Below are 135,949 nucleotides of genomic sequence, written 5' to 3' on the forward strand. Positions count from 1 at the left end.
GCCCAGAATGAGGGCTCCAGGACAGGGGAGGGGATGCAAAGAGCATTTTAAAGCCACTGGAGAAAACGCCAGGTGGGGAAACTTCTCGATCTGGGCACCACGGGAGGAGGCACCGGTGGAGCAAGGGACGCACTGGCTTCCCGGTTTCTTCACTTGAGGCTCTGAAACAGAGAAATAATAGCAACGATCACTGTCCTGGGCTGCAGCCGCAGCACTTCCCGTGCGCGCAGGCGGCCGAGAAAGTGCTGACAGGGGCGGCTGACGAGCCCTGCGCATTGTAATTCACACCACAACGGCATCTCCCAGCCTCATGGATTTCTCATTGAAAAATTATGTGATGTCTTTTTGGAAACCCAATACTGAGTTATTGATATCGTGAAGGCGTCCGGCTCTCCACTGCCAGCTTATTAGCTTTACACTTTCTGAAGGACTTTTTACTCCCCCCACCCTAATTTTCAAGTCTGTTTTTCCCTTTTCGGTTTAAATTGGATCACCGTGCTTGAGTGAGCGCCTGGGAGCTTGTGCCTGGGGAGCGGGCGTTCTGCGCACCTGGGAGTGGGTGCCTTTAGAAACACGTCAAAGTGTGTGTGTGTCCATTTGTATGTTTTCCTGCCGGCATAAATGAGAGCATCTAGCCGGGCGTGCACACACTTCTCTGCATGCTTAGCTAGGAGGGGGAGGGGGACTTCCAGCTCTGCTTACGGGCAGGCACGCCCATGTGCAAATGTCGTGCCTTGTGCGTGCACCTGCATGTGTGTTAGCCACGTGTCCACTGGTGTGTCTGCGAGCATAGTTGCAGGGGTGTGCACGAGGGTGTGTGTGGGTACCTAGGTATGGACGAGGAGCTCTGCGCGTAGGTGTATATGGGGGCGTGCAGAGAGCTAGTCTCCTGGCTGAGGGGCCACACGTGTGCTTGCTGCAGGTCCACACGTGGGTGTGTGTCTAGGAACATATGCAGGGGTAGGCACGTGTGGGAGTGTGCATAGGTGTATCTTTACAGCTGCGTAGCCACATAAGGGTGGGTGCATCTGTATGTCTGTCTCCGTATCTATGTGGATGTTTCCCTTTTTTAAGATTTTATTTATTCATTTGAGAGAGAGACAGAGACAGAGACAGAGAGAGCACAAGCAAAGGGAGCAGGAGAGGGAGAAGCAGACTCCCCACTGAGCTGGGAGACGACATGGGGCTCCATCCCAGGATCCCAAGATCATGACCTGAGCCAAAGGCAGATGCTTAACCAATGGAGCCTCCCAGGTGCCCCGATGTGGATCCATTTTCGCATGCATGTTCATCCATGTGTGCCTCTGTGTCTTCATGTCTGCACATGTTCTTGGGTCTCTACGTGTGTTTGTGAGAGGCAGACCTGCATGTTGTTGAGAACCCGCATTCTAGGGTCACAAAGCCTGGGGACCAATCCTAGTTTTGCCTCATGCTCCGTGTGACCACGGACTGTCTTCCTAAACTCCCTGGGACTCAAGTCCTTATCTGCTCAGTGAGGATAATGAGCAGCCTTACCAAACAGCGCCAGCACGAGGATTAAGTGGGCAGAAATGCACACGGTGGGTGGCCCCGGGGCCCTGTGGGCGCTCAGGCCACGTGAGTCACTGCACAGTGACTCTTGGTACATGTCAGAGGTGGCGGCCCCACAGCAAAAGATGGGAAGTCCTATCACCAGCTCTTACCTGCTGAAGCACCAGCTTGCTATCTGAATCAGTTTCGTGCCTGCTACCTGCATGCAGGACCTTTGCACAGACATCTCTGTGGACCTGACAGCCTCCACTCGCTCCAAACCACGCTGCTGGGTGTTGGACACACGCCTGAGCTATGCAGAGGTGCAAAGGTGAGTCGGGCAGCTTGTAGCCGCCAGGAGCTTAAGCCATGAAGAACATGGTTGGCAAAACATCTAGAATGAAGAACACAGGGTGCCTAAGGTGCTCTGAGGTTCCACGGAAGAAACAACTCCACATTAAAGGTGGAATGGCTTTGTAGAAGCGTTGATTCTCCAGGGGGTTCTCAGGCAGTAGAAAGGATTTCCACAGAAGCCCTAGGAGCCCAGGGAGAAGGAGAGGCTTCTGTGTCCCCCTCAAAGGCTCTGCTACTTGAAGCGAGCTGACACTAGGTGCTCGAGGACAGGTGGTCAGAATCCCAGCTCTGGGAGTCTGGTGAGGGTACATCTGAGTTTTAAGATGTACATGGTCCAGTGAGGAAGAAGGTTCACCCAACATGACTGACGATGGGCCCCTCTCCCATCAGACCAGTGAGGAGTCCCTCCAGTTAGACCCAGGAAAATTAAGAGGGGTGGCTTTCAGCTGCTGCACTCAGGGGCACAGAATCTGCAGAATTTGGCGCCAACTGTATACTAAAGGCACACGTCAATTCCCATTTCAAGTTCTCAACAGCCACATGTGGCCCAAGGCCACCATACTGACAGAGCTGTTCTAGACTTCCAAAAACAAAGAGGCCCATTTACTATGTTCAGCCGGTAACTTCTCTAGGCAGCCCCAAAATGTCAAATTCCAATATGCAGAGTTGGCCCAGCACAGGGCATAGACCAAGCTGCCCTCCTGGAGAGCAGGAACATACCTTTCCTTCCCCCCTGCCAAGGCTGAAAGTGCAGGCCTCAGGGCCAGGTAGAGCTGCAGAACGTCAAGGTCAATGGCTTCAGTCAGACAGAGGCTTGGTAGGGAAGGGCAGAAGAGGACAGGGGAAGGCAGGAGAGGAGAGCTGGCAGCCTGACCAGACAGCAGCTGAGTCAAGTGCTCAAAATGGCATTTGTGGGACCCTACTGAGAAATACTTTGAGGAGTTATCTTTCTTTTCCAGAACCAAGGCTCAAGGTTCAACAAGGTCAGGTGAGCTCTAGGCACACGTAGATGTTCAATACCAATGGAACTGATGAATAGAAATGACTCCTGGGACAACTCTGTAACCCATCCCTGGTCACCTCCCCAGGGACCCCAACATCCGGAAGACACCTGGGTCTCCTCTACACTCATGACCTTCATCCCCACTCCACAATTACAATAAACCCCCAAACCCCTTTTTCTCTCTATGGTCTCCTCTCTCCTGCTAAGGGTAAAGGGGTTGGAGAAAAGAAGTTCTCAAGGGGGAATCGGAAAATCTGAGCTCCAATCCCAGCTCCTTAGTTGGGTAGCCTTGGGAAAAACCACCCATCTTTCCATTCTTGCCTTCATGCTTCCATCATCCATTCATTCATTCATTCACTGCATGACTTCACAGGGTTCAGGGCAAGTGCCCTGGAGTGAGATAGCCCCAGTTTGGTCCCCACTGTGCCACTTACTAGCGGAGTGATCTTGAGAAAGTGCTCTACCCCTCTGGGCCAACATGTCTCCTATAAGACAGGGAGCCCTACCTCTTCACCTCATTGGAGCCAGGGTTAAATGCAATGCCTTTGGCCCAGGGTCCATCTGTCAGTCTGCCAGTCAAAGGTTCTGGGGAGAGTGTCTACCGTAGACTGGGGGCTGGGGATACAGCATGAATGAGACAGGAATGAACCCACTTCAAGGATCTGTCATTCTCATGGGTGGTGGGGCAACAAAACAGCTACCACAGTGCCCAGCTGGTGATAGGAAAGTCAGTACCCGCCCACCCCCACCCTCCTCCCTCTCCTGCTCTGTCTCCCAGCCACTCTGTGCATCACAGGATAGACCTCCATGGCCTTCAGCCCAAATGGGACCAATGGCAAGTGGAAATCAGGCTCTTTGACGTGAACTTGAGAGAGATGTGTTGGAGCCTGGAAGCCAGCAGGACGCGAAACTCACAAGTGTGGTCAAGGCTTTGGGAAGGACGCCCAGACCACAGTGTGTCCACCCCCACTCACAACCTAGTAGGGACGGAGTCCCACAGAGTGCCAGGGCCCCTTTCCCCATCCAGCCCACCAGGGTCTTAGCATTGGGGCTCACTTAGCAGGGGGGCAGCCAACACCCTCAAAGCTTCCAGAAATCAGTAGCTGCTCCCACACTGTGGTAACATAACACAAACACCAATATGGCAAAAGAAAAATGTCCTTTTTCTTGGATTCCTGCTGATACCCCAAATGTGAGCGCACGCGCGCGCGCGCACACACACACACACACACACACACACCATTTTTCTTTTTTTTTTTTTTTTTATTTTAGAGAAAGAGAAAGGCCCCAAGCATTCCATTCTAAACCCTTTCCACAAGAAAGGTGTTCTGTGCTGTGCCCCAGTAGGTCTGTGTGACTGAGTTAAAATGCATTCTTTTTTTTATTAGATGAATTGCATCATTAAATTACATTATAAAAGCTAAAAATGCACCATTAATTTTCAAAAACAATAGTAAATACATCTCATTTCTAATACATGATTCTGCATTTAATTTTTGCCCGGGGCCTTGCCTTTTTTTTTTTCCCCAGTCTCACTGTCTCCCTTTATGCAGACTATATAAATGGAACTAAATTGCCAAAGAAATTTTTGCCAAATGTCCGTAATGTGAAAATAAATGAATTTCTAATTGGCTGTTGCAAAAAAGAAAAATTACTTTTTGATCTCAGCTCAGCCAAGCAAAAATCCACCTAGCCTGAGTAATAAGAGGCAAGCATATGGCAGGCAACGAGCAGAGAGACAAAAGGCCAGCAACGTGGCTGTCAGAACTCTATTTCTCCTCTCTCCTCTGGTCTCCTCCTAGCCCCGCAGGAGCACTTGGGCTTCACAGGGACCTGGCCAGAGTGCCGCTCACCAGCAGGGGGTAAGCTTCCTCTGCTCCTTCTCTGGCTCTGCAACCCCCAGCAATTTACTTGACCTCTCTTAACCCCCAGTTCCCAATCATCCTGTCTATCTTCCGGGGTTGGTCTGCAGGGGTCATGGGTTGAATTGTGCACTCCACCCCCACCAAATTCCTGTGCTAAAGTCCCAGCCCCCCCCCAAATCTCCGAATGTGACAGTGTTTGGAGATAGGGTCTCCAAAGAGGGGGTCAAGTTCATAGGAGGACACTTGGATGGGTCTGAAGCCAACAGGACAGTGTCCTCAGAGGAAGGACCGAGACAGGCACAGAGCAAAGACGTCGTGAACAGACCCAGAGAGAAGGCGACCATCTACACACCAAGCAGAGAGGCCCTTCCCTCAAAGCCTCAGAAGGAACCGACGGCCAACATCTTGATTTTGGACTCCAGACTGGGTGAAAATAAGTCTCTGTGTTCGAAGCACTCCCTCCGTGGTCCTTCGTTACAGCAGCCACAGGGGACAATTTCCTGGAGGTTCGAGACGGCAGCGAACTTGCAGACGCACAGAGGCGAGCGCAGCCCCTGGCCGTCCGAGGGCCCTCCCAGCCCGCTCCCAAAAAGAGGAGGTTCAAGAGCTTCTTCCTGAACACCTGGCTTTGCCTCTGTCCCCAGGACCACATGGTCTCAGGAGCCGGACTCCACGTCGCGGCTAAAGCCGCCCCTCTCGGGACCTTCTCCCATCTCACAGCTGAGCCCCATGCCTGACCCCATCGCCTCCCTCCCAAGGTCATTCCTCACTGGTAACAAGCCTGACGCCTAAGCCCCTTCAGGTTCAGGCTTTGGTGCCGGGCCCAGCCGCCCTCCTCCACCGGCCCTCCGGCATCATACCATGGCCGGACACGCACCTGAATGAATTTCACAAAATGAATTTTGTGCATGATCCCTCTTTTCTCTCTCTCTTTCTTCCCTCCTTCCTTCTATACCCCCGTCCATCCTTGCTTCCTCTTTTTCTTTCTGTGCATTTTGAGCCTGTACCCAGAGCCTTTTGCGGGTCCCTGAGCCTGGGATGTCGCAGTCCCTGCCCATCGTGGCCCTGGCTTTTACAACGAGCTCAGCGCCATTGGAGAGGTGACCCCAGCCTAGGAGGGAAGAAGGAGTGCCCTCCCAGCTTGGAGAAGGAGCAGGGTGAGGGGGTAGGGGGGATCCATCACAGCCACCAGTCGCCATAGACAACCAAGGGGACAGCTATGTCATTCACTGAGCAAGACCCGAGGCCCCCTAACACCCAGCCTATACACAGATGGGAGTCCCCCGTGGGAGAAGGTCACAGCGCTTCAGGGACGTCTGTGAGCCCTGACCAGGATGACGTCCACTGAGGGGGCCGCACAGAAAGGAGGTCTGAGGAACCAGCCCCAGATCTGAGGAGATCTGAGGAACCTCCTGCCTTCTGGCAGGGCCCCAGAAGGACAGGGGCTGGGTTCTGACTGAGACTGAATTTCCTGCCAGTTTAGGGGGCCGTGAGGTAGGGATGAGAGTCAGAATTCATTGATTTAAAGAGAAGACTTAACTGGATATATTCTCCTCATCTGAGTTTCTGCCATGAGCTTCAAAACAACACACCCCTCTAGGGCCACACCCCTACCTGCCCCTCATTCCCTGAACACAGACAGTCGGTTCTTCCGCTCTGCACAGGAGTTCTCTCTGCCTGCAATATGTCCTTTCCTCTTGCTGCACTTGAAGAACTCCTATTCACCCATGAAGCCCCATCCCCTGTGTCCTCTCTTCTGTGAATGCTTCTCTAGCTCCCCCAGGCTGGGCCACCCACTCTCCACATTTCCCAAGGAGCTTCTAGAAGGTACAGTTGAGTCCACGGTACCCACTTATTCTGCCTTTCCAGTTAGAATTCAAGGATAGGCAACACTCCCCACTTCTAATCCCTTATCTTTCCCTTCTCTGCCTTCCCCGGCACAGTCATAAAATCCAACCTATTTATACTTTGGGGGGGGGGGGGGGCGGGCACAGGCAAGATGGACAGTGCTGTCATATCACTACACAGAGGAGGAAACCGAGGGCCAGAGAGATGAAAGGACTTGGCCAAGATGTCACAGCTCGGAGGTAGTGAGCTCAGATTCAGACCCAGGCCATCTGGTCCCAGAGCCCACTCTTGAGATACTTTCTCTGCCCCCATCACATGTGTGTTCAGACAGATTACCCCAATCATTTCCCCCTGGGCATCCAGGGAGCGCCCTGGGACCTCACCTGTGAGGTGGGAGGAGGGCAGGGGACCAAGGGGACCAGGCAGCCCCTGAACAGGCAGAGGCCATCAGAAGATCTCCTGTTCTCAGCCACAGTCTGGGTCCAAACTCCCCTCCAAGGAAGCCCCACCCAGGAAGAGCTCAGATCACGGAATTCGGGGAGAGTCTGTTAGGAGCAATCCTGCAGGCAGTGGCTGGGGTGTAGGCTCAGAGTTCCCAGCGGCGGATCTGACCAGGGCTGGGCTGGGGAGCAGGAAGAGATCTACAAGCAGAAGGCAGGGCATCTAGACATGGGACAAAGAGAGGCTGTGGTGCTAGGTGGGAGGTCAGTGCCTGATGGACACGATCCCTCTGCGTCCACAGACCCCTTCCAGCCAGGATGGGCTTGAGGCAGAGTCTAGAAAGGCCGAGTCCCTACCAGACACCTCAGGACTGTTAACCCTCATCCCTGCAAGTGGGGTTGGCCCAGTGAACTTCCATGTACGAGAATTGTGGATTCCTCCAGAGGGGCTTCTTAGCAGGGCCAGCTCTGGGGGATCAAACAGGAGCAGAGCAAAGAAGCAGAGAGAGACACCCAATGGTCCTCAGTCTGCATCCTAACCTGCAGGGACTGGCTTCCTGCAGCACCACTTTCAGTCCCGGGAGCTCTGCGGTGAGTCTCTGTCACTTGCAATCACTGAGTTCTGCCCAGCACCCCATGCTTGGGTTTCATAAAGTCCTGCTCTCTCCCTTGGCCTCCTGGCAACTCCCCATTCCTCAAGCTGACTGAGGGGCCCATTACTTGCAACACAAGAGCTTTGGGTCAGATAGATTCCAGATGACCCCTTCCTTGGAGCTCCGGCCCTCGGTCCTAAAAGAGGCTGTCCACGGACTTTGAGGACCCCAGCACGATTCCAGACTTTGAGCCACCAACCAGGCAGTTTGTAAAAATCATCTCTTTTTCGCTTTAGTGTGCATATTAATTACCTTGAAACAGGTGCAAAATCAACCTCATTTATTATTTCTTTGAGCCCATAATGGCAGTTGCTGAGAATAAATCCCGTTAACCCAGGGAAAGGATTTATGGCCCCAAATTTACACCAGCCGTTTAATCATAGCACCTTTGCGCAGACAGACTTTCTCGAGAACAATTTGCCCCACAATTTGTCAGTGGGAAAATGGCCTCATATAAACGTTTGGAGGAAATAAATGCTAATCCAAAGCTCAGTCTTTCATTCTCCTAATTGCCCAGGGAATATAAAGGAGACAAACTTATTTACTCACAGCAGGAAGGGAGCTGTAATAAAGCATCACCATTGTGGGCTGAAATCAGTCCCTGACAGGGAGGGGAGGGGCCTGGGGATTTACACTGGTGGGGGGGAGGGGGGAGAGAGTGAGGCCACTGGGCAGTGAGACAGCCCAGTGTCTCAAAGCCCTCCCCTGCATTTTAAAGAGGTAAACCTCTTAGAGTTGAGTCAATTAGAGGCAGATCAATGGCTCAGCTGACATATCAGTTCCCTCCCTCAAGCCACCCTGGGCCTCCCTAATACCCAAGCTGGCTGTAGGAAGGGTTCTGGAGAAAGGGGTCAGATTAGGCCCCCAAGGTTACCATGGGGCCAAGAGGAGGTAGAAGGCAGTAAGACCATGAGGCACTTAAAAGCAGGTACTATGGTGAAGGAGAGACCCAGGGAGAAAGACGTCACACTTTTACCTCATTCTTCCTGGGATACTCAATGGCTGCTGTGGACTATCCCTCTCTGATCTCTCTCCTCTGTAGGAGTTAAGGGTCCCTGTTTCAGGGTAAGAGACCTTCTCTGACCCCATGGTATCATAGCTAGGACTACTGAGAAGTCCTCCTATAACATAGGAAGTGAACCACATATCCCTACAGGGTGCCATTCTCATGGACTAGTGTGAATGATACCACCTGGAGTTGTGCAATGTACAACCTGTGCAACTGTTCAGATACCATCTTGGGACCAAAATATTTAAGTAATGTCTCATCTGTTCTCCTCTCCATCCCCTCCTGTCTTTCCCTGGGCATGAAGTTACCTTCCCAAAGGGGCTGAAGACATGAAGGCCAGGGTCCCACCTCCAGACTTCTTCCTACCCAGCCTCTAGACTTCTCTCTTTTGTCCTGACCCCATCCCCTCTCTCCCTAACTCTGACTCATATTGTTGTAGATCATCCTCAGAATGGCAGAGAGTGACTGGATTTGAATTCAACACAGCCACTAACCAGCTGTGTGGCCAATTGCCATTTACTCAACCTTTCTGAGCTTCCACTTCCCCCTCCGTAAAAAGAGAATTAAGATATCACCCGGGGTTGCCGTCAGATTAGAGATAATGAATGTTAAGTGCCCTAGCATGTCACAATGCCCAGTGGATGGTTATTACTCTGTAGGCAAGGATGAGGGGTCCCAGGGGACCTCTCCACACTCTGCATCATCAAGGAAGGTGAAAAGTTCCTAGAGGATAGAAGGACTGTCTCACAAGAAATCAAACAGCCCACAGCAAAGGGTAGTGAAGGCTGGGATGAAGAGCTTGGTTACTCAGAACAGCAGCACTCCAGCCCAGGGGAGAAGCCACATCCTCTAAGACATCACTCAGGATACTACAAAAGACCCCTGGGCAGTGATGAACCAGGACCAGGATGGGGGGAGTTAGCTCTGTACTCGGGCACCCAGAACAGTTTCCCGAAGCTCAGACATGGCCAGGGCTGTGAGTGATGGGGTGGAGGGCTGCCTCCCTCAAGAACCTACTAGGTCCCGAGTACTTCACTGCTTCTCGAGACAATTGTCAGCACAGCCATGTGTTTTATTTCTGTCTTTCCCATGAGAGAGGCATCACCATAAGACCACAGACTTTGTCTGTCTTGTTCAACACTACATCCCTAATACATAGAAAAGTACATGACCCATGACCTATAGTAGGTCTTCGATAAATATTTGCTAAAGAATGAACAAACCCTCTGGGGTAGGGTGTCTTTATTACCATTTGACAGAAATGGCTCTGGGAGGTTAAGTGACTTGCCTAAAGTCACACAGCTACAGAGGGAAGAGGAAAGGGAAATCCCTTATAAGCATTGGTACTGTGCCAGCCACTACCTGGGGTGCTTTACCTACATCACCCCCTTTGCTCTTTACAGCAGCCTCAAGAGGAAAACACTGGTCCCCATTTCATAAAAAGTGAACTCTGCAGGGAGGTTTTAAGTGGCCGGCCCAAGGTTGCACAACCAGCCCTAGGGCCTTGTGAATAGCCAACCCCCATTATTCTGTTTTGCTCCTCATGACTCTGCCTCCCCATAAAAACTGCTCGGGACAAGACAATGCGATGTTTTAGTGACAGGAGGGCAGGAAGCTCCCGAGGAAGTGGGAGGCCAGGGCTGGGGCTGAAGCCGTGCCTGTGATGGATGGCAGACATCACGAGCCCACGAGCACACCCACACCTTGGGAACATCTGTGCCTCCTGCGGGAGAGAGAGTGATCTTCCTGCTGCAGAGGGAGAAGGGATGCTCGGGGGAGGGAAATGACAGCCTGGATGGCAAGAAGTGCAGGTGACAGTAGCCAGGGTCATAGAAGAATTGCTCCAAGCCCGGGAGATGTGCCCTCCAAGAGATGCTGTGCTTTCCACTAACCACAGGCCAGGGAGAAAAGCATCTTATCATGGGCCCGATTCTGGATCGGGTTACTGGATAATTCTTTTCCTCAGTTTTTAACTTTTTGAATTACACAATTAATGTGCATGGAGACACTCTCTCTATTTCAAAAAAAAAAAAAAAAAGCAGAGATAAATAGAATAAAAAGATAAAGTTCCCCCTTGCTCCACCCCCGACCCACCCACAATCTCACCCCTCCCCAGAGGGAAACACTTCTTTTCCATTTGGTGTGTTTCTAACCAGACTTTTCTGTCTCTCTTTTGTTCTCATGACCTTACACACATGAGTGTGTGTGTGGGCGCACATACACACACACACACATCTATGTAGCCACAAGAAAAGATATGGTTTGTTCCCTGTGCTTATATTTTGACACAGATGAACCCTTACTTCAAGTTGCTATTCAGCAAACTTGCTTTCATAACCTAATGGTAAGCTTGGAAGAGATTTCCATCCATCCTGATGGAAGAGATCCTTCTCACTGCGTTAGTCGCTATCAGGCATTCAGTGTGGACATAAATTGCTGATTCAGCCCAACCCTTCATGACAGCACTATGGACTATCTCTAGTACTTTACTACACCCTAGGATTCTCCAGCATCACTTCCACCCTATTCTGCGAATCCAAGCAGGTCATGGGCCCAGCAGAGATTCACAGCTTAGACTGACTGGATGGAAAACAGACTCTGTTTCTTCATGAGAGGGACAACCCAATACTCTGTCCATGATCTTCAACTCATCAATAGTCTGCTCCCTGCCACAATGACTTCCATCCCTCCTGCATTCAAGATGTGTTCATTCTCTCTTCCCAAAAATGCCAACCCCCTGTGGCTTCACACTCAGGCTCAGTGTCCAGGATCTCACCTGCTTGAGTCAACACAGGCTTGGAACAAAATACCATAGCAACAGCAACCGTCACCTGGGGTTGCAACAGAGACTTGTTTTCTCATAGTTCTAGAGGCTGGAATTCTGAGATCAAGGCACCAGACCCACTGGGTTACAGGGAGGGCTCTCTTCCTAGTTTATAGACAGCCACCTCCTTGCTGTGTCTTCATGCGGCCTGAGCTCAGTGCACACACATGGACAGAAGGAGGGTTTTTTCCCTCTCCCTCTTCCTAGGAGGCTCGATCCTATCAGATTAGGGGTCCACCTTAATGACCTCCCTTCACCTTAATTATCTCCTAAAGTCTCCATCTCCAAGGACAGTCACACTGGGGGTTGGGGCTTCCCCATATGAATCTGGGGAGGCAGGATTCAATCCACAGAACTTCTGAACCAGAGCCATGGGTAGATGAGGCTTGTGGGGTGCAGCTCCTCCTGCCCCCCACCAAGACCCAGAATGTAAAGGTGAAAAGGGGGCAGGATATCCACAGTAGACACTCCTAACCAAACAGGGGAGGGAGAGTCCTTGGTTCATAGCGGTACAATAGTCTAGCCAGGCATACGTTCCCAACGCATTCCCTGGGGCAGAGGACAGCCCGTGTTTAGGGGCCAGTTCAGCTCCCTGGGAGTAATTCCCCAGTTCAAAACTGACTCCTGAGTCTCTCACTCTTCGTCACCCTTCTTCTTCCTCCAGAAATGGCTGGCATTTACAGCTGAATGGTTTTCTCAGCCTGCTTCATATCATAGAGAAAAGTTGGGGACTCAGAGGGCTATTTTCACCTTGAACAACTATGGGACAACTATGGGCACTTTTAAGTCCAAGCCTGTTGTGTTTTCACCGATACACTTCTCTTGAAAACTTTATGGGTTTCCTATGTAGCTGCTGAGTTTTACTCCAGTTGAGACAGTTTCTCTCCCCCTCTCTCTCATCCTCCCTCCAGCTCTTCCTCTCTCTCTTTCCCTCTTCTATGGGGCCTTAAGAATCTTAGAAGTCATTTTGTGTTACCAAGAGGATATCAGTACCATCTTAAATCTGTCAGACACCTTAACAAGGGGTCTTATAGCCACATCATTGATTCTATCTTTTTTTTTTTTTTTTAGATTTTATTTACTTATTATCAGAGACAGTGTGAGCACTGGGGGAGGAGCAGAGGGAGAGGGACAAGCAGACTTCATGCTGAGTACAGAGCCTGATGTGGGGCTCCATCCCATGATCCTGAGATCATGACCTGAGCTGAAACCAAGAGTCAGAACCTTAACCAACTGAGCCATCAAGGTGTCCCAAACTCTATCTTTAGGACAGGTCTCATCTCACTTGAATTTTTTACTAGTTGGAGAGACCGGAGAAAAGAGCTAGTTTTGTTTTTGAATCCCAGCAAGTCCTTGACCTTCTATATGTCTCTAAAAATCTGCTCACAGACTACATTGCTCCTTACTGAGCTCATGTCCCTCCTCTCGCATCATCAGATCCAGCTGGGGCAGGCAAGCAGCCCTTCAAGGTCTTCTCATTCTGTCCAGAGATCTTCATAGGTAGACCCACAAGTGCACAAGCCCATTTTCTATCTTCCAAGCTGCCACGGACAGATGAGCCAGTTGTCCCCCATCCCCAATATAACACAAGTTGCCCTTCCTCCAGCCTCTGACAGCCCCTCACCAACCCACAGCGTCTGCCCACCACCCAGCCCCAAAGCCAAGGCCAAATAGTTCAGGTGTTTGTTACAGCAACACTCTATTTCCTGTACTTACTTCTGTACCAATCATCTAATGCGATGTGACCAATCATCTCAGAACTGATTGGCCTAAAATAATAAAAAGTTATTATTTCTCACAGTTCTATGGTTTGACAGATTCCCTTGCTGGTGGTCTAGGATGATAGACTTTGTAACAACCCTGACAGCCTGGAGTTCTAAGTCTTGTCATAAGTCTACCAGTGTGCCCTGGGGATGTGAGAAGCTCGGCCCTTGGGAATAAATAGAGCACAACAAGGACAAGAAGACTAGTGCTAGAAGTTTTCTGGTTAATGCAGTAAGAACCACTGGAGCTAATGGGCTCTGATATCGGGAAATTCATTAACAGAGGGATTCATCAACAGAGGTGTAAAGCAAGGAGGTGACAGTTGGCTACACAGCCCTTGCCTCACCTGGAACCTGCATCCCAAACTTCAAGAGGTACTTGGCCAGACCTGGTATACTAAGGACATGACCAAACAGTGAGAGGACAGAAAATGTAACTCAGAGAGGATCAGACAGCAGGGACTGGTTGGGAGCAGTTCTACCAGCAGAGGAGAAGACCAAGGGGTAAGAACCCATTGCTCTGGACCTTAGCTGCTTTTTTTTGGAACTAGTGGGTTAGTTATTTTGCTTTAAGCTAGAATGCACACAGGCTAGGCTCTGTGCTTTGTACCTGCATCATTTTATTCCATCCTTACAGTGAGTTGTGTGTCAGCGTTCTGCAGAGAAACAGAGCCCGTAGGATATGTATATACATGGAGATTCATTTGGAGGAACTGGCTCACACAATTATGGAGACTGAGAAATCCCACAATCCGCAATCTGCGAGCAGCTGGGGGCAGCGGCATAATTCAATCTGAGTCTGAAGTTCTGAGGGCCAGGGGTGCTGATGGTGTGAACCCCACTCCAAGGGCAGGAGAAAAGGGGCTAGAAGAAAATAGGTAAATTCCTTCCTCTGCCTGGTGTTCTATTCAGGCCCTCAAAGGATTGGATGATGCCCACGTCTACGCTGAGGAGGGCCCTCTGCTTCACTCAGTCCACCCCTTTCCAATGCAAACCTCACCCAGAGACACCCTCACAGACACACCCAGAAGGCATGTTTAATGTGGGCCCCAGGGGAAATCAAGTCAACACAAAATTAACCCCCACACAAGCCCAGGAGGTTGGAACGCCATCCTTTTTCATTTTAATGGTGGAAAGACTGAGGTACAAGGTCTTTTGGTTTGGGTTTCCCCCCAGGGAGATCCTGAAACAGTATCCGAGTGCAACTGATGGACATGGGGGTGGGGTGTCCGTAGAAACACCATGGGTGAGGGAGGAAGTGAAGAAGAGAAGGAAAGGAAAGCAGGAAAGAGAATTACCCAGAAGGTCACAGTGTGGGCAACGGACTCCCAACACGCCAGAGAGACCCACCGGCCCCAACACTGGCGGGTGGGGGTCAGGGAGCTGGGGGACCGGTCTTCCAACCATCTGCCATCAACCAAGCACTGTTCCAGGAACACTTTAGAGTCCGTTACCTTTTTTTTTTTTTTTAAGATTTTACTTATTTATTTTTAGAGAGAGCGCATAAGACATCATGAGCAGTGGGAGGGGCAGAGGGAGAGGAAGAGAGAAAATCTCAAGCAGGCTCCCCACAAAGCATGGAGCCTGCTGCGGGGCTTGATCTAATGACCCCGAGATCATGATCTGAGTCGAAACCAAGAGTCACGTGCTTAACTGACTAAGCCACCCAGGCACCCCAAGGATCTGCTACTTCTGACTTCTCCTGCACCCTGAACACCCCATGGCTAGAAAAATGCCCATCGGCAGTGTCGGGTGTTTGCAGAAAGCAGGCTTTGACCTATAAAGTTGACTACGATTAGGAGAGTGGCCAACAGCGTCTACTGCACTCGAAGAGGTAGCTTGCACCCAGCTAGGGTGGGACTTTGAAGGATTTGAATCTGGCTCTGCCAGCCTCCAAAGCCCTCCATCTGGACAATGCTACCGGGGATATGGAGGTTTCTAGTCTGGGGTGGAGGAGGGATGAGAGCCACCAGGACCAGGGCTGACCCTCAGGGGGAGACCGTGGCTTGAGGAGTAAGGTCAGAGCATCTCCTTCAGAGCTAGCTGGGGGGGGGGGGGGGGGGGCATGAAGAGGAGGCCAGCTTTCCAGGAGGGATCCACGGTGAGGGGCAGAGACTGGGTTGAAGAGACAGAAGGACGACCCTGTACTCCAGGTCCATGGAGGATACTGGCCATTGCCAGACCCCAGGCAGATGTACCTGTCTCAGATCATCTGCACAGGGGCTCTGAAGAGGGACAGTCACACTGAAGCTGTGAGACGGCCCAGGCTCCCAAAGCCGGCAAGAGTGTGAACCCTTTCTTCCGTACTGGGAGAAAGTATTTGTGGAGCGCCCTCTGGAGTGCTATGGTGAGCCCTGGGCCCACAGCAGCGAACAAAAGCAACAGCTCCCGGCCCTCACGGAGTCCACGGTCCCGCGAGCAAGACCGACCACAGCAAGTAAATGGCCTGGATTTCAGGTGGTGACTAAGATAGTAGTAAGGCAGGGTAAGGGTGACAGTGTGCGGCGCAGGCACAAAGCCACTGCAGTTCGACAAGGAGTGCCCAGGGCAGGCCTCTCTGACACCCGGCCTGCAGGGACCTGCGGGTGCAGCCCGGGCACAGGCCTAGAGGCCTTTGAGGAAGCACAAGCAAGTCCATTGGCTACAGTGGGGCATGAGCGGGCGGCACTGGTGGGGGACAAGGGCAGAGAGGAGAGGAGAAGGTCAGAAGGATCATGAGGGTCCCAGAGGAAAATCTCGCAGCAACCTGACTCACCCTGAATAAGCCCCGAGAGGGCACCACCTGACTGCCCGCTTCGCAGACCTTCTCTGATTTTCCACCCTGCGGGGAGGGTCCTCTTGGCCGAGGCTCGGGGGAGCCAGGTTGGGTCAGGAAGAACGCCCACCTGCTCTCCCCCACCCCTGGCTCCCAGCCCCCTGCGGCTCGCCCTCCACCCTCCAGCCCTGCGGCCGCCCCCCCTTCTCCTCCTCCCTGGAGCCACTCACTTCCCAAGACAAATGGTAGCTCCTTCCTGCCCATCCATCACTGCTCCCGGGCCCATCCATTAGCGGCCGCTCCCCCGTCCTGCCCCCAGCCCCACCGTCCTTGCTCAGGGACGGGGTCCATTGATCAGAGGCCCATCTGCCGCTTGTCACATCTTGGCAGCCCTGACAGCGGGAGACAGAGCTGTTGCTGGCTGGGCCAGCCTGAGGCCAAGGGAGAGATGAAACTGCCCCACCCCCCAGGACTGGGTGGTGGGGGGGTAGGCTAAGGCCAGGCCCCAGCAGGGATGGTGGCTGGAGGCTCAGAGTCAGCCCTCCCCGGCTAGAGGCTGTTATTCGGCGTCCACCAGGGCGAAGCAGAAAGTGAGTCCCTAAGGGAAAGACTTGCAGGGGCACACACACCCCCTGCCACATCTGGGTCTGTCCCAGCCTAGATGTGCAAGCCGGGAGGGGGCCGAACAACACTTGAGAGCCCTCCCCTCCCAAACCCAGCTCTTCCCAGACTTCTCCATGAGCCTTTAAATGGCCAGCCCAGACCTCAACATGGTACACTCCCCCAACTTCTCCGCATTCCCGCCAGAAGCCCCCGGGACCCCACAGGTCCTCTCACCAGCAGCCTGGGCCACCCTGCCGGGTGAGCAAGGAGAGTGACCCGTAGGGACCTTTTGCACGCTGACTTCTGGCTGGATTCAGACGACAGGAAGCACTGGTAGGAGAGAGGTTGGGGTATTTATTTGCTGGCCCCTGCCCTGCGGGATCCCTGCAGGTAAACATGGGTCCATCCATGGCCCCGGCTCTGCCAAGGAGCCCTCTCTAGCTAGCTCCCCTGGGCAACCACGCCCCTTCACCCCTCCCCTGCAGTTGGCAAAGGCTCCCCAGCATCGCCAGTCTGCGGACGGGCACCGCACCATCCCATGGCTTCCTCAGTCTGTCTGTCTATGTGCAAATAGCCCCTTCATTATACTGCTCTTAGTTAACTGGTTTGAAAATGCATCAGGTTCCTGGCTTCCTACTCGGATGTGATTCGTACACCTGCCCTTCACTCTCCCCTAACCCAAAACCCCAGGGTGCATCGTGGACACTCCCCTCCACATTTGTCCCCATGTCTCCATCATCTCCGTCCCCCTTCTCAAGGCTACCCCCCAAGTTCCAGCATCCCTCCCGTGTCCCCATGCAGCCCACACACTCCATTATCACCCCATTTGACTGTGTCACCCCTGCTCCCACACTGCCTGACTCCCCATCACCCATGCGTCAAGTGTCCCTTGTCACCCCCTCGGGGAGACCTTCTCCATGGGGCCCACACGCCTCCACTCTCCTCTCCAGCAACTCCTCTTTTTGCCCCCATGTTCTCCTGTTTCGGGGCCTTTGCCTCCCCTTGGAACCCCTTTCCCACCTTTCCATATTATAAAAGTACACCTGCTCTCCTTAGAAAATGAGCTGCCGAGGAAGAAGGGGAGACTTTGTCGGGGGAGGAGAGGAAAGTCCCCTTGGGAATGGAAGGGGCTCCGGCTGCTGGGCGAGGCAGCAGGGCCCTCCCTTCCCCAGACCGCTGCGGGCTCCTGCACCTGCCTCCACACCTGCGAGGCCACACCTGGGCCATTGCGACCCCCAGGCTTCCCAGGCTTCCCAGGCTCCTCTCCGGGAAACCAGCCTCCCAGCCCCTCCCTCCCAGAGCTGTGCCTTGAGCAAACTGCAACAGCCGCTGTCTTTCCCTTCACACCCTCTGTCCCTCAGCATCAGTGCCACACCTGGACCCAGGCCCCACCCAGTCCTCCATTCTCCCCTTCCACATGTTGAGTCCATGGGACCAACGGGTCATGCCCTCTGGGAGCCCACACCCTCCTCCCAGACCATGTTCCAGCCATCTGTATCCCAGAATTCTCCGCCCAAGTGGTTTCCAGCTCACTTTCAGGGTCTCTGCCAGGTCCATGCGTAAGACAGACATGTCCCAAGTCTGGGAGGTGGCCCCGGAACAGCAGTCTGGGGGTGCAGATGGAGATTGGATTTGGGGCTGGGGCATCCACACGCATGCGAACAACATTCTTCACTGTGCAGTGTTTGTACTCTTACCCCCGGCCCTACAGGGCGAGCCTGCCCAAGGTCCCAGGTTCGGGTCAGCTACCCCCCCAAGGCTGCTCCCAAGTGCTCCCACTCTCCCCCCTCCATGCGAAAGTCCCCCTACCCTGTGGTCCTTCAACCGTCTCTGTCACCGGGGCCAGCTACAGACTTGGCAGAGCCTGGCGCCAACTGAAAATATGGGACTCCTTGTTCAGAAAGCAAGAAAAATGTGCCACTAAAAGTACTAAAGTATACAATTTTTCCTTGCTTCCATGGGCTCTCCCTCTGTCTCTGCCTGTCGCAGTGTTGGGATTTGCTATTCAATGCTGCGTTCCTGTGGGCACAGGGACCCTGGCTAGGCATGGGCAGACCCTCACACACACACAGGCACGGCCCACCGGCCACCGGGGGCATCGTCCTGCCAGCCGCTGTGGTGGGGAGGTCCGTCTCCCCTTCCCACAGGCCTGCTGCCTTAGCCCAGGCTGTTAGCGGATATTACTATTATTATTACTATTGTTGTTTGCTATAACTCAGTGGTTTCCAGCCAGGCAGTTCAGTCCCTCGGGGGACGTTTGCAAAGTCTGGAGACATTTTTGGTTGTCATACCTGCAGGGAAGGGTGCTACCAAGTGAATAGAGGCCATGGATGTCGCTTAATGGCCTAGTCTGCAAAAGATACCCCCAGCCCAACAAAGAATCATTAGGGCTAATATGTCATTGGGGCAGAGGTTAAAAAACTCTTGCTTGAGTTCAGACTATTGAAACCTATTTAAACCAGCCCATTGGCCAAAGGAGGCATCCCACTCCCATTCCTACAACTCCAGTTTCTGCCACGAGTTGGCGCTCGAGCTAGCCCATCTCTGTACTGGTGCATAATTCTGAACCTAAATTAACAAATTATTCTACTCCATTACGCTTTTCTATCAAAAGCCATACCCATCAAATAGAACGCCCTACTGAAAAATCTATGTGGAGCTTTCTCTTCATACAGCATATCACGGAGCACATCCGCCCACATCCTCTCCTTTGTCAAAACATTCCCACTGCCCAGGAATTATTAGTCCCATTTTACAGAGGAGCAAACTGAGGTTTACAAAAGCAGTTTTCTCCTCAAACCAAGTGTCTCCCTAATGGTGGCTGGCCGGGGCCTTCTTGGTTTTGGAATTTTAGTTCCATTTGATTTGAAGCCGCAACAAATTCTAGAATCCAAAAACATCCCGGCCTTTGGGGGGATTCCCCCGGAGCTGATGCACCCTGGCTTTTCCCTGACTTTGTGCCCTGCAGTCATACACCAGGGCTGCTGGAGGCTCATTACCTGAACTCAGTGGTTCCCAAATGTGTCTGCACAGTGGACTACCAAGGGAAACTTCAGAAAGTTCTGGCGCCTGTGTCCCATGCCACGATTGTGAGTTCACCTGGACTATCTCAAAGATCCCCAAGTGATTCAAAGGCACGAGTGAGCCTGGGAAACGCTGCCTTCCTTGGCAGCCTTTGAAATAAAAGTCCTTCTTTTCAAGCAGTTTACTACTTTATTAATTTTTCTGAACAGGTGAGAGGAAGGAGCAGGAGGTCTTCCTCCATCTCTGGGACCCACACCTGTTTCCACCTGGCTCACACCTGTTTCCACGGGCAGGCAGCAGGTCCGTCTCTGCCTCAACTTGCAGAAGTGTTCACCCCACCCAGACCCATCACAGACAGGCTTGTCAAGGAAGTTTCTTTTTCCACAAAAATGCAGTGCTTTCCAAAAAGAATTCTGACAAATCAAATTTCATTTTGTCACGATTATTTATAAAGTAAATTACTGTGCATAAGAGAAGTTCTCAAACTTGGCTGCACGTGAACGTCACCTGGTTTTCAGAAGATCTCGATGCCAGACCAACCCAGCAGAATCTCTTGGGAGCATCAAAGCCGCTCCAGGCAATTCCATGGAAGAACACATTGGAGAACCAGTGGCCGAAACCCGGATGTTTTAAGTGCGGCCCCTGGGCTAATAGCATCAGCAACCCCCAGAAGCTGCTTAGAAAACCACACTTAAGGCTTCACCCCAGACCTATTGCATCTGAACCTGCATCTTAGCAAAGTGATTCCTGTGCACATCAGAGGTCCAAGAGCATCGCCACAGAACCAAAAATCAGTCAATGCTCACGCCTGGCACAACCTGCCCGCTTGGCCACGGCCAGCCGGCCACCCACAGCCTCGGCCAGTTCAAGTCTTCCAACTGTCGTCCTCACACTCTGACCCCCCTCCTGGAAATAGTGCCATCCGAGGACCGCTCTTTCTTGGGAGCTCAGGGGAGGGGAGGCGTGCTTCCCAAAAGCCATAGCATTTTCCAACCACTTTATCTCAATCATTTATTCTCGTTCTATCAGTTTGTCTAGGAATTTCTATCAAGTGTCTTCGATGTACTAAGTGCTGTGTTAGTTGCTGGGCGTGCCACGGAGATAGATATGCCTGTCCTTGAGGCGCTTACTGTCCCATGGACCCTCAGGCAAGATGCAAACGAGGAATCAAATGAACGGTTTAAAAATCACAAGTTCTGGGGCACCTGGGTGGCTCAGTCCATTAAGCAGCTGCCTTCAGCTGGGGTCATGATCCCAGGGTGCTGGGATCGAGCCCCACATCAGGCTCTACGCACAGTGGGGAGCCTGCTTCTCCCTCTCACTGCTGCTCCCCCTGCTTGTACTCTCCTGCTCTCTCTCCGTCAAATAAATATATAAAATCTTAAAAATACAATAAAAATAAATTAAAAAGCACAGATTTTGAGGAGCGCTGAAGAGGAGACTGGGAGAAAGAAGAAAATGGAGGAGCCCTCTTCACCACTCTTTGGTTTGGCCTAATTCAAATTGATTTTTGCTCAAATAAACCCTTTTTAAAAAATTTCTTTAAAGGAATAAAAGGAGCACTCACACCCTGAAATGGGGGCCAGTGGGGGCCACTCTGAGGTGAGCGAGGGGACCACGGAGCCCGCCGGGAGCAGGAATCAGGCTGTAGAGCACAAGGCAGGAGCACTGGAGGCAGAGGGTCCCCCGGGACAAGCGTGGGGGCATTCTGGAAACATGAACAAGGCCCGTCAGGCTGGCCCGGAGGGGTCCAGGAGGCGGGGGACAAGAAGATTAGAGAGCCAGGCATGGAGCAAGGCCTGGAGGGAGTGAGGATTCTACCATGATTGCAAAGAGAAGCCTCCACAGGCTTCCGAACTTGGTGGAGTGTGAGGATTTCAGCAATGTCTCAGAAAGTTCTTTTTGGCTGCTGGGGAGAGAGCGGGCTGGGCTGGAGGCAACCAGTGTCCAGGGGACCAGTGACGGGCCTCAAAGCCGGGTCACCTGGGTGCAGATAGCCTTCAGGCGTTGGATGTCGCCGTGTGCATACCCAAAGTCCAGCAGGACGTGGATGACAAGGAGGAAAGATTGTTCATGTTTTCAAAGTCTTCCCGGGATATCTGCTACGTTTTTCTAAATGCAACGTTAAATAAAATCAAAAAGGCTGACTCTTTGGAGGCTCTGTTTCCTACTGGAGGCAGACAGCCAGAAACATGAAGAGGAGCTCATTGACCTGCAAACGCTGGGGGCAAAACTCCTGCTTCAAAACCCGCCTGGAGGGTCTCTGTCGCTGATACTCTTCTCCTCTCTCTCTGAAAAATCTCATCTCTGCCCTGCCTCTGGGGAAGGACACCAGAAAGCTCTAACAAGGAAGGGCTGCATTGGCCCCGTGACTCTCTGGCAGGGGGCTCTGGCACACGGCAGCATGTCCTTCCCGTGGAAGCCCACGCCCAGTGGTGCCTCCTGAAATTGTGTGGCTGGACACCAAGCCACTGGTAAGACCTGGGTTCCGGTGGAAGAAGGGGCCAGGCAAGCCAGGGCGAGGAGTTTGACAACAGGACGGCACAGAGGGGTGACTCGCCTCTTGAGATATAAAGATAATAACTAAATATATAACTAAATAATAATAATATTAACTATAATAACATATAATAATAATTTTTTTAAAACTCAAGATCCATGTCTAAAGAAAGTGGACTGTGGGAGAGACTGAAGGGGCTAGCAGATGGAGGGGACTGGAGAGGGACGAGAGACATGACGTTCTTGACATTGGGAGGGTCTTGAGAATGTCTAGATGCTGATGGGGAGGATCCCAGAGAATCCCCAATACATCCAGAGGCAGGAGAAAAGCTAGCATATCATCAGAACTTTTTTTTTTTTTTAAGATTATATTTATTTATTTATTTGACACAGAAAGAGAGAGAGCATGAGCAGGGGGAGCAGCAGAGGGAGAGGAAGAAGCAGGCTCTCCGCTGAGCAGAGATCCCGAAGTGCAGCTTGAAACCAGGACCCTGGGATCATGACCTGAGCCAAAGGCAGATGCTTAACCCACTGAGTCCCCCAGGCGCCCGTCCTCAGGCCTTTGGTTTGTATTTCTCTGATGACTTGGTTACTAGTCAGTGTTGTCCAAACAAATGGAACCCACAGGATACGGAGATATATATAAAACAAGATTTATTATAAGGAATTGGCTCACATGATCGTGGAGGCTGACTGGTCCCGAGATCTGCAGTCAGCAAGTTGGAGTCCTAACAGAGCCGATGGCATAGTTCTAGCCTGAAAGCCAGGAGATTCAAGACCCAAGAGGAGCTGATATTTCAGTTCTTTCAGTTCAAGTCCAAAGGCAGAGGGGAAAATACATTTCCCAGCTCAAAGGCTATCAGGCAGAAGTTCTCTCCTACTCGTGGGTAGGTCAGTCTTTACAAGCCATTCAGGCCTTCGACTGATTGGTTGAGGCCCACCCACAATGGAAAAGGCAATCTGCTTTACTCACTCTACCAATTCAAATCTTTTTTTTTAAAGATTTTATTTATTTATTTGACAGAGAGAAGGATCACAAGTAGGCAGAGAGGCAGGCAGAGAAAGGGGTAAGCAGGCTCCCTGCTAAGCAGAGAGCCGGACATGGGACTCGATCCCAGGACCCTGAGATCATGACCTGAGCCGAAGGCAGCAGCTTAACCCACTGAGCCACCCAGGCGCCCTACCAATTCAAATCTTAATCTCATCTAGAAACACTCTCACAGACACACTCCAGAATAATATTTGACCATGCCTGGACAGCCCCACGGCCCAGTTAAGTGGACACGTAAAACGAACTATCAGAACTAGCATGGTTGGAAATGTTCTCCTACACTTGGAGGTATTTATAGTTATTCTCCAGTAGATGATACAATTTTATCCTTTGCCTATTCTATTAAGGGCCAGTGATTTTCTTTATGAATTTATGGACATTAACCTCTCCTATCACATACGTCAAGAAAGACTTTGTCACTTTGACTTTTGATCTTTACTTGGGGGCTACATCTTGAAAATACAGGCACATAAACATCTTCAAAGCCAAATCGGTCTATCTCATTCCTCGGCTGTTCTATCCAAGGTCAAAGATAAAACCCTCCTCAGCTAGAGATCAAATAATTCTCTCTATCCTTTCTTCCAGACTTTTATTGTCTTATTTCTTACCTTCCACCACTTCCACCATCGAGTTTTTATTTTTTGGACCCTAGAATGAGATGGAGTTCTAAATTGACTGTTTTCCAAATAACCAGATTTACAGGTAGCATTTACTGAATAATCCATCCCTCTTCCGCTGATATGTGACCCTTCATTTTTCACAGAGCCAGTTCTTATTCAGGGGCTGTTTCACGCCATTGATTTGTCCATCTAGTCTTGTGCCAGTAACATACTGGTTTTATTATTGTAGCTTTATCATGCATTTTAATACTTGGGAAGGCCAGCCTTTTTTCCAAATTGATTTACCCATTCTCTCCTTGTCTTCTTTTTCTAACATGTTTTAGAACCGGTTTTCATCTCTTTTTTCACTGATCACCACAGGGATATGACTTTGACATCTGCAAGGGGAGGGGGCAGGGCTGTGCTCTGCGGACAACAGGGACGTGCTCAGTGGCCCCAGGGGGGTCCCTAACGTGACGGCCCTCCCCGGCGGAGAGGAGCTGGCGTGGGGCTCACACAGACTCCGAGGGAAATCCAGGCTGTTGGGGCAGAAACGTGTATTCCTTCCCTCCTGCTTCTTTAGTGTTTCTGCTAAATAAAAGTCCATTTTTATTCTTCGAGGAGCTGAGCGGGAAGATGTTTTACACCCCGATTCTCACCCGTCGTGATCTATGTCCCTTTTACAAACTTATCTCTGGGTTTTTGCTCAGTTTATAAGCTAGGGGCCATCTTTCTTCCCTAAAGCCTCCTTCCGCCACAGTCTGGAGGAACCTTGAGATTTCCTGCCGATGATTTAAAGGACTATAACACTCGCGGGCTAGATTTGTTTTAGTGTCCATAAAACTCAAAAATTTCATAAAACAATTGGTGAAAATAAAATTACCAAAAAATGATATAGTGCCAGCAGACTGTATAATAGTTACGGGAGAAATGGGAGACCATGATTCACCGGGGGATAAAAATGACAACGTATTTATTGCAGTGCACTGACAAGAAACTAATTTGTCCCTTTTACTTTTGAGACAGGGCAAGAATTTCGATTTTTCTCTTCTTGCTCTGACTCTGACAGGGAAGCAGAAGGTGCTAGCAAATGGTTCTTGGCTTCTGGGGCTCTGTGTGTGTGTGTGTGTGTGTGTGTGTGTGCGCACCAGCGTGAAGGGTTTCAATAAAAACACAACTGTGTTTTTTGCCTTACCTTGGTCTAGGTCTCTTTGAGCCTCGAAAAAGTTTCCTTGACCTAAAATATATGTGTGAGGGTATGCGTGAATGTGTGTACTTTGTGTGTGTGTGTGTGAATGAGTGTGTAGGTGGGGTGTATTTGCGTACAGTGTGTTGTATCTGGTCATTATCAACAACAGTTTGAGGGGATGGTAGAAAAGTGAATCTTGCTTTTACCAAGGCGATGTGTGCCCTAAAGAGAAAGGGGAAAAGAAACCTAGCCGCAAAAATAGAAGAAAATGAAAACTTAAGCTCAGGGAAAGTGACTGAAACCAGATCAGCAGGTGTTTGAGGGTGAGTGGGTGGTCCAGGGAAACTTCCAGAGTCGTGAAAATGTTCTCTGTCTTGACCAAGGTGGGGGTTACACAGCCGTATATATTTGTCAAAAATCATTGACCTAAAAACAAAATGTCTGACTTCAGGGGGCGCCTGGGTGGCTCCGTCGGCTAAGCACCCAACTCTCAGTCAAAGCCCAGGTCATGGTCTCAGGGTGGCAAGACCAAGCCCCAGGAGGGCTCCGTGCTCAGTGGGGAGTCTGCTTGGGATTCTCTCTCTCCCTCCCCCTCTGCCCCCCCCCTGCCCCTCACTTGTGCACATGCAAGCTCTAAATAAACATAAATAAATAAAATGTATGAGTTTTATTTTATGTAAATTGTATTTCAATAATGTTGATTTTTTTTTTCTTTTAATTCTTGGACTGGAAGACAAGAAAAAAGGGAAGGGCGTGGCTTCCATCCTGATGGATAATGGTCAGACACACCGTCTAGTGCACTGTGGAACCTAGACAGTGGTCCCAGAGTAAGCGAGTGAGTGAGTGGCCACACTTAACCCCCCCAAAGACAAGAGTCCAGTGTTCAAACAAAGCAAGCTGCACAGAGCGGCCCTGGGAAGGTTTCATTATACCCACTTTACAGGTGAGGCAGGGGAGGCTCAGGAAGTTCATCCAACTTGCCACAAGTCACACAACTCATAAGAGGCAGTGAAAGAAAGGGACCCAGTCTCAGCGATCAGCCCCAAATCATCATCACGGTGAAAGGGTGGAAATCCCTTAGAGTGACTCTGCTGGGCTGGACGGACTAGAGCCTTCTCAGAACAGAAAGCGCTAACACACGTTTGGGAGTGCCTGGGGTAGGGTGAGAAGGGAACAGCCACCCCCCACCCCACCCCCCACGCAGGCCTCCACCTGTTCCCAAATTGGCCCCCCGCACAGGAAGCCTGCCCTCAGCACACTCCACGGGGACGCTGAGGAGCTAGAAGGAGGGGAATGTGGATGGAGGTGTGGACAGGAGAGAGAGCACAGAGGCACAGGGAGCCAGCAAGAGCCCGTCTGGTCCCTGCGCCCGAGGGGTAAGAAGAGGTGGGGGCGGGGACACGGGAGCACAGCTGCACAAGCAGGGCCACGGCTGCAGGGATCAGCGGCCCCCTCCAGTGCTGGAAGCCAGAGCACAGGGAGCCCCAGGGTCACAGTTCATGGGGATCAGCCTTCCCTGGTGCACGGAACAGCGGGGAGATGGATGACAGAGCTGGGCACATGCAGAACATCTGGAAACCGGCCTTCCCTGAGTCCCCCGGCTTTCCACTTAGGCCTTGATGAAAATAAAGACATTATTTAAGGGTGAGATACAGGCAGAGGAGCCACACAACCTACTCAGAGGTGGGCATGAAGGTGGTTGTTCTGGGCGCAGAGGATGTCCTGTCAGCATTCTGATTCCACCCAGACCTCTGACCACCTCTCTGAGCTAGCCTTACCTAGTTAGAGCTAACCTTGGTAGCTTCAGTGGTGAATTCTCTGCATCAGTTTGACTGAGCCACAGAGTACCCAGACACCTGGCTAAAAGGTATTCTGGGTGTTTCTCAATGAGATTAACACTTGAACTGGTAAACTGAGTAGAGCTAATTGACCTCCCTAATGTGGGTGGGCCACATCCAATCAGGTGAAGGCCTGAACAGAACCAAAGGTCTTACTTTCCCCCGTGTAAGAGAGAATTCTTCCTATTGATGGTCTCAGTACCAGAACAGCAGCTTTTTTTCCTGCCTACAGACTCAAACTGAATACTGTCTTCTCCTGGGTCTTGAGCCTGCTGATCTGCAGACTAGAACGACACCACGGGCTCCCCTGTGGCTACAGCTTACACATTCGCCCTGCAGATCTTGGAACTTGTCAGCCTCCATAACAGTATGAACCAATTCCTTACAATAAATCCCTTTATATATTGTATGTATATATCATATGTAAATTAGCCATGCATATGCATCCTGTCTGTTTCTCAGGAGAACCCTAAGACAGTGTTCCTTGGTCATCAGCATAGGAACAGGGCTTGACGAGGTTAACACAAAATTTCCTACTCCAGACAACCAACCAAAGGAAGATGTCAGGGCCCAACACGAAGCCTTGTAAGTAGGCGAGCTCCCGATCCTGGAAGTTAGGGACGCCAGCCGGGAGGCAGGGACAAGGTGGGGTCTGTCTGCCCACCTGAACTCCCCTTTGCTCTGGCTCTAGCATCCCAATCTGATGCGATGTCATGTGGTAAGAGCCGGGCTAACCCAGCGCGCCCTCCGTGTGAGCGCTGATATACACCTGGCTGGCAAAACACACACTCTGCCTGACCCGTGGCCAGTTCATACCAAAGAGAGTCAGTCCTAGGATAGTTGCTGGAACTACCATGAAAATTTAAAAATCCCAGCTCTGGGTTGCTGAACAGTGAAGGTGTACGTCTAGCAGGATAAGAGCCATGCTGACTGAGAAGAACACAGAAAGGAAAGGAGCCCTGAGAGGTGAAGCAGATTCTGATGCCGCTGGTGGGGAAACCTGGATCCAGCTCTTCCTGAGGGCAGAAATATCTCTAGCTATCTTAGTTATATAAGTCAACAAAATCCTGACAATACAGAGTTCAAAGCTTGGGAGAAAAGCAGAAACCGGAATGAAGCAATGGAGGTGAGGGGCACAGAAGAGGTTGGGGGTCAGTCCTGGGAAATGATCTGAACGAGTGGGGGGCTGGGGAGAATGGTGGAACATGGGCTGTCCACCCTCCCCACCCCACCCAGAGTCTCAGGATGCCCAGCATCCAACTTCCTAAAGAGACAGCATGCAGGAGACACATTGCCACTCTGCTCGAAAGCTGCCTCTCCGTTGCCAAGGCTCTGCCCGCCCTTCTGAAATCTCAGTGCACCAGTATCAGCAGGTCTGGGAGCCAGTCTCCCACCCCCAGACCAGGGACTAAAGCCACCACACTCATTAGACAAATGCCAGGTGTGCTCGTTATCCTCCGTGAACTTTGCAGAAGTGATGACGTCTCGTTAATTCCTCCTGCACTGTCTCCTCCCCCAGCCCCCACATTACTTCCTCCAGCTTGGCCAACTCAACTTCCCAGATGTCCCCCTGAATCCTGTACTTCTCCCTGTCCCCACTGCTTCCCCAGAACGCAAGCCTCTGTCCTCTTTCCTGGAACCGTATCAAGGACCTCCTAACCCATCTCTCAGCTTCTGCTCTCGCCCCGGTATCCTTTCCTGCCCCAGCTCCAGGGCAAGTTTCTGAAATGAAAGTGGAAATATGCTATTTGCCTGTAACACACACACCCCTCCCCACTGCTCCCAGAGGAATGCTCAGCATCTTTAATCTGCCTTGACAGTCTGAACATGACCTACCTCCTGCTGATGCACCAGCACCGCCTGTCACCATCCCACCACACCCCAGCACTGTTTTCTTCTCTCGAGGGTGGCTTTTTGTTCCATACACTTATCGAGCACAGCATATGTACAGTAAAGGGCAAAAGCTACGCATAGAGCTTCCCAAAGTGACCCATCTGTGAAACCAGCTCCCAGATTTGAGGAGGGGCAGGACACTATCCCTACCCCAAACACTATCCAGCCCAACCCGGCCCACAAGCTAAGTAAATGCGTTCCCACTTTCCAGCCTTAGATCACATTGCCTGCTTTTGGAAGCTGACACCGAAGTCCTCCGAGCATCATGCTTTGTCGCTGGCTGGTGAGGCTCACATTCACTGCACGAGATTCATCGTGTCATACCCAATACTTCATTTTCACTGCTGTGTAGCATTCCTGTGAATGAACAGGCCACACCTTAGCCATTCGACTCTTTTTTTTTTTTTTAAAGATTTTATTTATTTATTTGACAGAGAGAGATCACAAGTAGGCAGAGAGGCAGGCAGAGAGAGAGAGGAAGAAGCAGGCTCCCTGCTGAGCAGAGAGCCCGACGTGGGACTCCATCCCAGGACCCTGAGATCATGACCGGAGCCGAAAGCAGCAGCTTAATCCACTGAGCTATCTAGGCGCCCAGCCATTCGACTCTTGACAGACGTTAGGATTCTTTCCAGTTTGGGTTACAGAGCCGCGGTGAACACCCACGCATGTCTGCTTCTTGACAGACAGAAGCATCCGCTGCTCCTGAGTCCAGGTCCCGGCACTGGCACCAAGGCCATTTTGCCTCGAAAGGAAGCCCTTCCTTCGACCTCCCAACACGGGGTCCAGACAGTGTATCCTGAAGCCGGAGGAAAGGTGGGAATCCTCAGGTTCCCAGAAAGAGGGAGCCTTTAGCCAGCATGAGGCTGCAGCCCCAGGAGTTCCCTGGTGATGTCCGGAGAGAGGCGTCCAGCTAGGCCAAGCCCTGGTTTCCCACTCACAGGAGCTCGGAGGTAAATGTCTGTGGACTTCAGCCTCCTCATAGGGGGGTGATTTTCTGCACAGCAATAGAAAACTGACAGGTAATCCTGGTATCCAGAGCTACCCATCCTTCGTGCCCTTGTGCAGTGCACGCTGCCACCGCGTGTAGCGGTCCAGGAACCCCTACAGGCTTGTTATTTACCAGCAGGCACGCTTTGCCACAACAAGGCTGCATAACACATCTTGCTGGTTCACAAGGGCCTGGGAATGAGTATTCTTGCTCAGAGGCCTACAGGTTAGCAGTGCCCACTCGGGCCACCTGTGCTCAGTGGCCAGGAAGGTAGGGCAGCTCTGCTGGCCCAGCCTGGGTGCTCTCACGGGGCTGCAGGGGAGACGGCTATGAGTGGGTCGAGGACAGCCTTAGCTGGGAGAACTGGGATCCTCTGCACTTGGCCTCTAAGGGTCCCTCGGCCTCCAGTAGGCTAGCTCAGGCTTGTTCATGTGGCGACTGTCCTCAGACAGCCACTGGAAGCTACCAGGCATCTGTAGGCACAGGCTTGGGACAGGCTCGCCGTGCCTTCCACGTCACTCTGCTGTCCACAGCAAGCCTCAAGTCCAGCCCGGTCCCAGGGGCTGGGGAAATACACTTCACCATCTATTAGGAGGAACTGCAGAGTCATGTGCGAAAGGCATGCATTCAAGCAGAAGCAAAGGAGTGAAAAGGTTTTTGCAACCTGTGCCAGCTGCCCAAAAGTGAGGTGTGCGAAACCTCCTCACCCCTCAGTCTGCAGCTCAGCGGACTCTGGCTCAGGGCCAGCACCCTGACTTAAAGGCCTGGGTTTGGGTTTTCCTAACAACGCATAGTGGGTTCGCACGCAGGCAGTCGCCCAGCCCCCAGCCTCAAGGACAAGCCGTGCGTGAAAACAGAAGGTAGAGTCCACGCACACACAGGGGCGTACAGGTGTGTGGGCGATGGATCCAACACAAACAGGCACACCCAGCTTGGAAAGCACAGTAGGAAGGACACACACACAAGCAGGTGTACACAGGTGTGTACACACACAGCTTCACAAACCGTGCACATGGAAGCCACCAGAACCACACCCTCCACATACAGGCTTCATGGCAACAAGGGGACACATTCATTCCAGCACGAGTCCATGTGCCAACACGCTCCTGGCAGGGGACTCCCGGCCGGCGTATGAACACACAAACAGATCTGCACCCACAGATCCAAACTGTTGAATTTGTCTCCATTGGGCTGTTTTCTGCTTCCAGGAAGATGAATGTCCTCCTCTCGGAGATGAGCTGCCGACCCCACAAATCACCGCTCCTCGGCTCCTGTGCCCTCCCACCCCCCGACCCTCCCCCATTACTCATCCAAAGGGAAAATGCAAAGAGTAATAATAATTAGACAAGGACAAATCACTGGGCTGAGTTGGGGATGGCTCCACTCAATAAAGGGCCGTTTCCCTGGCAACCAGGGCAGGTGCTGGGAGGCAGGCAGGGGCAGGGGCCCGCCTGGAAGGCCCACAAGGGGTGGGTGTGGAGATCTGCAGGCCAGGGCTCAGTCCCTGCACGTGCGCCCAGCAGAAGTTTCGAGAACCCTGGCTCCAGGGGACCAGGTAAGTCCAACCCGAATCCCAGGCACACTCATAAATTTTTCTTTCGAAGCACACATGCAGTGAAAGGGAGATTGATGAAGGTCTGTCACACCTTATGTTTGACGTTAAATGGTGCAAATCTTACCTTTTTTTTTTTTTTCAAAAGCTTATCTTTTGCTTCCAACGAGTTAAAAATTTTAAGAAAAATATTCTAAACTGTTATATGTGCTAGCTGCTTGTTTCAAAAAATATAAATATTATGAAAGAATATTAAATAAAAAGTAGGAGTCTGTCACCTATAAGCCCCGTTCTGCTCCCCTGGGGTAGATACCCTAGACCTTCCTATGGGCACAAGCATCCTGCAGGACAGCGGGAGAGCGAACCCAGCACAATGATTTACCACACACTGTTCCGAGCACTTCATGTCCATGAGGCCACTTAATGCTCCCAATAACCATATAAGGTAGGTCCCATTGTACACCCATTTTACAGAAGAGAAAGTTGAGGCACAGAGTCCAGTGAGTAGTAGAACCAGGATCCAAACCCAGGGAGTCTGGCCCAGAATACACTCTTTTCTACGATACTCTACGGCTCCTTGTAAGCCCTAAGACACTGATCTCCATCCTGTTTTCTGTCTTTTCTGCCTACACCCCTTGCAATGATAGAACTGGACTGTCGGAGGGTTAGGGCTCTAAGGTTTGCTGAGGAGGAGGCAGGGGAAGAGGGGAAGGGGGGCTGCAACCTGGGGAGGAGGGCCGGGGAGTACACAGGATGTGACATCGACCACCATCACCCCAGGGCCTCAGGAAGAGGCCTGGGCCCTGGCTTGCACGGAGGAGATGGAGCTGCCCATCTTCATATGACCAGACTATTCGAGAATCCTGGAAAGGCCCATCTTCCCATTTTGCTGCCCTGCATCATCCTGGTTGGGGTGGGAGGGGTGGTTCTCGTATATTTCCAGGGAGGACGGACAGACCCCTGAAGGACAAGCAGGAGGCTGTGAACCAGTCCTGTCTGCGAGCTGGTTGTCGTCTGTATGGACCTCCCTCTGCTCCATCCCCCACACCCTCTGCCCTGCTCAGCCCCAAGAAGCAGGACTCCCTTCCCAGACCAGCAGGAGGCCCTGGCAGGAAACCAGGGGGCAGTGGGGCAATCAGGAAGGGGTCCCTTCTCCAGCTCCTCCTCTGATTCCCCTCTGTCTGTCTGCTCCCCACCCCCACCCCCAGTCCCCGCAGGCTCAAGAGGAGCAAGGACACACCCAAGGGTGTGACCACAGGTTCTCTGGGAGTGAAAACCTCACATGTGACAATGGTTGGCGAGCCCCCACCCCACCCCACCAGAGTGCCACAGGACAAAGACAGACAAATAGTATATCCACGGCACTGATGTTTCACCAGGGCAAGGAGGGAGGAATTAGGGAAAAAAGTGTCCTTGCTGGGAAGGGGTGCATTAGGGTTGCCGACACAAAACCACAAACTGGGTGACTTTCAACAACTGGTGTGTCCCCTCTCTCAGTTCGGGAGGCAGGGAACCTGGAAGCCAAGTGTCAGCAGGACCTCGCTTCCTCTGCAGGCTCTAGGGAGACTCCTTCCTTGCCACTCCTTGCGTGCCTTAGCTGGGGGCCACATCCCCCCAGCCCCCACTCCGCTCCATCATTCCTTGTGTCTTGGTCCTTACAAGGACACTGGTCCCCGGATGAAGGATCACCCCCATCCAGTATGCCTTGTGATGGACTGAATGTCCGCGTCCTCAGCCAGTCACACGTGAGACCCAAGCTTCATTGCGCCGCTGTCAGGAAGGGAGGCCTCTGGGAAGTCCTTAGGTCTAGCTTAGGTCAAGTGGGGATTCATGTCCTTATCAGAAGTAGAAGACAGAGTGATCACTCCACATCTCTCTGCAAGGAACGGTCACGATCACGTACATACACACCCAGAAGGCTGCCATCTACAACCCAAGAAGTGGTCCTCAACATACACCAGATCTTGCAGCATCTTGATCTTGGAGTTGTCACCTCCAGAACTGCAAGAAGCAAATGTCTGCTGTTGAGCGCCCCAATCCGTGGTCTTTGGTTAGAGCAGCCCAAGTGACTAAGACAGATCCACCTTAACCCAATGACATCTGCAAGAACCCTAGTTCCAAATAAGGTCACACTCACAGGTCAGCGGCATCAGATGGGGGCTGGGAAGTAGGACACAAATCAACCTACAATGGGGCAGAGGGGAAAACCAGTTGAGAAGCACGCCTCTGTACTCACAGCTCCCGGGGGCTCCCACTTCCTCTCCTGTCTCCTGGCCACATCAGCCTAGGGTGTGACAGCTCCTCTATGGTCACTGGTCACTCCCAGGTGGTCAATGGCACCCAGACAGCCCTTCCTGGCCCCTTTAATCCTGCCCCCCTGCCCATAAATAGCCTCTTCATCAGATTCTCTGAAATCAGACCCTGCTGCTCTTCTAAGCCTGTGATGTACATCTCTTTCCTGCCAGGACCCTGACTCCTTTGATTCAATTCCAAAAACCAATGGTGTGGCAGGCTGGGAATGCTCAGGTACTGCAGGTCTGGCTGTAAATGGGCGCAACCATTGGGAAAACAGTCTGGCTTTGCCTCATCAAGTTGAAGATATGTAAGACGGTGTGATCCAGATGTCCGTTCCTGGAAAATGCCCTAGAGAAGTGTGGTCTGTGTACTTCAGGAGACCTTTGATAAGAATGCTCCTGGCAGGGCACCTGGGTGGCTCAGTGGGTTAGGCCGCTGCCTTCGGCTCAGGTCACGATCTCAGGGTCCTGGGATCGAGTCCCGCATCAGGCTCTCTGCTCGGCAGGGAGCCTGCTTCCTCCTCTCTCTCTCTCTGCCTGCCTCTCTGCCTACTTGATCTCTCTCTGTCAAATAAATAAATAAATAAATCTAAAAAAAAAAAAAAAAGAATGCTCCTGGCAGAATTGTTTATAACCGCCCCAAACTGCAAATACCCCGGAAGCCCGTCATAGTAAAATAGTGCAATTATAGTCGCTGTATTGTTACAATCATAATTCCACGCAGCCAGACAATGGAACATTCAGCACAGAAAAAGAACTTTGACTCCACAGAAAAACACGGAGGGACCCCCCAAAACATACAGTTAAATAAAAATGGTAAGACATGAAAGAAATATGTGATGGAATTTCACGGACATAAAATCCCAAACAGGCCAAACTCAATGATGATGTTCAGGGATACATACTTAGGAGAGGAAAAGCATAAAGAAAGCAATTTCTGACCAGTCCTCTTCACAAGGGTCAAGGTCGTGAAGACCAAGGAAAGACTGAGGAGCTGTCACAGACCAAAGGAGACATGACAACGGAATCCAATGCGGGAATCCAGGCTGGATCCCGGAACCGAAAAAGAACATTAGTGGGAAAAGCACTGAAATCCAAATCACATCGATAGGCCAGCTGATGGCATTGTTCTGACATGACGCCCTTCACTGGGTCCACGCGCCATGGCTGTGGAAGATCTTGACAATCTAAAATTATTGCCCAACCTTCCCGCACTGTTGGTTGGCATACAAAGTGGTGCAGGCACTCTGGAGAACAGCATGGAGCTTCCTCAAGAAGTTAAAAATACAACTGCCCTGCTTCCCAGGAATCACACTACTGGGTATATACCCAAAGAAGGCAAAAACATTCAAAGGGATACGCGCACCCTGATGTTTACAGCAGCAGTATCTACAATAGCCAAGATAATGGAAGTGGCCCAAGTGTTCATCGATAATAAATGGATAAGGAAGATGATGTCTGCATCTACAATGGAATATTACTCAGCCATCAAAAAGAATAGACTCTTGCCATTTGCGGCAACATGGGTGGAGCTAGAGTATTACACAAAGTGAAATAAGTCAAAGACAAATGTCATATGATTTCACTCATAGGTGGAATTTAAGAAACAAAACAAATGAGTAAAGGGGGAAAGAAAACAGAGAGAGAGAGAGAGGCAAACCAAGTAACAGACTCTCACTTATCGAGAACAAACCGATGGTTCCAGAAGGGAGGCAGATCGGGGGTAGGGACTAAGAAGCACACTTATGATGAGCACAGAGTGTCCTATGAAAGTGTTGAATCACTATATTACACACCTGAAACTCCTATTACACTGTATTTAACTGCAGTTTAAATAAAAACTTAGAAAAAATTAAAAATATATTGCCTCCCAAAGATTTTTTTTTTTTTTTTTAATGTGAGGATGATTGAGTTCCTAGGTGGCTCAGTGAGTTAAGCCTCTGCCTGCTGCTCATGTCATGATCCCAGGTCCTGGGATCGAGTCCCATATCCAGCTCCCTGCTCAGCGGGGAGTCTGCTTCTCCCTCTGCCCCGCCTCCACTCATGATCTCACTCTCTCTCAAATAAATAAAATCTTTAAAAAAATAAATAAAAGCAATGATGATTACCATAACACTAAATGTAACAGTTACCTCTTGGAGGAATTGACTCAAGAGAAGCAGCTGGGGTGTTAGCAAGGTTTGATTTCTTGTCCCAGGTGTTGGGCCCCTGGGTGTTGGGTCCCCAGGTGTTTGCTTCGATGTCTGCTTTAAACTGGACATTTACATGTTATGCACTTGTCTTCCCATGAGTTATTACTTGTGACTTTTTTGAATGTTTAAAAAAAAAAAAAAGACCAAAGACTACCGTGCCCTACAAAGATGGGAGGCTAGGAGCCCCCCAGCTCGTGAAAGAGGAAAGAGCCTTGGTGCAGGTAAATAAAACTTGGCCTGGAAGAGAGAGGGCAAGAGAGAGAGCAGGAGGGAGTTAATATGGGGCAAGTTCATCCCCGTTCCATAGGTAGTGGAGTTTCTGCACAAGCAGGCTCCCGACGCACTGTGTTGTGAGCACTTCTCGTGTGGACACCTGCTCGGAGCTGGGCTCATTCCTTCTCCTCCTGAGCGAGGCTCCACCACGACTCAGCACCCCCAACCCCCGGTGGACATGCAGGCTGTCCCAGAGGCTCACCAGCACGGGCCAGACTCCAACCTGCATCCTCGCCCACCATCTTATACGAGACCTCGGCAGAACTTTCCAGAGACTCAGTCCCCCAAGTGGAACATCTGATCAAGGTCAGAAACCTATTGTCAAGTAGGAATCAAGATGAGATTTTTCTGCCCTGTTTTTTGTTTCATTTTATTTTACTTATTTTTCTTGTGAACTATACAGAACATAACAGGTGGCATTTTGGCCGCTTCTAAGTCTACAAGTCAGTGGCATTTAGGACGTTGGCTCTGTGATGTACCATCACCAATAGCCATCTCCAGAAGTGTTTCTGGCACCTCATACGGAACTCTGTACCCATTAAGCAGTAACACCCCATTCCTCTCTCCCAACCCCAACCTCTTGTCTACCTTCTGACTCTGTGATTTTGTCCCTTCTAGAGATTTCATAACACTGCAACACAAAGGACAAACGTCATGTCAGTCCTGTTACTTTTTGCCCTGGAGGACGCTCCCCATTCAGGTGCCAGCCTGCCCCCGGGGGTAAGTGGAGAAGAAAAGAACAGAGTGGGAAATTCTGGCTTTTAGGTTTAAGATGTAAGAGTCAGGGGCGCCTGGGTGGGTCAGTGGGTTAAAGCCTCTGCCTTTGGCTCATGATCCCAGGGTCCTGGGATCGAGCCCCACATCGGGCTCTCTGCTCTGCAGGGAGCCTGCTTCCTCCTCTCTCTCTGCCTGCTTCTCTGCCTACTTGTGATCTTCGTCTGTCAAATAAATAAATAAAATCTTTAAAAAAAGAAAAAAAAAGGATGTAAGAGTCAGAAGAGTGCGTGCTGAAGGAACAGCTCTTCCTGCAAAGAGGGAATTAAAACTAGGAAAACTTGGAGGGGTAGGGAAGGTGGAGAGCAAGAAGCTGATGCTGGAGGTCTCCAGGAAAAGGTCTCATGAGGCACCTGCTCAGGGTTCATGCTAAGGACAGGACGGGGAAGGAGCACTGGTACCTCGGACGAGACTGGAGCTCTGAGAGCAGAGCGGACCTAGACCCACTTGCCACCTGCTCCCCTTGTCATGCTGGAAGCGATGGCAGAGGGAGACACATGGCCTAAGGTCATGACCTTCTCACTGTTCTGAAGATCTCTGTGATTCTGAGAAAGCCAGAGAAGTGAGCTGAGACACCACAAGGGGTCTCGGCATCGGCCATGAGCAAATGTAGCCAACAAACCCAGGGCAGTCCCATAGGCACCTCCATGGACAGCATTCTAGGGGTGAGGCTCACAACCCAGCAAGGACCCACGACATAAGCACCCACAACCCCCAAGGGCAGTGCACCCCCAGGAAGAAGGGGGCAAGAGGAAAAATTTTAATTGGCTGAGAAGGGCCTCCAGTGGTGAGTTTATCTTGAATTAGTTAGATTTCATTACCTGCCAGAGGGTGAAAGTGTATTTGGGAGGGAGCGGGAGGTCCTGAGACAGAAACCAAACTTAATTACAAAATAACAAAAACTTGCATTTCTTGCCTACCTGAGTTTTGAAGACTTAAGAATCCCAAACCACTGCTCACATTTTGTATCTCAAGGGCATTTTCAAACCGTTCTCCATAAGAGCTATGCCCATTCGTGCTCCCCTAATAAACAGGTAAGTGTACTGTTTCCCCACACCCACGTCAACACCCACTCCCAATTCGGAAAGTACGCTTAAAACATAATTAAGTTCACTCCTTTCCAACCCAACAGTCAGTTCCACGCACCAGTCCGTGGCATTACGAATTCTGTCCACACCAGCTCTTGGCACAGAATGGGAAGAGAGTATCAAACGAGTGTTAATGAACTTGGAACCAAGTTCTTGGCTGGGAAAATACTGGGGCTCATTGAGAGATGTTGTTCCTTGAGGGTTTGTGAACATCATGTCCAAGGCAACATCCACAAGGGAGACAACTTTATCAGAAAGAGGCTGGGAGAGTGCATTGCCGGATGGTCTATGAGGCTCACGGAGGACAGAGCCCTGCAGACTCTCCAGAGTCTGGGAAACACCTTCCCCATCCAGCAGCCAAGCTCAACATGTTCCTCTGCCACAGACCCATTCTCTTCCAGCCCCACCTTCTCCATCTCTCAGGCCCCCGGACACCAACCTGGGCATCTACTCTAGGTCCTCTGTCATCAGTCAGACTTACTTTTTTCTTTGCACCAGTGCATAGATTCTTAGGGCTGGGGAGACCTCAAAGTTGTCAAGTTGCTTTAGATGTCAAGATGCTTTAACTCCCTGTGGCCCATCAATGATGGAGAGCTCCTTCCTTCCCAAAAGAGTCCATTCCGTCCTGGACCTTCTGGGTGTAGAAAGTCCTCCTTAAGAGCTGGTATCTCTAAGTTCCACGATTCTCCAGAAACACACAGAACGCGTGCAACCCCCATTCACATGCCAAGACTCATTTCCTCCAGAACAGCATCCTACCCTCTCCCATGTGGGTTTCCTAGGGCTGGCATCACAAATTACCCAAAGTCAATGGTTTAAAACCACAAAAAATCATTCCCTCGCAGTTCTGGAGGCCAGTCAGAAATCAAGGTGCCAGCAGGATTGGTTTCTTCTGGACAGTCTGAGGGAGAATCAGTTCCAAGCTTCTCCAAGCTTCTAGCAGCTGCCAGGAATCTTTCGCATTCCTTGGCTTGTGGCTGCATCTGTATGATGTGGGTCCCTGCCTTCACGTGGCCTTCTCCTGTGTTTCTCCTCCTCTGTTTTCCTCTTCTTCTTCTTCTTCTTTTTTTTAAAGATTTTAATTTATATATTTGATAGACAGAGATCAGAAGTAGGCAGAGAGGCAGGCAGAGAGAGAGGGGGAAGCAGGCTCCCCACTGAGCAGAGAGCCCGATGTAGGGCTCGATCCCAGGACCCTGGGATCATGACCCGAGCTGAAGGCAGAGGCTCAACCCACTGAGTCACCCAGGCGCCTTGTTTTCCTCTTATAAGGACACAGGTCACGGGATTTGGAGCCCACCCACATGAGCCAGAGTGATCCTATCTTGGGACCCTTACCTTAACTACAGTTCCAAAGACCCTTTTCCCAAATAAGGTTACATATGCCTCTGTGTGGGCTGCCATGAACAAAATACTACAGACTGAGTAGCTTATAAACAATAGAAATTAGTTTCTCACAGTTCCAGAGGCTAGAAGCCCAAGATCAGGATACTGAGCAAAGTCACCTGAGGGTTCTCTTCCAGAGTTCATAGCCAGCATCTTTTTGCTGTGTCCTCACTGCCTAGAAAGGACTGGGGAGCTCTGTGCAGTCTCTTCTATAAAGGCACTGATCCCATCGGGGGTGGGGGTGGGGCTCTACCCAAATCACCTCTGAAGGGCACCACGCCCTCATGCCATTACCTTTGGGGGTTAGGATTTCAACATGAATTTTGGGGGGATATAAACATTTAGACCATAGCGGATCACATTCACAAGTTCTAGGGGGGACATATCTTTGGAGGCTCCATTACTCAAGCCAATACATCCTCTAAATTCTTTAATCTGCCAACAGACAGCCTATCTTCCTGCCATGCTTCAGATGGCAAAATATCAAGTCTGTTCTATTTCCTTTGGAGTAAAAGTATGCCTATATGTATCTATGTGTATATGCGCACGTATTTTTCACAAAGTTGTCATCATAAACTTGTTCTGATTATAAACTTGTTCTGAGTTTATAATCTATATTTATAGTTATATTTGGAAATCATGATTCAGTAGAAACTACAAAAAAACAAAAATAAAACCAAATGTCTAGCAAACAGGCAGAAAACGGTTTTCTCTCTTTATCTCGCCATCTCTGTATACCCTGGCCCGAAGGAAGCCAGAACCTAAGACTCTGACCTAAGTCTGTCTTACCGTTTTAAAATTCCGCGAGAGTTGCCCGTGGAAAATGTAGTTAGACATGGTTGGCTTGTAGCACTTCCCATTCCCAAACTCTTGACAAGTAAGAACAGATGAAAAGATCGTAAATGTGAATACAGTGTGTGACATATAAAATATAATGCATGATACATACTGCTCTGTATAACTTATTTATATATTAAAGTTTAGCTAGTGATCCATGCAGTGAAAATAAATAATAAATCACAAAGCCAGGTAAGGGGGTTGAGAATGAAAGAGTGTTATTTTAGGTAAGGCAGGCGGGAGAGATGTCGGGAGAAGGTCACATCTGAATAGAGACCTGCAGGAGTCCCAGTGGGAGCCAAGGAAGCCCCCCCCCCCCAAGGGACAGCACGTCACACACTCACACCAAAGTGCAAAGGTCAAATTAGAATGTACTCAAGATGGTCTTTTAAAAGCAGATTCCTGGTCCTGGTCCCCCACAGACTGGATTCTGGTTTAGCAAGTCTGGGAAGGACCCAGTTATTCCCACCATACAGGTGGCTCAAGGACCATTTTTTGAGAAAATACGGCTTTATATTTCTCCCATTGTTTAGATCCCCAATCATTCCCAATGACTCTGTTCTATGCTTTTATAAAACCCCAACAGCTTCAGGGTTTAAAACCCAAGCAGGGGGTGTTAGAGAGGAGAATGGAGTTGGGAGAAATTGGAAGGGGAGGTGAACCATGAGAGACTATGGACTCCGAAAAACAATCTGAGGGGTTTGAAGTGGCGTGGGGGGGTGGGAGGTTGGGGTACCAGGTGGTGGGTATTATGGAGGGCACGGATTGCGTGGAGCACTGGGTGTGGTGAAAAAATAATGAATACTGTTTTTCTGAAAATAAATTAATTAATTTATTTAAAAAAATTAAAAATAAAACCTAAGCATGCTAGTTAAAGTCAACCACCAGAGCACAGAGGGGTCTCCCCACACCTTCTTCTGCACCCACTTGGCCTTCAGCAATACCCACAGCAGATGGGGCCCGTCTGGGGGCTCTGGGATTCAGGGGTGGGGGGTGGGACAGGCTGTAAGTGCTGGCAGGTGAAGGGTCTGATGGTGCGGAGGTCAAACATTCCACCCCCACACAGGCGCCCGGCTCTCTGAATTCAGGGCAAGATACAAGGATGGGAAATGCACCTTCCTCCGGATATAGGCTGGGTCTACTTGACAAGGTCCCCCGGCATCCACACTGCACCCCTCAAGGACTCTGAAATAATAAGGGGCAGCAGTGGTAAATCCCAAGCCCGCCCCTTACTGGCCACAGGACTTAAGCAGGCCATTACGCCTCTGAGCTCCAACGAACCCATCCAGAAAAACCGACATAAAACTAATTCCCATCCCCGGGAGCTGAGGGCTAGGCTAGGAGAGGACACATGGAAAGCTCTTGGTACAATCTCTGAGCCACAAAGACATCCCCTAAAATGTAACCCTTCGTTTGAAGGATTTCATTATTTAACCCAAATAAATCTGGTGTGCCCATAAACCCAGTCTCAGTCTGGCAGGACATTTAAGGAAACCCAGCCCGATGCTCAGAAGGTTACTGGAGGTCATTCTACTCTTCCTCTGCTCACATCCCTCAGAGTGGGGTCAAGGGATGCCATTACATCACTTCTTAATATTCCATATGCATATCCTTTCATCCTCCCCACCCCCCTGCAACCCCCTGGCACCTCTCCCAGCCCCCCCCCCCAATTCCTCTCTCTCAACTCCTGGCCCAAACACTCTTTAACTCCGACCCACGCAGCCCTCGTGCTTTTCACCCCCACCTTCCTCCTTTCCATGTCCCCAGACTCTAAGCCTTTTAGATATAATTTCCTAATCCCCACTGCCCCCTCCACTCGCCCCGTAATAACCGTGACTGTCATTACAACTGTTGCATCTTTGGAGCTACAGGCAGAGGAAGCGGTGATATTCATGAAAAAAGTGAAGAGCGTATCCCCCAAATGCAAATGGTGTGAGCCGTAGCGCGCACACGTGCAAGGCACATCTGTGCATACGTGGGCTGTAGCATGCATGTGTGTGCGTGCATGTGTGCACACGGGACGTGCTTACCATACGGGCTGTAGCACACACGTCTGTGTGTAAATGGTGTGTGCTCTATCACGTGCACACGCCCACACACACCTGCTGTGTTGGCCCTGGGGTTCTGTGGTCCAGGCCTGCGTCAGGCCAAGAAACGGCGGCCCAACAGCAGCCAAGCCAGCCCCCGCAACACCCCCCCACCAACCAGCCAGTCCTCCCTCCCACTGGCCTCAAGAAACAAAGACAGTTTAACAAGAACTCCCCAGCTAAGCGGTTTTTTTAAGACCTTCAGCCAGCAGTCGCCTGGCTGAGCTGAATGTCTCACTTTATTAGTGAGTTTGGCCTTGGGTGTCTGGCTGTTTGATCAATCCTGCTGGGGGTCAGTGATATTTCCTCCGGGCCCCCCACCCCCGCCCCTGCCTCTGCACGCACCTGATGAACAGCGGTGCCCCTGGACCGCTGATCACCTATTGATTTTCCAGCCGGAGGCTGCATCCGCCAGCAGCTGCCATCTCCAGCCCTGTCACCAGGACCACTTGGTGACTAACGGATCCCCCGGGGCCCCTCCCCAGCCACCCCCTCCCCCCACCCAGACCCAACTCCCCTTCCCACAGGCTCATCCTGCCTGTCTCCATCTGTCTGTGTCCAGCCTCGGCCCCAACGACTCTCAGGGCTGAGTACTGGGCACAGACACCAAAGCCAAGGTCTTTTCTCAGTAACAAGCCCCTTCTCTGGGCAGCCTGGCTTTGAACTCCAGCTGCGTGACCCTGGGCAAGTCACTTCAACCCCTGTGCCTCAGTTCATTCATGTAAAGTGGGGGCATATTAGAACCTCCGCACCTAGTCTATAAGGCAGTGGTTTCCAAAGTATGATCTGGGGATTTCTGTGGTTCCCTGAGATCCTTGCAGAGTGTCCATTACTGTTAAAACTACGATCATAATAATAGGAAGATGCTGTCTTTTTTCACTCTAGATGAAAGATTTTTTTTTTTTTAATATTCAACAGAATGATCCACAGACTACATGACATGCGAGATCTCTAAAACTTGAGTGCAGACACAGATATGAAAACCCAGCTGTTTTCTATGAAGCCTGATATGACAGAAATTTGCAAAAACATAAAACACTGCCACGCTGCCTTCTCTCATTTGTGTGTGTGTGTGTGTGTGTGTGTGTGTGTGTCAGGAAATGTAGTTACTTTTCATGAGATATTTATGTTAACCCACAATAATGGGTTTATTATTGCAATTTTAAACAAACCCTAAATACGGTTACAATTTCTCAGTTCTAACTCTTTAAATGGTATATAGTGACACGACCCACAGTAGCAAGGGCTCTGAGAGCCTCAGTAATTTTTAAGAGTATAAAGAGCTCTTGGGGCACCTGGGTGGCTCAGTGAGTTAAACCTTTGCCTTTGGCTCAGGTCATGATCTCAGGGTCCTGGGATCAAGGCCCACATCAGGCTCTCTGCTCAGCAGGGAGTCTGCTTCTCTCTCTCTCTCTCTCTCTCTCTCGGCCTGCCTCTCTGCCCACTTGTGATCTCTGCTATCAAGTAAATAAATACTTTTTTAGAAAAAAGAGTATAAGATGCTCTTGAGACTAAAAAGTTTGAGAATGGCTGACACAAAGTGCTAACAACAGTGCCTGGTCACTGCCAGCACATGGGGAATTGTTATTGGATGTAATTATCAATGGGCGACTTCCTGACTTTAGCTGAGGTTCTCAGGGGAGCAGTGGGTGGGCAGGGGAGTTGCAGGAGACCCTGCTTGGGGATTTAGTGCCTGCAGTCAAATGGGGGTGGGGGTGGGGGACAGTTCCCTCTGCTGGCTTCTAGAACCCTCCATGCCTGGCACTCTCATTGGCAGCTTGGAGGTTCAGCGCTCCTGCCAAGGGCAAGGAGCACTTGGCTGACCTTCGTCTGGGCACCTGGCATTGGCTGCTTCTCACGCTGCACGCGCACTCAGTCACCCAGAGGGAGGCTGTTGATACAAACAGCACAGTTGAGCTACTCCTCGTTCAGCAGCTGCCAGGAGTCAGGCACTGCTGTAAGCACTTTAGAAAAGGGAAGTCATTCATTCCTGCAACAATCTGACACGACTGTTCGAAAATGTACCCGGGACTGTGTCGTAATCAGGTGGAGTAAGATGACAAAGACGACTGCCTTGAAAGAAAAGCCTTTTTACTCACGATTCCCAAGAGGAATTCCCAGGCAGCAGGGCCCCATGGAGAAGAGCAGAGTCCCCAGGAAGCTGGCACAGGGCAGAACCTGGGCCAGAGGCTTTGTTGTGGTTTTCACAGGAAGGAATGGGCAAAGCAAGGTAAGCAGCTTAGGACTGTGGAGTCTGAGGAACCCCTGCAGGCTCCAGGCTATCAACAACGCTGTCCCTAGTTGGTACTGCCCCTGGGGTGACGTGGAGCAGGAGTAACACTGGCTTACATGTCTCAGAAAAAGGTGAAGGTGTAGGCAGGCGTCGGGGCTTGGATTGGTCTGTTTGTATATGGAAGGTACACTCCAGGCAAACTGTTCACTATTTCTAGAAACTAGCCAGCCCTGGGACAGACAGTCCCTACCGGGGTCTCCAAAGCCTCAGGGTATCAGTGCATCCTAAAACCCAAAAATTAAAAGCATGATTAACACAGATATGGTACACTATTATTATCATCTTCATTTTAAAGACAAGGAAACAGAGGCAGGGGTTTGAAAAATCATGCCCAAGCCCCACCGCTGGTACGTTGGTGACAACAGGCGTTGCACCCAGGCATTATGGCTCCCAAACCAGGCACTTCACCACACTACACTACCATACACCAGGGCCTTTGCCTCCATAGGGGGCTGCTCACTCGCTGCACTCCAATAGCTACAGCCTCCACTGGGATGGGGTCAAGCGGTGGTCATGACCTCAACCTCACAGCCCCGGCACAGATGGACACAGCTCCAGGATCAAGCTATAGTTCTGAGTACCATGAACTTGGGCAATGCTTGTCCTCCTCTTCCTGGGCAGTACCTAGGCATTCTGCCACTCAAGACCACAGGGAGGATGGTTGCAAAGGACAGAAATGCAGATACAGGGCAGCCTCAGAGGGTCTGAACATCCCCCCTGGCCCTTCAGATTTACTCTGGCACATCTGTTCCTCCCCCCAGGTCCTCAGGTTCTCAGGGATCCTGATGGTAGAACAGTGAGCTATGAGAACGGCCACCTCCTGGGGGCTGGCTTCACACCCTCCACTGCCTGCCCTGACTCCGCTCTGAAGGTCCCTGGCCAGCCAAGTCAGTAATTAGAGCTCCATAAAGCTTAGTGGGAATAATTTGACTTCTGTTGTTATTATTATCATACACCAGACTGGTACACTGGGGACACTGGTGCCTTCCTCCAGGAGGTGGTCAGGATTAAAGGACCTGATGGGTCTTGCCCAGCCCTGAGCACAGTGGGCATAGGAAGGGGCTGTCACGGGCGGTGCCCAAGCCAGGGCCAGGGCAACTAGGAGCGCACCTGGTGGACGGGTGGCAAGTGAGCGCCAAAGGGACATGGGTCTGACGGGCTCTGAGCACTAGCCTCACACAGGACCCCTGAGCTGGACAGGGTTCTCTTGGTGGCACAAACGCAGAGCACCAGCGCCCCCTGCCGGCTGTCGCGCTCAGCAGCGGGACACTGCGCTCCTTCAACCCCCACCAGGACTTGGCTGCCCTGAGCACACAGGCAAGCCTCCGGGCGTGGACCCAGCAAGCTGTATCCCCCTTGGGCAAGGCCCGTGACCTTTTGAGCCTAAGTGCCCCCACAACGTCATCCTCGACAGTGTCCCTGACTTCCTTCAGGGTCTACTTCCAACCCCACTGCTATCCCCCACCCCCATGTGCCTGACACTTCGTGCAGTTCCAAGCCCCCATATGCCAACTCCTCTGCTTCAGACCCTGCGGGCAAAATGATTATTGCATAAAACATTGATTTCCCATTAGAATAAACAGGGGCCTGGCCAGTCCAAATTGAAGGAACATGGAGAGACCAAGTCAATGTCACACACTCCCTAGCAATCACAGGGGATGAAGGCCCCCAGACCTCCAAGACGGTTAGCTAGAAAAGGTGGAGGAGGTCATTCTTCCGAAGAAACAGCATTACCAAAGAGGGTTTCATTTCCAGCTCCGGCTTCAGAAGCCTGCGTAGCCTGGCGCGGCCTGGGTGTCGCGGCCTGTGTGGTACGTGGCCGGCTGGCATGGTGCTGCAGAATAATCCACCCCGAAACTCGGTGGCACGAGAATGCCCGCAGAGTCCGTGGACCGGGATTTGGACAGCGCACAGTGGGGATGGCCTGGGGCCTCAGCTGAGCTCAGATGATTCGAAAGGCTGGGGCCTGGATGATTTCAGGCTGGAGCGTCCCCTTCAAGATGACATCTCAGGTGCTTCCTTGTCCCCGACTGGGATGGCTAAGGCCAGGCTCCACTGGCCTACTGGCGGGAGCCTCTCCAGCATCCGGCCTCAGAGAGTTGGCCTCCTTGGGTGGTCAGCTGGATTTCACCTCCAAATTCAAGACGTGGGTCCTTCCATGTCTGCTGGATGGAAGACAGCTCAGAAAGGAGTCTCCAAACCAGCAAGAGCTGGGGGCCGTGAGGATGGTGCCGTTGGAAGGGACTGCTGCAGGAGACAGCTCAGAAACCATCATGACCTGGATCAACTTTTTTCAAACCCAAGTCCTGAAAGAGGACTTGGACTACCTCCATTCTGACCCCAAACTTTTCACATTGATTAAGTTCTCCTTTCTAACTCACACAAAAGACCCCGCAGGCTAAGTGTCCCCTCATGGGAACCGAAACCACCCCCTCAAGCGAAGTTCCGCCCAGGGCCAGCAAGAACCAGTGGGACTGACCCCAAGGCAATGACAGGCTTGACCTTCACTCACCATCTGCCGGTACCCACAGACATCTGTCCCAGTGTTCTTCATATAAACCTGAAAGTATTTTCAGCACTTTGGAGATAATCTTTGAGACACTAATCCTCGTCTTCCCAGTGTTGGCCTCACTGAAATAAATTCCTTTCTTGTTTTGCTACCACTCATTTCTCTGCCTTTGGATTTGGTCAGCAGTGAGTGGCCAAACCTGGTCTGTTTGGGTCCCCCAGAGCCAGGTGCTCCCACGCCCCGGTGCCCTGGCTACAGTACTGATAGGGAAGAGGAAGGCAAACGCAGGAAATCACAGAGAGTGCAGGGGAAGAGTTCGTCACACTGTCCCTGCCCCTCCATATTTGCTATGTCAGCTTCCCAGAAGCCAGGGACCAAAAGCACCTCCTGCCTTCACCTTAACAGGGACCGCCAGGTCTGGGGTGTCAGTGCCACCATACGGCCAGCAGAGGGCGGTGCAGGCACATTCTGAGGCATCAGAAGCAGAGCAGATGAGTGGGCCTGTGTCTCCTGATGGAACTCAGGGCCACACTGAGGACCCTCCACACCCCTGGCTAAGGATGGGGAACATCATAAATATAAGATCATTTTCTAGCAATGTGAGCTTCAGGGGAGCAGGGGCTTGGTTGTGTTCAGGAACGCATCTCCCAGAGCCGGGGATGCAAATGTTCAGTACCCAACGGAATGTTGGGTCTGCCTGTGTGTGTGTTGTCTGATCTGAAAGTTTTTCTGGGTGTGCCAGAGGTGAGTGCGTGCCTTATCATGTCAGGTCTGGGGGTGTCCACCAGGTTTGCTCCTGTTGGATCCAAGTGTGTAGGTCTGTCCCCGGTGTCACCGCTCACCTGGAAATGTCCTGCAGACCCGCATGCATGCCTTTGCTCACACTCTCTTCCAGGGAGGCCCCAGTGTCCCCAGGGTCCCAGTGCCAAGGTCAGGAAGCACCCAGTCCAGGCCTCTGTGGACACCCCTTTATAGGTACTCGGGCACTGACTGCCTCTACTCAACCGGGCAGGGGGGACCCTCATTACTCATCCCAGTCTTCCTAGGGTGTCTTTGTTCCTCTCATTTAAATAAAAGGAGTTCTCCTTGAAAGCTATGCAGGACCTGAGATCAAGGGAGGCTAGGACAGGTGTGGCAGGATCGGCAGCAGGGGGTCCTCTAGGACATAGTGGGACTGAAGAGCTGAAGCCCTATCACTGAGGGGCCATGGCCCCACCACCACACGGAGCGAAGCCCGGAGCCAGGGCACACGTGATTCAGCCAATGTTGTAAGTTACTATTATCCTCAATTTACAGACAAGGAAACTGAGGTGGAACAGGGAACTGCGTCTTGTCAAGGGTCCCCTAGTTATCTATTTTGTGGGACTGGGGCTTAAACCTGGTCTGCTCCAGATAGATACAAATGACTCCACTGATGAGAAATTCTAGGAAAAGCAAAAGTCATTCATATTAACAGAAAGCAGAAGAGCCAAAAAAAAGAAAAAAGAAAAGCAAAAAGAAAAAGAAAAAAGAAAGCAGAATAGTGATGCCTGAGTCTGGGGGCTGCAGTGGGGGTAGAGGGAATGAAAGGAGATCATCGATGGATCATAAAGGGGTTTGGATGGAAATGTTCTATACTCAATTTGGGCAGTCATTTGGGGTACATGTATTGGTCAAAATTCACTGAAATATCCAATTAAAATGAGTGCACTCGTCCTATGTAATTTATACTTCGATGAAAGTTTTTTGGTCGTTGCTTTTTAAATCCAGGTCTTGTGACTCAGATTTCACGGCTCTCGCCCCCACCACTCAGGAGACACCCACTGGTGCTGTCACTGGTGTGTGATTCCTGCAAGTATCATTCCCCAGACCCAGGGGCTGTCCAAGTCCCACCTGCACGGGAGGCCGGAGAGCAGTCAGAAAAGGACACTGGGAGGCAGGGCCTTTAATCCCAACTCTGGCTGGAATGATGCACCCATCGATTAGCAAAAACCAAATGTAAACACTATACTACTCCACCTGGACCCAATCAGAACTGGGCCAGGCATCGTCACAGTTCGGGAGATGACCTTGGGAACAGGATACCTGCCCTGTTTCCCTAGAAGCTGGGTCCCCATGACCCCACTCACCACTGGGACAGGTCACTGTTCCAGAATCTGCCCCCCTTCTGGATCTGTAGCCCAAGCCAGGATGATTTATAACACCTATTCCCCAAGCCATAAAAAGTTTAGAATGAGACTTAAATTTATTAAGATCCCTGGTGGCTTCTTTGAATTTGCATTGTGCCTCCCTAACCTGGCCCACATTTCTCGCACCCCCCCCCCAACACCCTACAAGGCAATTCTTGGAAAACCAGACACCAGCGCTAATGAAACTGGTTCTAAATGACAAGCAAGCCAATGGTCAGGAGAGAGGAGCCACACCTCAGGGCAGCAAACACAGCTGAAGTTTACACTCTCCTTGGATGATAAAAGATCATCAAGGGATTTTTCAAAGCCTTGGCACATCCTGTTCTTTTTAGCCTCATAACGAACCAGGCCAGCTCTGAGAGCAGGAAGGCTCTGGAAGCAGAGTGCCAAGAGCTGCAATGAAGGGACAGCAGTCCCCATGGGCTGAAAGCACACATTTCATCTTAAGGGTGCTGCCCAGCAGGGAGGCCTCCCAACGATGCAATCTGTCCCACGAGCTCCTGTCTCAGAGACATGGATGAACTCTGCCCAGATAAATCACACAAGCCACCATCCATCCCAGTGGTGTGTCTATGCGTAAGTCTGGGGAGGGCTTTTCCAGCAACTTCATTTGCTGCTACTGAAAGGGACCACGAGGCTGCATGCCCCCCACTCCTTAGTAGTCATACAAGGCCAGCTACTGCTGCTGCTTTCGGACTGCCAGCAAGCACACCGCAGGGGAGGCAGGGGATCAGTTAAATGGGCATCGCAACAACAACATATATCGTGGTGTTCATCAGAGCACCACCTCCGGGACAGAAGCGGCTCCTGCAGTATAACCCTGGGAAGCCCGCAGCAGGGTCGCTGAGATCAACACACTAAGATGTGGCCAACCTCACATAACCCCGCTTGTCTGGGCCACAGGTAAACCTGCCTCTTGACCTTGACTACAAAGGGACACATGCCCTCAGATCCAAGGCTCTGGAAGATGGAACACCTGAGGCTCCCTCTTCCAGGCTACCCTGTTTCACTTGTTAATTTTCTTTTACCCCCATTCCTCACTCCCATCCCCCCACCCCCACAGGCAACCTTTTTAAGGCACATCTGTACACGGTTTTGCAAATGTGATCTTGTTTCTTATGCATATTTATCTTTAGTGTCTGTAAATGATACTGTTGCAACTATTTCTTCCTTTCTTCACTCAGCTATTTTTAAGTGTGTTGTCAGTGGCTGGAAACCGGCTCTGTAGTACTCTGTCGCTGGTGTCAGCCCTCGACCTTTCCCTGAACACCCCACCCCCACCCCCTTCACTGCTACCCCTCCCACCACATTCGCATGGTGGGAGCACCCTCACACATGCCTGCTTGCGGACCCAGGCAATCATTTGGTTGGGAACATTCACCCAGACGTGTAATTTCTGGACTGTGGGACATGCGTAGACTTCATTTAATGAGCGGTGCCCTGTGGTTTTCCACCAACACTGCACTGAGTCCCCACATCTCTGCCGACACCTGGTAAGACCCACCTTTGCAATTTTTGCTAATCTGGCGCTGACAAGTGCAAAGCGTTCTTTTATTGTTCCTTTAGTTTTCGTTCCTCTGATGCCCGAGTTTGAACAGTTCCTCACACACTTGGTAGACTCTGGGGTCTGCTTCTATGAACAGCTCATTCCCTTTACCCATTTCTTTCTACTGGGCTTGTCTTTCTGTTGTTGATCTGTAGGAGCTCCTTGTATATTCTTGGCAGCTAATCCTTTGGATTCAACCACTGCACACACCTTCTCTCAGCTCCCACACCTACAGGTAAGCCTCTTGCCAACCACAAAAACAAATTAAGCAGACTAAGATACAACAAAAGGTGGGTAATGGACAGGAAATGAAGTGGGAAGCAAACTGTCTGGGTGAGTTTAAAGTGAATAATATTAAAATGAGAAAAATAATGGAAGAAAATATTTACAGGACAAAACCAAAAACCTGACTGAGATGCCTTTTTGTGCCTGAAACTACAAAATAAGAGCTAGAGACAAATCAGTAAAACATAAAAGATCAAGAAGTTAAAATCAGGATTAAGGTAAAAACACTTTTTCTTTTTTTTTTTTTTTTTAAAGATTTTATTTATTTATTTGACAGAGAGAAATCACAAGTAGGCAGAGAGGCAGGCAGAGAGAGAGAGAGAGAGAGAGGAGGAAGCAGGCTCCCTGCTGAGCAGAGAGCCCGATGCGGGACTCGATCCCAGGACCCTGAGATCATGACCTGAGCCGAAGGCAGAGGCTTAACCACTGAGCCACCCAGGCGCCCCCCCCCCTTTTTTTTTAAAGATTTTATTTATTTATTTGACAGAGAGAAAGATCACAAGTAGGCAGAGCGGGGGGGGGGGGGGGGGCAGCAGGCTCCCTGCCAAGCAGACAGCCCAATGCGGGGCTCAATCCCAGGACCCTGAGATCATGACCTGAGCCGAAGGCAGAGGCTTAACCCACTGAGCCACCCAGGCACCCCAAGGTAAAAACACTTCTTAAAAAGAGTATGAAAATGAAACAGATCCAACATGTGTGTATTCTTTTTCCAATTTCATGGTAAAAAGGGGGAAAAATGCAGAAGTCAGGAGGTAGAGATGGCAAGGACATAGCACATGCACAAGGGGAAACAAAGCAACAAGAGCTGAGAGCAAGCCCAGTAACGCCAGATCCTGAGAAAACTTCACTGGACTCCAAACCAGAAAGAAGCAGGAATTAAAGAAAAGGCTAAAATAAGCCAGCTGAAGGCAGACTGCGAAGTCCATAGCCAATCCTGCCCTCAGCGCCCCTGGGGTCCAGAGGTAAGGGCAGGAGGCAGGCAACCTGAGCTACTTTTAGATCATGTACATGTTCATCCCATGAGTCTGGGGCCAGTGAGGAGCCTGGCCTGGACATCTGCATTCAGAGTCACTGTCTGGGCCACGGTCGGTGGACTAGCCCTGGGCAGAGCCACGCCAGGCCTTTGCCCAGCTCTGGAGATTCTGGGGCACCACCGCTGGGCCCCCGCTACCACACTGACTCCCTTGTGAACATCCCGGCCTCCCTGGCTTGCTCACTGCCTTCCGTAGAACCCAGGTGGGGGCGAGGCCACGTCTGCCCCGGGGCCTGGGAAAAGTGCTGCCCTGGGAGCTCTTCTTCAAGCAGCGAGACAGCCTGTTTGAACAAGCTCAGTACCACCCAAGAGGGCACAGGGTAACAGCTCCGTGATCCACCAGCTAGCGGAACGTCACCCTGGTTTGCCGTAGGGAGCAATGACCACAAGGACACAGGGGCAAGCCATGCCGTGCACACTCCGGGTACTCACCCCAAGTGGCCCGCTGTATGTATGTGAAACGACTAAATTGGCTATTTCCAGGTTCAATGGCAGAAAGATGAAACTGACAGGGAATCCAGAGTTCCACACCCTGTTTCAGCATGAGTTGGAAGGCTGAGGGAAAATCCAGATGAGTCACCGGAGAGTGGAAAATATCTGATCTTATCTAAAGGTGAGGTAAGGGATGTGGGGGCTGAGTCCCGCTAACTTGAATCCTTCCAGCTATGTAAATGTGGGTAATCGCCCAGCTGCTGCAGAGTTCACTAGAAAGTCAGCTGCTTGGCAAGGCAGACGCACACGGCCCCCCACCTCACTGGGAGCTGTGCTGCGTGGTGCTCCGGTCACCAGCAGGGCCCCAGTCTGTGTGGCCCACGACGCGGAGGGCTCCCTGCCTTGGTGATTTCGTCAACTGGTTTTCATTTTTGTTTTGGATTAGTTTTTAATGGAGAGACTGCTGTAGGATTGTTGGAATTTTATTTTTCCAGGGAGAACATTTCCAAGGTACCACCTAATTATCATCACCATTTTCCAAAAGAAAGAACATTTAGCACCAGGAGGGGGAAAAAAAAAAAAACTAAATTCAAGGCTAACTTAAGCTTTCTAAAATGGTCACGACTCCAAGTTCCTCATCTTGGAAGGGCAGTCAGGTAAGCTGTGGTGCCCCCCCACCACCACCACCACACAACCCCCATGAACTCACTGACCAGCCCATCAGCACTGGGCCCTACAAAGCACAGCTGAGAACAGACTAGAAGGCGAGGGGCCCCTAGACTGAAGGAAAGTGGCACCCAGCACATGCAGTGCTAACATGGGACCGCAACAGAGGAGCACAGAGCTGGGGTCCATGCATCCCGCCAAGTTCACAGCCAAAGGGAAACGTTCAGCAGGGAGAGGAGAGAGGGAACAGAACATGAGCATGATCTACATCCACTAGGAAAGGGTCTTGGTTGTGGGGAAGCCTCTTCTGGGTGCTGCCCTGGCCTCCAACCACCACCGTGGCCTCTGCAGTCCCTCCTACTGGGTGGTTCTTATCTGCCTGTGCAGTCACATGTCACCAGCTAGACAGGCCGGGCGCCCAAGCATTTGCTGACAGACTGAGTGGGCAGCACTGGCCCACCCTCAGGAGACCAGCTACAGGAAAGAGCTACTGGCAGAGAAAGTTCCATCTCGGGCCTGCAGGACACCCCCACCCTCCCCTCCCCCGTGGTTTCACACCAGCTCCTCTCCACTCTCCTACCGGAGCACCTGGCTTCAAACGAAGGCACCCCAGTGCTGCCGGAGTTTCACTAAAAACAACTTAAAACCAACGAGGAGCCTGAGGCAAGTGGTCTGGTGGAGCTCTGCAGAGAGTCTGGGGAGCCAGGCGATCTGGCTGTGCAGAACCAGGCCGGGACGTGGCTGGCTCACGAGGCTGTGCGCTTGTTCACACACAGGAAGGGGGCCTCAGCCAGACCGGGGCTGTGAGGCTGCAGCCTCTGACAGTGAAGACCCCTCTCCACTCGGAAGGGCTGCCCGCAGGAGGTGGAGGCACCAGGGTCAACGTGCCGGGCAGGATCCAGGCTCTGGGGCAGAGGTGACACCGCACTCCCTCCCGTCTGCGTGCAGCCCCCCTCGCCCAGCACCAGCTGTTGGCTCTCCCATTTGGGGTCTCCAGTCTCCCTGCAGAGGATGTCCACCCCGTACCTTTTCCTTCTCCCACTCCCACAGCAGCTTATCACGATCAGCCCTGGTTCTAAACTCACCTTTACAAAAGTAAGTGTTTCTGACCTCTCTACGGCAAGATCCCAATCAGAAACTGGCAAAAATTAGCACCTCTTCAGGCCTTTATTTAAACGACATCCCATGGTTTGCTCCATGAGCTCTCAAGGGCGGACGGCCACTGATCTTGTCCACGGAGCCTCAAAAGCTGCTGTGGCGCCAGAACATGAGGCTTCTTAGCTAACGTCAGGCCCTCTCGCAGAAGTCGTCACTGGACCATCTTAAAATACAGATCACGAGTACCACGGGTGGGAGGGAACACATTTACTTGAGGTACAAAGTTTTCTATTATTAACAAGTTATCACTATTATTTACATGTTTACAAAATGGAAATAAAAATGACATACATGTTTGGTGCCAAAAGTGGCACATCCGAACTAAGATCAGTACAAAAATAAAGTTTCAAGCCACGTGTTTTTGAAATAAAGCTCACTGAAACAGGGGAGAAACCCGCATCGGTCATGTGTTGAAATGCAAATATCATCCCCGCAAGGACACCTGGGGGCAACGCTGGACCCAGCGCCTGCGGAGAGGGCGCCCGGGTTCTCCCAAACCCAAGCAAAGAAACAAAAAACAAATAGACAAGTTATGTTCCTGAGCTACAGAAGCTTATTAGAGCTTCTAAACTGTTGTGAATTCCTGCGGCAGAAGGCTCCCGCCGGGGGTGAGCAGAGCTCACCAGCGTTCAGCTAGTGGCGGCGTCGGGATGCGGTGTCATACGCGGAGAAAGCGAGGCCCGCTTGTGAGACAGAAATCCTTCGCGAACGGAGAACAGTGCACACGAGTCCCGCCGGTCGGTCACCAAACCTTGTGAGTCTCCTGCTCATTCCACCCGGCAGCACGGCTGGGGCCCCGCCAGGGCGAGCGAAGGCAGCCCCGCACCGCCCTGCACACCCCGCACAGCGCTCCAAGCCGCAGCGGCCAGCCTTCCTTCCCGTGCCCCACGAAGCTGGGCCAGAACCGAGCGCCGGGCAGAAGTGGCATGCTGGGTCGGCAGGAGCACTCCATGAACAGACAGCACGGCCCTGCCCGTCCCTGCTCTGCCTGGGTGCAGCGCGGCGGGGGGCCTGCCCCTGTGCAGTCTCCCCGGGCTCCCAGCAAGGAGCGCAGATGCCGAGGGGAGCAGGAAGGAAAGGGCTAACGAACGGGCTGCGGCCCACTTCAGAGCAGCAGGAGACTCCATGTGAGCCGGGGCCAGCTCGCCACCCAGGGCCAGGGGACCACAGTGTGGAGGAGAGGGTGTCAAGTCCCCTGCGGCGGCAGCCGAGCTCTGCTCACTGGTCCTGGACCTTGGCCCTTTTGGCTTTGAGGGACAGGTGCTGCAAGAGAAGAGAAACCATCAGCATTAGGGGTCGCTCAGACAGACAGACTGGACTTCAGCAGGACCCCCACATCAATGATCACGCCAGCGCAGCCCTCTGGTTCGCATATTGTCGGCAGATGCCGTGCCCCTCAGAAAGCAATATGGAGGGGAAAAGCCCAAGGAACCAACAAAGAAGATGGGCCTTCGGTAAGGTCCAGCAACCCAAGGCCTAGCCCGGCATGGCCGACCCTGGTCACCCAGGGCTCCATGGGAAGGTGTCGGTGGGACACACTCTCCTTCTGCCCCAGCCCCGAGGACAGCATCACAGCCAAACCCCTGAGCTCAGGGGACTAGGCTCAGGCTGGACATCGCCTCATGTTTCTATGAATTCCTTGCAAATGGTCCAGGACAGTACCCTCCCCATAGAACAAGGACTCCCATGCTTTCACCAAGCACCTCCATGTGCAGGTACATGTGCTCGGGGCCCTGGTCCCCACAGACTGCTGGTAAATGCACGTGAGGGAAGACACACAGGAAAAGAACACGTCCTAGTGCCACCCTTTCCCTTCAGAAACATCACTCCCCCCCAGTATAAAGAACACAGGATGCATAACCTTATAATCATGGGCATCGGATAATAGCCATTTGGGGGACACAAATATACTTTATATTCTAAAATAATCCCCGAAGTGCTAGTAATCCTAAAGCATGAGTTTAAGGCAGAGTATGTAAACAGAAGCTTTGAATAATGGACCTCTGTTCACTGACTGAGGAATCCCGAGTACCCCCTCATAATCTTAAGCAAACAACCAAGAGCTACCCTAACATGCAGTGGAATCGTCACATAAGGGCCTCCCAAACTGACTGCTGGTCCCTAACATGCTCGGTGCCCAAAACCTGCACACCCACATGGGCTGAGACAGCAAGGCCACTGCTGATGGGGAACCATGGGCCCTGGAAGGACGCAGGGTGCAGGAGACATAACACACTGTCCAGAACCTGTACCCACTGACGGAGGGAATGGGACAGGTATCTCGAGGAGCTGCAGGAAGTCCCTTTCTAACCACATGTGGGGGAAAAACATCCAGTACAGGTTCTTGCAAAGGCCCCAGTTAAGAGAGTTTTGTCTAGATCCCAAGGACACCTCTGAGAATCAGAACACAAAATTAGGGACAGGAAGGCGACTCCCTGAGCAGGCCACCCTGTTCCCTGCAGCTGGGAGTCTTGCGGCATTTCCGTGATCTCCCTTCTCCCTGCACTTTACCCAAGAGGACCCCTCCAGCTACCGTTAGGCGCTCCCAGCCCTAGCCTGAGCATGGGGCTGATGTCATCGTGCCTGTGCATAGGGCCATTTTTGGTGTTCGTTTCTTAGAAGAATCCAGAGTATAAACACAGCCTACTCTGGACCATTTCAGGCCTCCATACAGGGAGAGAGTGACACTCAGAAAACAATAGCAATGGAAAGTCACCCACAGTCCCAGGAACTGCGCCAGGGACCCTCTGTGGGCGGGGGGAGGCCACGGGTTGAAAAAGGAGCGTCTACCATACATGGGTGGCCAGTGGAGACCTGCAGGGCTCTTGAGGAAATCCATTCATTCCAGACAAGTTAACAGTACAAGTACCTTTGGACTATTTGGGTAAGAAGGGGCCAAGGTTCTTGGGGGGGGGGGGGGGGTTTCAGGGCCCTCGCGCTGGGAAGCTGTGGCACCAGATGACTTGTAAGATCCTGGCATCTCTAAAAATACTCTGCTCACAGGCTGTGATCGGAATGGATCATGAGCAGAACAACAGACATCTGGAGAGAAGAGACCAATGCAGAAATCTGGGATTGTCATTTTCTTCAGATTTCCGGGGCTATTTGCTCTAACTTGGTGGGCCTGAACTGCGGTTTTGAGATGAGAAGGGAAAATGACTCAGCTCCTAGCTTAATCCTGTTCTCCCAGAGTCTAAATGGATGCGGGACAACTTCGGGCTCACCCCCCCCCCCCCGAATGCTTGCATCCTCCGGCCTGAACCACAGTGTCTCTCGGCTTTTAGCTGGCGGTTCCCCTCACTCCTCCTGGACTTCGGAAGTCCGCTGCTTCCCACCTGAGAGGTTCTGGGGGAAAGACACTCTCTCACTTGGGGTGTGGTCTTGTCAGCCCAACACAGCAGGAGACACATTCGGAACCTGTCTCTGTGCCTGCGGCTGACCTGGTTTCCAGCTGAAGCATCTGTATGAGGATACGTGAAGAACCATACAGGCTTGAAATACTTTTCATTTGATTGGATACAATTTAAATGCTTTAAGATGGTTTTAAAAGGACAATTTCCCCTAACATTGGAGGGACGAGAAAAGCCTTCCATTTTATGGGGTCATGACTCAAATGTTTCCAGAAGGAAACAACTGAAAGGGCTGCAGCACCCGGACAGCATCACTCACAGCGAGCAGCCATTCCCCGGCCCCCGCTGATGGCTGCCAAGCAGTAATGTGGGCCCAGTGATGGCAGAGTTGTTTTTTTATTATTATTATTTGAGAGAGAGGGAGAGAGAGAGAGAGATACAGCAGGAGCAGGGGGAGGGGCAGAGGGACACGCAGTCCTCTCACTGAGCAGGGAGCCCAATGCAGAACTCGATCCCAGGACCCTGAGAAGAGGATCTGAGCAGAAGTCAGTCGCTTAACAGACTGAGCCACCCAGGCACCCCCTAGTGCTGGCAGACTTACCATTTCTTTTAAGAGAAACCCGAAATTGTATTTCCTATGAAATCTCTCAATTTTTAAACGCACCCATCAATCTTTTAAGTTTGGGTTGAAAACACTGCAGTCTGGTTACAAACCCTGATGAAGTAAGGGGTTTGGACTCCCCTTTCTCGGGTAAACAGTCGTAAAACTGAACAAAGTAGCTGAAGCACTGTTTTCCAGCACTGGGCATTATACAGCACCAGCAGTAAAAAAAGAAAAAAGAACTAATTCAGAGGACAGGACATGACCAGCAACGCGGCAGACTTCAATCCGACTATATCAATAATTGCATTAGGAGGGATTGCACTAAACAGCCCAATTAAAAACATGATGCAGACCAAATGGAATGAGTCAATGGAAGCTTGTGAGCCCTGATTTACCTGTTTTCACTCCAGCCTTCCAAATATAACCACCACTTCAAGATCTTGTTAGAACAATGTACAGCCTTCCCAACCCATCCCAAGGAACAGACGATTTTTTCTGTGAAAACGAAGAAAACCAAACTCTCCATTTCCTCCACGAGGCTCACTACCCTGCTGGTCCCCCACGAGGGCCTGCCACGGAAGAGTATGCACCGAATGCCGACGTGCGACAGCACCCACCGCGGCGCAAACCACCTCGGGCGTAAGCCTGCAGACCAGCTTACGTGCCTGGTGAGGCCATCGTCTTCAGAGAGTATCTGTGCCACTCCTTGTGAACATAGTCCAAAGTGTGACAGAATTTCTTGGAAGAAAGAAAAAGCAGAGGGGGAGAGGAAGAGCCAAAGATACATTCTTCTTTTTGTCTTTTAAGTTCGAGGGATAGATTTCTAAGTGCACTTCTCTCTGAGCAAATGGTATAGGGCTTTCACCCAGAATGGGGGAGAGATATGGGAGCGGCCTTTCCACCCCATGCACTGTCGGGGGGATGAAACTGGAGAATTGACGTGTACTTAAAAATACAAAGAGGCAGCTAACAGGTGTTTTGAGGGCTAGTCTCTCTTGACCCTACCGTTCCTTGTTGATAGAAGTGGGGAGCCAGCTCCAACAGCCAAGCGGATTCGATAGCAGTCACGTCTCTCATGTAATACTTGGAGGTCTGTATAACTTCATTGTAGATAACCCTAAAAACAGGAGAAAACAAGAATTTCCTATACCTTATGGTGAGAACCCAGAGCCACAGCAAGCAGAGCTGGCGAGTTTTCCCGTTTCCAGGGACCTCCGGTGTGTACCAAACGCGCTTCCGCCTCATGACCTGACTGGTGGGTAACACGTGCCCACTTTACAGGGGAGATCAGCCTGACATCACTTCCAGAACATCTCACTTCTCGGTGCAGGACCCTTCTGGATTCTCAGACTGTATTTACAGAACTCTCAACAGAGCACACCGACTTTATTCCAAAATGTAGAAAGAGAAGCGAAGGCTTGCCTGATTCTGAAAAGGAATGGAAATGAACCGCAAAGAGCCACTAGGAACTTCTGAGATGGAAATAGTCTACATTTTACTTGGAGTGTGGGGGACATGGGTGTACATAGCCGTCACCACTCTCACTGTACACGAATTATACCACGACTTACAGGAAAACAGGAAGGGTGGGCGCCTTGCCTGAAACTGAGGTAAAAGACACCAAAAAGCCAAGAAGATAGTGTCAAATCCGCAGATTTCCAAGTGCACACAGTAGACGGTCAACGGTTTCTGAGCTATCTGAAGTGCTGACACAGGCTTCCCTAATCACGATAAACACCCGGCCGCACTGCCACTGTGCCTGCCTCTGAAGCCAGCAAACGATCAGCTGCTGAAGGCCGGACCCAGTGAGAGGGAGGGGCCCTCTGCAGAGGCCGGAGGGGAACGGTGCTCCCTTGGTAATGCGGCTGCTTCAGGACTGGCTCTATTCTGCCACGCTCTTTGCCCTTCAGGGCTCGTTAGGAATGAGGCAGGAAAAAGAAGTCTCCCCACTTATGCAACTCCCAAATTAGTCAACCCAAAGTCGGCAAACCCTTGGGAAAGGATCTAGAACCGAGGTTTGCTTCCCCCTTCTAATCACTCTGCATGCTGACGGACACAGGACAACATTTCTAAACCCAGAACTGACTGACCACCAGCTTCTGGATCTGCAGGCATTACAGGATAAAGTCTAATCCCTTGCCTCGGGGAAAGAGTCTCAAACTTTACCACCCATCAGAGCCACAAGGAGGGCTTGTTAAGACGGGACCCCCCCACTCCCAGTTTCTGATTCAGAAGGGCTGGGCCCTGGCCTGGACATCTGCATTTCTAACGGGCTTCTAGGTGACGCTGATGTTTGCCTGGAGAAGCCACTACTTCAGGGCACCAAGGACCTCCCAGCGACCTTTCTGCCCTCTCTCGCTTCTACCATTATCTCCCTTCCCAGGCCCGCTCACTCTCCTCTGCCTTCTCCACCGATCTGCGGGGAAGAACCAGTTATTGTTTTTAAATTTTCCAATCCACTCTGAGAGCAGTATCTTTCTAAAACACAATACAAATGAATTGCTAGAAAAATGGATTCTAAAAAGACAGACAAAACACAGACTCCCAATTTTTTATTATCAAATCGGACAAAAACTTAACCAACCTATTAAAGGTCTAAATGCCTCCTCTTGTGTGCGCCTCTCTTCCCTCATAAGCGGCACAGTCTCAGACCTGCCCCCCCCCGTCACCCACCACCTTGGGCTGGCCTGTGCCAGCCGTAGCAGGGACTCCCCACTTCCCAGACAGGCGGTTCCCTCACCTTCCCGTGGCTTCGCTTCTGCCCCTCCCTCAGTGTGTACTCCCTCCACCTCCTTTTCTGCCCAAAAAGTCCTGCCTGCAGGCCCCCGAGCAAATGTCATCTCGTCCACGAAGCCACTGCTGACTCTCCCTGGCAGGTGACACAGCAGCCCCCGTGCCTTACGCCCACCCCACCCGCCCCCAGCAGGCCCTTCTCCTGAGCTGCTGGAATGTGTCTGCATCTGTGTCTCCATCAGGCCTGTGGCCCGGAACCCCAATCCGCCTCCACGTCGCTGTGCCCAGCGTAGGGTTTAGCACCTAGTCTGTGGGTGAAGGTGAAATTTTGCTGAGTACATGAGGGAGGACAGGAGTATCGCCATTTGTGTAAGGAAATCTGATAAGAGCAGAAATTCTGTAGATGACTCAGCATAACAAAGTCGACAAACGGGTATGCCAGCTGCTTGCCAGGTCTGAGGACCCAGGGACGAACAAAAACCAGGCCTTGCCTTCTGAGCAGTTACAAGGCTCAGAAGCAGACGGCGGCTTACCAGCGAGGCGGCTTCTCTGCGTAGAGGACCGAGGCAGGGTGGATATGTAATTCATGATCGTCACGGATAGTCCTGGCAAAGAGAAGAATTTTAGCCACAGTCAGTGTGAAATACGTGGAGTGGGACACTCCCACAGATGTGTTTCATGTTATCAAAAACTGCACGCTGGTGGTACTTCAATCGAACAATCTATTCTCTCCATCTCCTCTAGTGCCCTCAATGTCCCCTCCCCCACTGCCACCCCAGAAGTCGAGAACAAATCATACAAAAGACCAGCATGTGGCTATTCAGGAAAGAAACATGGAAAATACCCTGCTCTGCCCATGTTCATGTTTATCTTCCATATATTCTCTTTCAAAACTATGTCCTTAGGGGCGCCTGGGTGGCTCAGTGGGTTAAAGCCTCTGCCTTCAGCTCATGATCCCAGGGTCCTGGGATCGAGCCCCACATCCGGCTCTCTGCTCAGCAGGGAGCCTGCTTCCCTTCCTCTCTCTCTGCCTGCCTCTCTGCCTACTTGTGATCTCTGTCAAATAAATAATTTTTTTAAAAAATTAAGAAAAAATAATCTCCTTAGGGACAGAAATAATACATAAAGTTACCTGTACACACTTTCCTATTAAACAAAATTAAATAGTAAAGATAAAGGCTATGGGGGATATAATAATAGGGGAAAAAGGAAGCTCCGTATTGGACTATCCATTTCTCTAAGATAATATTCCAAATGTCAACTCAGATTTGATTCAATTTAATTCAAAAAATAATTACCCAGCACACAACTACTGATAAGCTCAGATCACAAGAGAGCAGCAACAGATTAGGATGCTGCTGGCCAAACCCTAATTATGGGGTGTTGCTGTGGGTGCATTAGGGAAGCACCTCGAGCACCATGATGGAGCTCATCTCCAGCTCTGTGATAGACCAGTGCCCCAGGGTCCTGGCTGTGCCACCAGGTGGCCTGAGTTGATCAACACTGAACTTCTGCCTCAAAGGGACTGACTGACCATGAAGCCGACTTCCCCTCAGAAAATAGGAACGTATTATTCTTGGAGGGGAAAAGGCTAATGACAAAATAATATATGGAGAAAATGCAAAGAAAAGCTGGGGAGGAAGCCTTTGGACAGCTCCCATATGAAAAGAACAGATACACTTTTGAACAGGCTCAGGTGACACTCTGGACCAGAACAAGGCAAAGTCTTGAGGTTACTAGGAGGGCATGGAAGACCAGGGATTTTCTGCCCAGAAAGTGGAACTGGATGAAACAGGCTTCGGTCTGTGGCAGGCGGCACATCCAGCACACGAAGAAACACTTCCCAACATCCAGAGAGCAACTATGGCCACAAGGTCCCACAGGTCTCTAGAAACAATGAAATGCCAACAGCTGGGGTTGTTTCTCCAGGAAAGAGCATCTCTAACGGTCCTTTCCATTTCTCTTCTTCCGTTATTCGAATGGAAATATCTCCAACCTCCAGGCTTATAAATATCATCCTTCCACAACATACGGATGAGCTGAATATTTGAGAATCATTCCCATCAACTTAAGATATTATGCTGAAAGCTATGGAGTTAACCTCAACTCATCTTTGCAAGGAGGCAGGAGATAAAGAAAACCTATTTAATTTAATTCTGTACTTTCCCAGCACATCAGCTTTCTATGGGGTTTGGATCATTTTTAAGATTTCTCCTTTAGCAGATGACGTCACAAAGTATCGCATTACCTGTAAGCTCCAGTAGAATGAAATCTTGCTGCGTTCGCAAAGAATCCTGAAACAATGCACCTCAGGACTGGATCTGGATCACCTGCACGAGGCGGCAAACACAGTGATGGGTGAGCCCCTGGCCTGCCCTGGGTTCTGCATGTTCAGGCCGGTGCTGTGAGGCTCCAGCCCAGGCTGCGTCAAACCGCCTCGCAAACCTCCCCTGAACCAGCCCCAGTCCCACACCTCCCGGTGCTGGACGCCAGCCCTGGCACCATCTATGGCTATAGAAGGAAGCATGCCAGACTGTTCCTTTAACTCGGGATGCCCCAACCCACCCTGGCCACAGGGTGACAGAACCAAGGTCAGGCACCAGAACCCAAGACAGCACACCATAAGCTGGCCAGTGACACCAAGAACTTTTTTAGGAGAAAACCTTAATGGTTCTTCCATAAGACACAACATTACAACATTATTTCTGTTCTAATAAGCTACAGCACATAATTTTTTACAATTTTTCAAATGTCCCATTTTAATTGGTGTGCCTGTATTGCTACAGTAAACATCTTCCAAGGATAGAGCCCAACCATTTGTTAGATGATTTTCACTGGATACATTCTAAGTGATTATGCAAAGGATAATGCCATGTGTGTGGCTTACAACATAGGACATTCCATCAATTCTAAGACTCACCCTTTCTTCCCCCTTTAGCTTACTGAAATCAGGACAGCATTTTGTTAATTATAACCAGCAATACTTTTTTCCTAGTGGTACATAAAATAATGGCGTGCCTTACAAATGATGGCATCTTAGAACCAATGAAATACAGTACGTTGGTAACTAAGTTTCCAAAAGGCAGTATAATTTATTAAGCCATCAAAAGTACACAAGAATGTCAGTGTCACCGCATTCTTACTGGCAATGTTTTGGCTAAAAGGTACCCCTCTACTGCACATTTATCAATTACTATGTGTGTTTTTTCTTTTTCTTTTTCTTTTTTTTTTGAAACCAGTATTTTTTCTAAGCATGCTAAATGAACTCATTCTATGATAGAATTTATAATTTTTCATCTCTTATGTCTGCTAAAAATACTTTTACTATTTGTTTTTTCTTTAACATCTTAGAAATTTCAAATTTGGGGGCGCGAGGGTGGCTCAGTCATGATCTCAGGATCCTGGGATCTAGCCTCGCATCAGGCTGTCTGCTCGGCAGGGAGCCTGATCCCCCCCCCCCCTCTCTGCCTGCTACTCTGCATACTTGTGATCTCTGTCAAATAAACAAATAAAATCTTTAAAAAAAAAAAAAAAGGAAAAGAAATTTCAAATCTGTACATAATTTACTGTGTTTCCACGATTTTCTCTATTGTTTCTCAGCAATAACTGATAAATCTCAAATCTACATTTCTAACCAAGGTCTGATCCAAGATTCAGTCTCTTCTCTCTAACTGCTACCCCAAAGAAACTTCTATGTGGAACACACATTCTTATTCGGGGAACACTGCTTCCAAAGGGATGATAACTGGCTCTCGGGCAGGGAAGGGACAGATCTTAGATACTGCAATGGCTGTGGCCCACCAAGGCCCAACCCTACCTCACAAAATCTTATTTTCCCTTATGTTTGATTTCTCTTATTCGGAAGAATTTAAATTTAACATCACTTTTCTCCTGAGTGAGAGGCTGATAATGCAAAATAGGTTAAGAAACACAGATGGAGAAATAAGGCTGTCATCTGCTAGGTGACAAGCACAAGATCAGCTTCTCCCCCAAACAGCTGCCTCTGGAAGCTTCCCATTTCTATCAATGACACCAACTTTACCCAATCACCCAGTTTCAACTCTCCCCTCTCCTGTGAGCGTCTTCACTCATCAGAATTCTGAGCATCTAATATGCCCCTCACCCCGAGCACGTGTCTCCACAGCTTCCCTGCCCTGTGCTTGCTAGGGCAATCCTGCTGCTGGACTGAACCGGACCCCCACTCGAGGCCTGCTATGCGACCTCCCAGGCCCAGCCCCGCTGGGCTCCCGTCTGCCTACATTCCTATCACATCCGCACCCGTCTGCCTGAAGCACTGATGGCTCTACTCCTCTAACTTCAAAGGGAACTGAAGACCTCACACCGTAGCACTCAGTCTACCCGCATCAGTCTCTCCCTTCCCTGCACTGTTTCCTGAGAGTCAGCACCATGTCTTGGCCATTTTGTAATCACTTTGTTAGGATAGAGGCAAAAATAAGGCTGAAGCGGCAGGAATGAAACTGCCCGAGTCCGACTTCCGATTCCACCACACACTCGGCGTGTGACCTTCTGCAAGTTTCTCTTTGCCTCTTCGCCCACTGATCTCATCTATCAACAGGGATTCGAGCAGTACCTAGTCACTAGACCGGTGTGCGCACTAAATGAACTCACAGTGGACACGCTCGGCACATGGCCGGCCTGCTCTCGGCACTTGGGAAATGCTAGCAGGGACTCGTGGTGCCAAGGGTACCGGGCGCCGGGCGTGTGGCTGGCCCTCCTCGATGGGCAGCAGCCAAGTGAATGAGCATGGGGGTCACCCTTCAAGAGCACAGGTTATAAGCCACACACAGATCTGGATCAGCTGAACCAGCTGTGCTGTCCTGAACTCAACTGAATTTCTCCCTAGGACTTTACAACCCATCTGTAAGGTAAGGAAAGTATCACCCACACCACACAAAGTATCCCTGTGACACCACACCTGCTGTGGTGTAACCAAGCATGTCCTCAGTTAATGGTAGTCACAGTCACGGCCAGAAGCCAGCGACCAAGGCTTACGCAGCACTCCTGTCTTACCCTAGGGACTGCTGAGGCTCAAAACACAGACTTCATGAGTCATGTCTGCATTTGAACATAAAATCTAATTTACATGGTAGAGCCCTAAATACTACGCACTTAAAAGCAACTTTTCTTGCAAAGCCTACATGCAGAAATTAATAACTACGTAACATGCAATGATGTAAAATGCTAATGATCCTGAAGTCTTGTCAGGGCTTGTCAATTTTTTCTTCCCCACTAAGAATAGCCCTAAGAAATAAAAATGGACCTCCCTGGAAAAAACAAGCTACTTTTATACACTCAGCTTTGCATCAACACGGGCAATTCCATGTCTGCCCAGAGGAGGTATGGAGCATGCCGTGCCCTCGCACCAGCCTCGCACAGACCATCTGCAAATACATGTCAATGGCACAGAACGGGGTGTCGCCGGGTGTGAAGGTTTGCTCTTACCTTCGCTAGATTTCTTGGGCACTTGAAACTTGACAAGAAGCTTCTTCAACTGCTCTCGCACTGTCGCCGCTCTGACAAGACCCTTGTAATTCAGGAAATGCTCCTGACACCACTGAGAGTTTTTATTGTGCTACAGGGCAACCCAGACAGAGGAGGAGTGAGAGAAACGCAGACAAGTTCTCGACCACGGCTACACTGCAAGGTGCACGGTTTCCTTTGCCCCCCTTCGCTTACTCAGTGGGACAAGACCTTCCCGTCCTAATGGGCCCCATTCTGCCCCATGCTCCTCAACGGATGCTGACCACCACACATACCATCGGACTGCTCTTTCGTCTAGCTTCCCATGCCAAAGAGCAAAGGAGAACTTCCAGACAGTTACTTTCAGTCTGAAATAGCCTCTTAAGTGGCGAGCTAAAAGAAAGAACCACTTCCCTGCGGGTCCTTATAAATTAACTTTGTAAATCAACTTTCTGTGAGTTCATCCTTCTAGGAGACTCCAGGCGCGCAATGACACTTGCCAATTGAGAAATGATTTGCAAATGACTACTCTTCATCCCCAACACTTAATTTTTCTATCAATAGTGCTTAATTTTATTCGACATTCTTAAGTAGGATCATTATGTCTTAGACTACATTACTACTGTGGGGATGTATCTCTGAAATTCTACTCCAAGCCAAAAAGGAAAGCATTTTGAATAAGAAAATGTCATCCACAGATTTCCCAAGAAGGCGACTATACACTAACGTGGTATAGACATGCGCCCGCCTTCCACCGGCAGAGCGAGCTTCAGAGTGCAGATGGCAAAGCCGCGCTCATCAAATGAATTTTAACTCCTGTAACTTGTAACTCATGATCTCAGTAAGAGATCAGGCTTTTCCGAAGACTGTTCATTAACTGAATCATCTCCCTTAGATCTCCGGTGAAACAAAAACCTAGTAGATCTCCTCTTCCAGAAGTATTTAAGAAACAAATACGAGACACTGAAAATCAGAAATGTTTAATTCCCCCTCCCACCCTTTCCTCTACATAAGAGGTTTCTTACACTTTTCGTCTTTAGAGCTCTTTTTCAGCAATTTTTGGTAAGACTCTTAAGCTGTATTATTTGCTTAGTTTTACAAAATGTTAAAAATGTTACAGAAAAACACAATAAAAATTAACAGTGCCGATGGCTAAATCCGGGTAGGGTGAGTGAACAGACGCGGTCCTCAGCACCCGTCCCTCACGGCCGGTCCCTGCTAGAGGAGTGGCGGCTGACACAATCTCAAAGACACTGCTTTTAAGAATTCAACTCCACACACTCTTGGCCTCACTTATTTGGCAGAAAATAGAACAGGACTTGCTACTCAGATGTCTGCCAGTGCTGTCCAGCAGCACTGGTGGGTGTGAGACGGTAAGGAGAGGGGGAGGCTGAGCCATCAGCGTGCTGCTAATGCATCCCATCTCCAGGCAGGGGACAGCCAGGAGCGAATCCTATGTTCTTCCAGGCAAAATCACACCACAAACCCAAGCAGGGGCCCCACCCGTGGGTTACTCGGCCATCGCTTTATAAACTGATCTGGAACCCTCACTCCTAGATCACCCTGAGTTGGGTGGAGGGGCCTTTTGAGGGGCAGCTGTACTTACTTTGATAAACGCTTCATACACGTTGAGCATCGTGAGATGATCACCCTCTTCCACAGCAAATTTTCGGTGCACTCGAATCTGGAAAGAACAAAGCAACATTCAGAAGTCAACTCCCGTGAGCCTCTGGTACTGGATGGTAACACTACAAGCAGAAGAGCTCATGGCTTGCAGAGTCAGAAAGACCTGATCTGTAGCTGGTCTGTACCCGGTCTGACTCCACCACCTCCCCAAAACCTCAGACTGGTAATATACACTTTCTTGGCCTCAGACTGGTAATATACAGCTTCCTTATCTGTAAAATTGGGATTATTAAACCTATCAAGACTGCTGCAGGATTAAGAGGATTCACTCTCACACCTGCCAGAGGTATTAGGGAAGCGTCAGTGTTCTTATCTCTCTCCTGCTCTACCCAGTCCATATCATCTCTTTCCGAAGAACCTCCCCCCTCCCCCCTGCACCGCAGCCCCTAGAAGAATGCACATTCTGGGAGGGCAGGTGGCCAGCAGTCTGGCGCGCGGGAGACAACTCTGTATTCGGAGGTGACCACCAGCCACGCAATCTTTTCAGACCCCATCCCTCAGTTTTCCTTTCTATATGATCCTGGGCAACACCACCCTCTTCTCGCAAGTACAAGAACTCAGCACATACAATACATAAGTAAGCAAACAAATTCATTTAGTATCTCTAGAATTTTCTCTTTGCATCAAATATCACATAATTAAAGCCTACCTAGCCACCTTCCTGCCTTCCTTCCATTCCTTCCTTAATAGGTATTTCTGGGACACTACCAGAGGTCAAAGGCTGTTCTAAGCATTTGGGATATAGCAGTGAATTAAGCAGTGGTGGGAGCAAAAAACAAACAAGCAAACAAGCCAAATATGGTACAGCAGGTGGGAGGAAGGCCCAGGGGAGAACACAGCAGAGAGGCTGGACCACGGAGGGGAAACAATATAATTCCAGACAGTGGTCGGCACCTCAGGTTCCTCATCTTGAAAACGAGTCTGCCTACTCTGAGGAAGGACTGTCAGAAAGTGTAACAGAAAAGCAAACAAAAAAGGGAAAAAATGGACATAACACCAGGCACAGAAGCTGGAAAATGTCCTCTATCATGTTACGACTGTCCGGGAAGAAGACAATCACCACACGTCCAAGTTCAGCTCCTGCGTGTGCAAGGCTGCCACTTCCCACTCTTCCGGCAGGAACTAGCCGATTTCACCCTGGCCTGCCTCTGTCAGTGTACCTCGCCTCCAGGGTGCTCTTCATAGCCTGATTTCTCCAATCTCCCCAGCACTCACTCCTTCAGCCGTGTCTGGTGCCGGGGCCTCAGGCAGGGCCCTGCCATCTCCCTGGCTTAGAGTACCCCTCCACTGCCACCAAAATCAGCCTGCTGTGCCCAGGCACTGCTTCTTATATCGCCAGTGCACCACCCAGCATGAAGGCCATTTCCCTTATGGGGAGAGCAACAGGTCACAGTTGTGACTGGGGGCTCCAGACTATGAAAGGCAACTGCTCCACAGTTGTGCAATCACGAACGTGAGTTATATAACCTTTCTGCACCTCCACCTCTAAAGATGATGAGAAAAGTGTTTACCTCCCAGGATTATGGTGAAGACACAAGGGAACACGACGCACATAAAATGTCTGGCACAATGTCAGGCACATCGCGAACACTCAGAATGCAAGTGGGTCCCATCTGCACAGCCCTGTCATCAGCGGTTCCCAGAGAGTTTCAACAAGGGAACCCACAGTCGAAGAGACTGGTATGAATGACTTGGGGAAAAGGCTAGACTTACTGCCTGAGACTTCTGGTTTGAGGGGACCACAAAGATATTCTGGATTTGCATCATGGCTGCAATGCTTAGAATTTCCTGAGAACAGCCAAAATTTCCTATAAAACAAAAAGCATGTTTGACTTCAAACATGTACTATCAATGAGAAGTGAAAGACATTTCATTATTTTCCTTATACCATACTACAAACTAAAGTCACATATGTATATACAGTTTGATTGTTGAAGTTCGTAACATATCAACACTTTACCCTTCTGAATGTAATGTCCCACAAGTGGCCCAGATGAACAGAGGCCCAGGAGGGTTCTGAGAACTCCAGCTACACACCACAGTGGGACCAAAGGAGCCGAGTCACTAAGGGCGGGTTCGCTCCACACCTGTTCCCTACTCTCAATTGGAACAGCTAGGATCCCGGCCAAAATCCGAGGCGGGGGAGCGGGGGGTGGCGCAGAGAGTATATGGGTTGTGTCCCTTCTGCATTATCTCTCTTCCTGGACCCTTCTCAGGGCTGGCCTCCCTCCTGACAGGGCTCACCTGACCTGGCAAGCCCCACACACACCTAAACCAGGGCAGCCCTCCTTGGGCAGCGACTGCTCACACCTGGGAACAGGGTCTGCAGCCATCAGCATCCGGGGCACACTGGACGGTGACAGCGAACTGTCGCACCTGTCCTCCTCCCCACAGCTTCCAGCCTCATGACTGACACGCACCCCAACCCCAAACTTAAGAGTCCCATTTCTCAATTAAGCCTGAGGTCATCCGGGTGTTTCAAAACTAAAGCTACCCCCCTCACCACGCTTAGTCTGACATACAGCTTTGTAAATTGCTAGTGCATACAAAAGTTAGCCAAAAGCAAGAAGAAATTCTAATTGCTTTTCCTGGTCGAGGTGGTGGGTAGAGGACTCTGACTTGACCTCTAACTTCAGAACTTTTGCCCCTTACTCCCATCCTCACAGACATCTGAAGGCATCAGGGAAGCTGGGCCCCTTGTGTGCTGGTGGTAGGAGTAGAAAGAGGTGTGACCTCGGGAAAATAGTACGGGGAGGCCTCCAAGAATTAAACACCGAATTATTGGATGATTCAGCAGTTCCACTGGAAGCACACACCCAAAAGGGAAAGCAGGGACTCCAACAGACACTTCTATGCCAGTGCTCACAGCAGCCTTATTCACAACAGCTGGAAGGTGGAAGCAACTTTTATATTCAGTAGTGTCCACCGGCAGGAGAACGGCACACACAGGGAAACACTAGGCAGCCTTAAAAAGGGGGCATTCTGACACAGGCTACACCATGAATGAACCTTCGAAGACAGTATGTCAAATGAAATAAACCTGTCACAGAAGGGCAAATATTATAGGATTCCGCTGAAGGGAGGTTCCCAGAATCATCAAATTCATGACGACAGAGTAGGAGGGTGGCTGTAGGGCCGGGGGGAGGAGGGAGTGGGGAGTTGGTGTTTAAAGGGGACAGAGTTTCAGTGTAAAAAGAAGAAAAAGTTCTGGAAATGGATGGTGATAAGGGCCGACTGAAAGTGTGAGTGTACTTAATGCCTCAGAACTGTACACTTAAAAATGTTTAAATGGTACACTTCATGTATTTTTTATCATAATTTAAAAAAAAAAAAACTTCCATGTTTAAAAAAAGAATCAGGCTTCTGTTCTAGGCCCCCAGGAAAACAAAAAGTGTCTACTGAATGAATTAATGGTGACTGACACAGATTCCCCAGTTAACCACATGCCCAAGTCAGACAGCGTTAGAGGAAAGCTCCTTCACTACACGGAATATATCATGCCCTCTTCCCCAGGGTGCACAAAATTCAAAGAGCTAATCCTGACTGAATCAGTGAGAACTACTGGTCTCCACCTACCTGATTCAAGCAGCATTTTTGCAAACATGGGGTTCAAAGGAAACTCTGCGATTCTCATGCCAAGAGGTTCAGTTAGGCGACAGTCTTTGTCCAGACCTGCCGTAAGAACAACAACAGAAATCAGAAGGCGTGTACCTTCTGTTGGAAGATGTATGGTTACCAGGATAAGCACGATGGACGCTACGAAAAGGTGTCCAAAAGATGAACCTCGCTACCAAGCTCAATCTTACATCAGAATGCTGTTACATTAAAAGAAGAAAAGACCCACTCTGAGCTCCCGAAAAGCCAATTTTGAAAAACTGACACTTCGCATAGCTTCTATTCAAGGACTTCATTCCCAGGGAACAGCCTTGCGGCCTCCTCCTGCTTCCCACTCCCCTCCCCCACCCTGGAGACTGCTCCTTCCAAGTGCAAGTGCAGATGTCTCAGAAGGGCATCCCAAGCCCTCCGTTCCTTGCACATTACGAGAGCAATTACAAGGCCAGCGACTACAAATCTCAATGTCTGCCCAGACCTCTCCTGGGTGCCAACACCAGGACTATTCATCCAGCTGCCCCCTGGGCAGCTCACTGAACTGGGTGGACTCCAATTCCCCACATCCCTCCTTGCCCCTGTGCCACCAGCCAGTATTCAGGATTCATGGGATTCCGGAGCTGCTACCATGCAGACTACTCCCAAGGCATGCCATTAAAATACATGCTGCAGAGCTCAGAGTAAGACGGGAAAGGTAACTTCTCTTCTGTTCCCATATAATCATCTCTTTGAAGGTGATAATTCAGCTTGTAGCTGGAGATTAAGTTGGGTGGTTCCCCTTGCCTTCTCCGGCTTCCTTAGGTCAGTGAAGAAATAGAAAATATTTTAACTTCCTGTTGCATTAGAGGCATATCAATCCAAATGAAAAACTTCTCTGTTGTCAATGTTCTCTCATACACATTACAGACGACCCCAGGAAACCTTGCTTTCAGGGTCCTACGACATGCCTGAGAACAGGGATGGGAACCCGTTCGGCATACACTCACTCTGGGCTGACCTGACCCAGACCCACATAACGGCCTTCTAAATCCATCTTTTAAATCAGTAATTGGCTATTCCTTTGGGGGAAGTATCACAAATGTAATGAATGAAGATGGACCCCATACAAAAAAATTAACTCCAAAATGGATAAGGATACTATGTGACATATCCAATCCAAGAAATGCTATTATTCAATAAAAAGGAATGAAATATCAACACATCTATAACACGGATGAACCTTGAAAACACTGGCTGAAGGAGAGAAGGCAGTCGCAAAAGAACAGATGATATAACTCTGTTTATGAGAGATGTCCATAATAGGCGAGTCTACAGAGACATATTAGATCACTAGTTGCCTGAAGTTGAGAGAAGCAGGGGAAAGGGAGTAAGGAAGGAGCACTCATAGGTACAGGGTTTCTTTCTTAGGTGATGAAACTGTTCCAAATTTGAGATGATGGTCATATAACCCTGTGAATATACTAAAAACCACTGAACTGTACACTTTAAATGGGTAACTTGTATGGCATATGAATTATGCCTCAACAAAGATGTTAAAAACAAACAAAACAATCTCAAAGGACTAAACCTCTACCTAAACTTACTACCAAACCAGACAATATGTTCATTTGGAGCAGTATTCACAGAAGGCAGGTACTTCCTGAGCAGATGAATTCAAGGCTACGGTTTTCTCTATCTTAGAGTAAACACTACATTTTTAAACAATAGAATAGAGGTTCTTACAAAGCATGGTGTTTCCTTGCCCCAAAGAACTCCATGGGCTAGTCATCGACCCAATTCTCCACAGGGAACTCCAGGAATGGAATGAGGGGGGACAGGAAGAGAATGCTGAGCCAGAGATTTCAGGATGGGGTGGAGGGACTGAGAAACAGGCCTGAAGACGTAACATCTAAAATACTGGTAGGGAATCTTCAAGATGTCTTTCAGGAGTGAGGCTCTAACAGCTCCTGATGTACCAACATGCTTTATAAGTTCATTGCCATAACTGGACTTCATGTACTATTAATCTAATTATGGTCCCACCTTTTTACACCCCTGAAGCTTAAGGGTTGTTAAAAGAATTATATATATGGGGAGAAGCAGTCCCATCCCTGAAGATACTAAGAGCCCATGAATACAACCAAACCACTATCATCTATAGTAAGCAGATGAGAGAACATGTAATAGACAGGCATACCTCCCAGAGCATAGAGTAACTCCAACGCTTGAACCATCGACTGGGCTGGGGGGGGCTGTAAAAACATAAAAATCCTCCTGAAGTCATTTCTTCAGGTAACAGACATAAAATGTGACGATTTCCTACTCAAATCATTCTTCCCTCTTCCTGCTTGTATTCACGTTGGCGCCCTTGCCACGGTCTTCCTCTCCTTCGTAGCATCCTTACTGCTACTGGGTCTTCAATCTCGGCTTGATTAAACTCTGCCCCTTGGAGCCCTCCCTCATGCTCCCCTCCACCAGAAGTGATGCGTCCCTACTTCGAACAACCTCCCTGTTTTCCTACACTCTCATCAGACACTTCTGACTTTCATCCTTCACAGTCTCAACCTTCTATTCCAGCAACCCTGGTGGGTAACACTGCACCGCCCAGAGCCCAGTGCCAGGCCTTCCCCCACAGGGGGCAACTGACACGCGCAGAATCTGAATTCTGAAAAAGAAGAATGCTAGGCAATCTGACATTCTTTAAGCAAAGATGCTACTGTGACCTTCAGTGTGATTATCTGGTCCAAATCACAGCTCCAGTATTTTTACCTAAACACACACTGACTAGATTGTCTCCCTGGCCTCATCTGTTTTGGGACCATATATGAACACTGTTTTAACACAACTGGAAGGACTGCATATGTATAATTTTAGTTTGTTTTTCTGTATGGTTTTCTGGGGTTTTTTTTTTAAGCCCAGAGGAACTTCACAGTGATTACTTGGGATGGCTGCATAATAGTCCAATGAGGTCATACTCCGTAAAAAACACAGTCCTTTTCAGTTCTTTGCTAATTGAACTAAAACTGCTAAATAAACAAAATTGTATATGGTCTCTAATTTCAACTGTTAAAAAAAAAACAAAACACACAGTTTCAGGGAGAAAATAACATGAAGGGAATATATGAAGATGAAATTGTACGTATTTTCCTCTTTCCTCAGTTGTCCAAAAGTTTATGATCTTCACTATTCTATTTAAAAATTTAATATACAGGGTACCTGGGTGGCTCAGTGGGTTAAGCCCCTGCCTTCGGCTCAGGTCATGATCTCAGGGTCACACATCAGACTCTCTGCTCAGCAGGGAGCCTGCTTCCCCTACTCTCTCTGCCTGCCTCTCTGCCTACTTGTGATTATCTGTCAAATAAATAAATAAAATCTTTAAAAAAAATTTAATATACAATGATACTATAAACATAATCATGCTATGCATGTCCTTTTCTTCTTTTGAATTATTTTTTCAGGAGAAATTTCCCTGAGAAGAAATACCAGGAGTTCCTACGCCTCATAAAATAATGTCAGAAAGCCCTCCGGGACTGAAGCAGAGTACAAAACCACTTTCCCAAACTATGTCAGCTTTGGACTTTCTCCTTTTTCATCATGTTTGATCCCTTAACTAATGCGAAGTGGTACCTTTCAGCAATTTCAATCTACACTCATTTCTCTTCTAGAGAAGCCATACATGTTCCAATGTTCATTTACTATTTGTGCTGGTTCCTTCCCTTTGGCTCTTTCTTCCAGTGGATATTTATTCCAAATGATGCATGAAAAACTGCAGCTTTCAAGATGCTAATATGTCGTTTTTGCCATTATATGCTTTCCTTTCATCTTAGATGGGAGACTTTTCTTAAGCTTTTAATTTGCATACACTGTTTATCTTCTCTATAATTTCTTGCATACATCAATAATCAAAGAGTATATTTTTTCCATACTTATGATAAACACACAGTTGTTTTCTTTGGGAGAGAGACTGGCATTTTCTATTCCTTCATTCACCTAGTTCGTATGACATATAAGACATGAGGGACTTTATTATCTGAGAATCCAGGCACGTCACACCATGTAACAATGCAACTGGGAGAGAACAAGAGTTAAAACACTAGTCTTCAAATCATAAAAATTCAAGAAGAAAATATGACTGAATGTTTACTAACTGACCTAGAGCTGGGGAAGTGCTTCATAAGGACAGGAATAACAGAACAAATCACAGAAACAGAGACAGAATGACTTTACCATGGAAATACTTATAATGTCTGCACATTAAAATAAATAAATAGGGGGCCTGGGTGGCTCAGTGGGTTAAGCCATTGCCTTCGGCCCAGGTCATGATCTCAGGGTCCTGGTATCGAGCCCCACATAAGGCTCTCTGCTCAGTAGGGAGCCTGCTTCCCTCTCTCTCTCTGCCTGCCTCTCTGCCTACTTGTGATCTCTCTCTCTCTCTGTCAAATAAATAAATCTTTTTTAAATAAATAAATAAATAGGAAGATACAAAAAACTAGAAAAACATTTCCAAAAAATACTACAGACAAAGGTTAATGTCTAATTAATTAAAGGACTCTTAAAAATCACAATAAACACTAATTTTAACAGATAAATGGCTTCACAACTCGGAAGAAATATAAAGTGGCCAATAAATGTTTTTTTTTTTTTAACTGTCTTTCGAGAAATCAAAGAATGAGGTACCGATATTTGTCCTCTCTTCCTTTCCTGACATCAACCAAATTAGCAAGCCTCTAACAGGGCATGACAGGGGCACAGTGCATGGGGCAGTGTATGCTGCTGAAGCTCACAGCGGTTTGGCCACACATCATGGATGTCCAAAACGACTACGGCTGTTTGACCCAATAATTCCCCTCCCAGGAATGAGCCTCAGGAAACAAGCAGAAAGTGGATCAGCCCCGAGGACCCACCCACGGCAACTACCCACTTACTTGTCACCCCCCCCATCAGGCAAGAACAGGAAATGTGTCAGCCCTGCAACCCCATACCCTGCACGGGGCCTGGTGCAAAGCAGGCACACGACACGTGAGCTAAGTGGAAATAAAAAAAATTTTTTTTAGAAAGTGATGCATTCTAGCTCATGTCCCGACATTCACCCGTGGGCAGTCGGACAGAAGCAGGACTTACCGACATGAAGTGGAACCTGAGGACATTGTCGATTCCGAGTGCTTTCAGCTGGAGGATGACAGGCGCCAGATTGCTGCGCTGCATCTCAGGGACGGTACTCTGAGGCAGCTTGTCAAAGGCCTCCTCTGAGGATAAGAAATCAAAACTGCTTGGGGTCAAATGCCACAATCAAACACAATCATTATGCCCACAGGACAGTTTTTCCTTCTCTAGTGAGAGGCTCGAAGACTCTAGGATCAGATATCACGACGCGAAGTTGTATTTCGAAAAGACCATTCCATTTAAAAAATACCTTAACCTTAGCAGTTTCTATCTTTATGAACAATGTATCTTTACAGAAGTCTGTTCTTTTCCTTTAGGATGCTTTTTTAACGTGCTTTTTGTGAGAACATGAAATCAAAGCCACAGGTATGTGCTGGATCACAACCGTCGTCAGGTCCCACAACCTCTGCTTGGGGCTGCTGCAAGTCTAGAAGGCAAGAACCGTACCTATAAGCGAAAAACAGCTCCAAGCAAATCACCAAAAGGGTAACCAGAATACAACAAACGAGCCAATCTTACAAAGAGCAAAAACTGTCCAAATCTAACTTTTTTAAAACCAACGAGCCAGGCCCACATCGCGCTCAGAATCTGATGCTACCCCCAACAGATCAACAAACGCTCATGGGCCCCCTCAGGAACAACAGGCGACCTCCCACAGGAAAAAGCACAAGGCACAGAAATGCCAAGATGGGAGAGGCAGGAGAAGGGATAGGGAGGAAGAGACCTTGGAGGCCTTTTCATAAAAGCCTGACAAACAGGGCAGTTGGAGGGGGGCAGGGAGAGGGAGGAGGGATTAAATCACTTTTGTATATATTCAGAAAGCTTATGGATTAGACAGAGAATGCTCTACCCACAAAATCCCTCTCACATCAGTCAACATTTTAACTGCACACACCCTCCTCAAGACAAGGCTGGCCCAACCTCCACGTAGATCGTAAGGGTTTTGTTAACTAGAGAAAGGAAACAACAACAAAAGGTGTCATGAAGAAATAGCACTTGTCACCGAAGAATTTTTTCAAAAAGGCTGTGAGCGAACAGACAACCAGTGTTCTGAGGATGGACAGACAGAAATGGCCACAGGCATGGGTTTAACTGGGAGGTGCTGAAGAACAGGCAGCAGCAGAAGTTCCTGAAGTTTCTTGAGTTTCGAAAGCATCTTGGGGATGGCTTTTTAGTAGGACAGCCACACTTTCCAAGCACACTGCTGACAGAGGGAGAAGTGAAATTCTCAGATACCAGGACAACCTTGCTAAGAAGCCACTCACAGGAAGCAGGTGCTGCCCAAGAGTTAGTGACGTTCAATTAAACTCTACTGAAGACCAAGTATGTGAGGCCCTGGGCCAGGAGTGGCAGGAGCAGCCTCCAGAAGCTTCAGTGATATGAAAAGGTCTGGGACCAAGACCAAAAACAGTCACCTCCAAGGCTGGGTCCCAGTGAACAGTCCTCCTGAAGGAGAATGGAGGCTCAGGGAATGAGGAAGCAGTCACTGCGAAAAGGCATGTGAGGTCACTTCAAGAGGGAGTTGTCATCTGAGAGAGGATCTGAAGGATAAGGGGATCTGTTGGGCAGAAGGAACAGCCCAAGGAAAGGTATCAAAGATAAGAGATGTGGAAAAACAGAAAAGTTAAGTTCAGGAAGGGCAGAGTGTAGCTGGGATGGAGTGCAGGGCATGTATGTGGACAGTGGGATAACATAAGCCAGGAAAAGTCCTGTAGGGTTTTGAGAAACGGTCCAGGGTCTGAGCAGGTAGCACCCTGCTCAGGACTCCACTCTGTGAAAGCTCATGTGGAAGCCAGTCAGCCAAGAAAGTCTACGGGCTGGATGCCAGTGCACCCCATTACTGTCAGGGGGGCCCTACCAAACCCCACTCCACTAAACTCCTCCTAAGGAGGCCAGTGACCTTTCAACCAAATCGGCCTGCCTGTCTTTAGTCTGCATTCTGTGACACTGTTTCTTTGGAACATGAGGTAACACTGGCTATTTCGTCTTTAAAAATAGCCTGACTCCCTCAAAAAGTTCAACACAGAATTACTGTGTGACCCCACAATTCCACTGCCAGGTATCTGCTCAAAACAATTAAAAACACGCATTCGAAACACACATTTTCATAGCAGCAGCTATTCACAAAAGCCAAAGATGGATATAATCAACTGATACAGAGATAAGTTGTGGTATATCCATCCATGGAATATTATTTAGCCATAAAAAAGAATGAAGTCCTGGGGTGCCTGGGTGGCTCAATCGGTTGCGCATCCAATTCTTGATTTCAGCTCAGGTCATGATCTCAGGGTCGTGAGCTCGAGCTCCACGTGGGGCTCTGTGCTAGACAGGGAGCCTGCTTGAGATTCTCTCTCTCCTTCTGCCCCTATCCCTGCCCCCCAAAAAGAATGAAGTACTAATACAGCAGAGATAAACCAGGAAAACATTTAGCATTCATTATGCTAAATGAAAGAAGCCAGACACACAAGGTCACAAATCATATGATCCCATTTATACGAAATATCCCAGACAGATAAACCCACGGAGACAGAACAGACTGGTGGTTGCCAGGAGGCAGGCAGGCATGCGGAGAAACTGCTTAATGGATAAAGAGTGAGGGAAATATTATGAAACTGGACAAGCAGTAATGCACACTGCGGACATAATTAAATCCCACTGAACAGTTTGATTTAAAATGGTTAACTTTGGGGCGCCTGGGTGGCTCAGTGGGTTAAAGCCTCTGCCTTCAGCTCTAGTCATGGTCCCAGGGTCCAGGGATAGAGCCCCACATTGGACTCTCTGCTCAGCGGGAGCCTGCTTCCCCCTCTCTCTCTGCCTGCCTCTCTGTTTACTTGTGATCTCTGTCAAATAAATAAATAATCTTTTAAAAATAAAAATAAAGGGGTGCCTGGGTGGCTCAGTGGGTTGAGCCTCAGCTCAGGTCAGGATCCCAGGGTCCTGGGATCAAGCCCCGCATCGGGCTCTCTGCTCAGCGGGGAGCCTGCTTCCCTTCCTCTCTCTCTGTCTGCCTTTCTGCCTACTTGTGATCTCTGTCTATCAAATAAATAAATAAAATTTAAAAAAAATAATAAAAATAAAAAATAAAATATGTGATATGAATCCCACCCCAATACATTTGTTTTCAAGTATCCTGAAGGTTACTCTTTTCCTAAGTTTCTAGATGCCTTTAACCCCGGTTCTCTCTTAACTCTCCCATCTTTCCTCCTTAGCGCCTTCAGTGGCGGAAGATGCTTACCGCTCTGGCCTCAGGCTCCGCCATTCCCCTGCCATTGACACTTCCCTTACCCACTTCCTCCCCACCACGTACCTGCAAAGTCCATGCCCTCTGTCTGGTGCTATCCCTTCCCCTGAATAACCACGGGTGGCCAGTAAGATCAGGCACAAATGCTCAGTTGTGAAGCCCTCCCCTGTGGGATAACTCCCTGCTCTCTGCCTCCAAGGCTCACTACGACATGGCAACCCTATCATACCGTAACATGCCGACCTGTTTGCGGGGCTGCCTCCACCGACCACGCTCACGTAGCCTGAGATCCCCAAACCCTGGCACATTCACTACAAGAAAGAATAGCATCAGGGACTGAACAAGGGGAATGGTTACAGCAGGAAAGAAGAGGCAAAAAACAAAGCCCCCGGATCTGGGAAGTGAGCGCAGATGGACGCTGGACAGGGGAGAGGATCAAAAATGATGTGAAAATTCAGTCTGGACAACTGAGGAGAAATCTTGGTGCCATTACCTACCAAAGCGAGATGCGGGGGTGCGGGGGACGGAGAGAGAGAGAGACGCTCTGGACATATCACTGTCGAAGGCATGGCTACCTTCAAGCTGGAGAGAAAATTCCTGAAGGGCTGGGATAGTCTTAGAATTTTATCTTGCTCCTTCAAAACCTAGCACAGTGCTTGGCAAAGAGCGGGAGCTGAACAACTATTTGCTTTCTATCAGTGGTCTCATTTTCACGCTACAAGGTGCTCTCAACCAGAGGCAAAGATGGAACTCACTGCAGGGCCTCAGAGGAGTCAGGAGTCCTTCCAGAACGAGAAAGCAGCAGATTAAGCTGAGGGAAAGGGAAGAAAGAAAGGACCCAAGACACGTGGCCCAGGCCACATGGAGGTCTACGCCCAGACTTCAGGCTGGAGCGGGGATGGCAGCAACTGGGGACTCATGGGCCAGCCTCAGCCAATGGGAGCAGCAGCAAAGCAGTGCTCCATTTAGCCTGAAGAAAGCAGCAGGGGCCAAGGGACAAAGGGCCTGGTGACAGGGTCTGCATTGTATGTGAAGTTCTGCCCAAGGGAGGAAACAGCTGTGATCCTCTCCAGTGCTCAGGCTAGCTACGAGAAGGTCAAAAGCCCTGATGGAACACCACACTAACCTGTATAAAGGCGGTAACATTTTCCAGAGCGGCTGCGGCCACCACGTCCCGCGCGCTGGTTAGCTGACGCCTGGGACACCGGAACCACCACCAAGCACTCAATGGCCGTCCTGGGATTGTAGGCTCGGAGTTTCACAAAGCCACAGTCGATCACATACACAATCCCGCTGATTGTAATGGAGGTTTCGGCCACATTGGTGGCCACTATCACCTAAGTTCGAACAGCAAGAAAAGTAGAAAGAAGTCATTTAGTTCTTTTCACTTTTAAGAAACTACTCAAAATCCTAACAGATTTATTAAAGATATTTCCAACAGTATAGAATCTGTAAGAGGCAGTTTATACAGAATTTCACCCCTCCTGGGTTGTGGGGGTCATCAAACGTGAAATATCCCTAAAGCAATTAGAGCCTGGTGCTGGGTCCCTAATAAATACTCAACAAATGTTAGTTTCTGCCTTCTGCACAACTAAAGGAAATCACCACCATGAACACGTTCATTCATTCACTCACATCTGAACTATTTTCTAAAGTCAGGCTTTGCAGGCACTGTTCGAAGTGCTGGGGATGTATGGTGAACAAGGAACACATGGCCCCCGTTCTCCCAGAGTCTGCATCCGAGTGTAAGTGTTTGGGTGGAGAAGTAGTGAAATTAAACAAGCAGAAAACTTCAGAGTGAAAAATAACTTTAAATAAAATGCAACAGAGCAGTAATAGAACATAACGTAGTATTTAAAAACATTCCTTGTGCATGACATTCCAATAGTGGGCTGCACTACTTTGGATGGCCAGGGAAGAAAGCCTCTCTAAAAGATGATTTTGAGCTGAGTAACAAGAGGCAGGCAACGCCCTAGAGATCCAGGCAGAAGAGACAGTTCACAGAAAGGAGAAACATCCAGGGAGGCCAGAATCCGGAGGAAGGACGAGATGAGGCTGGAGGACAGCAAGGGCCAGACCACGAGCTGTCTCTGGGCCACCGTGAGGTATTTACATTTTATTTCAAGCACACGGGGCGCCGCCCCTGGAACGTTTCAAGAAGCAAGGAACACACATAGATAGACAGCACTGAGAACTTTTTAAAACACTTTAACATCTATCATCTAATAAAAATCTTCCTACCGGGGCGCCCAGGTGGCTTAGTGGATTAAGCCGCTGCCTTCAGCTCAGGTCATGATCTCAGGGTCCTGGGATCAAGCCCCGAATCGGGCTCTCTGCTCAGCAGGAAGCCTGCTTCCCCCTGACTCTCTGCCTACTTGTGATCTCTGTCTGTCAAATAAATAAACAAAATCTTAAAAAAAAAAAAATCGTCCTACCCTTTCTAGATGATAGACATTTAAGATTTTATAGCAGAGAACCACTGACTCAAAGGTTCTTATTTATGTTTCGCAGCTGAAAATACGAGGCTTGAGGCTGAGCAACTCACCCAGGCACAGAGTACGTCAGGCACAGAATCCAGGCCTCCTGCCTGGGTGGCCACAGTCTGACTGGGCCGACTCGAGTTGCTCCATCCTGATGGCCATGAGCACCTTCTCCCAAGTGGTCTGAATTGGGAGTGGACCCTCAGACCATTCCTCGCCTACTGTCCTCCCTGCCATTTGCTGATAAACAGCTCCACTAAGCCAGCTTCGGGCCGGTTCTGTGCCTTCCTCATCCAATGGGAAGGAAAGCCGAGTAAGGCCCAGGGGTTGATGAGCAGGATGCAGACTGGCTGCCTGCCGGTTCCTTCCAACCAGTGCTTTGCACCACATCCTTTCCCCCACGCCATTTTCAAGACTAAATATTTTCAAGCCCCACCTTGAATTAATTGATTCAAATCTGGCTCTACAAGTTAACTGATGCCTGAAACAAATGGTTTAGAAACCACTTGTAGTAACTTATCTATTGTTCCCGACTGATCACAATTCACAGAGATGGTCGTTGAAGCCAAACTGGTTTTGTGCCATGGGGAAACACTGAGCTGGCAAAGGGAAAGTCACTTGCTCTGAGAATCACTGTCAGAGTGACCCCTCCGAGAGGCAGGTTTAGAAATCTCTACAACGTACTATTTATTGTGTGCTTTTAGATCTACCGCACAGAAACATGGACCTTAAAGTCTTAAAGAAACCTCCCGGTTTAGCAAGTTTCACTTCAATTAAAAGAAAAATCTTCCCAGTGCCTAGGGAAGGGGCTGCAAACAGCCCTGATTATAGGGGTAGTCTCACCTTTCGGACGCTGCGGGACACCCTTTCAAACACCTTCATTTGCTCAAAGGAAGGCAGTCCAGCATACATGGGGAGAACCCGGAGGTGTCTCTTCATCCCAGTTCGACCTAGCGCCCGAGCCTGCTCGATCAGCATAGACACGACAGTTTCCACCTCTTCCTAAAAACATCCAACCAGGAACCAAAGAAACCGAGATCAATCTGAAGCATGTCATTTTATCAGACTTGCAAGAAAACGAAAGTCGGGATCAAAGTTTTAATTATGGTCAGGTCCATGATTTCTAGTGTGACCACATTCTGCTTGGGGTGGTTTTTAATCAAATGCTACTGAACAGCGGTGCCTCTGGGGTGAAAATTTGCAAGTGTCAGATTTACTACTGAAATCTTTACTATCTGCAGTGAATAGAAGAGCTCCGATCCTGCTCAGCTTTCAGGTACTGTGGCAAACAAAGTATGTCATACATATGGACAAGCTGTAACATAAGAAATCGCTAGCAGCTTTCCCTAGGAGAGATTACGGAACCGTGGAAAGTGTTGACAGTGGAAAAGATTACGGCTGCAGGGTGGTTCTGAAAAGTGCTCGTGGGCTTGTTCAGCTGTCCTTCCAGAGATGTGCCCACCTACCACCTCCAGGACAGACGGTTATCACTGGGAAAGAGGCTTGCAGGAGCAAACACACGCGTAAAATGTGCCTAACGCAGTATGTCATCATGGTAAACAAAACAGCCCAGTGACTACATCATTTACTTTGGACTCAACTAATAAACTTAAAATATACTGAACGCTCTGCAGATACAACAGGTGGGAATGAATGATTCCCTGACAACCTGGTCAATAGATGAATGACATCAATCCAATTTTTTGCGCAATTAAGTAAACACAAAATACAATAAAACGTGAAATCAATGGCTAGGTAAAGGAACAGTCCCCTGTTTTAATTTTGGTGCTGTCTTGACGTGTCTGTTCAGCAGAGAAAATTCCAGTGGAATTACCTGGCCAGTCAGAAATGCTAGTATGTCTCCATCTCCCTCTGTCTGGTGAATTTTCATCACAGTTTCTACAGTTGATTTTATATAATCTGGAACAGGACTGAAAAGATGTAGGAGATAAAATCATCACTAGGACATGCTCATTAATTAGAGATTAATTACCCTAATAATCTGGCAGCAAAGCTTCATGCAAGTTAGTTTGGGCCTGCCTGGTAGATAAACAGTATATGAATAAACAAAACATTCACTCCCCCCCTTTTTTTTTAAAGGCAGCATTCAAAAGTAATCCATAATTACATGTATACCATGATTCTTGGCTTTATTTGCAAAGAAATAAAAACCCATGCAAACAAAGGTGCTATCTTTAGCATGCGAAGATGCCTGGTTGATGAAAATCGGTTGCTGCGGTCCCGGTGCTAGATCGCACTCCCTTTCCACTTTCCCTCCTGACCACGGACAGCATGTCAGAGTCGGCTGTTCAGAGCTAATGGATATACTCTCCAGCAAGAAAAACTCACAAGTCACACCCACAACTCTTCAGATTTATCAAGCACCATACCAGGCTCCTGGTCTTTGTCCAGTGACTAGGTAGAGGAATTAGGGTGGTCTCTTCCTATCTTAGGGGACTCCTCCCAACCATGTCAACCAGGCCTTCTGACTAAGATGTAGAGAGCTAAGAACCAAATGATTCAAATCACCACCGCTGACCTCCCAGACAGGCAGTCTTGTAAAGCCCAGTTCTGAAGGCTATCAAAAGCCTCCTCCTTATAATCTTGTTACCATTTTGCTCTTTCCAACTGAGCTATTAACCGCAGACTCATAGAAATTTGCACATCAGTGTCAAGATTTTCAACTGTCTTCAGCGGTGATACTGAGCAGGGTTCCAGAACATCTGATCCAGGACAGGAGACACAAAACAGGCTCTTCTCAGCAGCCTGGGATATTGCCCTCGGGGCTTCCCATTCTGTAACTCAGGCCCAGTTTGCTAATCACAATCATTAAAATCGCAAGATCCTTACGGGCTGCATACTTTTTTTTATGGAGTAAATCTGAATGATCCTATTTCTTCGGCATAGAACAGTGCTTATTGGTTTCTAATTGTATCGAGCTGCTGGTTGGAGCTTGAAAAAATGAAAACCTAAATAAAACAGGTGAAAATTCCCTGACTATTCAGGTGAAAACACACAAACACACACACAAGTATCATCAAACCTTTGTAGATAAAAGATATCCACTGGGAATGTTCGCCCTTCTACTGTAAGGATCACACAAGTATCCCTCGTTGGGTCATTGGTTTCATTCTGATTAAAGAAATCCTGAAATTTCTATTAAAAAAAAAAAGAAAAACAATACTTCATTTCTCTCTCAAAAAAAAAAGGTTCATGGTAACTCACTGAAAGAAAGAAAATAATGTAAAACTGCCAGAACAGGGGGTGGGTAGCAGAGACTGGATATATATAACACAAATTAGCAGTTGCAAAAGAACTATTAAAAATCCTATTTTTATTATTACCATTTTGAGGAATCACATTTCAATGCCAGACTCTTTACTAAGGTTTAATAAAAAAATAATGAAGGTTAGATTTTAAAATCATATTATTACTAATGCATCTGGGTCAACACGTAGCTGTGGTATTACTTATTTTTATCTCCTGTATTTTAATAGTGAAATGGGTCCAAAAGGTGTGATTCAAATTAAATACAGATTAGATCAGGTTGATGTGTGGTTCTAATCTGAAAAGCACAGATCTGATTATACAAGGTTATCAATTTTTTTTAAAAGCTCTTATCTCTGGGAACACTAGGTATGGTCCTAGTGTCACAGTTATATATTTACTATAAGCTCCCCAGGCTGTAGGTAGGGACAGTGTCTTCTCCATCTTCCCATGCCCTGTGGGAGTTAGCACAGCATCTCGTACGGGGTAGGCCAGGCATTACACACTTCTCCGGCACTCCCCTGGTACCCTGAGCAGAGAAGGAGTTCCTGGAGGATCCTCCAGGGAAGGTGGCTATGTCCTCTTAAGTGGCACTTGGCCACCAGACTGGCAGTCTACAGGGAGGCCTGGCACAAGAGCTCTGGCCAAAGACAAGGCAGGGAGAGTCCACTGAAGACTGCCTCTCGGGGAATGTGACCCCAGATACACAGAGGGGCTGGCAGGGGAGTGAGTGCTGGGGGAAGTTGCTGTGTCAGTGGCAGAGGGACAGGGAAATCCTGCCGGGTGGAATACATCATCTGAGTACCACCAGGGATTACTCCAGTCCCCTACAGGCCTGGCTGGGCATCGCTTCCTACTATCCTGGGAGGTCTAGCTATGTGACCACAGTCCTGCCTCCTTTACTTCCCCGTATAGTTTTATGAACATGCTGGTGCCCGCTCCTGGACACCGGGAGCCTGGACTGCACTGAGGGCTGCATCGAGTACACTGAACGGACTTCTACAACAGTCGACCGACTGAACTACAGAATAATGGGATGCGATACACTGACCTCAAGGTTGTAAGGAGTAAGCACAGATGCAAAAGTGCCCCATGCCAACAAAAGAACCATGTTGTGCTCTGAGGATGCCCCGGCACCATTCCTTACTCCCCCCAGGCTCAGTTCGGTTCAAATGACTTCAGCCCTCCTGTGTCCCATGGTGTGCACAGCACAGGCACGCTACAAGTGATGCAAACAAGTGAGAAGAGACAGTTTCCCCCGCACCCCAAAAGAGTGCATAATCCAGGGGGGATGGGCATGCCAAGAACCAATCCCAACATAAACCAAGGCAGAATGACCACATGACCAGAAAATAAAGCCATAAGTTACTCAGAGAGAAAAGGTCAGCACTGAGTGGCCTTCAGGAAGGCTCTATGGAGGCAGCAGTGCCCCCTGGTGAAGCCTGAATGGATGAGGAGATAATTCCTGCCTGGAAGGAGACGGGACAACCAGTCCCAGGATGAGAGTGTACATTCTAGAGAGTGTAGAATATAAACTAAGACATAAAGGGGACACCGACAAAGGAGAGAGCCCAAGGTCTAAGGCATGCCCCCCCTCTTCTGAGTTAGTCCTCTCGTCTACAGAAGGACACACTACCATCTACCCTGGGTGTGACTGCAGTCAGCACCAGCCTGGCTTAGACTGTGTACCTAGTCAGTGATCGTATTATCACTCTAAAGGGGCCAGATGAAATGCCTGTGGGCATTTCATTTGATGGGCAAGACAAGGGCACTGAGCACAGGCATGACATCATCAGATGTCATGTTGTTGTGGATGCCTGGTTCAGGTGGCCATTTTGGAGGAGGGCAGGGGCAACAGATTGGAGGCAAGCTAACTCAGGAAGGTACTGGAATAGCTCAGAGGAGAGAATGAAGGCAAACACGGGGCATGGGCCGGGTGAAAGCAAAGCGTGCCAGAGGTATGAGCCATGGGGAGACTGCGAGCGCCCACACGTGCATGCTGGGGAGGAGCGGGCTACTTCTCAGCCCAGGGAGAATACTTCCTAAAGCAAAGGAAATCTTGAGCCCGAATGACCACGATGAGAGAGAGACTGCGAGAGAAAAGCCAACAGTCACAGGGCAAGTCACAAGTCTGTGAGTTTAGGCAGCTGGTGACAAGCCAGCTGCTAACGGCTCCAGCTGGAGCATAGGAACACAATCGGGATGGCCACAAGCACAAAGCATCGACTGAACCAGGGCCCATGGCAGTGGGCAGCCTTAAGGAAGAGCAGCCGGCAAAGGAGTCTGAAGGGGAAGCCTCCGGGAAGCAGGAGAGAGGGGAGAACTGCAGTACCCCAAAGTGGCAGATAGAGAAGAAAGATTTTAAGAACAACTTGTTGAACAGAGCGGAATGTTACCAAGTAGGCAGGCAGAACAGGGAAAATGGCTAGGCCTCATTTCTGAAGATGTGGTGCTGAACAGAACAGATCGGAAGTTCCTCTTTCAAGAAATAAAATTCAAGCATTTACGGAGAAAGCATGAGATCTGTATCCTTAAGATATTTACCTTTTATCTTTATCTAGAAAAATAAAACACGCACATACAGAAAATTACAGGCTAATAATAAATCTAGGATCAATAGCAGACACCTCGTGAGACAGTGAAGAAAAGGCAAGAGTGAGACGAACACAAGTTCATTTCACCGGGAAAAAGACAGTGTGAGTCAGGTTTTAAACAGGTGGGATCACACTGACAGACACACAGCAAGGAACGTAAAATGACAAAAAGCAAGAGGACAGTCTATGAAGCAGAATGTAAATGCTGTGGACATTTGCCATCTTCCTTTCCTGGCAGCTGCTCAGACCTGACTCACAGAGGTGGGCTCCCCACAGCCATGTCTACATAACACACCCACCCTGGGCCAACAGCCCTTGATCCACGGATTGGTCCCGAGCAGGTACCTGAGCCCAGCTGATCCCCAGTTCCTTCTCTAGGAATCTGGAAAGAGAAATTAGTCTCTCTCCAAGAAACTGGACCAAAACTGTAGGAGTTGTCAGCAACCCTATTTCTGCCATGTGGATGGAAGCAAATAAAAGAAAAACAATAGCTTGTGATACAACGGTCAAGTTGACACTTCATAGTTAGGGGCACCTGGGTGTCTGCTGTCAGCTCAGGTCATGATCCCAGGATCCTGTGATCGAGCCCCGCATCAGGCTTCTTGCTCAGCAGGGAGCCTGCTTCTCCCTCTCCCTCTGCCTGAAGCTCCCCCGCCCCGCTTGTGTGCACTCTCTGTCAAATAGATAAAGTCTTAAAAAATTAATACTTCATAATTATACCTGGTCGTGTTCTATAACTGCTCACGTAGTTAGGCTTACATTAACGAAGCGGCTAACTCAATCGAGGCCACAATGTGATCAGCCCCATTGTACTCTGCCTCTGCCTCCCAGCCACCGTCACTGGTGCCCTCACCACCAGCCTGGGTCACCCCGGGCCCTGAGCGAAAGCAGAGTAGAGGGCATCTATCCCTACGAGCAACAGGGCTTGGAATTAGTCTGTTGCCCACAGACCTAGCAGCTGGGGCACCAGGGAGGGGGTCTGGCATGCTCAGGCCTCCAGGTCCAATGTCGCCCAAAGCCATACCCTGCCACCTCCACTCTCCCCTCATGCCCCCCCAACCCCCTGCTTTCTCTCCTTATCCTCTTACTCTCAGTGAGGACTCCCAAGCCCTGCAGGCCCTCAGTCATACAGGAAGGACTCTACCCGCCAGGTCCCACATCATGCACACATGCTGGGCAAGGATGAGTGAAGGAGTAAATGCCCCAGCCACCAAAGGCCCAGCTCATGGCCTCTAAAGGTCCAGCGTGCCCTGCGTCAGAGCACCCCAGGCCATGCCAAGTTTCCTACACTCCACTTTCCCACTTGGGAAAACTAATCCAAAAGGTCTATCTAGACCAATTGTTGCAGGCAGAAAGGAAAGAAGCTCTTTTTTTTTTATATCTCTGTGCCACACCAAAAGACAATGAAAGGATATCGGAAGCACAGATGTTGACAATTCTAAGAATCGGACATGGTAATTTTCAAACATAGTAAAAACTGCTAGGGGGTGGTGACAAAGGTAAAAAGTAAGACACAGGAAGGCATTCTGGGCCACACAGGCATAGAGGAGATGGCAGGAGGTAAGACTGGGTATGGCCTTCAAACCAGCGTTCCAGTGGGTGCCATGCTTGGGGGAGCGCGAAGTAATTCTACAACAAAATTGTAATTCTACAATTCTACAACAAAGAGCAACAAAGAGCTTTGACCAAAGGTCATCATGCGCAGACTGAAGATAACACGTTCCTACAGCCTGTGAGAAGGTCTGAGAAACCAGCCGGGCTACACACGCAAACACCTTTCTCAGCCACGCTGAGGTTTTTTTTTTCTCTTCAACTTGCTTTGCATCCCTGAAGCCATGGGGAGACCAGGAGCCAGGAGCCAAGGCCCTTTTCAGATCTCAGCTGGATGACAGAACTGGCCCGCTGACTGCTATCTCCACAGCTACTCTTGCCTCTTCTACACAACACCCAGAGTGATCTTTCTAGAACTCAAATATGATCAAGTCACTGCCACACCATCCCAGGGCTCCCAACCAGGTGTAAGGCAGATCCTTCCTCCTTTGCTTGGCCTGTAAGGCCTTTCATCACCTGCTGCCTACCAGCGTCTCCATTTTAATCCCCCACTGCTTCCCATTCTATCAAAAATCACTGAACCTAGAGCATCTACTCTGTGCCAGATACTGTTTTAGGTGAAAGGGTAAAATAAAGAGTAAGACATTCAAAGTCCCCATCTTCACGGAGCTTATATTTCACTAACAGAAGACACACAATAAACAAACACTTGGTGGGGTGCCTGGGTGGCTCAGTGGGTTAAAGCCTCTGACTTCGGCTCAGCTCATGATCCCAGGGTCCTGGGATCAAGCCCCACATCGGGCTCTCTGCTCAGCAGGAAACCTGCTTCCTCCTCTCACTCTCTGCCTGCCTCTCTGCCTACTTGTGATCTCTGTCTATCAAACAAATAAATCAAATCTTTAAAAAAAAGAAAAAACACTTGTCTATGCATGTAATGCTAGGTAGAAACAAGTGTTAAACAGAAAAACTAGCAGAGTAAGACAACAGAGAGCAGCAGGGTGCTGTTTCCATCAGGGTGCTCAGGAAAGGCCTCTCTGAGAGGGTAATATGTGGTCAAGACTGAACCGAAATGAGCAAAGAGCCATGAGAACATGTGGGTTAAGAATGGTTTAGAGAGAGGGTCTCCCCGGAGTAGAAGCGTACTTGGGTCTTTCTGAGGTACAGCAAAGTGAGGCCCGAGTGTAAGGAGAATGGGAGAGACTGGACAGGAATGAAGTCAGAGAGGTGACAAGAGAGGTGACTGGGGGGCAGAGACTGTCCCCCACAAGGCCCTCCAGGCAAAGTAAGACCCCCACGTCCACTTGCCTCCCAGCCCCTCAGACACATAGTCTCACGCCCCTGGGGTTCTGTGCATGTTTAGGGCACCCTTCCCCACACCTGCCCATCTGGCAGACTTCTATGCATCTTTTGAAATCAAATTAGATGTCTCACCTCTGTGAAAACTTCTGGATGTTCTCCAGCCAGCTAGCCTTAAGCAGCCCCTCTCTGGCTATCTCAGCACCTTGACATACTGATCTATTTTTTGTGTCTGCTTCCCAAGAAGTCAAGGAGGGTTACAAAGCACCGATAGCCAGCACCACACTGAGCATGTGTATATATATTTATATATTTACATTTACATTTATATATTTCCATACATATATTTCTATATAATAAATGGTCAATATTATTTGAGTTGAACTATTGTTTTGAATTAAAATATTAAAGGTAAGAGAGAAAAACAGTATAAACTGAGCCATAAAAATTACAACATTAATTATTATATGCACATGGAAAACTTCAACTGCACACAAAATATCTAAACCTAAATGCTACAATCATAAATAAACTTCAGAAATATAACCTTAAGGAAACTGCCTATGTGGCGAGAAACAGAGTATGTAGAGAAACAAGACAAGTATGTAATTATGAACTCGGTTAATTACTGGCTAATTTCCACCCACAAGCTAAAAAGGAGTATCCTCTGATTACCTGGAATCTAGGACATTAGATGGCCCCATAAGGAAGGTAGGCCATTCTGTCAAAGATGGGCTCTCGCTAAAGGTAACTTCCCAAGGATATGTCCAAGAACCCCTGTGCTTACAGGGGACAGCAGGGTGAGGCGGGAAATGTTCGTACCTCTGCATCCAGAGTGGCTGAAGCTACAATTAATCGAAGATCCCCTCGCTTTCTCTGAATCTAAAAAAGAAGGCATTAGGAAACAATGAAACAGCATGATATGTAGAGATGACATGTTCTGGAGGTACCTGCAATTTACTTCAGCATAAATCAGTGTGTATTTCTGAGGAGTCAAGCCTATAGATGAAATAAGACTGACTACAAGTTGGTAACTATTAAAGTCATAGGTAAAAAGGTGGTTCATTATACTATTCTTCCTAATTGTTTAAATAGTAAAACTTTCCAAAATAAAAAGATAAAAAAAATGTTTACTGAAAGTTTAAAGGAGCTTTAGGAACTGAATTTGAATTTACCAAAGGTAAAACCATTTCTTCCTAATACCTCGATCTCTGGATAGTCAGAATCTATGTATCCCCAGTTGAAGTACATTAAAAGCAACAAACAATGAATGATAACACTGAGACAGAAATACGGACCAAAGATCTTAATAGCTATTCAAAAAAAGAAATGATCAACAAGCAGAGAAGAAACGATCATATAAAGGATAGGAAAAATACACAATAACATGACACTACTTTTTCATCTATTGCACTACCAAAGACTTATTTAAGGCTAATACTCGGGGCTGGCAAAAATTTAGTGAAATAAGCCTCTTATTATACTGCTCCCCAAAGAATAATAAGCAGGTGGGATAATCCCTAATCAGTATCAAAAGTATAAACCTTTGGCCAAAGAATAGCATCATGAAAACAAAAAGAATGGCAACTAACATGTAGTAAGTGATGGGCTATTCCTGGGTCTATGCACACAGCCACGCAGTACATACGCTGCACAGGGATGCCTGGCTGAGGAGGTTAGGGGCATCTGAAGTCCAGAACATCCTCCCTTCCCCAAGCTGTGGACAGCCTCTGAGTGTGGGCATCTTGTTCTAATCTGTACAAAGGTGGGATCTCAGTCTATTTGTGATCCTGTGCCAGGCACCATCCAAAGAATTTTACACGATCTTACTTAAGTCTCACAATAAATGATGACCTAGAGCAGCTCTGTCCAAGAGACTGCTCTCCAAAGACGGAGAGGTCCTGTCCGAGGCACTAGCCACCAGCCATGTGTGGTTACAGAGCTCTTGAAAATTGGCCAATGTGATAGAGGAACTGTACTTTTAATTTTATTCTATTTTAATTAACTGACTGCCGCAGGTAGCTAGCGGCTGCCATAGAGGGAAGTGTACTAGCACAGAGGTAGAAACTTCCCTGATCCCCATTTCAGAGATGAGTAAACTCAGCAGTCAGAATCTGAACCCAGGCAGTCTGACCCAGAGCCGATGCTTTTAATCACCTCGGTCTACCCTCTCTTTCTAGAGTCCGGTGACTGAGAATATGCCCAAAGGAAAACAATCAGAAAATAGAGGAAGGGAGGAGAGGTAAGACTGAAATAAGACTGGCCATGAGTTGTAACAGCTGAACCCAGATAATGGGCACAGAGGGGTCATTAGACCCTTCTCTAATTCTGTAGTGTGTCTGAATAAAAACTTCAAAAAAAAAAAAAAAGGCAACAGATTTCATTATAAAGGTGTTGCTTATTGCAATATGATTTAAAATACTTCAGGGGTGCCCGAATGGCACAGTTGTTAAGCATCTGCCTTTGGCTCAGGTCAGGATTTCCGGGTCCTGGGACCAAGCTCCACCCAGGCTCCCTGCTCAGCAGAGAGTGTGCTTCTTCCTCTCCCTCTGCTGCTCCCCCTGTTTGTGCTCTCTCTGTGTCTGTCTCTCTCTATCAAATAAATAAATAAAATCTTTTAAAAAAATAAATAAAATAAAATACTTCAAAAGTGAAAGCCATATAAATGCCTAAGAATAAGGGAAGAGTCAAATACTTTATGGTAGAGACATATGATTGTATAGACATTATTAAATACAGTGTCTTCAAGGAATATTTAATGACACAGAAAAAGGATTTTGATGTAATATTAAGAGAAACATGAAAGATACAAATTAGTGCATACAGTCCAATCCCTCTTATGCCAAAACAGATGCACATAACATACAGACACACACACCAAAAAAGAAGAAACATAGCAACATTCCACCAGTGATTTTCTCTGAATGGGTACAATTACAGATCATTTTAATTTTTTTCCTTCATATTTGATTGGATTTTCAAAGCTTCTACAATGACTTTCCTAATCAAGCAATAAAACAAAACAAAAACACAAAAACAAAAGTCATGCATCAAAGTCACACCTTTTTCAGCAAGCCAATGGCAATGTCTGTGTACAAGGTCCTCTCGTGGGCTTCATCCAGCATGATGGCACTAAGAAGCAAAGGGAAGGCCTTGGTGAGCATCAATGAAACCACCCACATAATCCCACCCAGATCATCAATGGGACTTCTGTGTGTCCAGTGCCCGTGCAGTCACCTTGCATCAAAAGTTGAGCTAAGTAACTCCCCCTTGACAAGGAGGGAACTATTAAGCTAATAAAAATGGTGACACCAACATATCTTGGTGAAGAAAACAGTATATTTACTGCTATCTTTAAAGAGCTTTATAACCCATAGTGGATTCCCATGGGACCTAATATCTGATTTTAAATTATAATATAACACATAACTCCACAGAGCACACAAAAAATAGGAACAAGGCCCCACCACGCAAAGACTCAAGCTGCAGAGAACAGCAAAAAGACACGTGATCACAGCTGTGTCGTGTGTGTGTGCCCAGGACTCAAATTTAATGCCCTCCCCAGAATACCACAGAGCCTATGTAGCACAAAGTTAATGCCATGAGTAATGGACAAAGACACACAAAGAGGGAGACAGTGTAACTAACTATCTGGACTCTGCATATCACGCGTGACACAAAACACTGCCCAGTTCTGTGCTGTGATCTGCAATCACTATCGGTCCTGGGACATAACAGGGCCAAGAGCAGGACAAGTCGACACATTATTCAATAATGACAGGGATTTTAATGTGCCCATTTTTTACAGTTAGTAAATTCTGAGAAAGCATCAAAGGTCACAACAGCCCAGGTAAAGAAAAAAGCTTTGAGGCAGCTGAAGGCAGTCATTAAGTCCCAGCTACTAACACAACTACTTGGGTGCTTTTTGAAACTTCGGGGAAGTTATCACAGGAAAAGCACATTTACCTATATTTTGTTAACAATGGATCAACCATCATTTCCCTGACCAACATTCCATCAGTCAGGAACTAAAAAAAAAAAAAAAAAAAACACAAAGTTTTAGAAATAATTCATTTACACTGTACATTAATGATTTTTTTCAAAAAGTTCAAGTGTAAAAAAAGAAAAAAAGTTCAAGTGTAACCAAATGCATACAATGTCTTCGTCAGTGTGTGTACAAGACAATTCCCACAAAGGACCATGAGGAAATGCCCCAACACTTTAGCGATCAAGCAATGGAACTGGACACAAACAAGACTTTAATCATGGGGTGTTCAGGTGCAGCCTGTAAATTTTCCAGCAGAATTCAACCTGGCATTTACTATCTTAACATTGGCTCAGCCCCATTTCCTCTGGGCCTGAGCTACTGGTACTGTGGACAAACAGTGAAGACAGATCTTGTCTGCACGGGAAGGACATAAGTCTGAGATCATTGTTCTTAAAATGTCCCAAAGACCACATACCTGCAGCTCTTAAGGTTATTAAACCTCAGCTTCGACTGCTTTTACCTTAGAGAGGCTGGATAGGGCTCTGGTTAAAAACAGAGATCTGCGGTGTCAGTGGGCTGGGAGCTCTGATCCTCATTCTGCCTTGACTAGCTGTGCGAAGCCTGGGCAAGTTACCTACTTTCTCTAAGCCTGAGTCCTCATTTGTAAAATGGAAATAATAATAAAGTATCTGCCTCAGAGGGTTATTGCGGGACTTCAGAGAGACAGTACAGGGGAAGTGTTCAGCACAGAACCTGACACACGGGGTTCCAGAGTATCGGGAGGTACCTAGGTGGCACAGTCTGTTAAGCAGCCAACTCTTGATTTCTGCTCAGGTCATGATCTCAGGGTCATGGGATTGAGCCCCATGTCAGGCCTCACGCTGGGCATGAAGCTGCCTAAGAGTCTCTCTCTCCCTCTCCTTCTGTCATCCTCTCCCTCTCTCTCTTTCTCTAAAATAAATAAGTCTTTTTTAAAAAGAGTATTAGATATTAGTATTTACGGTTAATGAGTATCTATAAAATTCTTCAGAAATATGCAGTAGTTATTACTGCCATCCAAAATAACTCAGGACTTGAACAAGGGTAACCATCTGCCCCATCCACTGTAGCTTAAGTGTTTTTACAGGATACGTTTCCTTCACATTTTTCTTGGGCCCAGGACCAGTTGCCACACATACAGCAGTGGGAAGGACATGCCACTGATGACAGGCACCAGTTACAAGCAGAGCACCTAAAATGATGATCAAATGGAATATAAACACGTCTTGTAAAAGAGACAAAAATGACCATTTGGTTCTGTGGCTCACTGAAAATTACCTACTTCAAATATATTTGATGGTACAGAAGAATATTCTCTTTACCCAGCAAAATGAACCTCAAAGGTAACTGTAAGGACCTATTTAGAAACTGTCCCTGCTCCCTTTCCCCCAGGGGATTTACTTGGAGACAAGTCCCAGAAACCAGCTTCAGGTAACAAAGCCCAGATACAAAGGTGGGTCAGGCCAGGTAGAGACATCCAATCAGTGGGGGGGGGGGGGGGGGGGGGGATGCATACTGTCTCCCTGGTTACTAAGGAGTATGGACCACACCCTTTGGGAGTCTTTTGGGCACCAATCCCAATCAAGGTGTAATAGGCTGGTTCAAATGTCTACTAGGATAAATTGTAACTCAATTGGTCACCTAGCATCACTGTGGACTTTCCTGTGTGTGTTACAATCTCATTGGCCACCTGTGCATGGCCAGGCCCAACCGCATGGCCTTTGCCCTTAAAAGCTAGTCTGTGAAACAGAGAAGGGTCGCCCTCTCTTGTAAGAGGTACAGCCCCAAACATTCGGTTAGATTCTTGATGCTTAGCGTGAAATAAAGCTTTGCTTGACCTTCGCTTTATATCAGTCTCGCTCCTTTAATCACGGACCCATTATAGGGGCACAACAGTAACAAAGTACAAAAATTACAAAGTACAAAAATTTAGAAAATACGATCTCTATTTTTACAAATCACTTGTCTGGTTCATCTGATTACTTTCAAATTTCCTCTGTGGAAATTGAGAGGAAACTGAGATTCTCATCAAGCAATTTCCATTGCACTGCTCTGCAGAGCCATCTGATGAGCAGGACTCCAGCCCCACGCCACAGGGCAGATGCTCAGCGACGAACACTGATAACTACGGACACTAATTAGTTCAACAGTAGCAACTAGGTCAAAGAATGTGCAAGTTAAATCCACCAACACATGAACATGAAAAAGTTCTAACCTGTGAAAATAGTATTTGTCAATTCTATACTTTATCAATTTATACCACCCTGTCCCTGTTTTTCATTCTTTTAGAGGCAGGTTTCTATATTTTGACAGCTATGCGGATTGACATACAAGAAAGGACAGCCTCGAGTCCTGGTTCTATCACCAACAGACACATACATCAGGCAAGTCATTCAACCTCCTGGGCCCTCAAGCTCTTCATCTGTAGAACCAAGGGCTCAACCTTCTTTCTGAGGTCCCATCTGGGCCATGGTTCAGGGACTCTCTGAGAGAGCTCCACACCTCCCCCCAGACCAAACTCCCACAAGCCAAGGTGATTTCATACACTTTCTGCCCTGTTATCACAGGGCCCCTGTCAGCGGTGATGCTGCATGTTTTTAATTCCGCCCCCAGAGAATCTCCTTCCCGGTTCGAAGTAGAAAAAGCAGTGTGAGCACTTCACCTTGATTCTCGTGGCCAGCGGGTCGGTGCAGTCGTCAAAGCGGATGCAGTAGCCCACCTCGTGGCCCAGCACCGCACCCCTTTCCTCAGCTACTCTCCCGGCAACCTTTGAGAAGAAAGATCATGCTAAAAATAGAGACACAGAAATTACTGCACAGAGCGCATACTATGGAAAATCTAGTATTTTTTTTTTTTTTTTTTTTTTTAAAGATTTTACTTATTTATTCAACAGAGAGAGAGATCACAAGTAGGCAGAGAGAGAGAGGAGGAAGCAGGCTCCCCGCCGAGCAGAGAGCCCGACGCGGGACTCGATCCCAGGACCCCGAGACCATGACCTGAGCCGAAGGCAGCGGCCCAACCCACTGAGCCACCCAGGCACCCCAATCTAGTATTTTTTTTTAAATAAGTATGTGAACACAGCGGAGAATGAGAAGAAAAGGGGCAGGTCATTAGAGAACAAGCATAATTTATTTACTCTGTGTCTCACTCCTCCTTCTACAACCAACCTGGGGTAGTTTATAATTAAGTGTCATATAACAATAAGCAACATGAATGGAAATCACACAAAGATGGTACAGATCAGGACCCCAAAAAGGCAGATAAAAGCCAAGGAGAAAATTTTAAAACACAGATATGCTAAAATTATTTCAGGTGAGCCACAAATTCAGCACAACATTTCCTGGCAGCCGAAGCAAAAAGTGGAAGAAAGGACAAGACTCACCACAGTAAAGCTTTTTTAGCATACCAGCTGGGGAAAAATTCCCACATCTTTGTGCGTCGAAATAAAGCACCTTCCAGGGGCGCCTGGGTGGCTCAGTGGGTTAAAGCCTCTGCCTATGGCTCAGGTCATGATCCCAGGGTCCTGGGATCCAGCCCCGCATTGGGTTCTCTGTTCAGCAGGGAGCCTGCTTCCTCCCCTCTCTCTCTCTCTGCCTGCCTCTCTGCCTACTTGTGATCTCTGTCAGTCAAATAAATAAAATCTTTAAAAAATAAAAAAATAAAGCACCTTCCACTGGACCATGAAGGTGGAGAACAGGAATGATCAAATTCAACACTGGCACAAGGTCATCTTCTATTTGGAGGCAAAATAACGTTTCACCTGAGCCAGATAACCTAAAACAATTGCAACAGTGCCCCAGCTACACAAAGCACTGAAAGGGGAAATAAAATGAAAGCAATGAAAAGGGGCAGAAAAGAGGATGAGAAGGTAAATGAAGGGTCCAAGTTAACATAATGAAGTAAAAGCAGAAACCAAAATACATAATAATATATTACAAAGACCACAAACTACAGATATATACATGACAAATAAAAGGTGAACAGAGGAAAGAGAAAACAAAACCCAAAAGCATGGTCTACTACAACCCTAGAAGGCTATTCAAAGGTCATCAACTTATTAACACAAAATATTTGAACGATGAATAAATCAAAGTGGAAGAGCAATAAAAAGAAACTAAAGAGTTGAACATTCATGATATAAACTTAATCCCCCCCCCCTTCCACAGGTGAGGTCACCTCTCCATGGACTCTGAGTCCTGAGTCTGAAACGGGGCCTGGCACAGGAGGTGTCTTGAGGCACTTTCCACTACTGCCCTGGTGTGACAGCCCCAGGGTCAGGAGCCCAAGACTTTCCTGCACTCAGCTTTCTAGGCATTATCTGGCCATTGGTGTTTAAGAAACTGAAGAACAGATGAAGATTAGAAGGGGCTCTGCCTAATGACTTGGAATTACAGATCTAGTAGGCCAAAAGAGAATCAATCATTCCGCAGCTGGTCCACACCACACAGTCTTTGAAACCACCTTATGAAATCAGAAATCCATCCTAAATTATTGCTCTATCTCTGACGGTTCTACTTCCTGCCAACCAGGATTTCACTGCAAAAATTTTGTTATTGTTTCAATTCCAACTCCACAGATTATACTATAAATCTCAGAAAATGGTACAGATAGAAAATGCGTACGCAGAGCTATGAGGAGCTCATGGGAAAACAGGCTTGTAACAATGAGTATAAATGGACCAACCCTCTCCATAAAAATATGATCATTTTATGAGTCTAGAAGGTAAAAGCCAAACATATTTTTTCTTACAATTACAATTCACTGTTTGTATACATTTGCTATAAAATATATTTTATTTTAAAACTCTTTTATTCTTTCATGTATTATTGCACCACAGGACATTTGAAAGGTCATATTCTATTGGCTTTCTAACAGATTTTTACCTCTACTATTTAAGTTTTACTCCCATAACTTCTTCAATTGAACTGGACCAACTTCCTCAGTTGGACTGGATAAATAGTATCTATTTGAAAGAGACAAATAAATACAGAGAAAGGAAGGTGAAGAGAAAAAGAGAAGCCACTCACTGAGCACTTCTGCCTGCAGGTTCTAAGTTTTCACAAACTGTATCTCACTAAATATGCACGCAACTCATGAGGCGGCAAGAGACCCTCGTTGGTACAAAGAAAGAAACTGAAATAAGGAAGGTTGAGAGCTTGTCCTGAGTCACAGGTCAAGGCAGGGCCTGGTCTGGAAGACAAACCCCAACTCTCTGAGCCCAGCGAACTTGCTCGCTAGTAGGTGTCTCTCATGGAGATCACGCAGTGGCTCATGCCATCTGTTCTTGGGCTCTGAGACTGTTTTCAGAGTTTAGGCTGCACACAAAGTACTCTCTGAGATATAGCATTTCAAACTTGAGAGCTCTATTAATACTCCACTGTTAATGTATACACTCTTTGCTCTTTACAGAGAAGGCACGGCGTTTCATGGAAATTATCCACAGTAACATTTGGAGCTAAATGCAAAGTGATTAAGAGCTAAGATTCCCAACTACAAAGAGAAAAAACTGCTCTAATTCCTAAGCAACTGAGTCATCTTTCTGTGATATAAAAGGTTAAGTCTAAGCACTATAGTATAGTTTCCCAACTGTTCTCTCTGTATTTACTTACACACACAAGACTCAGAAAATGCCTATCAGTGATTTCTACCTTGAAGACAATGAGAAAGTGAACTCTGGGGGAAAGGGTTACATAATAATGAAAACTCAGTACTGAGCAAAAGTAACTCAAGGCAAAGAATTAACTTCGTGTCCGGGTAAGGATGACAAAATAAAGGCATCCCCCATCTCCTCTGAGAGCTCATTTAAAACAAGAAATAAAAAATATCAGCAACCAAACCCTACATCTTCGATGAAAGGAGGAAACAGCCAGACACAAGCCCACACAAACTAGGCAGCACGGCTGCCAAATACTGTGAGGTCTGACTCTAGAAGCGAGGCTCTGGCCTGCGCCCAAGCCCAGCATACTACTGGCTCGCTCTTAACATAGGTGTCACCACCCCAAGAGGCAGGGCGGACAACACTCACTTTAGGAAGACAAGAAGCAGCAGCGTGTTCAGGCCCAGAAGACACAGGAAATGTTTCCGCAGAGAACCATTCTGATAGCAAACAATCACCAGGGAGTGAGATTTAACAGAGAGGCAGGCAGTCAGGCAGCAAGTAATCACATCCTAAATCAGAAAGCCCACAGAATTTTCTCGTTAGCCATTACAGACCTCTGCAGGCACTAAGGAGAGCACCTCCAGATCCTCATCCTGCCCTGGCAAAAGAGGCGAAGGGATTCGGTGGGAGGCCATGCACTAACCAGACCAGCACAACCTCACGACTCTGCAGCCATCTGTGGTCCAACTCAAAGATGAGTTATCATCATCAGAGTCCTAATGCCGGTCCACTGCAGTAAAGCCGACCAAGAAGGAAAGAGACAGGAACAGAAGCAAAACTGCAGTTTAAACATAAACTTTAAAAGTATTTTCCAAAGAAAGAAGTAGAAATCAGCTAAAGGAATCCTGTTTCGAAGAAATCATAAGCTTGAGCTAAAAACAGTGTAAGGCAGAAAGACAAAGTCAAAGGAGGGTCAAGGAGAAACAAGGTCTGAAATGCACAGGTCAGAAGCCAGTCTGCAGAGGTCCCCCAAACCTGCCAGCTCAGGCATTACGGACACCTGAGAGACTTTTCTCAAATTTGAGAATAATCCCCAAATTTATACAATGCTACAAAAAACTGTTAGAAAGATGAAGAAACTTTCCCACAGCGGCAATAATAAAAAGCAAATCTGAATCGACTATGCTAGGGAAACACTAAAATACTGCTCTACTCCCTCCATAAGAGAACAACAGAAAATCATTCTCATGTGAAGACATGACCCAGGGGAATGCGGCCAACAACTGCAGGAAAAAAAAGATTTACAGAAATGTGCCAGGGAGGGGGTGCCTGGGAGACTCGGTAGGTTTAACAGCTGACTCTTGGTTTAGGCTCAGGTCATTTTGGGGTCGTGAGATCAAGCCCCGCACTGGGCTGTGCACTGAGCATTAAGCCTGTTTAAGATTCTCTGTGTGTACCCCTGCGCACACATTCTCTCTTTAAAAAAAAAAAAAGACAATGTATCAGGCAGTTAATAAAAATGTTCCATTATTTTTCTGGATTTTTTTTTAATGTTTGTAATATTATCAGCTTTTAAAATCTGTAACGTATCACAATTATCTCCTTCCATTCTAGATATTCACTTCCCTTTTAAAGAAAAAAAAAAAGGGACGCCTGGGTGGCTCAGTTGGTTAAGCAGCTGCCTTCGGCTCAGGTCATGATCCCAGCGTCCTGGGATCGAGTCCCACATCGGGCTCCTTGCTCGACAGGGAGTCTGCTTCTCCCTCTGCCTCTGCCTGCCATTCTGTCTGCCTGTGTTCACGCTCTCTCTCTCTCTCTGACAAATAAATTAAAAAAAAAAAAAAAAATTTGAAGAGGTGATTATGAGACCCAAGAAGAGAGATAAAGGAACCAAAACAGAATACATTTGACTAAAAACAATCATGGATATTGTGGACAGGTTTAGAGACATCTTACAAAAGAAACTGGAAAAGAACAGATGATTCCAGAGATGGTGATAAACACTCAAAACAGACAAAGGAGATCTAATACACACTCAATTGATGCCCTTAGAAAAAAGAATATATATGCCAAGACAGAATAGAAGAAAACCTGAGATTTGAACCTGAAGACTCAAAGTTCTTCAGTATTAAGAAAAAATGAAACCAAACAATCAACATCGAGATATGTCCTGGCACAAAAACAAGCTTACAAGCATCCAGGCAGGAAAAAGTGAGCCAGGAAGGAAGGAGGGGAAAAGCCCGCTGAAACTCAAACTTCTGCACAGCGATCCTCTTGTCAAAAGGCAGTGAGTAACATCTGCACAGTTCCCAGGGAAAGAGAGGGCGAAGCAAGAGTTTCATAACAAAGACCACAACCAAACATTCTCAGGCATGTACAACTCAGCCAATCAAGAAATAAATCAAAATGAGCCATTCAAGGTCAGCAAAACCATGGCAAAGAATTAGTGATGAACACTGGCTCTCTTTAAACTAGAAATAAAGCTAATCAGCTGTGGGAGTTATGATTACAGAAAAGAACATGTATTTATACCCTTGAAATCAAAGTCACAGCGCAGCATCTATAACAAACAGGGGAGAAAATACAGAAAGAATAAGTGGGCTTCTGCTCTTTGGTAAGGAAACTACCCATAACAGTTTCAAAACGAAGTAACAGTAAAGCTTTCTATAATCTCGTTTCTTAGTTTTCAAACTTCCACAGGTTCTCGTGTGGTGAACAAATATTTCTCCAAAGTTCAGTAACTACACCTATTTCACTTTGGTTTCCCCTTTTGTGAAATTCAACAAAAGCAAACGTGGAGCTGCCATCCACTTTTTAGAATACTTCTATCCATCCAACGCTACCAGTCACCTTCGTGTGAATGGAAGCGCAAAGCTCAGAATGACGTTCACAGATGTTCCCAAGGTTTTCACTGGGTGGTGACATTTTTATTTATTTTAATTATTTTTTGTTTTGACTTCCCCTGTACTTTATTACTACTTAAAAATTTGTAATGTACAGGTATCAATTTACAAAAATAAGCAGCTTGTAGTTCTTTTTCAACCGAAGAATTAAACACTCAAGAGCCACCCCATATTCATTTTGAGGCTTTGAGGAAACAAGAAAAAAAGAAGTTACTGAAACAGAAGACGCAAATGGAGTTTTTGCAACATGGAAAGAAACTCACTGTAACGGCAGCCACTCTTCGAGGCTGGGTCACTCCCACCACTCGTCCTTCGGCGGTCCAGCCCGCTTCTGCAAGGTACTGCAAATAAAACCACATGTAAGTACGCATCCGACACCACTTCTCCAGAAACAATTTCTCCCAAAATAACCCTATTGTATTAAAATCACAGAGAAAGTTAGTAACAGATGGTTCTTATCCTGGTAGACATTTTGGAAATTATTTTGCAAATGAGGGATCAGAGGCTTGGCAATCTTAAGTAACTTGCTTACACTCACACCAGAGGTGATAATCAGAAGAACCTAGGCCCAAGTTCAACATTCTGCCTCCCCAGTCCTTCAAATTTCCAAGTACCAGAGCTGCCTGAAGGAATAAACTTCTATCCATGGGCCACACAGAACAGTGCTAACTCTATAGAACAAAGAATTTTAAAGTATGCACAGAGACACCTCAATGTAAATATCAACCATACAAAACATTTTAGTCAGATTAAATAAAAATAACTGGGGGTGCCTGGGTAGCACAGTCATTAAGCATCTGGCTTTGGCTCAGGTCATGATCCCAGGGTCCTGGGATCAAGCCCCACATTGGGATCCTTGCTCGGCAGGAAGCCTGCTTCTCCCTCACCTACTCCTCCTGTTTGTGTTCCCTCTCTAGCTGTGTTTTCTCTGTCAAATAAATAAATAAAATCTTTAAAAAATAAATTAATTATATAAAATAACTAGATTTTGTACATGTGTATATACGCCATTATATCCATACACATAAAATTCAATGGTATGTATTTATCTGATTTATGTATTTATGTATGTATGTATGTATGTATTTATATATGTATTTATTTACTATATATATTCATTTGTTATATACTCATTTGATTGTATACATTTTTAAACTCCAAAGTGGGTAACAGCTGTTATCAGTTACACATTTTTATAATGTCTAAATTGTTTCAAAATGAATATTTATTTTACAGTAGGACAAAAATTTAAAATCCTATTACATGTCTCTGCTCACTTGTTCAAAAGAAGGGAGGAAACGAAAGAGAATGGTTGTCGACGGAGGATTGGGAAGGAAGGAGGAGGACTGGAAACAGGGCCGCAGGGAAGGAAGAAGGAACGACGATGCTCTGAGTCGCGGTTTCTGGGGAGCTCTGACTCCGACCCAGGCATGTTCCACGTGCTCTTCAAGTGTCCAAGACGTAAACAAAACCAATCAAGATGTACATGAAGGGAAACCAGGAGGAAATCCACTAACAAATGGCCCTTCCTGTAGTACAAATGAATTACAGGATCACCCCAAAGCGGGTGGAGAAGACACAACCTAAGTAACTGGAGAACACCGTCTGGCCTGCATGGTGTAAAGCCAAAGACAGAGAACCGTGATCTAGTTAGTAAATGAAGGTAAACAACCAAATGGGGGTATGGGTTAGTAATTCTAGAACTACTTTATGTTTACATTAGAATTCAACAAATAATTAACATATTGAAAATAATGAGGCATGAGTTTCTCACTGTAGGTGAAATTTACAAACAAGGAAAGGCTAAAATGAGCCCCATGGCATTGGATTACCATCAGAAGTATTAGCATAAATTCATGGTTTTTAATACATATACAGATTGATACAGATATACAGATGTTTTCATGTAAGGGGATTAGCAGTCCCATCTATATTTCCTAAATCAGCCCACTGAGACTTACAGCAATGACACCTCAGAGCAATGAGCACCCTACCTCCCAATTCTTGATTTCTAAACACCATTCTCCAATAAAGGAGCCAGGGCTCCCTGGAGAAGTGTTCGATCCCAGGGCTAGTGCAGGGAAAATAGAAGACAAGCCTAAAATGCCCTGTAGTACTAGAAACTAAGGAAAGGTTCAAAAAAAAAGGACAGAGGCTTTAGGAAAGAACGTAGGGTCTAACTAAAGGAGCTCCTAATGATCACAGTAACAAACTAAAAAAGACAGTATTGGATTTTAGGCCACAGAACCAAATATATCTCTATGAATCCACACTGATATACAGAAACAACTGAACAGATAAATGAAGGAGAAAGGACAGTTCTTCCTTAGAGAAGATTCCATTTAATGAAGGAAAAGGGGAAAGAGAAAAGCATCAAGCAAATGCCTAAGTGCTCAGACAAGATCCATTGAGGGATGCTAAAATTAGGAGGCAAAAGCTTGAAGGAAAGGGGAGTCTGAAATATCTCCCCCCAAGATATTTATCAACTACCAAAAGGCAAGACAGTAACTTAAGACGCAAAACCTGGCACCTGAACCAAGGTTAACCTTGGCCAGTGATCAGTCATCAGTATCTCAAACCCCATAATACAATGCAGTGAGGACACACCGTTTCTATGGTATTCTTTCCCCAAATGCACTACCTCATTCTAACCATGAGAAAACATCATACAAATCCAAACTGAAAGGTGTTCTATCACATAAATGCCCAGCACGCTTCAGAACTGCCAAGGTCCTAAAGGATGAGGAGGACAGACTGTAGAAACTGTCCCAACCTAGAGAAGATGGGGAGACACAGCAACTCACTGCAAAGTGAGGTCCTGGACCTTGGAGCTAGAAAAGGACACCAGTGAGAACACTAAAGAGATGCCTAAGATCTGTAGCCCAGTGGCTGCGCTGTACCCATGGCGATGCCTGCTTTTGGTTACCGCACCAGGGGAAGTGGTAGGAGAGGTTTAAGGGAATTCTGTGCTATTTTTGTAACTGTTTTGTCAGTCCAAAATTAGCTAGAAATAATAGTTTTTTTAAAATGACTGTAAGGAACAACATGTTTTAGATAATGTAGGTTTTTGCTATAAAAACTGTAAAGTTTCCCTCTCTTGTATTAAATGCATAAGCAAAACACTACCAACCACACCAATCAACACAAAGACAAAAACAAAACTACGAGAAATAACAACTAAGATTCACGGACTATGTTATTAGGTGTCAGACACTGTGCAGAGCACCTTGCCTGCATAAGCCCGTTTCAACCTCACAACACACCTATGAGGAAGGTAATGGCATCATCAACAATTTAGAGAGAAGCAAACAAAGAGATCCTATAACTTGTCCAAGGACCTGGGTAAAAATCTAAGAGCTGGGATTTAAGCTCAGCAAATCACGGCCATGCCACATAACCAGGACACGATTCTACCATCCGAAATAAAACACACATACTTGTAGTCAATCTCTTAGTAACAGTGGTAAGCAAGAGAAAAGTAATTTCCATAATAATAAACAACCTGCCCATGAAGCCATTCTCCTCCATACACCTGTGATTCAGACCCCTGCATGCTTATGACTGCTGACAGATGAAAATTTAAAGATGCTGCAAAAGCAGGAAAAGTGTTGCTATCAAAAGGAAGTGGATGTCACGCTGAATTCCATCTTCGCTCTTTTTAAGGGTCACCAAATCTGGTGTTCTCATTAAGGAGCGGGATAAGGAAGCACTCCATCAAAAACAGCGCTAACAAAAAGTGTAGCAAAGAACTTGTTTTCATCGTCCATTGTTTTGACAGAGCTCTGGGGGAAAAAAAAATCATCTAGGTTCCACAAATAGTTTGTGAAATTTCAAACGGGTGCTTGGTGCTTTAGCATGTGGTACTTTTCCAAGGAAAGACATTATATAAATCCAGCAAGACGGTGTGTTGAGAAAAACCTGCTCCACATTCTCGCTGTGACCTTCAGCTCCTCAGCCTGTCCAAATTTTCCTAGGCCGTAACTCAAATTAGCGTCCCCAGGAGTTGCGGTGGTCTCAGGGAAGAAGAACTGCGTGGTGCGGGGAAGAGGGATGGTCCTTCCACAACGAGGGGTGGCAGGTATCCAGACCAATAATATAATCAACTATCACACAAGGACCCATTCATCAATTTCACCAGCAAAGTTTCGGAGAGTCACTCCTCATCGTTTATTCTTTGTGCTTTTTGAATTCTGCAACCATGGGAATGTATTCAAGAAACACAGTGCTTGCAAGAAAACACAGTTCCTTAAAAGCAATTAATTAATTAATTGCCCTCTGATCCAGCAACTCCCTAATTACTATATTTATTCTGTAAGTATACCCACACATGTGCTAAATTACATGCAAACTGACTCACTGTATCACTCTGGTAACACAAAGCTGGAAACAACCTAAATGCCTCAGCTAGGAATTGGTAAAATAAATTATGTGCGATCTACACAAATGAAAAATGATACATTAAGGGGGGAAAAAAAAACAAGGTACCTTAAAACACGCACAGATGTTACCTATTTGTGTTTTAAAAGAGTGGATACACACACACACACAGTTCTCTGTAAATGCAGTAAGAAAATCTCTGAGAAACTAATGACATCAGTTCTATCTAAATACAGGAAATGAGCATCAGAGGGCAGGGCAGAGGAGAGATCTTCTTATGTCCTTTCACATCTCTTAAATTGCAAACCATGTGAACCTATTAAATAATTCTCCAGAATTAAAAAAAAAAAAAAAAAGTTTCCTTTGTTCTCCACAATGCCCAGGCCAGATCCTCAGATCCTGCTCTTCCGCCTCCAGGCCACTCTTTCTCTGGACTCACCCCTCAGCAGGGCCTCTCTGTTGCCCGGCAGCTAAGCCTTGCTGGGGGAAATGACCAGATCCTTGTGCTGTACTGTATGGCGGATCCAAATACCTCCCACCCCCACACCCGAGGCAAGATTACACGTACCGCCACCTGACCACTACCTGGCCATGAAACCTGCCTTGTCCAATGAAACTTGAGCAGAAGTGCCATTTCCAGTCACAAGTTCTAAAACCTAAGCCATCTCTTGATCCTGCCATGTACCCCAAGACTCCCAGGCCCCATCTTGGGTCATCTCCCATCCTGGATCATCAACCCAAGAAGACCACAGAGTAGGACGAAGAAATAAACCTTTATGAGATAATACAGCTTCTTTTGCCTAGAGGCCACCATGTGCTGTTGTCCTTTCTCTACTGCTGTCTGTTCCCTTTCACTTACCTGGCCCTAGCTCCCCATGGAGATCACCCAGGGACCTTTTAAGAAATACCTGGGGCGCCCGGGTGGTTCAGTGGGTTAAGCCTCTGCCTTCGGCTCAGGTCATGATCCCAGGGTCCTGGGATCAAGCCCCGCATTGGGCTCTCTGCTCAGCAGAGAGCCTGCTTCCCTTCCTCTCTCTCTGCCTGCCTCTCTGCCTACTTGTGATCTCTCTCTCTGTCAAATAAATAAATAAAAATCTTAAAAAAATAAAAAATCCTAAGAATAATGTAATGACAACTTTAAAAAAAAAAAAAAATACCTATGTCTGGGCCACAGCCTAAATCCATTATTGATTTGGGCAAAAGAAGCTGTATTATCTCTTCTGTAAGATGAAAAACAGAACTAATCTGTGGGGTTAGAAGCCAGAATGAGAGATATCCTTGTGTGTTCCCCAGGAAGCAGGAAGAGAGGGCAGGAGACCAGAAGGGGACACAGAGGACTTCTGAGACTCTGGTAATGTTCTCTTCTGCTTCTTGATCTGGGTGCTGGTTACACGTGTGTATTCACTTGTGAAAGTGTATCAAGCTGTACAATTATGATCTAAGTACTTTGTGATATAAGGTTCATAGTTCTATAAAAATCTACATTAAAAAGGGAAGGACAGCCTGCAGTGACTCTCATCCTTGACCACTGACGTATCATTCTTCACCCTCCAAGCCACGGCTGTAAAACACACTTTGACCTCACCTTGTCTCTCCACTCTTGCTGAGTCCCAAACACTTCTCACACCCCAGTGTCTCTGCCACAATATTTCCTGGATAAGAACGTCTTCTTGGCCAGCTCCCGATGGTCATTCAAAGTCTACTTCAAATGCCATTTCTTTTACAAAGCCTTTCCTGATCCTTCTGTCCACTTCTGTCCACACTAGACAGTGGCTTGCCTCGTAACAAGGGCTCCTTCCAGAGCACCATGAAATTCTTTGGTAGTCTATTTTTATTTACAACTAGAGCAGTATTGACTCATTTCACCCTCCTCTTCAACTGTAACTGGTTGAGGACAAAAACCAGGCATTATACCTCTTTGAGTCCCCACTGTTCTTTCAGAGTATGGCTATTCAATCATTATTTTGGAATTACAATAAATCAAAGACAACTGTTACTTCTATGGTCATCGATCACAAGAGCCAAAAGCTGAATAAAAAGTATCTAGTTGGGTTGAATATATTCTGACAGAAGATCTTTAAAAAGCAAATTATAGTAAAGAGAGTTCTCAAATTATAAACCCCTTCCATCCAGGGCGCCTGGGTGGCTCAGTGGGTTAAAGCCTCTGCCTTCGGCTCGGGTCATGATCCCAGCGACCTGGGATCGAGCCCCACGTTGGGCTCCCTGCTCAGTGAGGAGCCTGCTTTCCCCCCTCTCTCTCTCTGCCTCCCTCTCCACCTAGTTGTGATCTCTGTCAAAAAAAAAAAAAAGAAAAAGAAAAGAAAAAAAACCCTTCCATCCAAATTTAAGTGCAAAGACACATATGAGCATATACTCACTTGTGGGATCTGTGTGCTTTTCCCACATCCCGTCTCTCCAACAATCACCACTGTCTGATAGTTTTCTACCAAGTATAATATATGATTCCTAAGCTGAAAAATAGAAACATACATTGTAAAGAGCCATACATTTTCTTAAAAGACCTAAACAAAGATATTTAAACATTATAAATTTCAAATGAGTTGTTTGAGCTGTTTGCCAAAGGAAAGTAAATCTTAAAAAGAACTATCAAAATAGATTCCCAGTTTGCAGTGCTGGTGACCATATAAGCTGAAACAAGTGCAACTGAGAGCAGTAACTTAACAAAGTATGCAATGCAGATACCCTTTGACTCAAGATTTTTCACTTACAAGAAGTTATACTACACATACTAACACTACATATGAACGAAGAGGTATATATACAAGCACACTCACTGAAGTGTTTTTTGTAATAGCCAAAAATTCAGTCTAAATGTTCATCAACAGGGTTAAATTAGTTATGAAACACTCCAACAATGGAATATCCTTGGGTGCTAAAAAGAACAAATGTCTACTGGAAACAAAATGAGGTTTGCTGGAGGGGAGGGGTGTAGGTGGATGGGGTAACTGGGTGATGGACATTAAGGAGGGCATGTGATGTAAGGAGCACTGGGTGTTATATAAGACTGATGAATCACTGAACTCTACCTCTGAAACTAGTAATACACCATATGTTAATTAACTGAATTAAAAAAAAAGGGGGGGGTGCCTGGGTGGCTTAGTGGATTAAGCCTCTGCCTTCAGCTCAGGTCATAATCTCAGGGTCCTAGGATCAAGCCCTACATTGGGCTCTCCACTCAGCAGGGAGCCTGCGTCCCCCCACCCCCCGCCTCTCTGCCTACTTGTGATTTCTGTCTGTTAAATAAATAAATAAAAATCTTTAAAAATAAATAAAAATAAATAAATTTTTAAAAAGAACAAATGTTTATTTGCACTGATAAGGAATAGCCAACAAGATATGTTAAGGGAGCAACTCAAGGTGCAAAACAGTATAAATAATACTCTACTATTTTTGTTTTTAAAGAAAGGATACATACATGCTATGTACAAGCTATCCTGGCAGGAAATAATACCAAACAAAAAACTGGTCATTGTGTCACCTCCAGCAGCAGAAGAGGGTGGCCAGGGAGCAAGGGTGTGACGGAGAGCTTTACATTTCCTACAAGTTATACATTACCTAGTTACAAATTCTTCCACTTATTAACTGAGGGGGAAAAAAAGACAAAAAGAATATGCTTTCACTTCTACCTCTAAATCCAAGCTCGTAATAAAGCTACACCTGTATTTCAACTGAGCCTTTCTTTACCCATTCACTGTGAGCAGAAAACAGAAGAGATGATTCCAACATCCTATCTACTTAGCCTCTGAGTGTGTTTTTGTACCCACATGTGCTGAGAGACACACCTGACAGCCTGGAAATTCATGAAGGTATTCCGTAAATACCTGGTCTGGAATGCCGAGAACCCTGCCGAGACCCCCACCCTTACTGCTCGGCCCATCTGACTGGGCCCCGACGACGCAGTTGCACCGGGAGAGTGAACACGCTGCCTAACTGCCTCACGAAAGTACTGGCTGCTTGGGGTTTTTTAATTTGGCATTATTTGAGGTCCAAATATCTAGCTCTCACATTTTAGTGTGAAATCGTCTTACGATATTTGTTAAAAATGAAGATTCCTAGCCCTACTCCGAGGGTTTCTGACTCAGCAGGAGTAGGGTGGAGCCCAGGAATCTGCATTTCTCAAGCATACACAGCAGATCCTGTTACAGGTGGTTTCTCTTGATTAGTCTAAACGTTTTTTTGTCAGTTGCCTGGACTTGGGGATTGCTTTCATTTTGGGTAGGGGAAGGCGAAGGGGTGGGATCTTTGCAGGTACTCTGTGAATGGTAGATCCAACCAGTGGGTGGGCGGATGGATAGATAAATGGATGGTGGACGGTCAAGGAAAACTTGGAAGACAATCTGAATACAAAAAGAAACAGACAAGGCATTCCAGGAAAGGGAAATAACATAAGAAAAAGGAAAAAGATGGAAATAAGCAAACTATACAAACTCTATTCCAGGGGCATTATCAAGAGCCCACAAAAGGCTCGAGGTGTGGTTGGGAAATGAGTTACAAGACAGGTAGTCCCGGCTCCCCTAGCAGAGCTAGAGTCTGGACCTTCCCTGGGCTGTCAGTGCCTTACTGGAGGAGACCGAGCTGGAGAAAACTGAAGGCCGTAACTCACACTTCACATACTAGATAAGATGGGCTGCACATGGAGAAGGTCCAAGTTGGTGTGACATTCGAGAGAGACATGACCAGATTTCCAGTCTGGAGACTGCAAAAATGACAGCAGCACCCACGGGCGAAAGGAGAGAAATGCACAAGGGCTGGTGCGGAGGAGGGGACAGAGCTTCAGGGAGGGGGCATGTAAGGGAGTGAGAGGACCACCTCGCATAGCAGTGATCGGGCCCCAGCAAGACCACCACCCTATAGAAGGCGGTTGAGAAGGCTGCCTTATAATGGCAGCAGGGAAAAGGGAGTAACTTTAAATTTATTGCCCCTTATAGTTTCAATTTCTGTTTTTAAAGCTACTTTTCGTTTTAATGGGGGAGGGGTTGGTGAATGGGTCCCTTTTACCCTTTTCATCTTCTAGATTTATCTTTAACATCTCATGAGAACCTAACTATGCTTAACTTCTGTTTTGCTTTTTACCAATAACCCGTAAAATTTTAATTTCCATTAATATGTTAAACCTTGATTACTTTTTCATTTGTTTTATTTATAGTTTCTTGTAAGTTCAGTTGGAGGATGAAGAACACTCAAGAAAAGGCCCAAATTAAATTCTTGGTAAACAATAATTATCTGTGTACTTGAACACTCACAATATGTCAGCGACCTTGCTAAATGCTCTGTGTGGATTATCTCATCTGGGCCTCATAATGATCCTGTGGGGGAGGGGTTATTAGTCCCATATTACAGATACCAACACAGAAGCTCAGATGGTGTTTTGTGCTGTGAGAACAGCACAAAAACAAGGAAGCTTGGGTTTGAGCTCTAAAGTCTAGCTCCAGAATCCTGATACCACCACAGATCAAACTGCATCCCTCAACAGTGAGGCAGCAACAGTGAACCTATAATCTTATCTCCTGAGGGGCAAGCTGGTTTACCTTCACATATATTGAATACAGTTAATCAACTGAGAGAGAAACCCAGAAAGGTCAGTGAGTGACTAAAATGTTCGGGACCACATAAAACTCTTATCTAGGTGACTTGGCTAAGTTAAGAAGGATTCTGTTTCAAATCAATTTGGAGAAAGCCCATATTAAGAGAAGAGGAATGATTAACACCGTCTAGACAAAGGGACACCCTTAGTGTGAGAACTTAGGAGCTTTCCCCCAGCACTGTACAGAAGAAGACAGCGAGCCACGGGTGCTGGTGGCCACACCTACTGGTGTCATTCCAGGGGCATCACGTGAGGCTTCAAGAGCGCATCACCCTTCCTCGGGGGCTATTACGAAGAAAACATTCTTCAGCTCTATCTAAATGGCCCTTGTTCTACGGCTCCCTTGCTGATTACAGTCTGGCTTCCCATGTGGTCTTGGCAACAGGAAGAAAGCGAGCCCATGGACCACGTGTGTCTGCACTGGAGAACTATGGCTATAAACAAACGTATTCTGAATTCTAGCTTATGCTTTGGTCTCTTACAAAATGAACATACGTCCATTTTGTGAGACCAATAAAATCAAGGGCCGGATGTGCACAGAGTATATAATACCACCCAAATCCCGTCACTGTGTCAGTGGGAGGTAACTTCTTCCACAGAAACCTCCTCATATATCCAGTGAGTCCTTTTTAAAGAAATTCGCCTTTAAAAAGAAAGCTAACAGGGCGCCTGGGTGGCTCAGTGGGTTAAGCCGCTGCCTTCGGCTCAGGTCATGATCTCAGGGTCCTGGGATCGAGTCCCACATCGGGCTCTCTGCTCGGCGGGGAGCCTGCTTCCTCCTCTCTCTGCCTGCCTCTCTGCCTACTTGTGATCTCTGTCTGTCAAATAAATAAATAAAATCTTTAAAAAAAAAAAAAAAAAGAAAGCTAACATTGGCCACAGGCTAGTAATCTGTTGAAGCTGGAGGCACAGCAGTTCATCATTCTGTTTTCTCTACTCTTCTATATGGCTGAATTTGTCCATACTGAAATCAAAGAAGGGGGAAAAGAATGGTGTTCCATCTCTTCAAGTTTTTCATTTTGTAACAATATCTAACAAACAAACAAAAAATTTAAGGACTTTCAAGGTTTATATGGTTAAGTAACACACACGTATTCTGAGCTTCATCCTCTCAGATAAGGGCAGCTCCGAGCTCACTGTGTCCTACAGAATCGCTAAGACGGAGAGGACATGATTCACTGCGGTACCAAGTCTGCGGTCACCGCACACTGCTTCGGGCCAACTGACTGCGCATGCTTATTCAGTGTACCTTGAACACGGGCAGCTTCTGCCTCTGCTGCTCGATAGAAAGGGCAGCGTAGGGATTGTAGACGACGGTTGTTGCAGAGTTTTCAGCTAGACTCTGTCTCTCCTCAGAGATGCTGACACCTGGTCCCTCGGTACCTGTAAGAGAAATGCTTTTTTCAGATTCTCTGATGCAACCAATGGACAGAAAAATGTGCAGACGTTACAAATTCAAAGGCAAAGATACAACACAAGCAATGCATATGACCTCAAACTACTAGAAGATACTCAACTTTAACTTCAGGAGAGCATCTAGGAAAGACTGAGAGAATACAAAAATCTTCCCTAAAAAGCTTCACCGAAGCATCAAGAACCGAGAGGAGAGTCCCACTGGGCTCCAACTTGGCCACACATAACTGTATTCCAGAAGACAATGTTTTCCGGTCACTACCAATTACTACTCATACAAGCGACAGAAACCCAGTGGGAACCGGCTGAGGCGCAGGGAGAGGGCTGCTGCTGCAGGGGCGGGTGGCAAGGACGAGGGACAACAGGAACCAGGCACGCAAATGCTGCCGGGGCTTGCTCCTTCTCTCATCTTAGCGCCTCTCCACCAGCTCCTTTCGATCCCTCAACTTGGCTTCTTGGGTCAGAGCTGGAATCAAGGCCGCTCAGGCTCACAACTCCGGGCCATCCACTCACTCACTCCACAAGGACTGAAGTGCAGGAGATACCACAGGGAACACTCCCGATGCTAGGCCCTACCCTTGAGCAGCTTACTTGCTTCTTTTACTCCTCCTCCCAGAACACAGCTTCGTCAGGAGGTGGTAACACATGCTAAAGAGAAAGTAAAAGACTCAGCGAGGTAGGGCTGGGAGTCCCTGGTGTGTGGGGTCTGGAAGCCGGGGGAGGGTCCTCTTCCCCCAGCGCAGGTCCAATACCCAGCCTGATCCAACCAACCATGGCCAGTGGTGTGGGATGCAGGAGACAGCCGCCCCCCCCTTTTTTTTCATTTATTTATTTTCAGCGTAACAGTATTATTTTTGCACCACACCCAGTGCACCATGCAATCCATGCCCTCTATAATACCCACCACCTGGTACCCTGACCTCCCCCCCCCGCCACTTCAAACCCCTCAGATGGTTTTTCAGAATCCATAGTCTCTCATGATTCACCTCCCCTTCCAATTTACCCCAAACCCCTTCTCTCTAACTCCCCATGTCCTCCATGCTTTTTGTTATGCTCCACAAATAAGTGAAACCATATGATAATTGACTCTCTCTGCTTGACTTATTTCACTCAGCATAATCTCTTCCAGTCCCATCCATGTTGCTACAAAAGTTGGGTATTTATCCTTTCTGATGGAGGCATAAAATACTCCATAGTGTCTATGGACCACATCTTCCTTATCCATTCGTCCATTGAAGGGTATCTTGGTTCTTTTCACAGTTTGGTGACCGTGGCCATTGCTGCTATAAACATTGGGGTACAGATGGCCCTTCTTTTCACTACATCTGTATCTTTGGGGTAAATACCCAGGAGTGCAATGGCAGGGTCATAGGGAAGTTCTATTTTTAATTTCTTGAGGAATTTCCACACTGTTCTCCAAAGAAGCAGCCCCCATTTTGAACCACAGACATGGAGTGGTTGGATGTGAAGTACCATTCCAAGAAACCAATGCTGAGCAGATTAAATGACAGCTTTCCACGATGGCTGCTTGGTAAGAACAATGACAAATTGGTGCTCAGGATGGTGAAAAATGGCCATATCCCATCATGTAAAACTCTTATAGGTACCATGGATTTTAGCCTTTGAAGGAAAATGCCTTAAGAGGAACATGGGTTCAATTTTTATGGTTAGTTTCCAGAACTTTTCATGCCGATTTGTGTGTGTACCCCTTGGACAGAACTCAGAGTAGTAAGTGACACAGGGTTTGGAATTCAACGCGACACAGGACGCTATTTTCAAAGGCTAGAGTTTTGAGCACTGGGGTGGAATGCCTCTGTGAATCATAAAAACCCTGCCTGGAAGATCAAACATGGGGGCACTACAGGGGTGATTATCCAAAACCATCATCTCCCAGGACTTCTGAACTCAGAGTCTGATGCCATGTGAAAGCACCTTTGTCCCAGTAACTTATTTTGACATTTTTTTGCAGGTCCCAAATCCCCTCAACAATCTAATAAAGGCTATGGACTCCCTCTCCTGAAAAATACACCTGAATGTAACGTATCGGGATAGAAAATGCTCATGGTCCATAAACCCCCTAGAGCTAAGTTTAGAGTCACTGTCACAGATCTCTAATCCCTTCTTCATTTATTTCTAGGAACACAGTTGTGTTCCAGAGGTCCAAGATTGCCAAAAATCGTGTAAGTGGGGCACGGCCGTATTGTTTTTGCCAAAACGCTGACCTTCCTTTCAACAAGATAAAAGATAGAACAGGACCTGGAACAAAGCCTGTGTTCAAAGAGGCAGGTTTCCCTTCTTCCCTTATTATCGCCACATCTAAATAACTTCTTATAACCCTTCCCCAAGAAAACTACTGCAAAGAATACCTCATCCTCATCCACTGCTTTTGTTGCAAATTCCCTCCTTTTTAAAACACGTTTTAAATCTTTCCAGGCTGTCTTAAAGCCATGTTAGCATCACTCCTGCAAGGACTCTTCCTTGCTCCCACACTAGGGTTTAAATGACCCAAGGGTCTTCTTCACTACCCCTCCCTGGCTCTCCCCTACAGCTAAGTCCTCCTCAGTACATTCTTTTTTCTTTTTATTTATTTATTTATTTATTTATTTGACAGACAGATCACAAGTGGGCCAAGAGGCAGGCAGAGACAGAGAGAGGGGGAAGCAGGCTCCTGAGCAGAGAGCCTGATGCGGGGCTCAATCCCAGAACCCTGGGATCATGACCTGAGCTGAAGGCAGGGGCTTTAACCCACTGAGCCACCCAGGCGCCCCCTCCTCAGTATATTCTGTCATGAGATGTTTTACAAGAGCTACTGTCAATCAATAAGGAGTGTGTCTCCTCCTCACAAAAGACTTCATTCAGCCAAGTGAGGACTGCCTCCCCTCTATGTACATCCCACAGTCCATTCTGATGACCTATGGCTGCCTTTCCCTCAGGAGCATTCTCTATACTTAAGGGAGTAACAAGTTCGTAATCCTGCAAAGCACAAATGCCTTCATTTCTCCATCTACAAAACAAGGCTGGAAACAGCAGCCCCCAACCACCCCCACAGAGCATTCCCTCACCTTTCAATTTTTTCAATTCAGTTTTTCAATTTGAGTGATGCCCCATTAGTGGGTTATGGAATGAATGTAGAGGGGTCACAAATAGCATTTTTTTAAAAATAATGAACTAGAAACACAACAGCGTTATCTCTTGCTTTACCCCAAAATATATCCTATCACTCAACACCATCTCGCTACTCAATTACTTTGGTTTTCTGGACATTCCTAAGGCATGCACACATCCCACTTTGCCTTGGTCATGCTGCACCCTTTGCCCAGAGCTCCATACTCCTACCTTTCCAAGGAACAAACCTTATTTGTGTTTCACTGTTCACCTCAAAAATATCACTATCTTTATGAAGTATTTCTTATCCACACATTGAATCTTTCCCTCTCTTCTATGCCTCTGTGTAATTAAAATAGTTACCATGTACCTAGTACTAAGAGCTTTACATGCATTCTCATTTAATCCTCAAAACAATCCTTTGGGTAGGTGCTGTTATGCCCAATTTACAGATAAGGTCACTGAGACTGCGCACTTAAGTGAGTTTGCCAAGTCAGCAGGTTAGCAAGTGGCAGTCAAGGATAGCTTTACAGTCTGACTCATAGAACTCATAGAACCACTTCTTTCTGCCTCACTTTAATACCTCTTCTAAAGGATATCTAACTTCACATCATAACTTGAGAGAGAGAATAAATCTTGAGAGCAGAGCAGCGGTCTGGTCATCTGTATTTGCCTCCTGATCACTCAGTTAGGCGTTCAGTACGTATACCCTCAACAAAGAAACTAAAAAACGGAACAGAACTCTTCCAGCAATCCCACGTTCTTTAGCCAAAACAGTATTCTGTTCTGATTTGCGACAATTCATTCACGCCTTTATTATACTTAATGTTTTGGCCCGTTATTAAAGGCTTGAGTAAGTAAAATAGAAGGTATCTCATTACCTAATGCAATCTTAGTTCTGGCTGAAAATAAAATTCAGGACAGATAACTGGCTAATGATTTGAAATGCTGAATACAACTGTCACTAAGGGACAAACTGCAGATTTTTTTTTTTAAGATTTTGTTTATTTATTTGACAGACAGATATCACAAGTAGGCAGAGAGAGAGGAGGAAGCAGGCTCCCTACTGAGCAGAGAGCCCGACGCGGGGCTCGATCCCAGGACCCTGAGATCCGTGACCTGAGCCGAAGGCAGAGGCTTAAACCACTGAGCCACCCAGGTGCCCCCAAACTACAGATTTTTAAAAAGAATTAACATCCCTTGCTTGGTCTTATCTCCCACATCACATATATGCATGGTTAGCATCTCAGGGCACCACTCTAAAATACCCTTTAAAAGCTTTCCCTGTATTACCTTCTCCATCTCATTTCATTTTTGCTGCAATATACTTTGCACACCCACACCTGCAGAGGGGCAAGTGGTGGAAAAAGGCAAGCTGGTTAACTGATAAAAAAACTTCTGTTTTTCACAAGAAACTGATGGAAGGAGGAAGGCATCTAGCAGGATCTGGCAAGTACACAGTCAATAAAATCCTGATGAATAAGGAAACGAAAACGCAGCAGGCAAAGCATTTTGTAACTCACGTTCCTGTTTGCCTGAGAGAGAGAAAGTGGGTGACAACCAATACAAAGGAGGGCGGTCACTTTCTGGTAGGCACTCAAGATGGGCAAGAATTATCCTAAAACAAAATAAGGCACTTTCCCTTTTCTATGAACACTTACTCTGGGTCAGACAAGGCACCGTGCTCGTCAGTCAAGCCCACAGGATAGTTATTACTCCACCCATTTCACAGGAGGAGGCTAGGACTCAGAAAAATTAAGTGACTTGCCCAAAGAACTCTGCTACTACAGGGCACAGCCGAGAAGTCGAACCCAGGTAACCCAACTCCACACTTGAGCTCCTAAGCCCTCAGCAGCACGGCTCGCCCGGCCACAGCGCAGCCCCGGGCGGTAACAGGACACGCGTGGGCGGGCGTTCCAGCGCTTCCCCAGCGTTGGGCAAGACGGGCATCACGCGTGGGGAAAACGAGGCCCGGGGAAGCTGAGACTCTAACAAGGTCACACAGAGAGTTTCTGCCCAGGCTGGGGGCGGACGCCCGAATCTGTCGGGACCACGGTGGGCGCCCGAGCCGCAGAGCCTACCAGCTCTGAGGCGGCGGTGGCCAGCCCGCCGAGGTCAGGCCTGCGAGCAGGTCCGTAGGCTCCAGGACGCCGGCTGCGGGGCCAAGATCAAAGTCAGGCCGCCGCATCTGCCCAGCGTTTCTCCAAGGGCCTTACCCGGTCGCCAGAACTTCACCGGTCCCACGGGCGCAGCCATGCTGGGGTGAAAGGTCACGAGGTTGACTCCACCCCTCCGTTGCGCGTGAGCCCCCGGAGGGGCTGGGGGGCGTGGCCCGCGGGGAGCCTAGGCCCCTGCGGTTCCGGCGGAGTTACGGCCACGCCCCCGTGCTCTCCACCGCCCCCCCCATCACGTGACCTACGGCAGGTTTCCAGGAGCGCTCCGGCCCGGCCCGCTGACCCACGTGACGGGCCCCGCCATATTGGGGAAAAGGGAGCGGTTCTCTGACTTTTTTAGTGTGGTGTGTGAAGGTTCGAGGTGGTCTTTCCAGCAGCATGGCCCGGGCAGGTTGGCGGCCACGCGGAGATGATGCATCCCAAATGAACTGCTAAATACTGATTGTTACAAGCTGCACCAGCTTGACCGTTTCTCTTTCAGTCCTCTCCATATTAAGAGCAGCTGCCTCCAATAAATAATTGTTGGGAGCCCACTGTATGCCCGGGTGCTGCAGTTTCGGCCCCTAGTGCAGCGTCTGTCCAAGGTGGGGGGGACGTTGGACAGTAAATGAATAAATGCTCAAGAAACAGTAGTATTGGGGCACCTGGGTGGCTCAGTGGTTTAAGCCTCTGCCTTCGGCTCAGGTCATGATCCCAGGGTCCTGGGATCGAGCCCCACATCGGGCTCTCTGCTCTGCAGGGAGCCTGCTTCCTCCTCTCTCTCTGCTTGCCTCTCTGCCTACTTGTGATCTCTGTCAGATAAATTAAAAAAAAAAAAAAAATCTTTAAAAAAAGAAACAGTAGTATTTATTATCACCGGTGAATAAAACAATGGTAAGTGGTATGGAAATCGGGGAGGGGGGTTGGAATAAGAGTCTAAGAAATGGGTAGATCAGTTAGGCTAGGGCACTAACCCAGTGTTTTCTCCAGTCTGACTGCTTTTAGGATTCCAAGTTGCTTGTTAAAAATATAGATTCTAAGCCTGGATCCAATTCTGAGTCAGAATCTCCAGGGGTGTGGCCTGGGAGCCTGCATTTTAGGAAGCTGCTCAGATGGTTCTTCCAATCAAGGAGCTAGAGAAAATTCCACTAATCCCAAAAAGAGGAAATGTTTTATGGGTAGGCCCCTAACTGGAAGGGAGAGGCTTCAGAATTTACGCGTTTTTAGAGCTGTGACGAAAATTCTGCATTCGTTGTAAGAAATGGCATACCCTGGAAAGATCAAGAGCCTTGAAGATAAGGAGAGGGGACTGGGAATCCTAACTTTGCTATTTCGTCAGGCCTAGCTGTCATCTAATCTTAGTTGTAAAATGCGGTCTTCAAAGGTTCTGTTAAATGAGGTAACATGTAAAACACCTAACAATGTAAGACATAAGCATTCAGTCAATGTTAACTCTCCTTAACTTAAGTAGGGCAAATCCACCAGGGGGGAAAAATCAAATTTACAGGGATGCATTCATTTTCCAAATATCCCCCTTTATTTCCATAATAATAAATATAGGGCTCAATACATGATAACCTCTCTGCCAAGAAATCTTCACTCATCTTTAAAATATCTTTATATGGGCCGGCTCTAAGTGTACTCTAAATTCACTGGCTTAAGCATCCCCCCTCTGTACACAAACTCAGAGCCTGTTTGCTCATTTTTGTGGTACCGTTTAGTTGAACTATAGTTAATCTGCCTCCGCTATTAACATGGGGAGCTTCTTAAGGACAAATTCACATTCGTACTCAGAGCCCGATACTAAGTACCTGTTGAATAAAGTACAGGAAAACACCATGCTTTCTACTTAGTTTTAATTCTGCATGGCACTGATCCTTCCTTGTTTTATCTTATTTTCACTAACAGCTGAAGTATAGAAAATGGGGTTTATACATGAATACAAGGGAAAATGAAATAAATGCCACTTTTTATAATTTCTATATTTTATAAATTACTCTGATTTACGTGAAGAAGTCTTCCTGTTTACAGAGAGATGGTACACTGGCCATGCTCAAATTACTGGATCATAAACTTAAAGTCAGAGGAGACTTCAGTCAACCTCTAGCCTAAATTCCTTGTTTTATGGGAGAAAAAAACTTTGGTTCATGGAGATTAAAAGGACTTGGTCACACTCAATGAGCTAATGTTAGTATCAGAACTGAAACTAGAATTCAGGCTTTCTAATTCCCAAGCCAATGGTTTTCACCCACATAAGCCATTTAAAATCATCAGAGCTTATTTAGCTCTCCTAGACAAGAATTAGTTCATCCGCCTCAGAAAGTTCTCAAAGCCTGACTGTCCCTAATGGGTCATTTTGCTTTCACATTCTTTTATTAGAGAAAACACCTAAGTAATAATCTGGATGCTGATGGTGTGGTTTTATTGTCACAAACTAGGAGTGGTCTTAATAGACTTGTCTTATCCTTCCTAATTAACTATTTTTGGAAAGACTGGCCTTAAATAGCTACTCTAAAATTAAAACGTGTTTCTTGAGATGGCAAGCATAATTTATTTACTTCATTGCCAACAATTCCGTGAAAGTTTGAACATTTTGTTACACAGGGTTATATTTTTCAACTTCTGCATGATAATTGGTATTTCAGAAAGATAATACTCCTCAAAATTTTGTTTCATGAATATGTTAAGTTTTTCTGTGCCTATGGTAAATTGTTCCTTTCTACTTTGAAACATTTCCAGTCCAACCATCTTGGCCATGTTTAGGAGGCATAGGATTTAGGGGTTTTCATCGTTGTACTAGTTAAGGCTTTTATGCAATAAGTGCTAGAAAACCCAGAGCATTCTCTCTTATGCAAAAAGTTAATTAATTCAAAAAACCCAAGAGTAGTTCAGGCTTGAGACACAGCTGCGCGGGTCACATAGGACATAATCAGGACTGACTTCTTTATTTTTAAGATTTATTTATTTATTTGAGAGAGAGACAGTGAGAGAGAGCATGAGCGAGAAGGTCAGAGGGAGAAGCAGACCCCCCATGGAGCTGGGAGCCTGATGCGGGACTCGATCCCGGGACTCCAGGATCATGACCTGAGCTGAAGGCATTCGTCCAACCAACTGAGCCACCCAGGCACCCCCAGAACTTACTTCTGAATATAACATTCTGCTTTCTCCTGACATGAGTGTCACATGGCTGTTAGCTCACGCACCATGTCCTTAGTTAGCTTTAAGCCTCTTTCCAAAAAACCCTGGCAAAAGTATCTGAATATATATCTATATATATATATATATATATATATATATTTTTTTTTTTTTTTTTTTCATTCTCCATCCCTGAATTGATCATCAGGGCCATGGAATAGGATGTACTGACCGGCTTAAACCTAGGTCACACACTCTACCCCAAGTCAGATGTGGTCAGCTTCCCCAGAACGATGTGGACTAAAAGTTGGAAACAGAATGGTACCTCAGGGGGAAATCTCAGAGTGAAGTTAGCAGAGATGGAATGAAGGAAGCGAAAATAACAGATGTCCATGCCACCCTCCCAAGAGTCATGCGCTAGAACTCTTGGCTTCCTGAGAAGAGTCCTAACTGCCCTTGGGTCTCTCCTCCATGAAGCCAAATGAGAGAGAGCTAACTAGCCTCTAGCCTGAAAAGAGGTAGTCCTTGGCCGAATTGCACGATGCTGGGATGTCCCCCTGGGTCTAGGTGTGGCCCTCTGCAACTTGTAACAGCTGTAAACCTGTCTGGTTTGTTGGCTTGCACACAAATGAGCAAGTTCACACATGTATTAGCGTAAGCAAAAGTGTTACTTAGCTCCAGGGATTTGGGTACAGAGGTGTGGAGATCCACCAGGAGAGACTCAGCTAGCAGGGGAGTCTCTGTCATGTCTGTCTGAGGAACAAGGCCCATCCGTGCAGATGATGAGTTGGGGACGGCCTCAGCCCTGCCAGATGCTTTCAAGATCGGATGATAGTGTGATTTATTGTTCAAACAGGACACTGCTCTGACTGAAACGGGGTCCTCACTCTGCCAGGCAAGCTGGGGCATCTTTCTAGACGTGAGATACCAGTGAAACTAGCATAATAATATTTATGGGAACATATTCCACATAAGATATACAGTCCATGCCCAGAATCTGTAGCTTTAGACCACTGTCCTGGTGGGTTCAGTGTCCGGGCCCACCTCAGAGTATTTGTCATAGGGTTTATCATCAGGAGGTTTCCATCTGAATACCTCACAGTATCACCTTTATTTCTTTCCAAGTTTATTTAAATCTCTACACCCAACGTGAGACACGAATCATGACCCGAGGTCATGTGGTGCAGTCTTTTCGGACCTCCATAGTATCTTCTTAATGGGAGGATCCCTGTGAAAAAATCTTTACCTGATCTTAGTACCAAGAATTCTTCCTGTACCTGGATTTAACCTTCTGGACACTGCATATGGTGAATCTGACCAGGTTTCTTTGCCTCGTCTACTGAGAAGCTTGAAGAGAAATGTGCGGTCCACCAAAGCGAGTGTGCTGGTCGCTGTGGCCTGCACGTGTAGCTTCATTCCACTCTGGCCTTGGGCTTCTTCTGTGTAACTCTTCCTTTACATGACCTTGTACCTTGGGTTTTCTTGTAAGTCACCTCAAGTTCCCTTAGTAAAATACTCCCCAGTCCAACTGCTGACAGGGGTGGGGTGACCGGCTCTCCGGCTGTGACTTCTCCAGTGTTTTGAAGGGACATCGACCCTGCAGTCTGATCGGGTTGACCTTGCTACTCTTTCGATCTTTCATTCAAATTAGTGTGGAGAAAACAAGACAACTGGATTTCAACACTATCTGATGATACTGGGAGATTTTCATTAAAGCTGTTTGGGCAGGATCATGGTGTTGTGGTTGTTTTTCAAATTGAGTTGTTTTTTGTTTTGTTTCGATCTTTCACAGCTATGTACTGAAATATTTACAGCCTGGTTTGCAGTGGCTAAGTCTGACATTGGACTTATAAGGAAGTAATAATTCTCTCCCAGGAAGGGGCAACCAACATTTTTGAACCAAATAATCTGCCCTACTCACCCTCCCCTGCGCTGGGAGCAAGGCCAATAACAGACATTGTAAACAAGGACCCAGCTCACCCTGATGCAGGTTGTCGGTCCTCAGACTTCATCTCGACCAGCTATGCCCTGGAATGATATGCCACTTCATCTGAGCTTCTGTTTCTTTGCTTGATTATTGGGAATAACAGCTGTCCCAGCCCGACCTTGTTGTGAGGGTCAAAGACACAACATAGGAAATGATCTAAATCACCAACAGAACGTTTGTGTGAGGCTTAGGCCCGATTTGTTTAGAACCAGACATGAACCAGTTGTCTGGCCAGCTTCACAGCCCAGGTTAAGGCACGAACCCAGCAAATAACCAGCCTGTGGACCACACAGCGCATGCATGAAAACCCACAGCCACAGGCACGCTCACAATCCAGTCCTCAGCAGCAGATGACGCCCTCCCCCATGACAGATCACTCTTGCTTTGGCCAATTCAGGAGGAGGCCACCCTTTAATTCTCTTGCCCTGGTCTGTCCATACACATGACACTGGACAAAAACAGAATTCCACAGCCATACCAATCCTGATGAGCAAGGTATAGAAACCAGCTGCATGGCCTGCTACCAGAGCAGGAATCTGGGATAATTGTCAGTGTCCTCTTCTGCCCCTACTCTAGGATATGCGATTGTGAAATCATTGTCAGTACACCCATCTGATGAAATTAGGCCCGTGGGGCCGCCAGAGTGAATACCAGGGATGAATCCAGGAAGGCGCACGAAGGCCACCTTTGGCAGAGCAGCAGAGAACCAAGCTCCTGGTCTAAATAGCTCAAGCTTTTTCTTTGAAGAAAAGACGAGCAGAGCATGTGAAAAGACCTGCGGTTCCTGGCAAGTTCCCTCCTTCATACGGTACAGATAGGAACACTGACATTCATGTCACTAACGAGGCCACGACCCTGACACTTACTTTACGTTTTCGAACTTTTAAGTGGATATTTTCTCTTTTAACAGTCTGGATCATCTACTTCTTCCCCATCCCAACACGAAAGAAAGAGAAAGGAAAGAAAGGAAGGAAGGAGAGAGGAAAAAGAAAGAAAACTTCCGAAAAGAGCTATTCTGTGCATTTACTTGTGAGACACACCTAGGGTTGAAGAGAAAAGTGCCAGAGGGGAAAAATAATACTTGAGCAAACACCACACAAAAGTTGTTTATATTTATTTAATGCTAAGAACACAGATATCCGAAAGAAGAGACAGACGTTAAGAAAATTTCTTCTCAACAGGATTTTGATCATAAAAACTAGTTGTTCAAATCTCTAAAACTGAAGATGACACATATCTCGAAAAACACAAAACGTATTTTTCTCTCTTACCTGAATTAGCCTGAGACCCCCCCCAAATGCTCTCTTTAAGAGATACCAATACTCAAGTCGTGCAAAGAAACTGTACCCGTAGTGTTTCAACCATAAAAGCAACACCTGGTTTATACATGACAAAAATAAGATAAAGGCATGGAGAACAATGTGAAGTTTCTAGAAGTCAGAGAAAATCGAGGTGACCAGAGGTCAGGTGAACAAGCTGCAAAGCAGGGCACTCGGAGCACGGCACTGAATGCCGAGCGGTCACTGGTAGGAGGGATACAGTGTGATATCTCTCACAGCCAGCATATTCACTGAGGCTCTGGTGACATTCCCGGGATGAAAACCGAGGTAGTTCTCAGTCAGGAACGTTCTCCTGGACAGCATGGCCAGCATGTGGTTGAGCCTGGACCTGATGCCGGCAAAGTGAAACTGGCGCTCTTGGTTCAAGTTCCTAAAGGAGTCTCTCAAACCCAGATCCAAGTGGGGGGTGCCCCAGAACTTGGCATGTCCAGCAGGGACAAAGTCAGTGGCCCTGCCCGAAGCCTGGGAGCCCAGGGAGCTTGCCACAGAGCCCTGAGAGGACAGAGAGGAGGAAGACCTTAAACTGGGAGATCTCGACACAGACATCCTGGACACCGGTGAACCTTCTTTAGACTGGGAGCCCTGAGAAAAGAGAACGTTCTCGTCCACATCAGTCTGGGTGGTGGCCGATGTGGACCGAACCACGGTTTGGGAGCTCGCCGCCCTGGTGGTGACTGCGGTCTGGGTCCCAGCACAGGCCGTAGGAGCACTGGCCTGAGTCCCCGCATCACTCACACTCACTGCTGGCACCTCCTCTCCCAGCTCTGTCTGAGTCGTGGCATCGGTCATCGTCCTGCTGTCTGGTTTGTCCCTGTGGCTGTTGAAGTCGTTCTCATCACTGACGGTGGAGGACTCGGAGTCACAGCGCTTGGCCTCTGCCCCACCCTCAGCGGGCACCTCGCACCCCAGCTCAGCCTTCTTGGGGGTGCTTGAGAGCCGGGCCAGCCGTAGGCGCAGCAGGCTGCCCAACGTGAGCTCCTTAGACAGGGGCTTTGGGTCGATCAGATGGTCAAACTTGCCGCTGATCCGGAAGTTGGACAGCAGCTTGGAGCTGATGGGCTTCGACTGTGCATACAGGATCCGGAACTCCAGATCAAAGTGTTCAACCACTTGGCCAGACAGTATGACCAAGTTACTGCTATTTAATTTGCCATCCGTCCATGTAAAACTTAAGGATTAAAAACAAACAAAGAGAAGCTGGTAAGGGCGAGCAATCTCCTCACTGTTTACTGTCAAACTCAATGATAAAGCCCAGATATTCTGGTCCAGGAGTCACAGCTCTGGCGACAGCATAACCCCCGCGCAGTGTAAATTCAACCAGCCTCACCCCGGTGTATAACACGTGTGTGCATTATGAGAAGTGAAAAGGCACTAAGACCTACATCTCTGCAGCCTCAGAGTTCTTAAAAACTAGAAGGGGCTTTAAAAATATTTAGGCCAGGGCCCTCATTTTAGAAGTGCAGAAAGTAGCTAGTGATGTCACGGTGGGAAGCTAGTGGGAGACCCTAGACTAGACCCCCGTCCTTAAATACTGCTGGTGCTCTGCTCCTCTGATACCGCCATTTTCAAAGGGAGACCGTATTGTCATTCTGAGGATGATGCTGTTGCTCTGAGCACATTGGGTCAGGGATCTACCCAGGGTGGGCATGTGACCTAGTGAGGACCAAGTAATTTTTCAAGGATGATGTCAGCGCAAACAGAAAGGCTCTCTGAGACAACTACTAACAGCTGCGTAAGGAAGCCTGGATCCTCACCTTCAAAGGAATAAGCCTGACTGAGAATAAAGATCAGCTAGAGAAAAGCAGAACCAGGGGACAATATTCTGATAAATATATGCCCTCCAGGTCAAGACGAGCTAAAAACCAATGCACCTTTCTACACTTTCAAGTTATGGGACTCAATAATTCTATTTTGCATAAAGTAGTTTGAGCCTGCTTTCTGCACTCACAGTCATCCCACTGATAAAGAAGTTTACATCAAGAATAGGATTTTTTTTTTTAATTTTTCTGAAGATTTCTTTTATTTATTTGCCAGAGAGAGAGCACAAGCAGGGGGAACAGCAGGCAGAGATGCAGGCTCCCTGCTTGAGCCAGATGTGGGACTTGATCCCAGAACCCTGGAATCATGACCTGAGCCAAAAGCAGACGCTTAATGACTGAATCACCCAGGCATCCCAAGAACAGGATATTTTAAATGAGATCATAAAACATAATGTCAGCTCTGTCTCTGGCAACCTAGAATCCCTCCTGATGCAAATTCTACCTTGAGAACTGCCGTCTGAGAAGAAGGATTCTTTTGGAAACCCTCTATGAGGGTTGATATTGAAAACCCTCAATCATGCACACAAGAAAACTACCTAACACCAGGATTATGAAATGTCCTCAATAAATAGAAGCCATCTTCCTCACCCTTATCCTCAATGGTAGCATATTATTTTTTTTTTAGACAGAGTCATGTAATTTTTATATCTTATGTTTTAGAAGAGCCAAAAACCATTTGAGACTAAGTTTGTATAATATAGATGAAACCTATTTTGGATGAAAATGCAGTTTTCTCCAGTTATTTATAAACGTCTCGTGAAAGGAGGTCTCAAGGAAGAGCACGAGTTTTGTTCTGAGCAGCGACGGTGCTGTCTGCGAAGACGGGCATCGTGAGTTTCTTGATCTCACCACTTCAGCTACCACCCTTTCCGTGTCCAACTTTACCGTGGGCTGACACGGGCTTATCACCCAGAGATGCATGTGTCTTCAAAAAGGAGTCTCTCTTTTTTAAGCTCACGACATACCTTGTGCATACCACCATTCTAACGCACAGACACACCACCATCAGGGCCACCTCAATAAACACGGTGTAGCTTAACTTCCGGAGATCTGTGTCAACCGCTCATCATCTCCACCCTCTTCAACAACCCGGCATCCTACCATAAGGTGCCACTGCCAAGGAGAGACTCCAAAGGTGGGGCCAGAAATAGGGACCAGGACTTTCTAGACTAAAGCACTAGGTTAAAAGGCTTAAAGGAAGGTGAAGGTGTTAAGCACAAGGTAAGAGCTTCGGCTCTGCCCTCCACACTGACGCCAAGGCCTGTGACCACCCTTACCTGCAAATGAGCGGCTGGGAGGAGGGACAGGGGGAGGTCAAAGGCCCCAAGGAACAGGATTTGAGTTTTTTCCTGTCACTGGTAACTCCCGGTTCAGTCGCTGAAGACCTGGCTGAGGTTAGAATTACGGACTCTTTCCCTGGGGGTCTCTAAGCAAGTTTCAACATCTGCACTTTGGTTTTGTGGCCCATAGGGCAGGGGAGGTGACCCTGCACCCTGACCACCCCCTGCAGAAGGAGGTTCTGACTGATGTAATCACACCCACAGATGCACAACTCTCGGATGCTTGGCCACCAAGGCTCACATTGCGAGGAAAAAGCAGCTTTTACCTTAAATAGCATGCACCATCTACAAAGGCTAGAGTAGCATATGTGGGCAGGCTAGAGACTTACCTATAGGAGCCTGTAGCCACTCGAATGCCATCAATCAGTGTGAACTTCTCGTGAACCTGCCCAACTATCTTAGTTCCTGACCTTGCATAGTAAGTATTTCCGGTAATGGTCCGAATGGTCATCAGCTGTCAGCAGGGAACAGGAGAAAAAAGAAACAAAGAGTCCAGTGAGCAAATGATAAAGAGGGCTTGGTTTACGATTCCCAGACAGGCACGCTAATTGGCAAAGAAGGGGTCCCCGGGCCCCGTCGGGAACAGCGTACGGGACCCGGAAGCCTGCAGCGTTCAGGATTCAAGGAATGCGACTTCAGTGAGTCCGTCTTTCTGGTGTGCCCTTTGCTCACACTGAATTCTGAGACTCTTGGTTCAGGGGCACACGTACGTGTTCGAAAAGAAGACTCACTGTTGGTGACAGGACACAACAGAAACCAAGAAATGATTTTGAAACAAAATGCAGGGGATAAAATGATCAAAGAAAACATGCTAGTAATAGATATCATTTAAACAAAGGCTTAAAGAAGCGAGGCTGCTATTTCTCCTACTCTTTTATTTAACAGCACTGGTAATGAGTAATATCGCCCATCCTCACTTACCCCACATCCCGAGTAAGGAGAACAGGACAAGCCTTCTCTAACACGGGACTTCTGAGGCTGAAACACGCATATCCCATGGGGCTAAATCAGCAATGTCATATCTCTTATAAGAACGAATTTACCAGAAGAGCACCAGTATACTGGGACCCCATGGTGCATATGTGGGCATAACTCTCCTTGTAAAATGACACCTGGAAACCTACATCCAGTGGTTTGTACAGTACTAAGAGCATCTGCATTCTTTGGGGCAAATCAGCACTGGGTGATCTATATACTTTTAGAAATCTCACATGAGGGTGCCTTAGTGTCTCAGTCAGTTAAGCATCTGCCTTCCACTAAGGCCATGATCCCAAGGTCCTGGGATCGAGTCCTGCATTGGGCACTCTGCTCAGTGGGGCGCCTGCTTCCCTCTCTCCCTCTGCCTGCTGCTCCCCCTGCTTGTGTACTCTCTCTCTGTGTCAAATAAAATCTTAAAAAAAAAAAAAAAAAAAAAAGAAATCTTACATGATTCAAATAGGTTCAATTCTCTCCTTCATTCCACAAAGTCCCCAGGATGTGCTGAGCCTTGAGACAACACAGATAATAGGCATGTTCCTTACCTTTAAGGACTAGGAGTAAAAACCCTACATCCACACAGAAACCTGTGCACAAAGATTCATAGCAACTTTCTTCATAATAGCACAAAACTGGACACCGCCCTGAAGCCCTTCAGTGGGTGACGGGTCAAACAAACCATGGGACAGCCATATCACATGACATGACTCAACAGGAGAAACAACAAACTGTGGTCACACACAACAATTGGGGCGGATATGAAGGGCGTTGTGCGGCATGAAAAAAGCCAATCTCAAAAGGTCATGGACCAGGTGCCTGGGCGGCACAGTCAGTTAAGTGGCCAACCCTTGGTTTCGACACAGGTCATGATCTCAGGGTCGTGAGATCGAGCCCCATATCCGGCTCTGTCCTGAGGGCGGACTGCCTCAGGGTCTCTCTCTCCCTCACCTTCTACCCCTCCCCCGTCTGGTTTGCGCCACGTGCGAGCATCCTTTCTCTAAAATATATAAATGAATCTTTAAAAAAGTCACACGCTGTATGATTCCATTTATAGACCATGCTCTAAATGACAAAATTAGAGACACGGGGAGCAAATTACTGGTTGCCAGGGGTTAAAAATCGGGAGGAGGGCACAGAGAGGGGAGCAGATGGGACCATAATGGTAGCAAGAGGGAGATCACTGTGACAGAACAGTCCTGTATCCCGACGGCAGTAGGACAGTTCTGTATTGTGATGGCAGTGGTGGGTACACATATGTCCACATGAGATGAAATGGCACAGAACTACAGGCACACGTTGTACGATCCCCATTTCCGGGCTTTGACTTTGTACTCTAAGTTACTCAAGATGGAACCCCGGGGGGGAAGCCGGGTGAAGGACACTATGAAGGACACTATCCTTCACGTAGTGTGAAGGACACACTCTGGTATGACATAGCATCACTTCTGTGGTCTGACCAAAACACATAATCTGACCTTGGCCATGAGGCAACATCAGACAAACCCAAGTTCTACAAAAAACTGGCTAGTGTTCTTCAAAAGCATCAAGACTCTAAAAGTCAAAGGAAGACAGAGGAACCGTTGCAGACGAGAGGATGCTAAGGAGACACGACAACCCAAGGCAACCCAGTGCCTCCCTGACCTCCTGTTTCAGCAGCTGCTGGGTCATGTGGCTGGTTCAAACTCCAATTCTACCTCCAACACGAATGTGCTTTGTAACTACCTAATTAAACCCAATCCTGATCCTCATTAGGGAAAACCACCGCCGGGAACTCTGTGGGGGAAGTTAAAAGGCCAAGTTTTGTAGACCAAGTGACTTGATAATCAGAAGGTGGTAAGCTGATGTCCACTATGCACGAAGCCTACGGTACCAAAGCCCAAATTCCTAGTTCAGTTTGTTTACTGCTTTCTTCCCAGCACTTAGAACAGTAAGTGGCTCAGACAAGGTCTGCACATAGGTAATTAACCAAGTGGATGAATTAAGTCCCAAAGCTCACGGCTCACACTAAGATGCTTGATTTAAAAAGATGAATGACAAATAGGATTTTTCTTGCCTCCCACTACAGAGAATCAGCTAGCTGACTCATGTCACCTTACATTTAAATACTTGAGCTCAAATTACTTCCAGGCTCAGAGCAAAGGACATAAAAAGCCTTATTTTATAAGAACGAGAACCGAGGGGCACCTGGGTAGCTCAGGTCATGATCCCAGAGTGTGGGAATTGAGCCCCGTGTGGGGCTCCCTGCTCAGTGGGGAGTCTGCTTCTCCCTTTGCCTCCACCCCCACTTGTGCTCTTTCTCTCTCAATCTGTCTCTAATAAATAAATAAAATCTTAGAAAAAAAAAGAAAAATGACACCCGAGAGGCAGCACGTGACGGGGATCAGGAGTAGCCCGGCTGGGGCAGGCAGGTGCATGAACGGGAGTCACACCCCTGGCCCACTCCTTTCGACTGGCAAGTGCTGGGCTCTCTGTGCCACCTCCTGGGAGCTGAGACAGGGCTGTGGTGAGGACTGAGTTGCCTCACATTTGTCAGGAGGCTAGGACAGGACAGAGCAGTGCCCAGGAGAGAGCAGGGGCCCTGTCGGCGGTGGGCCTGCCGGTGCTACCGACAAAAGCCGCAAGGTAGCTTCCTGCTGCCAAGAGTTGAGCTCCCACTTAGGAGGGAGCACGACACAAGAGGCCAGCCGAGGTCTGAGTCCTGACTCTGTGGTTTCTTTTTATTTTTTCCCTAGTCATGGTAGTGATTTATTTTTTTATTTATTTAAATTCCATTAACATGGATAATAGCTAGTATAGTTTCAGAGGTAGAGGTCAAGGACTCATCAGTCTTACGTAACACCCAGTGTGCATCACATCATGTCCTCCTTAACATCCATCCCCAGCCACCCTGTCCCCCTGCCCCACTCCCCTCCAGCGACCCTCTGTCTGTCTTCTGTGACTAAGAGTCCCTTATGGTTTGTCTCCCTTTCTGGTTTCGTCTTATTTTTCCCTCCCTTCCTCTACGTTCCTCTGTTTTTGTTTCTTAAATCCCACATGAGTGAAATTATATGATAGCTTTCTTTCTCTGATTGATCTATTTCGCTTAACATAACACCCTCCAGTTCCATCCACATTGTTGTAAATGGCATTCTTTTTGATGGCTAATACGCCTCTGTGTGTGTGTGTGTGTGTGTGTGTGTGTGTGTGTGTGTATCTACCACATCTTCTTTATCCATTCATCTGTTGATGGACATCTAGGTTCCTTCCATAGTTTGGCTATTGTGGACATTGCTGCTATAAACATTGGGGTGCAAGTGCCCCTTTGGATCACTCCACTTGTATTTTGGGGGCATGTACCCAGTAGTGCAATTGCTGGGTCACAGGGTAGCTCTATCTTTAACTTTTTGAGGTACCTACATATAGTTTTCCAGAGTGACTGCACCAGCTTGCCTTTCCTGTGATTTCCTTTCCATGAGACTTTAGGCAAATGGCTTTGCTCATGGCCTCAGTTGCCTCTCCTGTCATGGGGATCCCCTGCCCACCACCGTACAAACCACGTGGGTCTCGGTCGCTCGGTCATTACTGCTGATTGCGGGGAGACTGGAAACGTGTAACACAAACCTTCTCCTGCTCGGGGTGCACTTTCAGATCCATGCACATGTCCAGAAACTGCGAGAGCAGGGCCTGGTCCAGAAGGATGTAGACGGCGACTCCCTGTTTCCGACTTATTTCCTGCAGGTCCCTGAAGATGTCGATGTCTGTGAAAACATCCATCACCACGGCGATCACCTGCAGAGTGAGGCAGCGGAGGGAAGAGCGAGAGGTCAGCTCCCGGCAACACCAGCTTACAGCTTGCTGCGCAGACTCGGGAGCCCATCTCAGAGCCCGGGAAGGATCAGTCCCCCGCTTCACCTTCTGTGCTATCAGTTTGACCCCAACCACGGACGCCTCCATCTCCAAAGACACTCAGGCTGCTGTACCCTACACATCTGGACTTGGCCCAGCTGAACCTCCCGATTGCCTCCCAGCCAGTCCTCTGTGCTTCCCTGGCCCAGTCCGTTCTTCTCCCTAAGAGCTCGGCTCCGTTCATGCCTGCTGTTTAATCTTCCCACACTCAGCATCCGACCACAGTTCACAGCTGCCTTGGCCACGCAGCCCCAGGCAAATTACAGTCATTTGCAAGGTCTGGTCCTGAGTCTGCGAAAAGGCGTGTCGTCAGAACTACATGACGAGGCTACATGAAGTGCAAGGTACAAAAGATCCCTCAAGTATCTCTTTGTTGATTCCCTTCCTCAGGCCAGAGTAGGAGCCGTCCAGACAGTTCAACATAGGGAGGCACCTGCCAGCTCCTGGCTCTCCCCGCTGGAGAGGCTGCTCCAGGCCCCAAGCCTCTCGTCATGCCCTCTGCAGTGTAAGACTGGAAACGTGAGTGAAGTCCCGACGGGCTGCGGGGGTGTCAGAATGTGCAGGCTTAGCACAAGCCCCTGAAAACCAGGCCAGAGCCGGGGCCTGGAACAAAGGACACAGCTCCTGAGCCACCGTTAGGAGCAGCCTGGGTGGGAAGGGGGTCTCCCTCCTCCTCACTTCAACAGTGAAAACTTGTGTCTCCTAGGGCCACATTCACTCCTTTTCTGAAGGTGAAGATTATTTATTTATGGGTGTCCCAACTTCTGTTGTGACCCTGGGGTGGGATGGATTTGGCTCTGTGGCCCCAGAGGACTCAAGACAGCACCTGACAGTCACGGCCTCTTAAAGGAGGTGGGTGTTCAAGAAGCAACACGGAGACAAAGAGGAGAGTCTGCGGTCTTTCTCCAACACCCCAGTCTCACCTACCAGGATGAGGGGCCACGAAACACTGCTCGCAGGAAGTTCGCTGG

The 135,949-nt window shown here is 47.9% G+C and overlaps 2 protein-coding genes across 3 annotated transcripts in view; both read right to left on the minus strand.

The window, feature by feature from the left end:
- Window positions 1–54,472: 54,472 nt before the first annotated feature.
- Window positions 54,473–120,711, minus strand: DHX35 (DEAH-box helicase 35). 2 transcript variants are annotated; one of them, XM_059133203.1, is made up of 22 exons: window positions 120,560–120,711; window positions 115,075–115,208; window positions 110,599–110,691; window positions 104,107–104,184; window positions 98,004–98,108; window positions 95,281–95,342; window positions 94,377–94,446; window positions 92,137–92,196; window positions 85,650–85,762; window positions 84,441–84,537; window positions 83,450–83,608; window positions 81,253–81,463; window positions 76,844–76,968; window positions 73,920–73,974; window positions 71,711–71,806; window positions 69,848–69,942; window positions 68,055–68,132; window positions 66,431–66,560; window positions 63,216–63,297; window positions 61,501–61,572; window positions 59,240–59,351; window positions 54,473–55,543 (listed from the first exon to the last, which is right to left on the minus strand). In XM_059133203.1, the coding sequence occupies exons 1-22, from the start codon at window positions 120,597–120,599 to the stop codon at window positions 55,499–55,501; spliced, it is 2,112 nt and encodes a 703-aa protein (XP_058989186.1). In that variant the 5' UTR covers window positions 120,600–120,711; the 3' UTR covers window positions 54,473–55,498. The 2 variants fall into 2 exon arrangements, with proteins under 2 accessions (XP_058989186.1, XP_058989187.1); XM_059133204.1 differs by lacking the exons at window positions 54,473–55,543; window positions 59,240–59,351; window positions 61,501–61,572 and adding an exon at window positions 61,583–62,854.
- Window positions 120,712–126,696: 5,985 nt separating this feature from the next.
- FAM83D (family with sequence similarity 83 member D) overlaps window positions 126,697–135,949 on the minus strand; it is a 19,640-nt gene continuing 10,387 nt past the window's right edge. The window contains exons 2-4 of the mRNA XM_059133679.1: window positions 134,694–134,861; window positions 130,448–130,572; window positions 126,697–128,126 (exon numbers count right to left, since the gene is read on the minus strand). Of these exons, the coding sequence (XP_058989662.1) occupies window positions 127,139–128,126; window positions 130,448–130,572; window positions 134,694–134,861 (1,281 nt within the window). The 3' untranslated portion in view covers window positions 126,697–127,138. The remainder of the gene's footprint in view (window positions 128,127–130,447; window positions 130,573–134,693; window positions 134,862–135,949) is intronic.

The sequence above is a fragment of the Mustela lutreola genome, chromosome 9 (genome assembly GCF_030435805.1).
Source record: "Mustela lutreola isolate mMusLut2 chromosome 9, mMusLut2.pri, whole genome shotgun sequence".
Classification (NCBI taxonomy): Eukaryota; Metazoa; Chordata; class Mammalia; order Carnivora; family Mustelidae; genus Mustela; species Mustela lutreola.

Coding starts and splice junctions, on each gene's coding strand:
- DHX35 (XM_059133203.1), bottom strand. CDS start 120,599: ATGGCTGCGCCCGTGGGACCGGTGAAGTTCTGGCGACCGG. Junction 66,561..68,054: donor TGTATGAAGCGTTTATCAAA/GTAAGTACAGCT, acceptor GTTGCCCTGTAG/CACAATAAAAACTCTCAGTG. Junction 63,298..66,430: donor GCCCAAGAAATCTAGCGAAG/GTAAGAGCAAAC, acceptor CGCCTCGTGCAG/GTGATCCAGATCCAGTCCTG.